This window comes from Lampetra fluviatilis, chromosome 39 (assembly GCF_964198595.1).
Source record: "Lampetra fluviatilis chromosome 39, kcLamFluv1.1, whole genome shotgun sequence".
Classification (NCBI taxonomy): domain Eukaryota; kingdom Metazoa; phylum Chordata; class Hyperoartia; order Petromyzontiformes; family Petromyzontidae; genus Lampetra; species Lampetra fluviatilis.
In genome coordinates this window covers 4,286,323-4,430,501 of record NC_136313.1, presented here as the reverse complement: position 1 = coordinate 4,430,501, position 144,179 = coordinate 4,286,323, and the positions used below count along the sequence as shown (strand labels likewise).

The 144,179-nt window shown below is 44.0% G+C and overlaps 1 protein-coding gene and 1 long non-coding RNA gene across 2 annotated transcripts; both read left to right on the top strand.

The window, feature by feature from the left end:
- The first annotated feature begins 39,767 nt into the window (after positions 1–39,767).
- LOC144946029 (uncharacterized) lies at positions 39,768–49,174 on the top strand. The gene is made up of 3 exons (XR_013639741.1): positions 39,768–39,941; positions 47,395–47,508; positions 48,831–49,174. It is a non-coding gene; the product is annotated as an uncharacterized LOC144946029 (long non-coding RNA).
- A 26,905-nt stretch (positions 49,175–76,079) lies between these two features.
- Positions 76,080–132,349, top strand: LOC144945903 (uncharacterized; the record flags this gene model as incomplete). Its single annotated transcript, XM_078874535.1, has 51 exons — positions 76,080–76,511; positions 77,145–77,209; positions 77,983–78,140; positions 80,243–80,376; positions 81,042–81,100; positions 81,285–81,448; positions 81,742–81,860; positions 82,454–82,515; positions 83,114–83,280; positions 84,003–84,127; positions 85,045–85,106; positions 86,130–86,281; positions 88,385–89,412; positions 90,046–90,110; positions 90,884–91,041; positions 93,144–93,277; positions 93,943–94,001; positions 94,186–94,349; positions 94,643–94,761; positions 95,355–95,416; positions 96,015–96,181; positions 96,904–97,028; positions 97,946–98,007; positions 99,014–99,165; positions 102,817–103,844; positions 104,478–104,542; positions 105,316–105,473; positions 107,577–107,710; positions 108,376–108,434; positions 108,619–108,782; positions 109,076–109,194; positions 109,788–109,849; positions 110,448–110,614; positions 111,337–111,461; positions 112,379–112,440; positions 113,464–113,615; positions 115,720–116,747; positions 117,381–117,445; positions 118,219–118,376; positions 120,479–120,612; positions 121,278–121,336; positions 121,521–121,684; positions 121,978–122,096; positions 122,690–122,751; positions 123,350–123,516; positions 124,239–124,363; positions 125,283–125,344; positions 126,369–126,520; positions 127,398–127,603; positions 129,429–129,512; positions 130,195–132,349. Coding segments are annotated over 51 exons (8,913 nt in total), but the record flags the coding sequence as incomplete, so codon positions are not given.
- Positions 132,350–144,179: the final 11,830 nt, after the last annotated feature.

Sequence of the window (144,179 nt, the reverse complement as noted above, 5' to 3'; positions counted from 1 at the left end):
GGTTTGAAGTCTTCTTCTCGTCACTTCTTGGCCTTCGTGGACATCTCCTTGCTGCAGAGGTCGCAAACGGGATTTGATTCCTTACCCGTACCCGTACCACGGTCGCAAATGGGTACCCGTACCCGTACCCGGCCGGGTACGAGTACCCGTTTACTACCCGTACCCGTACCCTACCCGAAATGAGTGACAAACGGTTACTCACCAGTGACTCACGGCCTGCCCGTACCCGTACCCGGCCACACCAGGGTCGCAAACGGCTACCCGTACCCGTACCCGGCCGGGTACGGGTAGCCGGGTATCGGGTAGGGTACGGGTATCGGGTACCCGGTTGCGATCTCTGTCTTGCTGTAGTCTCTCTCCACTTATCTCCGCCCACCGCTGCGTCGTCGAACACAGACAGAGTCCATCCCTGTCCAGTGGCTTTGACATTTGACGCACGGCGAGAGTTCGTGGATCTTTTTCTCTTCCTCGAGCCTCTTGCGGGGGTGCCCCCCCCCAATCACCGTCCCTTTGCAGCCCACCAGGGTTCCTTGCTTGTCACCTGGCCGAACGACTGAAGCCTCCTGTACGTGACCCGAATCAATACTTCTAGATTTGAAGCTTTCGTGACTGCAAGGATTCATATTCTTAGGTTTTTTCGGTAAAGTCACGTAGGTAAAACATTAAAATTAATAAAAGTAAAATAAAATAAAAATCACGACGTTTCGGAAGCAACACAAGCTTCCGTCTTCAGGTGGAACCGTCACAGCCACGACAGCTGTATCAAGTAAATCAATACCCTTGATTATTTGCGTTTACAACTCTGCACGACTTGCGTTCTTGTTTGATGCATTGTCATTTCTTCGTTCAAATCATTCTGCTGAAGGGTTTCGTTTAGAAGGAAGTGGTGCTCGTGAACGCGTTCCCCTTTTTATTTCATCTTCTTTCAAAATCACCTCCAATTCTCCGCTTAAATTATGCCGGGGCTGTTTGAACGTCCCAAGGTGCGAAGTGTTTGTTGTTCCGTGCTTCGAAGACAATTGCGGTGTCCAAACCCCACCTCAAGAAGCGAACCATGTTCCTCTGCTTTCCGTTCTCTCAAATAGCATCGACGCGTCGTCTTCGTTTCTTCTTTTCCCTCCACCTGATAGTTGTTAGTTCTGATGTGCAGCAGCTCGAGTACCTTGCCAAAAGCCGCTTTTAGAAATGCCATGCATCATCACGTCACGATGAACACCCAATACATCGCTGCTGAACACGTGTCCAAGCGACTGATGCTTCCTTGTACGTGACCCAACTCAATATCCTCGATTTCTTGTTTGCTGCATTGCTATTTCTCAGCTACTTATATAACCAAATCCCACCCTCTTTCAATATCACCTCAAATGCTCCTTTTAAAGAAATAAATGTACATTTAGACCCCGGCGCATTGAGCAACTTTCGACAAAATCTAGAATCGTCCAGTTATTTCGAAGATCTTGGTAACGTGCCGTTGCAATACATCACGTGACCTCTCCCGCTTCGAAAAAAATGGGATTTTGGAGCCCCTTCAGGCCGAGTTCACGGGCCCGCGTGTCGTTGTACGGAGACCAGAGGTCGCAAACGGGTTTTGATTCTTTACCCGTACCCGTACCCGGCCGCACCAGGGTCGCAATTGGGTACCCGTACCCGTACCCGGCCGGGTACGGATAGCCATTCCCTACCCGTACCCGTACCCTACCCGAAATGAGTGACAAACGGCTACTCACCAGTGACTCACGGCCTACCCGTACCCATACCCGGCCGCACCAGGATCGCAAACGGCTACCCGTACCCGTACCCGGCCGGGTACGGGTAGCCGGGTATCGGGTAGGGTACGGGTATCGGGTACCCGGTTGCGACCTCTGACGGAGACTTGCCCTGGTCGAGTTCACGGACGGTTCCGCTCGTGGGCCAAGGCTGACCCTGATGCGCTTGGTCCACACTCGCTCGTCCTCGTTGGCCTGCGCCGCCACCTTCGAGTCCGCTGCCGGACCGACCGACGTGGCACTTCTGTGGCTTGGGTCGCGTTGGGCAGGACGGATAACGCTTTGCGACCAACCTTTTGGCACCATCTTCTTGGTTCTTTCGGTAAAGTCACGTAGAATGGAAATAATAAAATAATAAAAATAAAACTTAATAAAATAATTCTCACGACGTTTCGGCGATAACGCAAGAAACCGTCCTCAGGTGAAGAACAGGTCTGTCGAGAAGACAGAGTCTGAATGTCTGTATTCTCGACAGACCTGTTCTTCACCTGAGGACGGTTGCTTGCGTTGTGGCCGAAACGTCGTGAGAATGATTTTATTATGTTTTATTTTTATTATTGTATTATTTCCATTCTACGTGACTTTACCGAAAGAACCAAGAAGATGAATCCCTGCAGTCACGAAAGCTTTAAATCGAAACTTTTGGCACCAATTACATTCTGATGCTGGGCGCCCTCGTCGCGTCCAGGGTCAGTGCTTGGTCGGTCCGCACTTGTTTTACCTCTGAATGAAGCCGGCGTTATGGTATTCAATAGCAGTTCCACGCCGCATGTCGTCAAAATTTGATATCTCCCTAGCTCTTTCATCTGTGACGTCGCACTTGGTATGATATATTTTTTTAATTGGTTGCAGCCGCTAATTTCCGACAGTTAAACGGCGCAAAAAAACAAGGTTGCTGCTTTACTTCAATCTACTTCAATCTGCTGGTCGTGCCAATGTTCGCGCTTCTATCGATGGCCACTTCATTTCCCGACGTCCGGTTCTTAAAAATCTCTGCGGTTGGGTTTTGATTTTTTTTCCAGACCGGGCCTTTCGTCATTCGAGGCTCGTGTTAAAAACGTCACTCGAGCAGCTAGTCTCAGCAGCAACCTTCGAAACGCCGCACGCTTGAGACCTTGGCTCGTCGCGGAGAGGCTGATCGCATGCCCCTTGTTGCTTTCAAGGCTCAACTATTGCAATGCTACTCGGTGCGGTGCCTGTGCGTACGTCCTGGACAAATCGAGCAGAAGTCGACTGCCAGAGTCCCACCAAGAATCCCGGCGTGTGCGAACATATTAGTCCAGATTTGAAGTTTTCGTGACTGCAGGGATCCATACTCTTTGGTTCTTTCGGTAAAGTCACGTAGGTATAAAATAAATAAAATTACGACGTTTTAGGCGCAACACAAGCGTCCATCATCAGGTGGGACAACCACGGCAAGAAACAATTGCTGAAGTGGGCAAAAGGGCTGCTGTAACAGGAGGCTACATAGGTAAGAGAGGGGGGAGGAGCAAGTTTATTGCTGTGGTTGTCCCACCTGATGACGGACGCTTGTGTTGTGCCCGAAACATCGTGATTTAATTTATTTTATTTTATACCTACCTGACTTTACCGAAAGAACCAAAGAGTATATTAGTCCAGTCCTCGCGTCTCTCCACTGGCTCTCTGTAAAGTTCAGAGTGGCATTTAATATTCTCTGTCTGACCCATGAAGGCTCTCAAAAGTGAACACACCCAAGCTATATGTCAGTTTGACCGACTCCACGTGAGCGTGCGTGGTCATCCCGAAGGCTTTGGTACCCCATGAGCTATTCCTCGGAAAGACGCGGGCTCCTTCACACACAATGGGTGTCTCCCCGCCCGTGCCCCCCTGCTGCACCGCCCCCCCCCCCTGCTGCACCCCCCCCCCCCCCCCCCCGCTGCACCCCCCCCCCCTCCTGCTGCGCTAACTCCCAACGCTGTGGGATGGATTCCGCAAGGCGCAGAGCCGCGGTGTTCCGTGATTCGAAGGCATTAATTCTAGATTTGAAGCTTTCGTGACTGCAAGTATTCGTATTCTTCGGTTTTTTTCGGTAAAGTCACGTATTTTTATTTTACTTTTATTAATTTTAATTTAAAATTTTTACCTACGTGACTTTACCGAAAAAAACCTAAGAATATGAATTCGAAGGCAATTGCGGTTTTCTTAAACGCCACCACAAGCTGCGAGCTATTTTTCCGTGGTTTCTGTTCCCTGAATTCGCGTCTACGTTGCCCTCTTAGTTTTTCTTCCCCTCGGCCTGATATTTGTTTTGTGTTCCGACGCGCAGCGGCTTGAGTACCTTGTTGAAAGGCGCTTTAAATGTGCAATAGTATCGTCACGGTATTGATGAACGCCCATGCATCGTTGCTGAATACAAGAAGCCGAAACGTTTATTCTTGCATGGGAGGGAGGTTTTTGTTACTTTTTCAGATATTATCCAGTTTCTCTAAGGCCACTGCTGCAGAGCCTCGTACTTTTTTGACAACGCATGGCAAAGTTGCAAAATGGCAAAGTGGCAACAGAATCACGTGGTTTTATCAGTGCATATTGCCTACACTGTCAAATGGATATTTCGGTATGATATATACACATATATACTTCTGATTTCACCATTGCTATTGCTATATAGAAACACACAAACACCGTCAGACGAGGCAAATCTCCTTGAAGTGGAGATTGGCAGCCAGAGGAGAGAACGCACCAAAGACTAACAAACTATTAACCATATTTAGTTTAGCAGGTAAGGCCCAGAGACCTGGCCACAAATTATAGGTCAACAAAGTGGCTTATCGTCAAAAAACTGGAGGACTCGGAGAAGAATCCATGTGACCACGAGGAGAATATGCAAACTCAAAATATACAGCAGGCGTCAGGGTCAAGATCGAACCCACGACCTCCTGTGAATCAGGTGAGGTAGTTAACATCTATCCACAGTGGCGCCCCATCTCTTTATCTCTCCGATCTATGTTTGGATTAAGCCGCGTGTTATTCTGCACGATGTCAATATATATCTTATATGCTCTTGTGACTTCCCAAAATGTCACCGCTCGACTTTTTAACCCAGTTCCTGCGAGGAACATTTCCAATTGCTTGCTACCCGTCTCTGAATCAAGGATATCGTTGTAATCGTGACAATTATCTTATTTATAAAGTGATAACTCCGAGGAGTGGCTTATCACGTGGACATTTAGAGCAGGCAATTAACTCCAGACGTACGTTGATTCTAAATATGGAGGGAAAAACCGGCGGACCCGGAGAAAAATCCACGCGACCACGGGGATCGAGGCGGTTAACAACTTCGCATCACATTTCAGAACTGAATGACAAGAAGCAGACTCGTGACCGCGAGTTTTAAAGCAATTTAGGTCTGAGCGTTTAAAAAGCACGCACACATGCCGAGCAATTTAGCGATTTAATATAAAATGGAGATGTTGGACGGGAAGTAGCTTTTAAAATAACCACGGCGCGTACAGGTAATGGGCCGGTGACATTTCCCAATAATCAAATTGTGAAAAAGTAAACGCCGTGACTAACACGAGCACTCCGCAATACACACACACATAGGCAAAGCCCAACAAACACATCCTCGGGCCAAATTGCTAAATAGAGCACTGCTGGCAGTGCCGACTTAATAATAAACCATGAGGCAACTGCCCTGAATGCAAAGTAGGAGAAATCGGGGAAAATAAAAACCGACGGGTAAACTTGAAATAAATTCATGGTTACACATGTGATCAAGTGGTAGTGTTGCGGCTGACCATACCACCAGGTAGGCATGAGGGTAATGTTGAGAATGTCTGTGGACGTTCAAGAATGTCTCCTGGTGACCTTGCAGGGAAATTCCACGCACAATGAATCAGTGTCTTGGCTCAACGGCGCTCAGGCTGATGGAATGAGCCTGAAGCTAGCCATCTTTGTAAATGATAGTGTATGGTTTCACGTTTAAAGGCCACAATTGTAGGCGGTTTTTTTTCTAATATTGCAATAAAACGTGGAATAAGAAAGAGAAGAAGGAAGAGAAACCTTACTGCACTAGGTTTTCACAATATTATTACTAAATAATCGAGTTTTGGGAACGGTAAACGTCGCATCTAATATCGGCTGTGAGAATTGTTCAACAAGTTACCGCTGAGCCTAAACGCCAACGACTGGGCGCATTGAGGACTTGCTCGTACACGCGGCACTCTTACAAAACGTGTTCGGGTGTGTCGGGCGGTGGAGGGTTTTCACGACGAGAAAAAAAAACTCGACGCCGAGATCCTTTATTTGATCTTGTCCAAAAAAAATTTTTTACGAAGCTTCTAAAAAAAAACGATCATCGGGGCTCACGGACAATCCGACTCCTTAATTGAAAATTGAACAAGTAAACCCGTAAAAACAAAGTTTTTCACTATAAATCCTTTATATGCGTGGCATCGGGGCGGCTAGAGTCCTCTCGTCCTCTGGCTTGAGATGGCTGCCACCTATGGGTCAGATGATTGTCTGCCACCATTAAGCAATTGGTAATTAAATATTTAATTTGTTTTCCCTAAACAGTGTAAAATTTTGGATGTTTTTTTCTCACAAAATTAATTGTCACACACAACGAGTCTGTGTGGAAACTGTCAGCTCGATTGGATCACGGGAAGTGGGTTAAAAATTAACCCGTAAAAACAAAGTTTTTCACTATAAATCCTTTATATGCGTGGCGGCTAGAGTCCTCTCGTCCTCTGGCTTGAGATGGCTGCCACTTATGGGTCAGATGATTGTCTGGCAGCATTAAGCAATTGGTAATTAAATATTTTTTTTACAAAAATTCCCTAAACAGTGTAAAATTTTGGAAAAAAATGTTCACGAAAATTAATTGTCAGGTACAACGGGTCTGTGTGCAAAATGTCAGTTCGATTGGATCACAGGAAGTGGGTTAAAAAACGACCGAAAGATTTGCACGGTCGTAAGCAAGCACGCAAGCACGCAAGCACGCAAGCAAGCGAACTTAATATAAAGGATTTTTAAAAAACTCGACGTCGAGATCCTTTATTTGTTCTGCCCAAAAGAGAAAAAAATTACGAAGCTTCCAAATAAAAAAAAACGATCATCGGGGCCCACGGACAAAACGGAAGGCGAGCTCAATCCGACTCCTAAATTGAAAATGAATAAGTATAACCCGTAAAAACAAAGTTTTTCACTATAAATCCTTTATATGCGTGGCAGCGAACTTAATATAAAGGATTTAAAAATATATTCGCCTGTGGAGGACGCGGGGATCGATCCCGCGACCTTTGGCATGGGAAGTGAGGGCGCTACCAACTGCGCTACTCCGCCACGGCCTGTGGAGGGGTTACGCTCTGGGCTCTTACACTGTGACGTTCAGCCAAAGCCATGAATGAGTTCTATTTGAATATATGTCAAATACATTTTTTTTTGCCTAAAAGTGTACAATTTTGGGAATTTTTTTCACGAACATTAATTGTCTCGCACAACGAGTCTGTGTGGAAAATGTCAGCTCGATGGGATCACGGGAAGTGGGTTAAAAAACGACCGAAAGATTTGCACGGTCGTAAGCAAGCAAGCAAGCACGCAAGCAAGCAAGCACGCAAGCAAGCAAGCACGCAAGCAAGCAAGCACGCAAGCAAGCACGCAAGCAAGCAAGCACGCAAGCAAGCAAGCACGCAAGCAAGCAAGCACGCAAGCAAGCAAGCGAACTTAATATAAAGGATTTAAAAAAGACACAAAACTGGAGGTAACTCAATGTGCTAACACCGTGTCCCGAACACTTGAGCTGGCACCACTCAGACGCTCGATTTAAAAATCAGGATTTCATCCACCCGTGATTAAACCGGGTTCTCTCAAGTGCAGTGAGTTAATGACTAAAACAAAATCATATTAAGTTCGTTTTATTCAATAAATTCAGCTTCTTCCAACTCTGCGATGTTAACATTTTGGTTTGATCAGCGTGCAAAGAGCACTTATTGTATAATAAGTGTGGACGAAGAAGCTCATTTAAGTGATTTCAGAAGATGTTCTGCGCTGTTAATTTCCAGTGTCGGACTTTGACACGTGCTGGTATCATGCTTGCTGTGAGAGTTCCAAGGCAGGCGTGTCGCGTCGCTTAACGAACGAGATACATTCTTCAAAAAATTGCTCGGTAAGTGTACACTGATTAAACGATCATCGTTTTCCCATTGACTCCCCCATGTTAAAAGCTGAGCGAGCGTTTCAGCCCCCAAAACGTTCCTCTCTTGAGCAGATTTTTTTTCCATGAGAAATACAAAGTATTGTATAATTTTTAAATGAAGTAATAAAGTATCCTCTCTCTCCACTCAATCACACAGCGCGCTCTCTCTCTCTCTATCGCTCTCTCCACGTCTCTCATAAATGAACACAAACCTCCAACGCCAGGCTGTTGGGGCAGGTGCTGTTAGCGAACACCTATGGAGGATCCGCATGGCACACGACGGGATGGATGGCCAACACGGCACACGGCCGCGTTTATCTCCCTAGGGGCAATGTTTACACACCGCACCAGCTAATCATTTGAGGCCAAGTCATCCTAAGAAGAGACACCCAGGACCGATGTCAGATAATCGTCACTGGTGTTGGCCGTGAGCGGGAACGGAACTTGGGTCCGCCGAGTTCGTAGCGACATGCGCTAACCGTTACACCACCGCTCCCCACACACACCCCTCTCGTCACCCAACCAAGCACACACTACACAGCACAACTTGCTAAGCAAACGGCTGCGGCCACCATGGGACGCATTCTATGGTTCGGCCTCCGCTCGCTAAGCTAACAATTTGCTCGTTTTGCGAACAATTTGGGATAAATTCTAATTGCTAGGGGTTCGTGAATTATTGTAAAAAAAAATTACGCTCGTTAAGCGAGACACGCCTGTACATAAATGTGTATATTTGAATCGCGTCACATGCCGGTTGAAGTACAATTTGAATATAAGTGGCAACCACTCCCACGTTTGGGTTTTTCCGGCCAATCTTGATTCCTGTCACGTGAAAATAAATTAATAAATGAATAGAACCAAATTTACATTAATTGATAATCAATGACAGGCACGACCCTCCTAGCATCAATCCCGAGACTGATCTCAGGCTTTCTTGAGTAGAAACAGAAGCAGTATACTTCGAGTGTTGCTCTTTGGCATATTTCCCCTTAAATAAAATACATTACACATATGGAGCACGAGACAACACCTGAATTCCGTGCGTGAAGAGCATCGTTGTTTTTATTAAAATATTAGAAGGTAAAGGTGCAGCCCTGAAATTGCTTGCTCTTCGTCACTGTTGTTGGAAGGATCTCCCACCAAACAGGGCTCTGGAGAGCCACTCCAGAGCATATTTGGTCTTCTCTTCCACGTTAGCCAGACGTCTTGGGAAAAATAAAAATCTGACTCAGAATGTTTATACTGGAGGAATCCGATTAGCTATAAAGCTATTTTTATTATTACACGCTTTTATTTAACTCACTTCGTCTGTTGTATCCTCAAAAAAGAAATCTTGTAACTAAATTTTTACACACTTACCAATGTGCTATCGACTGCAAACTTCGTATAGGTATGTCATACTGATGACAACACGCTGTTCTATCATAAAAATCCAAAACATATATTTTTAAACATTTTACACGCTTTTATTTAACTTACCCTGTGTGTTGTCGTATCCAATATTGTAACTCATTTTCAACCCTATTCCCAATGTCGTATCGACTGAAAACTTGGTATAGGTGTGTCATACTGATGACAATACTATATTCTATCATAAAAAAATTTAAATAGATATTTTTAAACGATATTTTTTACGACTCTAATTGTCGACGCTCAACTCACGTTGGCTCTAAATCACCACGTGGTCCCTGACGTCACGGCAAGCCTCGGGGAGGCACGCCGAGGGGTGGGGGATGTGGAAGGAGGGGAGGGGAGATGTGGGAAGGGGGCAGGGGGAGGGGCAGCTCGGACAGTACATTTCATTAAAGCGTGTCTTTTTTTAAGTATTCTTAAATATTTTTTTTCACAGATGTTCAGCAGGGGCAGGTGAGAACATCACAACAACAAACAGTACAATAACACGATTGGGGTGGAACAATGTGCGAGTATTCGTTGGGTCTTTCGGTAAAGTCACGTAGATTTGGTTCAAATAAAAGAACCTATCTACGTGACTTTACCGAAAGACCCAAAGAATATTAATTCCTGCAGTCAATGTGCGAGTACCCCCCCCCCCCCAACTTTACCCCACCGCACACAACTTTCCGATGGCGTGTCTGTAGTGCGCCCATCTATACAGCTGGGTGGACAGTAATTGGCGCTGCAGTTGTAACATCATCAGCAGTGATTGGAGGCCACCTGGCAAAGGAGATATTGGCAAGGTATCTTCGCCAGCTCGCACTAAACCAGCGTGTAGAAGTGCGGTCACGTGTTTTTCCTTCATAGTGAATGCAGCCTACCCCATAACTATTTAATGACTTGCAACTAAACCTCGTGGTTTGACCAAACACGAGTCGGCAGGGAACATGGAGCGAGAAGAGGGTGTTGAAATTCACTGGGTCATGAACGGCACCTCCGATTAGCACGGTTTGGCTACGTACGGTGCGAAAGAAGTTCAACGCACGTACGACGGGACGTCCGATTGATTTGATCAGCGCTACCCAACAACGCGCGGCGATTCGAACCCTCGTCAACCTTGAGGCGGTATTGAGATAAATAAATTGGAAAACACCGATTCAGCGAGGGGGGGGGGGGCGGGGAGAAGCTCCCCACACTTCTGAATAGTGGCACTCGTTTCTGTCATAGGGGTGAGAGTGGACAGGATACGATGGAGGAGTGGGAGGATTCTTAGTCTCTCTAGGAATCAGGCGACGGAGTCTTAGGGATCAAACGTTCCTGGGGTGACGGTTGCCCAGCTCGCAAGTTAAAGATTCATGGTTCTTAAACGACCCGTGAATATGTAGGAACAGGCTCTAAATGCATAACGAAATTGGTCGACATCAAAGGGAGGGTGGTGAAAATCACATTACAGCGGCGCAATGGGCCACTTAAATGCAAAAGCGAGTCACGGGTGCGAAGACGAGAGGACGATTGGTGAGTTTGGTATTGGGCTACGCGTCGGGAGAGAGAGAGGATGAACATGGTGGTCCAATTCTCTAAAACTTAGGACAAACTCTTTGGTTCTTTCGGTAAAGTCACGTAGGTATAAAATTAAATAGATCACGACGTTTCGGGCGCAACACAAGCGTCCGTCATCAGGTGGGAAAGCATGGTCTGCTGCTGATGCAGACATATTTTTTTAAGTAAAGGCTTATTTAAAACAGAAATGAAAATGCCAAAGAATACAAATGTTAGGGGTCAATTTATTGGGAGAGGGGGGGGGTCACAAGATATCTGAACCACCCTTGCACGTTCAGAGTTTGCATCCAGAAGGGACTTTTAAGAAAATGAAGCTCAATTTATACAAAAATGCATCTCGAAAACGAACGTGCAGGAGCCCAGGTGGAGAGACTGCAGATGAATTCTAGATTTGAAGCTTTCGTGACTGCAAGGATTCATATTCTTAGGTTTTTTTCGGTAAAGTCACGTAGGTAAAACATTTAAATTAATAAAAGTAAAATAAAATAAAAATCACGACGTTTCGGAGGCAACACAAGCTTCCGTCTTCAGGTGGAACCGTCACAGCCATTATATAAACGGAGTGGTAGCTCCTGCAATCTCTCATTTACTTGATACAGCTGTCGTGGCTGTGACGGTTCCACCTGAAGACGGAAGCTTGTGTTGCCTCCGAAACGTCGTGATTTTTATTTTATTTTACTTTTATTAATTTTAATGTTTTACCTACGTGACTTTACCGAAAAAAAATCTAAGAATATGACTGCAGATGAAGTCCACGTGATCCTCACTGATCATGGTCGTGTAACATTTTAGCTTTCGCCGTCTTCTCGCGTGTCCCAAATCGCAACATCTGGAGCCAGATGAAGGTCTCTTCGGTTGTCGCCTTTCATCATAATCTTTGTCTCCGTTTCTCTTTAATTGATTCTCGCCCGTGCCTCTCGATGTCCTTTTAAAGTTCAATGTGTACGCATTTTTACAAAAGAAAAAGCATTTTTTATTAACGAATAAATTAATGTAGAAAAAAACTCAACTTTCTTCTGTCCTTGTGAGATTCAACTCACGAGGTTGAGATGCAAATTACACTTCGCCAATACCACAGGGAGGGACGAAGTTAATTACAAGTCGAGAACAAGGCAGTAGACATCAGATGCAGGCAAGCGAATTTGTAATGCATTCAAATCAAAAAAATAAGTAGAAACTGATTACATTGAAAACTAATTTCTCACTTTAAAACTCAGTTCTTTAGAACTGTTTCAAATTGTTTTTATGTTTAGTTTGTTATCCTCGCTCCGCACCGCCGATTAGCACAGCAGGCCACGTACGGTGCGAAAAAAAATGTCAACGTGCATACATAAAAACACACACAAACGGAATTCACCAATTTAATAAAGCAGAATGACTACAACTTTAATGGACTGTGCATTGAAAGTGGATGGACATTTAAACAAAGCAGAGCGAGGAGAGGCAATGCAAATCGGCGACAAGCACACGCATTGAAGACGAATGAGCTTGAGGCATCAGAATGGAAGCTGAAAGCCAGAATACACAGAAACTTCACCTTGTCACAAGCAAAGCTGGTGGACGTACGTGCAGGTGAACGTCGCGTATCCGACCGCCACGTATAGACCTACACACACACACGCAGCACGGCAGTGCGTGTGTTCGAGGTGAAGATTATTTTCTACAGATGTTCACAAACCTCACATTTTCCCACATCCGTCTAGACCCAAGTCCCCAGGTGAGTCGGATATGCGACGTTGTAATGTATGTTGAACTTTCTTTCGCACCGTACGTAGCCAACCGCGCTCATCAAAGGTGTGGGGGGTTGGGGGCGAAGGGCAACAAAGATAATGAAATGTTTGTTGTAATGAAATGTTTGTAGTAATATTTCAAAGTAAATGAACAACCGGATCGATGAAAAGGAGCGCGAAATAAGTACGCCAGTCGAAGAAATCCGGTCACGAGGAGCAAAGCAATGAAGACGAGCAGAGAGGTCACACCGATGCGGTTTGTTAAAGCAAAATAAAAGGGTGATCGAGATGGTCAAAACGCATCGTGAGGACAGAACTACACTTGGAGCGGGAACCACGAGAAGGCCGGGGAAGCGTTGGAAGGCAGCAGAAGATTTGGCGAGACAAAGTAATTCTAGATTTGAAGCTTTCGTGACTGCAAGGATTCATATTCTAAGGTTTTCGGTAAAGTCACGTAGGTAAAAAAATTAAAATGTATTTAAATTTTTTGCCTACGTGACTAAGGTTTTCGGTAAATTAATTTTATTTTTTTACCTACGTCACTTTACCGAAAACCTTAGAATATGAGACAAAGTAAAACAAAAGTTCCGAGGCCACCACTGGGACGGAAACAACTGCAAGAAAGTAATAGATGAAAGGTGAAAATGGGGCAGAAATATGTAAATGGGACAGACATTTTCCCAGGAGTGGCAATGCAAATGTTAACAACAACAACAACAGCCACCAATGAATACAGATCACCTGCTTAATGGCTCACGTGTTGCATAAGTCCCTTGCTTGCACGCCTCCAATGAGCCACGGTTGGCTACGTACGGTGCGAAAGAAGTTCAACATACATACTTGCTGGCGGACTAAACTATACGACAAAAAAAAACGGAAATATTCAAACACTCACGTTTAAGAATTCAGCATGCCTCATTTGTCACGCCACATGCCTTGGAGGCGCTGACACTTTCTCAGCCAAGTTGCCGTGTTTAGCAGGGACATCCTGAATACCCGGTTTAGCAAACGCGCCGATGAGGTTTCAAGGAGTGGTCCCGGCTAAACCGGTGCGGCGAGTAATCAAGAATGAACAGGGAAAAGCTCTGAACATTTCCCGATTAAATTTAGTTCGGGGGGAGGGGGGAATGTATAAAAATTAGTTAATTTGTTCTGCCATGTATTAAATTATATGAATGAATAGATATAATAGTGGTGACTCACCACGGTAATTGTCGCGTCATTTGAAACCAAAAACCATGAGTTTGAATCCCATAAAACGTCAAACATCGTTGGTGAGTGATATCTGAACCGGTCCTGGGCTGCACCCACTCCAGGCAAACCCACACTGACCTGCGTGGTGAAGTATGGTCAAACAACCCCCACCACCCACACAGGGTAGGGAGGGCCTTAATTCTATATTTTAAGTTTTCGTGACTGCAAGGATTTATACTCTTTGGTTTTTTCGGTAAAGTCACGTAGGTAAAAAAATAAAATAAATCACGACGTTTCGGGCGCAACACAAGCGTCCTTCTTCAGGTGGGGACAACGTAGCGAAAACACAACCGCTTAAGGGAGGGCCTCTTCCAGAGGCAGAGTGACAAGAACTATACATTATTTTATATCCTTACAGGGGTCCATTTCTTGCACTTAACATAGAATACATTTCAGTCCATCAGCCTACTAGCTATCTGCGTCTATGCTTTGTAGCCGTATTTGTTTCAACAGATGTCGAAGGTAAGAGCTGTCTGCAAATACACTGGGACCTGTTCAGCACAGTACATAAAAATTGTAAACTTCAATAAGTGATCGTTTTGGTGGAAGGTGTTCAATAAAATTACTACTGTAATGAACCAAGAATGTCTGTCTGTGTGTAACGCGCGTGACGTCACTCAACATGCCACACCCCCGTCATTAATATTCATGAGCGGATAGAGTTTTACGCTCACGCAGAAGGTCAAGCGGAAAGACATTTTTTTCGCAAATTTGCTCAAAGTTTGACGTTTCTTTATTGAAAGTCAATCTAACAAATAATTCTACGCAGCAACAAAGTGGATTTGGTGTCTTTATTTATTTCTTCAGCACTTGAGACAAAAGGTAAGTCTCATTTATGCTTCTACATTGTGGTAAAATAGACATTTCACGGTGATTTTCAAGATATTGTATCGAATTCCAATTTATTTCAACCCCAGCGACCGGAGGCAGAAGAGAATAAAGTATCAGAGCAGTGAATTTGAACAAATTGAAGGTCAGTTATATACAGTGCTACAGTGACATGAAGTGAGGTGTTTTATGACTTCATTTTGTGCCAGATTCACTGACATTAATACTGTGCTACAGTGAAATGCAGTGAAGCGTTTGATGACATGCTTTCGTGAAAGATTCACTGCCATAAAATTTACACAAGATACAATTATACTCTGCTCAATTTTCTCGTAAATATCACAGCTTCCGTCCTAGGACGAGCAAACAAGCTAGCAATAAACATATGGACCGCTCGTAGTTTGCTTTTCCACTTAAAATTAAATTAAAATTTGACCCCAAAATTGTGCTGATGACACCAGATAACTCCCCATACTATTATTTATCAGTATATTCTCTGCTCATATCCACAGAAACTAAAACTTGTTGAAGGTTTAATGGAAAAGTTCGTTTAGAAGGCTCACACGCGAAGAAAGAAACGTGTCACTTTGTGTATGGTTTTACGTGGTGAAACAGACACTTCAACACATAGGCTTTCACAAACGAATTATTCATATTCTGTCTTTCAGACAGCTGTCTTCACCTGAGGACGGCTGCTTGTGTTGTGGCCGAAACATCGTGAGAATTTGATTCTATTATGTTTTATTTTTATTATTTTATTATTTCCCTTCTACGTGACTTTACCGAAAGAACCAAGAAGATGAATCCCTGCAGTCACGAAAGCTTTAAATCGAAATTGAATAATTCATAATAAAGGTTTTTGGGTTAGATTGCGTAAGTATAAATGTGTCGCAACCCTCCACCATGGCCAGTAAGGGATTTGTCACGTAAAGGAACCCGGCAATTCATTACTTCAGCCCACCCGTGTGTTGGGGAGTAAAACCACAACATTTACAATTTGGCAAATCGCCCGATGATGCTGAATGTAATTACCAGCGAAACATCGTACTCATTTATACTGGCGCGATCTAACCCAAAAACCTTTATTATGAATCATAAACAGACACTTTCTGTGGATATCAACAGAGACACTTGCGGGCCGTCCATAAATGACGTCATGCGATTTTGGACGATTTTGACCCCCCCCCTCTTCGTCACACGGCGTCACAAAAAGTCAGACCCCCCCTCAAATATGACGTCACAAATCTCTGTGCCCCCCCAAAAAAAATATAAAGCATGATTCAAATCGATTTAAACTATTGTCATTGTAGTGCGTATTTAATGTGGCGCTGCACTCTGATGTTGTAGGAGAAAACATTTATTAAAACGTCTATTTAATTAAGCAGAACGTGTTGTCGATATTTATTTAAAGTTGCGCATTTTGATGTGATGTCACATTTCTAAACCCCCTCCCCCCATCGTCACACATCGTCACAAATGTCTGACCCCCCCCCCCTAGGTGCGTGACGTCATTTATGGACGGCCCCTTGTCTGTTTATCCACTATTATTATATTTTATGACTCACAGTCATATACCAGACACCACTTAGTCATTGCCTGCAGACCGGTGTTGACGCAAGAGGCCACGGAATATCTCACGGCGACAAGAGCGGGTCAACGTGGGCTCGGGCGAGGATTGAACGACTGCCCGACGGACAGCACACACTGTGTGACGGAATGGCAACCAAATGAGAGGGGGGAGACGTGGCCACAGAGAAAGCGGAGCTGGAGCGACGAGAGAAGTCAGTTAATGCGCGGGAGTGAAATGGACGATGGCAGCCGGAAAAATGGATGTTTAAAAACAACAACAACAAAAACCACACCTGTGTTCCAACATGCCGTTCGCACGAGACGATAACCGGCCGGGTAAATCTCCATCAAAGTTGCCAAGGCGACTGTGGGAATCCACAACCCGAGGTTCTATGCCCCCCGCGCCGTCCTTTAATGAACTGATGCCACACGGCAAAGCAGCTGTTTTACATCTCAATGGCAATGAATGGCAGCAGGAAATGGCTGCGACGAAATGTGGCGGGACGTGAGACCCAGGGTTTTTTTTGGGGGGGTGGCGGGGGCACCGGGGAGGGGTGATAATCGTTGGTCGCTGATAGCCGCTACATTGGCACCACTACCATTGTCATTATAATGCAATGTACACAGGGTGGTCGAGATGTCTTGTGACCCCAAGTTTCAATTCTCTAAATCTTAATATCTATTTTTTTTAAAGTAAAGTTTATTTAAAACAGAGATGAATATGCAAATGGGTAAACAAAAATGTTAGGGGTTTAATTAAATGGGGAGATCACAAGACATCCGGACCACCCCGTGCTTTACGCAGCTGGGGCTGGCGCAGTGGTTAGTGCACTGCGCTAGAAACCCCAGTGGATAACATCAGTGGCGAGCGATATCGATAAGTGTTCTGGCCTCCCACACTCGCTAATCACCAGCTCGTTCTCACTGTCGTTGGCGAAATTTGGTCAAACAAACCCCCGTGACCGACATGGCATGGGAAGGCCATCATCCACGAGTGGACTGACAATGTATCCCACTTAACAAATCAACACAAATCTGCCCAAAGTGGTCATTCTAGATTTGAAGCTTTCGTGACTGCAAGGATTCATACTCTTAGGTTTTTTCGGTAAAGTCACGTAGGTAAAATCATAAAATAATAAAATTACTTAAAGTAATAATAGAAATAAAATAATGTAATGAAAAAATTACTGAAAGTAATAATAGACTTTACCGAAAGAACCAAGAAGATAAAATAATGTTGTTTATTATTTTATTTTATTTCTATTATTACTTTTAGTATTTTTTTTATTTTATTTTTTTACCTACGTGACTTTACCGAAAAAACCTAAGAGTAACAATGTGGTCATATTTCACGATGGGTGACCACCAGGGCCTGCCATGCGTTGTTGGCATGGGGACGATTGGTGGCTAGAAGATGGTCGTGGTGAGTGTCGCCCCCCTTCATGCGGGTGGGTTTACTCCTGCGTCCCGTGATTCCTCCCGCACGTAAGCCATTTATAGCAGTGTCCCCAACCCCAGGGCCGCGGACCGCCAACGGTCCGCATGGCCTGTTAGGAACCGGGCCGCACAGCAGGATGTGAGCGGTGAGTCTGCTCGTGACCCGCCCCCATTATTTTATTGTTTACCACTTCCATCCGCGCCTCAGTCACGGTTGTGGTAAGCCCACAAGCTAACCCCTAGCCAAAATGAGTAAAAAATAAACGTCGCTGGAGAGCTTCTTTGAAAAGGGGGAAAGAGCCAATTATGAATCCCCCCCTCACCCCCGGTCCGTGAAAAAAAATGTCTTCCACGAAACCGGTCCTTGGTGCCAAAAAGGTTGGGGACCGCCAATTTATAGAACTGGCCAAACGTCCAAATGTAGGTCCCATCCTGAAGAAAGAGTGCGACTTTTATAGGTTAGATAATGGGCACTATTCAAATGATATCTTTGATTCAGAGCCAGGTAGCAAGCAATTCCTCAATGTTCCTCGGAGGAACTGGTTTAAAAAGTGCACCAGTGACATTTTGGAAAGCCACAGGAGCATATCAAATAAATTGGCATCTTGCAAAATAACACGCGGCTTAATCCAAACACAGATCGGAGAGATAAGGGGATGGGGCGCCACGATGGATAGATGTTAACTGCCTCACCTGATTCACAGGAGGTCGTGGTTTCAATCTTGACCCTGACGCCCGCTGTATATTTTGAGTTTGCATGTTCTCCCCGTGGTCACGTGGATTTTTCTCCGAGTCCTCCGGTTTTCTCCTCCACATTTACAAACGTGCGTTTAAAGTATTTGTCTGCAATACATTTCCACATGCTAAGCCACTTCGTGGAGCTATCATTTGTGGCCAGGTCGCTTCTGAAAAACAGCTACATAGCTCAGTAGGCCTTACCTGGTCAAAAAGAAAAAACATAAAATTGGTAGGTTTTTTAACAACACATCCACGAAAATATACAGTCCAATTTTTTTTAATGTGTGACATTTTCTGTTGTCACCCGTACTTTTTGAAGATCTCACATTAAATAATTAAAATAGACACGTTTATTTTTAAACACTGGGGCGTGCTGCTACTCGATCACAGCACATTCCATTCTCAATGTGACCTGGCTACATTTTGTACAGACATACATCCCCGGAATCATCTCGCGGAGATTTTTTTTTCTTTCTGAAAACCACTCGAGTTGCGTGCTCACTGTCAAGCCCGTGGCCAGTTTTGTAAGTGGCTGCTTAAGTCGCCTCGTCTGGACCGACAGGATTTTATTTTTGACGGTATTCACACCGCTGTTGTCCACACCCAAGAGAGGAGCAATTATGCTGCAGGCCAGCCGAGAAATAAGAACCATCCAAGGTAGCACAAATGTTCTCGTATCAACGTACAGTAACACCTTGGAAATGCGAGCATAATTCGTTCCGGAAATGTGTTTGTAATCCAAAGCACTCGTATATCAGTTGTGATCACGTGGCGCTCGGCAGACAAAGCGTATACACGTGCTACTCGTATTGCAAGACCTCGCTCGTTTATCAAATTTATATTTATTTAAAAAATGTGCTCGTCTTGCATAACACTCGCAGACGAAGTTACTCGCAATCCAAGGTTTTACTGTATTTCTACAGTTGCTAAAATTGAGTTGTTTTTTCTTCTTGGTTCTTTCGGTAAAGTCACGTAGAAGGGAAGTAATAAAATAATAAAAATAAAACATAATAAAATAATTATCACGACGTTTCGGCCACAACACAAGCAGCCGTCCTCAGGTGAAGACCAGGTCTGTCGAGGCGACAGCGTCTAAATGAAACACCACCACGCTTGGAGCGTCTATTTAAGCTGGGTTGGAAGGGGGGGAAATGCGCCTTGACAAAATAATCTGCATATCAAGAGGAATTTAGCATATTTATGGGAAATGCAGGAATGCGACTAGTGCTACTTGTGTTGTTTTTCTTTACAACCCACGCATTTCACACGGTTATCGCATTACTCACTGCCGCTCTTGGCAAACTTAAAATAAAAAGACTGAATTGTTTTGCCACCCCCATTGGTACCGAAATATCCTATCTGGGCTCATGAGATATGAGACGAGGGACAATATTGTTTGTACTGTGTGCGCTACTCAACAGGCAGCTGTGTCCCTGTGCGATGTCACTTTTTTTTGGAACTCATCTATCGTACCGCGTAGAAGCGAGGAAAACCCTACAGAGTAAGTGGTCTTGGGCCAGGCACGTCATAGCTACAATGAGGATAACCACGGCACAGATGGCACGATGAGCTCAGTTGATGTGTAGCAGTGAGATGGATTGTACCGTTCCATAAGCAAGGCCGTTGAGGAAAGCCTTCATCCAGCAGTTGATAGTCAATGGCTAAGTATGTATGTTGAACTTCTTTCGCGACGTACCTAGCCAACCGTCCTAATCGGAGGTACGAGGGAAGGACAACAAACTAAACACAGAAAAAGTTCTACAGAAATGTGTTTACAATCCAGATGTAAGAGTGTACACAGCTCTAGTGGCTTCCTAAAATCGGAAGGAAGAACGTTCCAGACGGCCGAAGAAGCGCATCTGAGTGCACGCGATGCAGTGGCCGTCTTTTTTAAATCCTTTATATTAAGTTCACTTTCTTGCTTAGGACCGTGCAAATCTTTCGGTCGTTTTTTAACCCACTTCCCGTGATCCAATCGAGCTGACATTTTCCACACAGACTCGTTGTGCGTGACAATTAATGTTCGTGAAAATGTGTTTCCAAAATTGTACACTTTTTAGGACAAAAATATCATATTTAATTACCAATTGCTTAATGGTGCAATGCAATCATCTGACCCATAGGTGGCAGCCATCTCAAGCCAGAGGACGAGATGACTCGAGCCGCCACGCATATAAAGGATTTATAGTGAAAAACTTTTTTTTTACGGGTTATACTTCTGCTGCAAAGATGTTCGCGTGATGTCTTTATGCTACTTGACGAAATCAGCAAGGTACTGTGTGGTTCGTTTGTAGCAAGCACTCTGTGCGTGACGAGAGCGACCTTATGATATATTCATCAGGCAACGACGATAATCAAGACGATGATGAATATTGGCTTCCAATACAAAAGTTATAACTTTCTGCTCCAGTAACCAAAGCCTCCTGTCAAAGTCCCCGCAGTCAGCTGCCCCTGTTCAAGTCCAGGCTCGAGGCCTTACGGTATCCATCTGCGGCCGTCTCTTTCTCTTGATGCAGTCAATAAACAACCGTGCATTTTATTACATTGTGCCCTTACCCCCCATTATTATACCCATGTCCCACTGTTGTTGTTGTTGTTTAACATAGGTGTGGTTGCATCTAGCTGCGACTCAACTCCCAATTGAGCTCTTTCCCAAGCAAAACAACAACACAAATCACGTTTAATAGCATCGGCAATGTTTGATCAGACTGTTCTTCAAAACAAAAAGCTGGTTCACCTCAGAAATGCGTTTAAGTTTTACACAAATTAAGCAACAATGTGTCCATACGGTGCAAACCAGCGCGCACTCGTTTGCGTTCACGCAAATAGCGAATGGATGTCGCGAATTGTCTGAAAGTCACTCCCCCGCCGTAGGGGCCGTCCATAAATGACGTCACGCACCTAGGGGGGGGAGGTCAGACATTTGTGACGATGTGTGACGAGGGGGGGGGGGTGAGAAATGTGACGTCACATCAAAATGCGCAACTTTAAATAAATATAGACAACACGTTCTACTTAATTAAATAGACTTTTTGATAAACGTGTTCCCCTACAACATCAAAGTGCAGCGCCACATTAAATAAGCACTATAATGACAATAGTTTAAAGCGATTTGAAGCATGTTTTACTTATTTTTTTTGGGGGGGATAGAACTTTGTGACGTCTTATTTGAGGGGGGGGGTCAAAAATCGTCCAAAATCGCGTGACGTCATTTATGGACGGCCCCTAACCCACCCACCCACCCCGCTCCTGCTGCGTCCGCTGGACAGGATTCTCCTGACACGAGTATCTGTTGAATCCCCATGAAGTTGTCTTGGGTCAACACGCTTCGTAATAATAATCTTTAAATAGAGGAGGGGGGGCACACATCACATCAACAACAACACAATTCACACGCGTCACGCTCCTTCACGGAACGCGCATCACATCCTGCCAGCGCTGCCACCAAATCATACAACCCTCACACCCGCCACCCCCACCCTGTTCTGGCGAGGGTGCACAACACGCGTGATCGAACCGAACCACCTCCAGGCGACTTTGTTTTGCCCGCGTGTTTGTCTTCGCGCATAATTGCAAGCGTGTGTCAACGTTCGAATGATCAACAACGACGAACGAACCAAAACAATTCACGGACAAATCGGGGCCCTTGTGCAACGTGGGTCGACCAGACGGTGACGTTCGTACGGCTCAATCAGAGTCGATGTATTCTTTTAATTTAACTAAGATAGTCTACCCAGCCGCCTACTAATATGAGACATTAGTAAATCATATGCCTGAAAATTAATAATCATTATCAGCCAGTGCCCGCACACTCTCGCCTATAACTCATGGTTCTGCGATGCCACAATCCATCTCACGCCTGCACTTGAATTAAGCGCACTGCAGCCCTCTCTCGAACAGCGGCCACTCTCAGTGACGTCACCGTCAGTGGCCTCACCGTCAGTGGCCTCACTCTCAGTGACCTCACTGACAGTGACGTCACTCTCAGTGGCCTCACTGACAGTGACGTCACTCTCAGTGGCCTCACTGACAGTGACGTCACTGTCAGTGGCCTCATGTGTCAGTGACATCACCCTCAGTGGCCTCTCTCTCAGTGGCCTCACTGTCAGTGGCCTCACTGTCAGTGACGTCACTGTCAGTGGCCTCACTCTCAGTGGCCTCACTCTCAGTGACCTCACTGACATTGACGTCACTGTCAGTGGCCTCACTGACAGTGACGTCACTGTCAGTGGCCTCACTGACAGTGACGTCACCGTCAGTGGCCTCACCGTCAGTGGCCTCACTCTCAGTGACCTCACTGACAGTGACGTCACTCTCAGTGGCCTCACTGACAGTGACGTCACTGTCAGTGGCCTCACCGTCAGTGACGTCACTGTCAGTGGCCTCACCCTCAGTGACGTCACTGTCAGTGGCCTCACCCTCAGTGGCCTCACTCTCAGTGGCCTCACTGACAGTGACGTCACTGTCAGTGGCCTCACTCTCAGTGGCCTCACTGTCAGTGACGTCACTCTCAGTGGCCTAACCGTCAGTGACATCACTGTCAGTGGCCTCACTCTCAGTGGCCTCACTGTCAGTGACGTCACTCTCAGTGGCCTAACCGTCAGTGACGTCACTGTCAGTGGCCTCACTCTCAGTGGCCTCACTGTCAGTGACGTCACTCTCAGTGGCCTAACCGTCAGTGACATCACTGTCAGTGGCCTCACTGACAGTGACGTCACTGTCAGTGGCCTCACTGACAGTGACGTCACCGTCAGTGGCCTCACCGTGAGTGGCCTCACTCTCAGTGACCTCACTGACAGTGACGTCACTGTCAGTGGCCACACTGACAGTGGCCTCACTGTCAGTGGCCTCACCGTCAGTGGCCTCACCGTCAGTGACGTCACTGTCAGTGGCCTCACTGTCAGTGACGTCACTGTCAGTGGCCTCACTCTCAGTGGCCTCACCGTCAGTGACGTCACTGTCAGTAGCCTCACCCTCAGTGGCCGCGTTGTCAGTGGCCACACTCTCAGTGGCCTCACTGACAATGACGTCACTGTCAGTGGCCTCATTGTCAGTGGCCTCACTGTCAGTGGCCTCACTGTCAGTGACGTCAGTGTCAGTGGCCTCACTGTCAATGGCTTCACTCTCAGTGGCCTCACTGTCAGTGACGTCACTGTCAGTGGCCTCACTCTCAGTGGCCTCACCGTCAGTGACGTCACTGTCAGTAGCCTCACCCTCAGTGGCCGCGTTGTCAGTGGCCACACTCTCAGTGGCCTCACTGACAATGACGTCACTGTCAGTGGCCTCATTGTCAGTGGCCTCACTGTCAGTGGCCTCACTGTCAGTGACGTCAGTGTCAGTGGCCTCACTGTCAATGGCTTCACTCTCAGTGGCCTCACTGTCAGTGACGTCACTGTCAGTGGCCTCACTCTCAGTGTAATGGTATTTTATCGTCGATAATCTGGATGATGAGAGATGCGCCCTTTTAAATGTACTCACGACGGGGTACATCGGAACAATAGAAGACTACGGCTAAAATAAAATATAAATGACCACAAAAAATGAATAAATTGTTGGCACAAAAATCGTGAACTATTTCTGCTTTGAAACCCAGCCCCGACAAACAATGCACATGCCAACGTCTGGAGGGGTGCTCAATGAGAAAAAGACGTCATATATTTTTTAACCAAATACATATATTTCTGGTCACTTTTCAGGAAGAGTGTGGATGCTAAAGCTGTTAGAAGGCAGGTGAAGTCCCACTGCTAACGACTCGTGAAACAGCCTGGTAACACTCGTGCCCACGCGTTCTAACGCACTCCTACTAACGACGTCCCGGTCATTTACACCCACGACACACTCTGTACGGTATCGCATTGCCTCTATATCTGCGTGCAATTGTCAATCCTACCTGCCAAACAACATGGATCTGCCCCACTGACGCTGTTTAGCGGTGCGGTAAATCCTGCAGATGCCTGGGTATAGCGGCTGTACAGTTGTTGTTGTGAAAATTACGTGAAAGTATCTTTGGACGGACGCGGCTATTCCCCAGGTATAGCGCGATTTAACCCAAAAACGTTTATTATGAATAATATTGGTCTCGAAAGCCTACGTGTTAAACTGACTAACATTCATGTATTGCATGCAAATGATAGGTGACGGCGGTAATACATAACGACTTGTGACAGTAATCCATTTTCAAAGTTGCTATTCTTGGCGTTTGAAAGCTTAGAATTATCCACACCTGCAAAATGTCAGAAAGGCAAATAGGAGGTTCGCACATGCAATTAGGTTTGCATGAGTGCGTGTATTTTTAGACACATGCTGCTTCACTGACTTATCGATGACAATTTTACAAAAATCACCACGTTTTATTACCAGAAAACAATTGGAGAAAAAAAACCCTACGTGTAATTTCATCAGCCCACGTTCATTCTGGACCAATGCTTGTTTTGTTCATCAGAAACTTTGGTTAAGCAAAGGCTGCAAACTGCCGAGCCGGCCTCGACCTGACCGAGTCTCATCAGCACGCGCGCCTGCTGCCAGTAAGATTGTCTTACATCGCGTGAGTGGAATCTTGAGCCGTCTGGCGAACGATCGCGAGCGAAATATCCGGCGGCCGCTATGGCAAGAACTGCGAGCAGCGGAAACTCTTCCATCGGAGGGGATCAGGAGAACCATGGGAAATCTGCAGGTAATTAAAACTTACGATTCTAAACTAAACTATTTTTTGCTATTAGCCAGGCAAGGCCCACTGAGTTATATAGATATTTTGCAGAAGCGACATGGCCCCAACTAATGATAGCTCAACGAAGTGGCTTATCGCGTGGAAAATTTTGAGCAGAAAAAAACTCAGGGCGCACTTTGATTCTAAATGTTGACGGAGAAAAACAGAAGACCCGGAGAAAAAGCCACGCGACCACGGGAAGAGCGAGAGACACGCAGACTCCAAATATATAGCAGGCGTCAAGGTCAGGATCGAACCCACGATCTCCTGCATACCATTTTATGAACAGTTAATGAGTTCTCCGACCATATCGTGTTCTCTCACCCTCCCTTGTGCTCCTCTTCCCATCTCTCCATGTAATCCCAACCTTGCGCATCTCCATGCTTCATCAGAAACACGGACGTTAGCAGCAACAACAACAACAACAAAATTTAACCAAAGACGAACAGTGTTTCGTCAATGTAGACGCGGGAAATTCACGTCTCGCAGAAGTAGTGTTTAAACGAGGAAAACCTTGGGCTCGTTTTGACTCAAGCGAGTTTCATCAGCGATGTGTGGTCTAGCATGCAAATGACACTGGGTGGAGCCGATGTTCAGGACAAGGTATAGCCACGAATAACCAAGTGTAGGTCAAACATGTGGATGATACTAATGTTGGAAATGGTAATAATAGTAATGACAATAGTAATGGCATATGGAAATAATGGCACAATTGAATCGATTCTTACGCGCGCAATGCACATAAACGCGTTGCGCAACCGAGAATCGGAACATTTGCGATTTATTCCAAATACGTGAGAATTGCACACGCTAATGTACCCTTTTGGATAACAGAAAAAGCGACACATTAACATGCGACAAAACAGATGCGACAATACAAATTAGCCTAAGAGAAGACAGAAAAACAAGACAACAACAACAACAAGAACACACCTACTTTTATCCTGGATTGACAATGCGTTCATTGATGGCCTGGGGAGAAAGGGAGGCGAGTCTTAAGAATATTTTCCAGGAGGGTCCTGCATTGGGATCTTTGGCCAAATCTATCCTAAGGTTGTTTTTCTTGCACGTGGCAGCCGACCGAAGTACTCTGTGAACATGGACCCACACACGAAGCGGTTCGGTGGGGGGGTGACGGTGATAATCAGCGCTGCCATACCCTAACCAACTTACAGCCCCCCAAGCCTACAACACCTGGCAAGCCTTGGTGATCATCCATCCAAGTACGAAGCGGGGTTGGCTTTGATGTGACGACATCATGAGCGCCGATGGCGATTTTAATCGTACGCAAGAGAACGCGCGTGCGCACGCGGGCAAAGTGCGTAGGCAACAGGCGAGGTGAAACATTTCACAAGCGCGTGGTCGTAATAATACAAATAAAAATTTACGTTCGGCTACATTTAAAGCGCAAACATGTATTGCACTGCTTCATTTTTAGAATTCCGCAGCCCCCCTTTTGCTCTTACGGTTAAAATATGTCACGAGTGCAGCTCCCTCCCACTGGCTCACGGCCACCCCACAAGAGAGAGGGAGTCAGTTCGCAACCCCACTCTTGCCAAAAACAAAAAAACCCAAAAATGTCCACGACAGATCGCGTGAAATCGCAACGCGCCGCGCGGTGGTTGCGCAACACGCGACCGAGCTTGCGAATGAAACAACAGGGACCGGCTTCGCCTCAACGTCACCTCCTCCTATGACGAAGTTCCCACCACCCCCACCACCACCACCACGCGCACATCATCCACCCAAATTACCTCCTCGCATCCCGCCGAGGCCTCGAATGCCCGGGCCCCATGCAAATTTTCTCAACTTTTTTCTTTTTCGACGTTGACCGGCACGCCCCACCTGCGTGTATGCGTTTTAAAAAAAAACATCATCCAAAAAAACCTAAGCTAATATTAAGAAACGGTAGTGGGTAGAGGCCTCGGATTTGATCATTGTTGGGAAAAGGTTTTTCAGACAAGGTCTGTCCAGCTGAATGATGGTCTACCCGCCGCCCTCCCCCCATGTAGCTACCATCCCTCCCATTCCCGCGATGCTACGGTCAATTTACCTCCTGAGCACGTGGCCTCGACCTCATTCCATTGGTACAAATAGACGTGTATTTGAACAAGCTGCGTTGTGTTCCGCTACCTCTTATATCGGCATTGGGTGGCAACGAACTCCACCGGACTACATCAAACGCTCGAGCAAGTGGGTCCCATGTCAGTCCGTGACCTGAAACAACCGGGCGATGCCTCGGTATGACCATGGCGCAACGTACAGGTTCGCGCATTTAAAAAAAAAGTAATAATATGATCTTCTTGGTTCTTTCGGTAAAGTCACGTAGAAGGTAAATAATAAAATAATAAAAATAAAACGTCAAAAAAACTATTATGTTATTATATTATTATGTTTTATTTTTGTTTATTTTTATTATTTTATTATTTCCCTTCTACGTGACTTTACCGAAAGAACCAAGAAGATGAATCCCTGCAGTCACGAAAGCTTTAAATCGAAATAATAATATGATCACGACGTTTCGGGCGCAACACAAGCGTCCGTCATCAGGTGGGACAACCACAGCAAGAAACAATTGCTGAAGTGGGCCAAAGGGCTGCTGTAGCAAAAGGCCATATAGGTAAGAGAGGGGGGAGGAGCAAGGAGTATGGATCCCTGCAGTCACGAAAACTTCAAATCTAGAGTAGTAATATGAATCAATGAGTGCGTTTGGCATCACCAAAGAGATGTGTTTTACAAACAAGCATAGTCTCTGCCTGTAGGAGGTGATGTTGATATGTGGCGTTACCTACTTAAAATAACTTGCGAGTTCATTCTTACAATTCGATCAAGTTTGGACAGTGACGGCCAGCACACATGGCCTGCTCTTCTTTTCGAAGAACATCACGGAATCTTAAAAATCAACTGCCAAGCGGACGGCGCGCATTCTACGATTAATACACCGGCAGTCATCAACCATGTCGGTATGGATCTGCAAAGCGTCGACAACGGCTGGCGAACACGCTACCGCACAACCTCATTCCACGGCACCTAAGAACAGCGAACCAAGAGCAGTTATGCCCAAAAAGAGAGCGTGATGTATTATTGCAAACCCAGTAAATAGCAAACGAACTCGACTTGACCACGCCTGAAGTAATCGCCCGATCGTCAACGCTAGGGAGTTTGTTTGCTGCTTGAGAACAAAACCGGCTCTGTTCCGTTGGCGGGGTAAACAAGCGAAGCCTGCCACATCCTGGACTAACAATTCAAGAGAGATGTCTTGCGATGCTTCATTGTTGGTCAAAGCGAACCGCATCACAATGTCAGGTGCTTTGGGTGTGGCTTTTTTTGACATTTAAGAATTTTCTTACTTAACCAGGAATGAATATATTAGACATTGTAGTTTTTTTTTAAGCAGCAACAGCAGCAGAACGTCTGGATGTGGAAACAAGAATATATAAATCTATACATTTCTAAAATACATACATTTATACATTCAATAGATGATGCCGCAGACATCATCTATTGTACAACAGCGGTTCTCTTCAAAACAGCGTTATTGACGAACGTGTCCAGTTCTTGTTATTTGGTTTGTTCCTGTACCCACAACTTGCACAACGCGCACGCGCACTATCACAAAACCAACGTTGGATGCTGCACCATCGTCTTCAGAGTGGCCGGGTGGCATCAACATCATAGCCCTGAGCCGGGCACTGCCACACTGCTGCGGTTTCTGGATTTGAATCCGGTTTCTGCCGCCTGTGATTAAACAGAGTTTAATAACGACTTGGTGTTGATAGAGCGCCCCTTTACGCTGGGGTCTGGGTGCACCTCGGGTGCTTTACACGCGATAGAGAGATTTGTATTTGACAGGGCCCAACCCCAGTGGCAGCCGTCTCTTTGCGACACAAAGGTGAGCCTAGCACTTGGCCTGCAAGCGGAGAATTCGTCTGCCAGTAGCGAGCGATGACTGCGATGTGCAATCCCAATGTGTTCTCAAGTTGTCGATTTTAACCAGTTTGATAGACTGTATAAAAAAATTACTCTATTTAACACGTAGGTTTGGGCCACCAATATTATCCATAAGCGGTGTTTTTGTGCTAGATCGCGTCAATACAAATGTGTCGTTAACCCATCATCACCCAACAGCCAATTATCAAGGTTTACGTAAACAAAACAAGCAAATTTGTCACAACTTGAACACACCGGAGAGAATCTTCGCACCTGATTGGCTCACAGGTGATGACATCATATCTATCCCTCTATATAAGACCGAAAGAAAAAGATTTCTCCACAATTCTGACTGTCGCCCGATGAGGCTGGTTTCAATTTTCGGCGAAACGTCGTACTCATTGGCTGTGTCGGGTGGTGGTGGGTAAACGACACATGTATCTTTACGTGATCTAACCCAAAAAACATAGATTCGGGATATTTAAAAATTATAAACCATTTTCTTTATAGAAATGTAATATGTTCATTTCACATCCTCCGTCACATCATACATTGCAACATCCTGACATTCTGGACGGCATTAGGGGCCGTCCATAAATGACGTCATGCACCTGGGGGGGGGGTCAGACATTTGTGACGGGTATGTGACGGGGGGGGGGGGTGAGAAATGTGACGTCACATCAAAATGCGCAACTTTAAATAAATATAGACAGCACGTCCTCTGCGGTACTAAACTCATACTGACCTGGTATCGACAATCAAGGGAATTTCCCTGTCCCCAGATGACCTGCTTGTCAGTTTTGATGTGGTTTCCTTATTCACCAAAGTTCCTGTACCTGACACCATCGCAATCATTGAAGACTTGGTTCATCAAGGACTGAATACTGGGGTACCGCCCCCCCCCCCCCCCCCCCGGTGAGGCACTGCTTAACCAATACATACTTCACCTGGAATGGAACTTTCTACAAACAAACTGAGGGCACCCCAATGGGCTCCCCCCTATCTCCGGTTGTAGCCAACGTTTTCATGGAGAAATTTGAGACTGACGCCATCCAGACTGCCACTCTCCGCCCGACCTTATGGAAGAGGTACGTAGATGACACTTTTGTCATCTGGCCACATGGCCGACCTGCTCTAGACCAATTCCTCGACCACATCAATTCCATACACCCAGCCATCAGATTCACCATGGAAGTCGAAAAAGATGGCAAGCTACCCTTTTTGGATGTCCTAATTAAAAGGAGACATGATGGTTCAATGAGCCACTCTGTCTACAGGAAAGCCACCCATACGGATGCTTACCTAAAACCGGATTCCAACCACTATCCATCCCAGAAGAATTCCCTCATCAAGACACTACACCATAGAGCCCAATGCATCTCCGACCAGGAACACATTTCCAGTGAACTCAAGCACGTACGACAAGCTCTTAAGGCTAATGGTTACTCCGACTACACAATCCGCAAAGCCATCACTCCAACCATCAAGAAGGATCCTGTTGAGGAGCCTTTCAAAACCATCACCTTACCCTACATTGCTGGGGTCACAAAAAAGATCTCCAAAATCCTGATTAAACACAAGATCCAGGTCCGATTCAACACAGTACATAAAATCCGTGATCTGGTCCCGTCTGTAAAAGATGTGGTTCCAGACATACAGTACCCTGGCGTCTACAAACTAAGTTGCCTCTGTGGTAGCAGTTACATTGGAGAAACCAAACGACATGTCTCGGACCGCATCCGTGAACATAAAGCAGACCTGAAACACGGTAGGACAAACACCTCAGCCGTGGCAGATCACTGTTACAATTCAGTGGGCTCACAAGACAGAGGTTCTCTGCAAGCCATCTGGCTACCATGAGAGATTCGTTCATGAGGCGATCCACATATACAAACACAGAAACAATTTCAACCGAGAAGATGGATTCTGGCTCAGCAATCATTGGAAGGACGTAATAAACCATTTCGGATCTTAACTGATTGTGTTCACGTTTACGGTGACTTTCAGACCGCAGTCCACTCACTGGCATTGACTATATATCTTTTATTCTCCGCAGGGAATGGATTCTTTGCTCTGCTGCAAGTCTCCTACCACCACTCTCCCATTGACATATTTCGTTGCTTCCTCTTAGTACCTTACACGCGAGGGTCAATGGTATAGTGTATAGCAGATTGTATAATAATAAATAGTATAAAAGTGTAATGTTTAATACAATGTATAAGATAATATATAGTATCGTAATTGTATAGTGAATATACAGCAGTGTGGTATACAGTAGGGTGGGTAGAATAATACATAGTGCAATATTACAATGTATAGTCTAAGGTATAGGGTGGTGTATAGTAAAACAGTATATAATTTAATGTTGGGTTTGTCTATGGCAGTATATAGTACGGGGTAGACCCGTGTGATGTAAGAGAAAAAAGTTTAGCTGGAAGCATATTATATTTTTTTCGACATAGAATTGTAATGTATTACTTACTGTTAGTAGCTCAGCTTATTGGAGCGTGTATTTAGTATTCTGATGATACTGATGTTTATACTTTAGTTTTTTTTTACGTGGTGCTTTAGTTTCTGCAGCTCCATACTATTGTAGTAGAGTTAACTACTCGATGTTCACAAACTGGGAAAGCAAATCGTTAACAAGGTTTTCCCGCTCAAACTAACGGTCAGGGTCTCACAAGCTGTGAGAGCTGACCGTAAACAAGGTTTTCCCGCGCGACCTAACGGTCAGGGTCAGATAGGGTGAATTGGGATCCTAAAGCAGATTGGGAACGACCAATCACAGGGTTCCACAAGGTGGCCGGGGATTGGACAACCCGGCCACGAACAAGTATAAAGCCAGAGTGCTCAGAGCTCTGGGGGAGTTCGACTACACGAAGACCCAAGACGGCGGAAGAAGCCTAGGACCCTGGACCAAGCCCTCCAGCCCTTATAAGGGCTAGGGTTCAGTGTAACCAGTGGTCGGGAAGACATCCCCTAGGTCCAGTCAGAGGACACTGAAAGAGCGGGATATTAAGTAGCCTGTAGGGTGCGGAGGCTTGTACGTTCTGAGTGTAATGGGTGAGGGGACCGTATACCCCTCAGTGCATAGAGACTGTGTTCATAAGACGAATAAATGTGTGTGCTACAAAAGACGTTGAAGAGTCCGTCTGTACAACACTACACTATTAACATTCCTTCCCTTTATTAATGCTAACCATACTCCCTCCCTTTGATGCTGCTAATCCTGCATAATGCACAGGCATATTATGACTTTGAAACCCCCCGCCCACCTTCTACGCATTCCACAAGTAATGACTAATCCCATATCTGCATTTACCATAAATATGCTAAATTTCTCTTGATATGCAAATTCTTTTGTCAAGGCACTCTTCTCCCTCCAACCCAGCTTAAATATACGATCCAAGCCGAATGGTGTTTCATTCAGACGCTGTCTTTCCGACAGACCTGTTCTTCACCTGAGGACGGCTGCTTGCGTTGTGGCCGAAACATCGTGAGAATTATTTTATTATGATTTATTTTTATTATTTATTATTTCCCTTCTACGTGACTACCAAAAGAACCAAGAAGATGACACGTTCCACTTAATTAAATAGGCTTTTTAATAAATGTTTCTCCTACAACATCAGAGTGCAGCGGTACAATGGCAATAGTTTAAAGCGATTTGAAGCATGTTTTTTTTTTTGGGGGGGGGGCAGAGCTTTGTGACGTAATATTTGAGGGGGGGTCTGACTTTTTGTGACGCCGTGTGACGATGGGGGAGGGGGGGGGTCAAAAATCGTCCAAAATCGTGTGACGTCATTTATGGACGGCCCCTTACCAGTTGTATTGACGGTATCAGGCACACTGGACTCATCAAAGCAGGTGGGGGGGATTATTTTCTTTGGGGGTGGTGGGGGGTGGCGGGGGGGGGTGGCCAGGTTATTGCCATTCTGGGCTCAGGAATGTAAGATTCTTCTAAGGTTTAGGAATGGGCCCCATGCACGTGCTGTATTCTTCTTCCTTGTCTCTGAGCTTATAGCTCAGATCCTCCAGTGCTGAGATTGGGCCTAATCTATAAACCGTTTTTAATTCACCAGGTAAGGCCCACTGAACTGTATATCTCTTTTATAAGAAGCGACCTGGCCACAAACGATAACTCAACAAGGTGGCTTATCATGTGGAAATGTATAGCAGCCAAATAATCCTAACGCACGTTTCTAAATGTGAAGTGAAAAATCGGAGGACCCAGAGAAAAATCCACACGAACCAGAGGTTAAATATGCAAACTCCAAATATACAAGTGTCAGGGTCGGGATTTAACCCACGATTGTCATGAATACCAGCAAGGGAGATACCATCTCGCCACCATGATAGTATCAGCCTGCTCACAGATGACTGGCCACACCAAAACATTGCGTGTTACATTTGGTTTCCACTTAATATGGCTAATTTACAGCGGTGGTTATTAACAAAAAAAATTGCCACAAGACCAATAGTTTCATAGCAGAGTGAGTGGTGGGAAAGTGCGCCCCTTACTGTGTGTATGACACAGGAATTCTCCGTGGAGATCCTGGAAGAAAGGACATAAAACTTCCACGGCCTTCCTCTGACATACACTATTCCGTGAGATATCCAAACGGATTCATCGTCTCACGTACGTGATGCCAAACGCACACGAAGAAATTGGGGGGGGGGGGGCAGTGGGAAAGTACCAAAAATCACCAACCATTAAAAAAATGCGTCTGTTTTTTTCATATAAATACCCTCGAATGGCAATGGACTGCAGCAAGAGAGAATAATTTCTGCGTTTTTTTACATGGGGGAGAGAGGGGGCAGTGGTAGGTACGCAAGCACCTCAATCATTTTAAGAAGTGAGTTCTAAGTTAAGCCCATTTGCGTCACGTTCAGCTTGACGTTGCATTATATCGAGTCTAATTTTAGTTTCACCTTTTGTCTGTGACTAAGCCGATTGCTTTTTTTACATTTCTAGAAGAACGATAAATGATCTTCGCCATACCTTTCGTGCCAAGATGCTGCAAATGCGAAAACAATAGGAAGAAATCAACCGAATCAGGACCGGGCCTGGCCGATGCGGCCACCTGATGCTACAAATGACGCGTCGAAGATTCGGCGGCGTGCGAGTGCGTGGCCACCATTCCAAAATCATCGACCCGCGTCGTAAACACTCCGCCGCCGCTGTGTTCACTGCCTTAAAGGAGGAATGGACGAGATCCACTCTGCGTCTGAACAGACACATTGAGTGGATAGAAATTTGAAAACGACATATTGAATCTGCTGCTATGAATCCATACGAAAGAAGGAACAAATGACTGAGCGTAAAACGTGATTTATAATTAAGACAGGTAAACTTGTTTTGCCTAAACAAAATAAGACAGCAACGTAATTAATTCACGATAGGATGAATTAGAGCGGTGGACAAGAATAGGATGGACTTTTTATAAACACCACCCTCGCCGCAATGGCGAGATGTTGACTACCTCGCCTGGTATACAGGAGGTCGTGGGTTCAATCTCAATCCTGACACCTGTATATTTGGAGTTTGCATATTCTCCCCGTGGTTATGTGGATTTTTCTCCGAGTCCTCCGGGTTTTCCCTCCACATTTATAAACATGCGTTTAGCGTATTTTCCTTATCTACATTTCTGCATGATAAGTCACTTCTGAAAAGGATCCATATAACACAGTAAGGCCTTATCTGGTAAAATAAAAATATATAACGATGTGCCTTAGAAGAGAGTTTTCAATCAGTGAGTATTGCCCACTCTGACAATACGGATCGGAAACATGGATACTAACACAGTAGTCGAACAAATAAAAAGCTAATAAGGAGATTTGCATCATTAGGTTTGAGAGATAAGAAAGAGGAACACATGGATAATCAAACAAACACAAATCAGAGATGTCATCTTGACTATTGAGAACAGAAATCGAATCTGTAAATGACGATCCAACCATTATATAAACGGAGTGGTAGCTCCTGAAATCTCTCATTTACTTGATACAGCTGTCGTGGCTGTGACGGTTCCACCTGAAGACGGAAGCTTGTGTTGCCTCCGAAACGTCGTGATTTTTATTTGATTTTACTTTTATTAATTTTAATGTTTTACCTACGTGACTTTACCGAAAAAAACGAAGAATATGAATCCCTGCAGTCACGAAAGCTTCAAATCTAGAATTCAAATCTAGGATTTAAAAAATCCTATCATAACAGAAAAATGGTGCACACTGAAAAACTACAAGTTTTAAACAACCCACAGAAACGTGTACAAAGGGCACTCGGCCTTTGGGCACTATGCAAAAAAATCGTCAGTTCCTATCAATGTGCTTGCACCTCTTCGGAAACTGCTAAATGGTGCTTTCATGCTGCATGAAAGGCACGCGCGTGTGCGTTGTTTGAAGCACTTGGAGGTATACCTTGGGCTTTGGCAGGAACACATCTCCAGGGGAGATGGAGGCCCCAAGGATGAGGCTGGTGATGAAATTCTAGATTTGAAGCTTTCGTGACTGCAAGGATTCATATTCTTAGTTTTTTTCGGTAAAGTCACGTAGGTAAAAAATTATAATTTATAAAAGTTAAAGTATTTTATTTTTATTTTACTTTCATGAATTTTTTTTTACCTACGTGACTTTACCGAAAAAACCTAAGAATATGGTGATGAAATCGCAGCAGAATGAATGAACGACCCCGAGTGGATTGATGCGCCCTGGAGATGCGGCAATGACTTAAATTCAGTTTCTATGCAGCATGAGATGAATGGCAGCAGTCGCAGGATCATTAGAAAAAGGCGACTTCATGAGAGAGATTATCAGCGAGCAGTGGATAGAACGCCTACAACAGTTTAATTCCACCCTGGGAGTGACCGTGCCCACTATAAGGACTTCCCCTGACCATCATTCATTTTTATTGATGGGGCTTTAAGCAGGCACGAGGGTGGTTCGGTGGGAATGGGGTTCTTGACGAATTACTTATCACAAAGGGAGTAAGATGGATCGTAGTATTGCAGAACCGTGATAAATGTGCATTGCATACAACAACCTTCATCCAACAGGGGATAGACAATGGCTGAAAATCTCTCCGATGCATTATTGGGTTGTGCCGCAGATTTGCCGGTGTGACGTCCAACGTTTCACCCTATGTGCTGGGAGCTTGTTCAATACATGAACACGAACGGACAATCATCATCATCATGATGAGTTCAATCCAGACCCTCGCGCCCACTGCTGTATATTTGGAGTTTGCATGTTCTCCCCGTGGTTGTGTGGATTTTCTCCGGGTCCTTCGGGTTTTCCCTTCACATTTATAAGCATGCTTTAGAGTATTTGGCTGCTATAAACTTCCATACGATAAGCCACTTCGTTGAGCTATCTTTTGTGGCCAGGTCGCTTCTGAAAAAAAGAGATATACAATTCAGTCGGCCTTACCTGGTAACATTTACAAAAACTAGTTTAGTTTATTTTTTTTTGATTGTCCGTTAGAATTGCGATCTTCTTTTTCTCAGCAGGAGAGTGTTCCTGTTACACGGTTCCGTAGCCGCGTAACAGGAATGTTTGTATATATATACGCGCACGTCACTGATACACTGCAACAACAAACAGCACACAAACGTCACACCTGGATGGCTTTGGACAAGAAATGACAACCGTGCGCTGTGACGGATGAAGGGTGGGCGGGGGATATGTTGTAAGACAAGACAAACGTTACCCATCCCCATCCGAGAGCGTCACAAAGTTCAGACCCATTTTTGTGATGATAAACTTCGTAATCTCTTACCCATCTAAAAGAAGAAAAACGCGTTTCTTCACAGTGAAGGGTAGTCGGTAGGCAGATCGGTCGGTAAAGAATGCGTGCGCAAAAGCCCCCCAGGGATGAGTTGAAAAACACGTCGTCCGTGCGTAGGGGCTTCGCGTTTACGAACCACACCCACGAATACCACCCACCCCTTCCCCAGCACCGCCGCCCCTACCCCAGCCAAACCCATCTCCACCCCACCACTACCGGTGGCGAACCTTTTGTGTCTTCTCCTGTGTACTCCATTTCACTGGCAGAGGCCACGCGGTGATGCACTCCAACAGCCCCCCTCCCCTTCCAATAAAGTCTAGCTTTTATTTGTTTTGTTGGTGGTTACCATGGGGGGGGAGGGGGTTTAACATTTCAAGAACCTGTCCAGATTTATTTTCGTGTCTATTATTCTTTTGTCTGGTAGCGCATCTCAAGATACGCAGCTGGTTAAATAAAAAAAGACAGATTATAATCTATTTATAAATGCTGTGGCAGATATGGTGTTCTTCGTGCGTGCGGCGCAGAGCAACTTGGTACGAATCCAAGGTTCGCCTCGATTTATGCGGGTTCGGTCTGTGCGATTTGTCGTAAATGCGGCAAATATATTTCTACCCAAAATTCGCTGTTATATGCGGTTCCAATGCACTCGGCTATGCGATGGGATGCCGGACAACATTGTTAGTGTATCGTATGCTCTCCTTGTGCAGGCAGCCGTATCCCCCTGCGATTTCGCTTCGAGAGCCCTTGTTTTTCGAAACGGATCTGCCGCATAAAACGAGGGAAACGTCTATGAATTGGTAAAGTGGCGGGTGACACCTTTCACAAAACAGTATTTGCCGATAATGTATACAGCATTTAAATCAATTGCCATTCGGCCCTTTGTCAAGCTACTGCTGGATGAAGGGCACCTTGAACCGTGTCGGGCAAAGGGGTTGTTTAACATATTCTTAGTTATTTCGGTCAAGTCACGTAGGTAAAAAAGTGAAATTAAAATTAATAAAAATAAAGTAATAAAATAATTGTATTAATTTTAATTTCATTTTTTACCTACATGACTTTACCGAAAAAACTAAGAGTATGAATCCTTGCAGTCACGAAAGCTTCAAATCTCGGGTTGTTTAACCATATTTCACCACTGATCAGTGCTGGTTGGTGAATAACAGACTCGTCACCGATGATAGTTTAGGTCGCTAGTTTTATAGCAGTGCGCTAACCATTGTGCCACTGCTCCAGGCTTGAATTAGTCCACACTTAAGTCCATCTTCTACAGTCACTGTTAAGATTTACATAATGAATCGCTGTCACGTGTACGTTATTACAGTGCCGTATATAAATACACACACAAAACACAACCTTTATGTGTCAACATTCTTTTTTTAATACTCTGTAAATATGTACATCACATACTTGTGGACCATGCATTTCTTTATTTGTATACCTGCTTTACGATTATTTATTCCGTGATGAACCGGCATGTGTTTGCCACCGCATCGAGAGAAAATTCCGAGGCATCACTTTGCTCCAAATCGAGCATCCAAACCAAACAGAGCACTCCCACCTCGGGGCCTTTCGCGGTTGTAAACGCGCGCGGCCATGCTCGGGGTATTTGACCATCTCTTCTTTCTCAGGAATTTCTTTTGTGTGGGGTAGATCACCGGGATTTCCCAGGGAAGGTTTCAAACCGGAACGATCCAAAAAAACGCTCACAAGACGAGACGAGACGGCTCACCCACAACCCGATTACGTTCAGTGCATTCGCATCCGGACGCCACCTTTTTTTCCCCAGTGAGTGTCTGACATGAAGCGAGTTTTTATGTATTACATAGATGCAAACAAAATAGCGGCACATGCTACTACTAGGACCATTGCCCGAGACGTTTATCATATACATTTTTATGTTACTGTGTTTTTTTTACGAGTGTGTTTAGGGTTGCTATTTGTGCTTGTGTATCAACGCAGCAACAGCGGCAGCAGCACAAACATAACTCGTCTAAATAAATCAAACAACAGTATCCAATAAACACATGCAACGTTGGCTCAACATTGGCCCATAGGTTCCAACCACATAGAACGTTGCATGATTACTGGGCAGTTTGGAAGTAGACAAATTATTTGGCCAAAAATTAATTGCCACTTTAGAATTTACAGACCTGCGCTCAAACCGCTGCTTGACGAAGATCTCACCACCAGACGCCGTGTTAGTCGTGATGGGTTGTCTGACCATACTTCACCACGCTGGTCGGTGAAGGTTGGGGATGTGGCGTTGGTGCGGAGGGAATGGATGGGTAGGCCCAGAACCGGTTCAGATATCACTCCCCACTGATGTTTGTTATACTTGGACGGCAATCTAACTATACAGGACTGGCAGTCAACCATCACAACGGCGTGAATGTAAAGGGGCTTCTCCACATGTTTGACGCTGTGAGCACGTGCACGAACTCATGTTGACTCAGCCTCAAATGAGTACCAGGCGGGATGTGTAAACATCGCCACGAGAGACAAAAGCGGCCGGGCGTTGATGCTGGTCACCCACTTCGTGTGCAGTTCCGGCCCTCATCAGTGTTCTCTTACACCAACTTGCCCCCACAGGTATGTTAAGGCTATACGGGAGCACCTTTGTCCTTTGACGAACTCATGATTTACAACACGCTGTCCAAACATATCGCCACAAACTACGTATGGCGTCCCATCCTCTTTGCCATGGGCGCTCCGAATGAAATTAGGGTTTATATTTGTGGAATGCAGGCAAACAGGTTGGTCTTACAATTAGCCACCGATGGCGCATGTGATAGTTGTTGGCGATGCACATTGTCTAACACCCCCCCCCCCATCTGACGTACAAGGCAGGGTGCGGTGACTTGTTCTGGGTGAGGGTGGGGGTGAAATGGCTACAAAAGCAACAGCGGGCACAGACTTGCTGTTGATATCTCGCTGAGTAGCTACCCGCAAAAAGGATCTCCAGCATCCGTTTTGATTTCGTGGGGAAGAGGCGTTGTTCGATTTAATATTTCTCTGCCCATCATCGCTCACGTCTCCAAGCGCCCGGTGTTTCAAGTCGAGAAACTGCAGCAACGTCTGTTGCCCTGTAAGTTGAAGTTCCTACTTGATTAGGACGGTCAGAGTTTCTGAGAAATGCATATATATTTGGTAATGATTGTATAAGCTTAGAGATCGAGTGTTTTTATTTGAATTTGTTATTTTACTTGCAGGTTTATTGCTGGTTGGTGTTCCTATGACTTTTACAATATTTAGTTTGCTTTTAAATGGTTTAAATGCCTCTTGTAAAAGCCGTCCGTCGTTTAAAATATATATGAATTGTTTCGCCTGTCTAACCACTTTTTTATATACAGGCAATATTTTGTAAGTTGAATGCGTTTTTGAAGCTTGTAATTCATTGCGTTAGATTTTCTATTTGCTAGCCGAGCTTGTTGTAAGGCCTGGGTTTGCTCAAGGAATTTTTTCATTGCAAACTGTAAAGTTGCTTATCAGATTTGACAAGTTTAATGTTGACTTTGGGGGGTCCGCATACAACAGTTGTAGAAAGTGAAAAGGTCTCAAATAAATGTATATAAACGTAAAAACCACTGCTATTATTATCTCGAGTGATTATTATTTGATTTTGTTACAAGGGTAAGATTCGGCCTTGGCTTGATTTTACAAGCATGACTTGAGGAAGACCGAGGTTGAAGAAATTTAAGTTGCAGGAGCTTATACATCATAACATTGCAGACGCCGAGTAGAAAATACCGTTTGAGGAAAATAGCATTCAAGTCGCGCAACATTTAAGTAATACTGGCAGGCAACGCAAAAATATAATCTACTAAACTCGCGTGGTGGGGTTCACTAACTATGCGCAAGAAAAGGGACATTTTAAATCAAGGAAGGACTTTTAAAAGGTATTTTAATGACTAAAACAAATTACCTTAATGTCAAGTGAAAGATTACTCATTATGGATTACAATTTTTTGTGTTTTAAACAGCGCGGCGGAATTTGCGTGGTTCACTCTTTGTGTTTAATCAATCACGCTCATGCGTGTTTGGAAAATTAAATAAAAGGTGTTACTGCAAATGCGCATGTGTGGGTAATTGAGCGATAATGTGGCGGTTAGCGCGCTGATTCCCGCTCGGTGACGATTATCTCAACCGGTACTTGGCCTCTCCCCTAGGTCTACTCGGCCGCAAATAAGTACCTGGTGCGGTGTGTAAACATCGCCATTGGGGAGACGAGGAGAGCCGGGTGTGGTGCAGGCCACCCACCTACCCTCTCGTGTGCCGTGCTCTCTGTTTGAGGCTATATGGGGGGGATTTTTGTCTTTGTAATTTACATTAAACAGTTACTTGTACACTACTGTGTAACCATTCCTATCTGGACAACTTGGTGTTTATATATTTTTCGAAAACATGAGACCACATTGCCATTGTGGGAATGATGCCCATGGTGTTTCTTGTTTAAATATATTAAGCACGCTTTGCAATCTGTACACGGTGTTCAAACGCTTATTATAAAATCGCGAACGTAAATGTGTGCAAACGATGGACATGCATCGCAGTTTGGAATTATTTTGTGGAAAAGAAAATCTGCATCGGGGATTTACATACAACCTGCGGCTCCAAAGCCGCATGCAGCTCTTTAAGGACCGTTTTGTAAGGTTGTTTATCTATTAAGGACCGTCCGAGATTCGCGTACATTATGTACAACTTTTCCTGGGGTCTTTCGGTAAAGTCGCGTAGATGGGGTCTTTGAACCTATCTACGTGAAAGACCCAAAGAATATGAATCCCTGCAGTCACGAAAGCTTTAAGTCAAGATATAGACACGGCGTACATACACTATATTGAAGGGGGTTTATTTTACATGCTTTTATTTAACTCACTGTCTGTCGTTGTCGTATCCTCAAATCTTGTAATTCAATTATTACCCACTTTCCAATGTGGTATCGACTGCAAACTTGGTACACTTATGTCATACTGATGACAATACTATATTCTATCATAAAAAATGAAAAACATATTTTAAAACATTCTTTTTTTCCCCGAAAAAAAAATTGGTTGCCGACCCATGATCCGGTCCGATCGTGCCGACTAATGGCAGTGTACGTAGATTCAGAGTAAGCGAGATAAATGTAACGTGTGCAATGCAGTTGGTGTAGTATATTGGCGTGTCCCCTTGGTGTAAACGATTTAAATGCGTCCCCCTAGCCAATTCTGTTGTAGCCCAGCGCTTTCGGCTTGTAGGTCGCGGTGCATTTGTTACCACCTGCACACGCTATGGTTGTACACCAATGGTACAATGATTTTAGAAAATGAATCGTCGACAGAAAGTCTGTTACGGAGAGCAGATGTAGATTCCTCTTGAACAAACATACACATTGGGCTTTAAGATATTTTAATAGTTCTGTGGTGCCTATGCAAACTTGTATGCAAATCCTTAATTGTGGGGCGTCTCTTAACACTGACCATTTGCATTGCACATAATAAAGGTGTGGCGTTTGCCTCTCTCAATGGCCTTTGGTTGAGGGTAAATGTTACTTTGCGTTGTGTGCATCTATTCAGACCTACTGATCCCGCCTGAGATTAAACCCTTTGTTTAAGAGGGGGTAATGCTCGGAGAATAACAGGTCCGGGCAGTTTAGATCACTTTTGTGGGAATACTTATTGTGCGTTCCAAGGTGTGATATTTTAAACTATATGTGCACGTGTTTAATTGTTGCTCGCTTATAAGAGCACTTGCCCCCCTAACGGTTTGTATAGTTTTAGGGGAAATAGCTGTCCCTGATTACGAGGCAGTTTGGTTTTTTTTTATGAGCCTGGGATATTGTGCTTGTTTCTCCTGCGAAAGTGTTGACTTAAACAATCTAATCCGTTACATATCCGGTCTACAAGAACATGAGACTTGATAACACGGATTAACATTCATCCTGAAATATAAAAGTAACTACTGCTTTTAATCGACCATCAAAATGGACAAGTCAAGTTATATATATTTTACAAGCATCGGGGAGGACTAAACTAATGGAACAATTCTAAGTCGCAAAGGGACAAATGTGAAAACTGGTGAGAGAAATAAAAACAACTGCAAATCTTTTTTTACGTCTAAACAAATGTTATAATTTCCCAAAATGTTTCATTGAAATATGAAGCTTATTTAGATAAATATGAACAATGGTTTTATTCCTTAATGATACCAGACACCAAAAAAAAGACCTGGTTTTAAATAAGTTGAGCAAACATTTCCAAGGTCATCTAGATTGTTTTTTGCCAGATTACAAGGTCGTACCAAGGTTACTCGGCATTGCTATTAAACATTGAGCGTTGAATGTACGTATTGTTGTTAAATGTTTATCGTATTAATAATATTCAACCCTTGTGCCGTGTTATCGATGCTGTTTGACAATAGGGGACATCCATTTAGTAGGTACGCAAAAATCTGTCAACTTGACCCCTCTCTGTACGCACGCGGACTTTTTACACCCCCCCACCCCGAATCCTATAGAACGGCCGATATTTAATCCACGCAGAAACGATCAAGGATTAATAATATTAACGTGTTTTAAGCAAACAGTCCACCGCCGGCTGCATTAAAGAATTAAGTTGCGTACCCTGGCCACTTATTTTGCCGAGCTGCGTGATAGCTGCAGTCAGGGGCACGGTGGCACTCGGAAGTGACGCCTCTCCCACAGTCCCACTTCTCCCGGCAGTGCTTGTTGTCTCACAGCTGAAGGAACTGAACTGTGGCTCATTCGAAGGCCAATGTAGACGAATTATTATCGAGGCTTCACCCCCCCCCCACCCGTTTCTTTTGCGTACGTACATTGTCCCCACACGGGTCGGTGTGAGTTGGTGAATATGTGGTTGAGGTTGGTGGGGAGTGGCGGCACGGTAGGGCACAAGACCAGGTTGAGTACCAGCCACCGATGTTTGCCATGGCCAGGAATCGGTCATGTTTGCTACGTAATTGTGAAGTGTGCTAACCACCACTCCGCTCCATCATCACGACTGTGTCCTGAAACGGTTTATTTTGTTCGTGTCAGGGAAACGACTAACAATGTCCGTTTCACAAATACAAAGGAGGCATCCAATAAATTCCACATACGGTAACGTTTGTACACTTGGCTACTTCTGACGCAGTCATCTGGCTCCTTAACCACCTCAATTTAACATTCAGTTGCTCTACTTTCTACAACAGCCATACAAAGTAGACCGATGGAATGCCCTATGTAGTAGGCCTGCTTGAGATTGATTCGGCAGCCAGAAAGCTTGCTAAACCAAATGTCCATTATTGGTCTGAGCCCACCAATTTCCAGCTGTCTTTACCACCTTGCAGGTGGCATATAAACTTCAGTGGTTACAATTTATTTACGTGGACCAATATTATGATGTTAACCACGTGAGATGATGAGTAACTTTTAAAATATCTCGCACATTTCGCCGTATAAATTGATAACTACGAGTGAGAGACGCGTTATCTAAGTGGGTTACGAATTGTCTTCTCTGGCTCACCGGTAACTATTGTGCAGTGCAACAAACATGACAACAGAGGGCGCATGCCTCCCATTGTTTAGAGACCATTTGCCACCGGTGTTTTAGTCAAGTCTTGAACGAATCGGCGACGACCAACCCAGAGGATTTTTGGTCAAGTGTCAGCCTGTGGACTTAATGGTACCCATTCCCCTTAGTTTATCCGTAATACAAAAAAAACCTGTTTTGGATATTGGTCGTGAAAGGGCCTACGTGTTAAACGTCAGTTTAGTTGACTAAAGCGGTAAAACATCGAGTTCACGCTCGGTTATAAAATTATTGGGGCGAATAGCGCACCATTTTACCCCCTCACTACTACCAATATCACGACGGCCATAAATTGAACACAATCTTTTGGCCACATCGTACGATTGTACATTTGAAAAACAAAGGTTTTTCGTTGCCGCGACTTTTAACAATTCCTTGGATTCCTGTCTGCCTGGCCGGCGCGCGAACGCGCGTGCGCAGGAAGTGACGCCACCGCGCACGTTTGCGTGATGACGTCACCACCATCTCACGTGCTGCGTCCGTGCGTGGTGACGTCATGCCCCCCCCCCCTATAATTCCACCCTCAACTCCTGCATTGAATTTACGCGCGTAAATTGGCGGGAAAGACTCTCCTCATACATTATACTATGATTGCACTCCGTAAAATTTTGACTTGCAACTTTCGTGACTGCAGGAATTCGTATTCTATGGTTCTTTCGGTAAAGTCACGTAGATATAAGAGAAAATAATAACAAAAAAATTATAAAAATCAAGTGAATAAAAATATCACGACGTTTCTATCGCTTGTGTTGCGATCGAAACGTCGTGATATTTGTATCCACTTTATTATTATATTGTTATTTATATCGACGTGACTTTACCGAAATAACCATAGAATGTGCACTACGTTAGACAAAAGTTTTGCTCGCTGGAGAGATGGGGAGGGGAGTGGCAGTCTCGTCCAATGGACTGTGACGAGACGTTGACTACTTCACGTTGTCTACAGGAGAAGGGCCTCAGTTCGAACCCGACCCTGACGCCTGCTGCTGCTGCTGTATATTTGGAGTTTGTGGTGTCTCTTTCTCCCCGTGGTCGTGTGGGATGCATCTCCGGGTCCTCTGGGGTTTTTTTGTTTTCCCTCCACATTTAGAATGAACGCACGTTTAGATTATGTGGGTGCTATACATTTCCATACGATAAGCCATTTCGTTGAGATGTCATTTGTGGCCAGGTCGCTTCTGAAAAAAAATAGATTTTTATAGCTCGGTGGGCATTGCCTGTTAAAAGAAAAGGAAACATTTGTTTTAGTTTTAAAAAGGGAAATAATAAAATAAAAGTATAAAATTCTCACGACGTTTAGATTGCAACACAAGCAATCGTCATCAGGTGTGAAAAACGTGAGAATTTTATTGTTTTATTTTATTACTTCCCTTCTACGTGACTTTACCGAAAGAACAAAAAATACGAATCCCTGCAATCACGAAAGCTTTAAATCGAAATTTAGTTTAAAAAGTTTTAGTTTTTTATCATTATAATCGTTGACTTACCTCAGAGTTCCGTCTGCTGTGTAAAGGCCGACTGCCAAAGAACTCTAGCGTGCTTTTGGCCTACTCGTCCACGTTGACTCCATGTGTGATGTGCGATTTGGTCCTTGTCACATCTAGTTAATGTGCAGCGTTGTCGGATGCTGTCGGCGTGAATATAAAATGAAAGTGTTACGTGTTTTTGGAAGAGGTGGGCTTTACCCACACTTAACCCCACCACACGACCTGCCGATCGATTGTAACAGGCGTTGGCTGTCGACTTCGCTGCTGAGTGGGGATGGGCATTTTAACTTTTCCCCAATTTGTTTTAACTGCCGCGCCGGGAGATGGAATGGAACCTGGGCGCGATCTCTGGTTTTTCAAGGCAAATATTTCGGTGGTTAGGGTCATCAAGTGATCTTTGCTGATATTGCCTTTGCCAGTGATGTTAGCCGTGACCAGGAATCCCTATTCTGGTCACAAAAGTTACAAGTACTATGCATTTTTTTTTTTTACACGGTGTCCTTGTTCAAAAAAAAGCAAAGCTCATGAGGCAAATGTGTGGGGTTTTTATATGGTAAACACGGGGCACTCATTGCATATCCCATAGTCCAGATTTTGATGGCCAGAGCTTAGCCATTTGCGAAGCTAAGTGGATGGGATCTTCAAACATTTTCTTGCGCACTCCTTGCCCTCATTTAATTTGCACTTTTTTTTAATTTGCGAGCGTTTCGTTTTACAACTGTTAAATACCCTGCGAAATATTCCTTAAGGGCACCCTGTTACACCTCGGCAATATTGATGTTTGTTATGCTGCGCGCCACGGATCTCCCTTGTATAGTAGCCAAGCAACTGACAAAAATACATTTTAAATTTTTTTGCAAGAAAAAAGGGGAAAACCTATTCTCATATTTTGGTACTGGCAAACGAGGTCCCATGATGTAGCTGCTCACCCCGAGCTCTCATTGTCTTTGTGCTGTCCGACTTTTGGCGTCCTCTGGTCTAACACCGTTTGAGACTACGCTCTAAAGAAGGCTGTCTCTGGTGTGGACCAATCGGTTTCAAAGACGATGCATATATTATCGGTGTTTTTTGTTTGCATTCTGACCAACAAGCATTGTGGTTAATGCAGTGACATGATTCCTTGTAAAAGGATTCAGTTTGGTGTTTTAACATCTTAACACAGCTGTTTTGTTTCCAGAAAAAAGGGGAAAACCTATTCTCATCCTTTAAAGTTGGTCACGAATTGGAATGTTCTGTTTACGTGACAAACCTGGCGGTGGCAGGTTTAACGACGCATGTATATTTACACGTTCAAACCCAACAAAAAAAACTTGTATTATCAACATTTAAGCTTCACTGCCTCGACTGGAATATCCCAGGTTTGCAGAGGTAGCCCTGCAGCGGGTCCGGTCAGCATCTTCGGCCCATGTGCTCACCCCACCCGGGATTTTTGATAACCGCCAAAATAGCAACGGTGACATTAAATGAAGCCTTATTCTCTCCCCAGTGTGTGGCATTGCAGATTCATCTGGTGTTGCTGCACAACGCGAATAAAGAAATATGAAGGCGATCGAAGTATTCGGGCTCTACATCGTGTTCATTATTTTGCCTCTTGGACACTGTAAGTACCTTGTACATGAAGGAGGGTGGGTCTTTCGATTGACCATTTTTGTTCAATTTGACAAGATTTTCTCTTCCTTCAAATTAGCTTTCACTGCACCAACCCCATAATGACCAGTAAAAGTCCTGTTAACTCCTATGACAATGTTGGCTTTGGGAGGAAAGGGCACAGATGCCTTTGCCACTAGAGCCTATTACCGTACGTTCACTAAACAAAACCATAATCTGTTTTTCCATTGAAACCGTGACAATTCTTCACTGTGGGGGAGGTGTGATGTTTATTGCCCCAGGTAGTAAAATGTATTTAACCTTTTTTTTTAAGCGAAGTGCTTGCGTTGTAAATTGCTCTTGTGACCATTTTCATTTGATTGAACCATCTTTATTATTTTTTTTGTCATGCTTTTGAGGGTTTTCTTCACCTCAAACTATTCGGTTTTATTGCAATCCTAAGCTTTGATAAAAAGATAATTTAAACTAAATTTTCAACATTGTACCAATTACATTAACATTCTCCCCTGATACACAATGTTCTCTAACCACGTTGAAATAAAGTAAATATAGGGTGTTTGTGCCAGCATCATTCAAATTTGTCTCTAACATACAATTCTTCCACATTGAACGACAGACTGCAGAAAAAGAAACAAGTATTAGAGAACAAACACAGAGCTGATATGATAAACTAAACTATAAACTAATTTTATTTTGCCAGGAAAGGCCCGCAGCTATATAGCTCGTTTTTCAGGAGCAACCTGGCCACAAAATGATAGCTCAATGAAGTAGCTTATGTGGAAATTTATAGCAGCCAACTACTCTAAAAGCATGTTTCTGAATGTAGAGGGAGAAACCGTGGCGCACCCAGCGAAAATGTATACGATTACAGGGAGAACGTGCAAACTCCAAATATACAACAGCCGTCGGGGTTGGATTCAAGTGACTAGGCAATGGATAATGATGTACAATTCGAGCATGTCCGCGTGTGTTTTACTTGTAGTTTTTAGCAAATGCTTCAGAAAAGGGCATGTAACAATTGCTTCAGAATTTTTATAAATAACAAAAATGTGACTATTTCCAATTCAATGTTTATTCTAAGGCTCACAATGTGTTTCTTCTTTCTTATTTGTGGTGTGAGCGATTGTCACAACAACAACGTGTAAAAAAAAATTGTACTGTTCCTGATATTGTGACGGATTGTCTCGTCACTTAGGCAAGTTATCACACCCCAAGTATTTAGCATATAGCATTTAGCACAGTATTTTGTTGAGTAATGCCTTTTTTGATCAATGTTTTCTAAATTCAATTGCCATTTTCCATTTTTTGTTCCAGTGCAAAACACAACAATTTCTCCATCTGCAAATATAACTAATAGCAACTCCACCGAAGCATCAACACAGTTCAATACATCCGTATCATTTCTTCCAAACAATGAAACTTTGAATGCTACATCTGCCGCACCTGTAAATGGTTCAGCAGTAGCCATCACAACGTCGCCAGCGACATCTTTACAACCCAACGGAACGGTGACATCAAATATTTCAGCTGTGAACAGTTCTATAGAAACATCCACATCATTAAATGCAACTTCTGCACCATCAAGCCTGTCTCCCAATGGAACGGTGAACGAGACCTCCCCTGCCCCTCCATCAGCACCGGCTCCCAATGGAACAGTGAACGAGACCTCCCCTGCCCCTCCATCAGCACCAGCTCCCAATGGAACAATGAACGAGACCTCCCCTGCTCCTCCATCAGCACCGGCTCCCAATGGAACAATGAACGAGACCTCCCCTGCTCCTCCATCAGCACCAACTCCCAATGGAACAATGAACGAGACCTCCCCTGCCCCTCCATCAGCACCAGCTCCCAATGGAACAATGAACGAGACCTCCCCTGCTCCTCCATCAGCACCAGCTCCCAATGGAACAATGAACGAGACCTCCCCTGCTCCTCCATCAGCACCAGCTCCCAATGGAACAGTGAACGAGACCTCCCCTGCTCCTCCATCAGCACCAGCTCCCAATGGAACAGTGAACGAGACCTCCCCTGCCCCTCCATCAGCACCAGCTCCCAATGGAACAATGAACGAGACCTCCCCTGCCCCTCCATCAGCACCAGCTCCCAATGGAACAATGAACGAGACCTCCCCTGCCCCTCCATCAGCACCAGCTCCCAATGGAACAATGAACGAGACCTCTCCTGCTCCTCCATCAGCACCAGCTCCCAATGGAACAATGAACGAGACCTCCCCTGCTCCTCCATCAGCACCAGCTCCCAATGGAACAATGAACGAGACCTCCCCTGCTCCTCCATCAGCACCAGCTCCCAATGGAACAGTGAACGAGACCTCCCCTGCCCCTCCATCAGCACCAGCTCCCAATGGAACAATGAACGAGACCTCCCCTGCTCCTCCATCAGCACCAGCTCCCAATGGAACAATGAACGAGACCTCCCCTGCCCCTCCATCAGCACCAGCTCCCAATGGAACAATGAACGAGACCTCCCCTGCCCCTCCATCAGCACCAGCTCCCAATGGAACAATGAACGAGACCTCCCCTGCTCCTCCATCAGCACCAGCTCCCAATGGAACAATGAACGAGACCTCCCCTGCTCCTCCATCAGCACCGGCTCCCAATGGAACAGTGAACGAGACCTCCCCTGCCCCTCCATCAGCACCGGCTCCCAATGGAACAATGAACGAGACCTCCCCTGCTCCTCCATCAGCACCAGCTCCCAATGGAACAATGAACGAGACCTCCCCTGCTCCTCCATCAGCACCGGCTCCCAATGGAACGGTGAACGAGACCTCCCCTGCCCCTCCATCAGCACCGGCTCCCAATGGAACAATGAACGAGACCTCCCCTGCCCCTCCATCAGCACCGGCTCCCAATGGAACAATGAACGAGACCTCCCCTGCCCCTCCATCAGCACCAGCTCCCAATGGAACAATGAACGAGACCTCCCCTGCTCCTCCATCAGCACCAGCTCCCAATGGAACAATGAACGAGACCTCCCCTGCCCCTCCATCAGCACCAGCTCCCAATGGAACAATGAACGAGACCTCCCCTGCTCCTCCATCAGCACCAGCTCCCAATGGAACAATGAACGAGACCTCCCCTGCCCCTCCATCAGCACCGGCTCCCAATGGAACAATGAACGAGACCTCCCCTGCTCCTCCATCAGCACCAGCTCCCAATGGAACAATGAACGAGACCTCCCCCGCTCCTCCATCAGCACCAGCTCCCAATGGAACAATGAACGAGACCTCCCCTACTCCTCCATCAGCACCGGCTCCTAATGGAACGGTGAATGGTACATCCCCTGCCCCTCCATCAGCACCAGCTCCCAATGGAACGGTGAATGGTACCTCCCCTGCCCCTCCATCAGCACCAGCTCCCAATGGAACGGTGAATGGTACCTCCCCTGCCCCTCCATCAGCACCAGCTCCCAATGGAACGGTGAATGGTACCTCCCCTGCCCCTCCATCAGCACCAGCTCCCAATGGAACAATGAACGAGACCTCCCCTGCCCCTCCATCAGCACCGGCTCCCAATGGAACGGTGAATGGTACCTCCCCTGCCCCTCCATCAGCACCAGCTCCCAATGGAACGGTGAATGGTACCTCCCCTGCCCCTCCATCAGCACCAGCTCCCAATGGAACAATGAACGAGACCTCCCCTGCCCCTCCATCAGCACCGGCTCCCAATGGAACGGTGAATGGTACATCCCCTGCCCCTCCATCAGCACCACCAAGCCTGGCTCCCAATGCAACCGTGAACGGTACCTCGGCACCTGCAATATCTGCATCAACGGTGCCAGTCTCAAACAGCACATCTACACCAATGGTGTCCAGCACGACCACCACGACCACCACAGCTACCCCTGCTGTACCAATCAAAGAGTACCCTATTTTCTTTAAAATTGTCAATCAAAAATTTGACACTGCTCTGAATGACAAAACAAGTCCTGCTTACAACGATCTTGTGAACATTATCGTACCACAGGTAAGCGGCACAACTTCACACGGGATTGCGACCATGTTTGCATCACCTTATTTGCTGGGGGCTTAATATCTATATATTAATTGACCCCTGACATTCATGTAGTAGAACACCTCTAGTCTATGGCCTTAGACTCCGCCATTCATTATCCATTAACTCCTATCCCATGTTGTGGAAGGGGTTGCTGCTTGTCCGCAAATTATTCACGGAGAAGAAAACATTTTTGGAAATTCATGCGATTTAAAATTAATTTGGAGATGAGCAGATTAACTTCGCAGGTAACATTGTGGATAATAGAATCTACAAAATTCGTCGCCGATATCACTGCAGATAAGGTGAATTCTACAGTTTTTAGCAATTTACTTGCCTCGCCACCCAACAGAAACCCACGTTGGTGTATTATTCGTATATGTTATCACTTTCTGCTCATGTATCATATCCACTGATAGATTACTTTGATATGACCGCTATGAAAGTAAATGAAACACTTTCAACACCTGGGGATTGTGGGGTCATTTGCCTCATTTTGCTATCTTTCATTCGTTAATTAGTGTTTTTGTTATTTAAAATATCTGTTAAGATTACACTTGTATCTCCCACATTTTGCATCATTGATCACTTTGAAGGCCCACGGCCTGTTTTATACATAACCAAATGTAAACTCGTGGATTTGACAAATTACAATTATTTTGTTTTCTATACAGTATACTGGATGAAGTAACCAATAACTGCATTGACATGTTAATCCTTTCCTGCGTTTGCCTTTCCCTTAGCTTGATGTGGTGTTCAGGAAAGCCTATGGAAAAAAATTCTCCAGAACCCGAGTTAATCATTTCAGGTATGAATTGCTTATTTTACGCTATATAACTAATGTAAATCTGGTATTGTTGCAAAGGTACAATCACTGTCACGTTAAAGGTTCAATCCACTGCATGTTCGATGTTTTTTAATTAATGCTGACATTTAATTGGTCTCTTCTCCTATGTAAAATGGGTTTCTACACTGGTTTTGAAACAAATACATTAGCGACACTGTCATTTAAATTTGAGAATTATTTTTCTTTTACCCAACTTAATTCCTGGTTGCACTTTTGATATCCATGAGACAAATAATACGAAATCTCAAGAGCAACGTGATGCCATGTGTCCATAAACCACTGCAAGAAGTTTCACCATTCCCATATGCTGCTATGTGATTGCCACCATGGGAGTCAACCTGATATTTTTTTTTAGAGCTGCAATTTAAAGTAGAAAAAAATTATGGATTTTTTTTACTGCATTTATTGGTGACTTTGCTGATATCAGCAAGCTCTACACTTGAACCTACCTTGATTATGGATAGTTGAAACCTAAATTTGGACCCAGGTTCTCTCTGCAGTGCTAACGTGGTACTTTAACCTCTAAGCCACCTGGCCACCTCCATGAAACACAATTCCGAATGGTTAATCTGTGTGTGCGTGTACTGTATTGTGTTTGATTTTTAAAATGTTTTTAAAACTGGGCGGTTTGCGTATGTGATCAAAATTAACCTCAAACTGTATTTTGTTCCTGCAGTAATGGTTCGGTTAACGTGGATGCTGTAGCAGAGTTTACCAATCAAAGCGCACCAAACCAGGACAATATACTGAGGACACTTGTGACTTCCTTGGAAAACTCTTCAATTCCAAATTCAACACTGCAGCTGGAACCCACATCTATAAATGTGTCAGGTAACAAATCAACACTGATAATGATACACGTGTAAAAAGATATATTATGCAGCAAAACATAACAGGATAACTGCTTTCATCCTTGTTAAGACGTCCTTGTCTTATCCTGACATTTGTGAATTTTTCTGACAATTTTATTATTGGCAAAAGAAAGTGCTATAATGCGCAGTGTTGCTCCATTGCCCAAAGTATTTTTTTTTATAGATCTGGTTGTGGGCAATATGTAATAATACAATATTTAACGCTAACATTGATATATCAAATACATGTGTAAAAAAAAAAATCTAAATTAACCTAGGCACTTGCCAAAGTGAGCACACATAAGTGAAAATGAAATGAAAAAATATGGTAAAAATGTTATTCTAAGATTTGAAACCAAATTGCAACATCCGGCGCATGAAGTCGTGGACAAGGGTGTCATTAGACATCAAAATGTGAAATGATTATAGTATGGGCCCAAAAGACTAATTGGGCCTTTTGGACAAATGTTCTCCAAATATTTGAGGTAGCAAAGTCAACTTCAACCTTGTCAGTCTCATCAGTCGTGGTAAATTTGTTTAATTAAATCACAGGGATAAATTGTGCAAATGAAGTGAACGTGGCTAAATATAAAATGGCTGAAAAACATTCTGAATATATTTTCAGACGAAATAATGTAGATCCTTGAAATAATTTCAACGCTTTGTTATAATTAATGGTACAAAGCATATTTCCTGCTTCACTGCTGGATATGGGGCTCCCCATGACGTGGGCTGTCAGGGTTATTTTCCCATACTTCACCATGCTGGTCAGTCCAAATTTGTGAAGAGTGCATTGAAGGTATAAAATGGAGTTGTGCAAGTGCATTTTTTGTCATTGCACAATGCCAATAGGTTGTGGTGTTTTTTGCCAAAGGCTAATTTTAAAATTTGCCTTCCAGATGTCACGCTCGCCACTCTGCCGCTGCTCAAAGTAAACATTGCCTTCCTCGCATTGAACAAGGTCTACAGCAGTGCCATGAACGACACCACCTCGGCTGAATACACTGCCCTCAGCCCTCCGATCACACTAGAGGTGAAAGCACCCACAAACGCACTATACTAAAACTTACTCAAGTGCTTTCTTGAGGCAACCAGTGTGCTTTGTTCCATGCAGAACAATAAGCCTTTTTTGGCCTTCCCCAAAAATTCGAGTGTCCACCAACAGGCCTGCCCCCCCCCCCCCCCAATGTCTGCAAACCATACGACATTGGCCCGAATCCATAATTTGGCTCCCAATTCAGTTGCACACAAGTGACTCAAGATCAGTGGCCTGTTTCGAGATACTTTGAGCTTGTCCCAGCCACCATTCCCCACTCGTCTCACTTTCCATCTCCCCTGTCAAAATAACATGTGTCATTATGGAGAATATAAGTAACAAAATAAATCATTGTACTACCTGCTTTTATATTTGTCCGTCCACAAAATATTACATTCTTCTTTGTACAGCCCAGCCCTCTGGGAATGCATAATTACATTCCCTCATCTCACGCTTCTCATTCGCGTACTCTCTGCTGCAATAATTGAGGCCTATATACAAATTTTCCGAGTCAACTTTCACTCGATGGGAAGACTCTGCCTCTGGCCATCTGCACCTTTTGGGCACCTCCCCCAATTCTAGTCCTGAATCAAGACGGTCTTCTCCTCTCTCTCTACGAAACTTCTTCATTCTTTCACCACAATTTCATCTTCCATTCTCTTTCTGGCTTTGTGCTATTTTACCCTTTCCCTGGTATGTGAAAATACCTCTCTTACGCTTTCGAGATGGGCATGTTTCCAATATTTTGTAAATCGTTTTGAGATGTGGTTACATTTTATGTTTTGTAAATCCAGAATGTATTGCAAGAAATGGAGATGACGACTGAAATTCTCTCTGTTTCTTAATCTAAATGCCTTTTCCCCAACAGGTGCAGAATATGTTCATCGGTTATTCAAAGCAACCAGTTTCAGTGGTGACCACATTGTCGTGAGTTTTTTTTATATTCCTTGATCTGAAATGTAACTTGGTAAATAATAATAAAAAGTGCATTTTAAGCATTTGTATATATTCACAGGCAGACCTCTCTTAACGTTTAAGATGCATTCCTGGAGAAGTGCGCAAATCGAATTGTCGCTTAAAGGGGTCCGCGTACCATTTGTGTAATATATCAGGATGAGTTTTCGACGCATTTTTTGTTATTTTGTCTGAGCAATACGAGGGCCTCATTGGGATGTCTTGAATAGAGCTCCTAATAATACGCATGGCAAGCATTTTATAACTAAAGAGATTAATTTATTTTAATAACAACAGTTATGTACTATACTAAGGAGTACATTCTACTGTACTACAATATATAATGGAGGGAAACCAAGGTTTGAGCTGCTGCAATCCCAATCTGGGTTTTAGTGATGCCCTCAGTCGAACATTTCAGTGGTGAGGTTTCTTTGTAAGTGGAGCTTGAGACTATCCTGGTCTCATGAGCTTCACCTGGCTAAACACGCTGTAAATAACATTGAGAATAAAAGTAGTAAAGTTATCGTAACCATGAATTGTGATAGTTTAATCCTGGTGGGTGGGGTTCTGGTTAGCTCTGCGTATGTCGCTCATATTGGCTGAGCGAATGATGGGGTTGGGTGCCTTTCCTCGGCCGGCGCTGCTATGTTCCCACTCCTAAGCACTTTTAAGAATTTTTTAACTTACATTTTTCTCTCAAGACAAAGGGTACTATAATGAAGCTGCATTCTTGCAGGGTCACGCTGAGGTCTGCCTGTATAGATATATATTAGCAAATCATTCTTTAAATGTTTAAATTGCTGTGGCCATCGATTGTGAATATGAAACGGATTTCTCTTGCAGGAATGCTTCCGGTGTGGTCGGCGTGACCTCCATAGCGTCATTCAACACCACGAGCGTCATCCCGCCTGTAGACGTCTTCGACCTTCTGCGCGCCAAGATTAGCAACAACTCTCAGTTGGCGAGCACTGATGTCTACGTTAAAGAGTCGTCCATAGCCATCGATGGTAAAGACTTTCATTCTCCAGCAGTAGAACACACAGCCAGTGCCAGAATTGTTTTGCCTGCGGTTGTGCAAATGCATTTGTGGAGGGGATTGGACACCAAAAACCAAACCTAATAAAATGTATTTGGCAACTCAAGCTGCTGTGGATAGCATGTAGATCCACGAGGATAACGCTCAACCTCGCATATCTGTAGGATCTTGCTTTAATTGAATCGCAAATAGGATTGATTAGCAGAAAACTCGTGCTCAAAGTAGATATAATAATAATAATAATAATCTGTGTCTTCTCCCCGTATCTCTTCTTCAGGTACCAAGCCCTACAATGTGGTCCCATTGGTGATGAAGATCAACACCCCGTTTGTGGCCAATTTGGCTACCAGATCAACCACTGAATACAGCGCCCTGAATAGCAAATATGCAGGAGAGGTTAGTGATTTACTGAACATTTTATGATGCATTTCTTTATTTGTCTGCGTGCCTCCACTCAATGATCCTTTTTAGATAAGGGTCCTGTATTATGTTTGGCCAACTCCAGAACAACCCACCATGTGCGGTGGTGGGGGAGGGCTAATGCTCAAGCTCTACATGAATTTGAGTTGTACAGGTATCCCTTGATTTTTCAAACGTTCACTTTATGGCATTTTGCGTTTGTGCCATTTTTAATTATGGATACTTTTCAATGAACGAAATCGAATTTTCACATGGCATGCGCCATTTTAAATTTTACAAGCACCTGGGAGGCACCGTTATCCGTCGTCGGAGGCTGGTGTAACGGTATCCCGACAGTGCAACAGTAATTCCTCCATCAATTTTCCATTCGTTCTAATGTGCAAATCTTCTGAGTATACTGAAAAGGTTATTTTTTTTATTAATTGTTATTCGATCGTGTTATTATTTATGTTCTTTATATTTTCGTATCGTGAAAGTAATCGGTGTTGTTTTAGGTTAGGAATAGGAATTACTGTCCGGAACACATCCATAATTAGAAGTTTTAAATGAATGGGAAAAGTCATTCCGACAATCCTGTTTTATGCATATATTTTTTATGACTGGATCACTTTTATAAATCTACGGATACCTGTACCGCCATCCGCTAGTCCCCTTGCAGCATAATCCTACACCTGATAATCTCATGCAGTCTCCCATCAAGTACTAATCAGATTCAAGGCTTTGTTAGTGTCTGAGATTTGAGAAGAAAAATAAGTATGAAACCTGTCCAAGGAGTTGCGAAGCAAGGATATACTGTAAGATTCGTAAAGTTAATTTGTCTTCATTATTTAAAAGGGTTGTTAAAAAAAATTATATTCTTAAATCTTTTTGAAGACAATGATAAGCCCAATGATATGAGGTTTCAGAATGATTTCCCAGACAGAATCAATTAGGTTGAGTAGCTTTGCACCTAAAACGTGCATTGTGAACTTGAGAGTGTAGTATACATTGCTGTGTCCATTGCAGCAACCGGAGTTTGTACTGTGGAGTGTAAAATGCCCACTAATTTGTATTTTTTGTTGCAGCTGAAAAATGTTCTTCTTAAGAAGTATGGGCCCAACAACCCACTGTTACTGGACACAACATTCAGGTTGGCTTGTGTGATGTGCTTTAATGCCTACTGGGTGGTTAGCTGCTTGTACTCGTAGAGATGGTTCTACTACATTGTAGATAAATTAAGTAACTAATTGTCAACACCTGTGGGTGGGGCTTCTAGTATCCCAGAGTGGGTGGCCCAACTGGGGTTTACACAATGCCATACATCTCAAACGAACCATTACAATTTTGTTTTTATACAGCTTATAATTGTGAACTTATGCTGTAAAATAAAACTAGCACATCTGGAGAAAATGAAATGGTGGGGGAGCAGGGGTGGTTTGCTGATAGTTATTTTTAGAGCAGGAATTGCTACAATGGTGTAATGGTTAAAACACTGAACTTGCAGTCCAGACGTCACCGATTCATTCTCTCAGAACGGCAGTTGAAATTATGGTGCAAATTTTAAAAGTCCCCCCCACCTCCACTTCTGTCCACCCCACAGTATAAATGGGTGCAACGATCTTTTACCACTCCCACTGCTTGCAAGACCATCTGGCCAGTCTGCAAGAGTAGGCCAAAATACCCTCCTAGATGGTATTGCTCCCATTTCTTCAGCTAGCAGTGGTGTGACCAAGCACTTGTAGGGCCGCACATTCAGCATAGAAAGAGACATTTGGTCCTATACTGAATAGAAAAATGTTTTTAACCTGGATTGTATGAGACCATGATCTCAGCAGTGTGGATGGCCAGGAAAATAAATTCCAGACTCTGCATATCAGTAAAAAATGTGTGACATCCCAAAACACTTTGAGCTGTTGAAATATAACTTAACTTTTTGTCTTTCCAGTGACACCCCACCATCAGTGCAGTCTTTGACCAACATTATCTTCAGTTCCGACATCGTCGCTAACGCCACAGAACTTCGCTCCCTCGTTGAAAGTGAAATCGCATTCCCAATGCAGACCTTTGGAGAGTCTGGTCTTGCAGTGGATGCACAGACACTCTCTGTCGACGGTGAGCAGCTGCACTTTTCAAGTTCTCCTTTATTTTTTTTGCCTTTGTCGCCAGCATCACCGTCATCGTCAGCCATATCTGCCCATTGCTGGATGAATGCCTCTCCATGCCATCGCCATGCCTTGTGGGCCTACGACGCAACAATGTATCTGACCTTTTGCATAGAAGCTGATCTCATTGGCAAAATAATCCATATCTTCAGTGGTTGTCTCTCATCTCTGTTGCGCTGATTTCTTTTTGGCTGCAATTTTCTATAAGTCTTGTCCATCTGCCACCTATTCTGACTGTCTACCCAGGCCCACTTTGCTTATCTTATGTCGGTCACGTCTTCAATTTGTCTTCCTTAAGCCATCTGTTCTTTCTGTGTCTTCAATTCCATTCTAAGCTGCTTTTGTTAACTTTTCAGGTTTTCAATATTGTCATTGCCCATGTTTCTGAGCCATATATCATAGCTGGCAATGTGCATTGATTGAAAACCACATTTTTTAGGTATGCTGCTTTTCATCATAGAATTAAGCTTTACAACATACTCTATTCTGCTGCCATTCATATCTTCATTTCATTGGATTTAATTGACCTAAGATATACATATTGCACTGTTTCCTAGTTGTGTATAATTGGTATATAAGATATGTAATAAGTGGCATACAATGCTGGATGAATGGCATAATGTGCAAACACCTACATAATCTGTGCATATTTTTTTGCAATTTCAGGTCTTATGTCCTCCTACGTCTCCCAGGCAATTCATCTCCGCATCACAAACAGGCAATTTGTCAGTGACTTAAATGATGTCAACACCGCCGCATACAAAAACCTCTCCAGTGAAGTTCAGCAAGGGGTGAGCAGAGTTAAAGCACCATTGCCACATCCGGTTAATGCAGTGTTGAGGTGCCCTGTTACAGAAACAGATCCACCTCCGTGTTATGGGTGTCTACTGTGAAGAGACGCTCACGACATGTGCGACCAAAAAATAATTTGAGTCTACGATTTTTCTCGCTTCAGCAATGTAACTGATTTACACTGACAACGAAATCTTTAAATACAAATAGCACAGAAAAACGGTAGGCTCGGCATTGAGACTAGCCCAAGAGTTACGGAAATTAAATGTATATTGTTTTTCCTTCTACGTGACTTTACCGAAAGAATATGAATCCCTGCAGTCATGAAAGCTTTAAATCAAAAGATTAAATATAGTTGGAGTACAGTAGGGCTCCTCATATCTGTGATTGAATTTGTTGGTAAACTTCTTCATGGATCCTATCTATAAATAACCAATAATAACCTTGAGCCATTTGCAAAAAAAGACTCCTCTCCAGCTTTCCAAGTGTTCCTCCTGGCTCTTGCCAAAACCCAAGTGTTTGCTATTTGTAATTGTAGAATGAACAATCTAATGCTATATACGTTGCATTGTTCAGCACCAAATGGAGGGCTGCCTGGCATGTGTTTTCCATGCACCGGGGAGATGCAACTAACAACAGTTAAACATTTTATGACTTCTTCATGGTTCTTTCGGTAAAGTCACGTAGAAGGGAGATAATAAAATAATAAAAATAAAACATAATAAAATAATTCTCACGACGTTTCGGCCACAACGCAAGCAGCTGTCCTCAGGTGAAGAACAGGTCTGTCGGGAAGACAGCATCTGAATGGGCACGACCAGGATTGGCAGTGTATATTTAAGGGGGGAAGGGGCGCCTTGACAAATGAATTTGCGTATCAAGAGTAATTTAGCATATTTATGGGAATTCTTATGTTTTTATTTTATTATTTCCCTTCTACGTGACTTTACCGAAAGAACCAAGAAGATGAATCCCTGCAGTCACGAAAGCTTTAAATCGAAATTTTATGACTTGTCAAAAAAAATTCAAGAAAATCTGAACCCAGGCAAGTGAAAGCAGCGATCAGTCGCCAAGAACAATACTGACACATCAATGACTTTGTTTCGCAGATGTATGCTGTAATCCATGGATTGCACAGCAACCTTCGATTGGTCACGATCAACAGTTTCAGGTACGTTGACCTTAAGTTGTCATCCTGCTCTTAGTGGCACAACATTGAAATAAATTTGTTTTTGGAGTATTCCAATGGTATATTTTAACCAATGATTGGAAAGTTTGCTAGTCTTTCACATGAAGTTATTTTCAAAGTAAGTAATTCACAATCATTAAAACATGAACACATTGCAAACATACAAAATTTTCAACATCGTATTGCTTCCATGTATTAATTTGCCCATGACTAGTCAAATGATGCGGTCATTCGGGCATATCTCTCCACCTTGCTGCCCTTACCAAAAACCAGCACATATCGTGGGAAGCATCTTTAGTGGTACATTATTACACAACTGGTAAAACCTAGGACTTCTAATATTCTGGGAGGACTTAAAGATGTCCTGGGATGGCTAGGACGGAGGTTATATTTGTCAGATCGGTTTTTATAACCCATAATTGCATATGCAGATTCTGTGAAGCAGAGCGAGAGAGGCTACCATTTTAGAGTTTTCACATTTTTGTTGTTCCCCGTTCTAGCTCTGGCTCTGTGCTAGTTGAGTCGACGGCCACGTTTGTGGATGCCGCACCACTCGCACAGACGGTTCTGAACGACCTGATCACCGCCGCAACCTTTTCCAATGGCTTGCAGCTCGATCTCACAAACATCAGTGTCAACAGCGCCACACGTAAGTCCCTCGCCAAGCCTTGCAGCTCCCACTGGTTGCGAATGCCCGCGTTTCGGGGTCTTCGATTGTTATTTGGGGTGTGCTGATTATACTCTGGGTTTCTCATCAGTCTTGCATCGCTACTAACATAGTTTTCCATTCCCGTGGATTTCCCTCACCGTTTCCTTCGCACGTGTCGAGGAAATCTTGCTCTACCAAACTTTTTGCCTCCATATTGTGTTCGACCACCATGTTGCAGGTCAAAACACTGCACCACTTCTTCCTGCTCACTGCTTGACCTTTGGAATTGGCTCCCATTTGTCTCGCTTGCCAAGTTCTTGCAACCTTGTCCAGTAAACAAAAAAAAATGCATGGACTCTGATTACAATTTTAATCGTGCTGTCACTGCATTAATGTACTCTTGCAAACTGTCCACAAAGTAATCTACTTTCAAGAGTTAAAATACTGTAATGCAAAGTGCGAGTGGTATAAATATATACATACACACGTATATATAAATTATTTGGCATGTTAAAATGTAAATGTTGTTTTTATAATTAATATTTCGTGTTCTTTTTTCAGCAACAACTGCGCCTACCACTGTTGCAACGGCAAATGCAACGACGAACGCCACGGCCGTTCCGCTGGTGAACGCCACAGCGAACGCCACGGCCGTTCCGCTGGTGAACGCCACAGCGAACGCCACGGCCGTTCCGCTGGTGAACGCCACAGCGAACGCCACGGCCGTCCCCCTGGTGAACGCCACAGCGAACGCCACGGCCGTTCCCCTGGTGAACGCCACGGCCGTTCCGCTGGTGAACGCCACAGTGAACGCCACGGCCGTTCCCCTGGTGAACGCCACAGCGAACGCCACGGCCGTTCCCCTGGTGAACGCCACAGCGAACGCCACGGCCGTTCCCCTGGTGAACGCCACAGCGAACGCCACGGCCGTTCCCCTGGTGAACGCCACAGTGAACGCCACGGCCGTTCCGCTGGTGAACGCCACAGCGAACGCCACGGCCGTTCCGCTGGTGAACGCCACAGCGAACGCCACGGCCGTCCCCCTGGTGAACGCCACAGCGAACGCCACGGCCGTTCCCCTGGTGAACGCCACGGCCGTTCCTCTGGTGAACGCCACGGCCGTTCCGCTGGTGAACGCCACAGTGAACGCCACGGCCGTTCCCCTGGTGAACGCCACAGCGAACGCCACGGCCGTTCCCCTGGTGAACGCCACAGCGAACGCCACGGCCGTCCCCCTGGTGAACGCCACAGTGAACGCCACGGCCGTTCCCCTGGTGAACGCCACAGCGAACGCCACGGCCGTTCCGCTGGTGAACGCCACAGCGAACGCCACGGCCGTCCCCCTGGTGAACGCCACGGCCGTTCCGCTGGTGAACGCCACAGTGAACGCCACGGCCGTTCCCCTGGTGAACGCCACAGTGAACGCCACGGCCGTCCCCCTGGTGAATGCCACAGCGAACGCCACGGCCGTTCCCCTGGTGAACGCCACGGCGAACGCCACGGCCGTTCCGCTGGTGAACGCCACGGCGAACGCCACGGCCGTTCCCCTGGTGAACGCCACGGCGAACGCCACGGCCGTTCCCCTGGTGAACGCCACGGCAAACGCCACGGCCGTTCCCCTGGTGAACGCCACGGCGAACGCCACGGCCGTCCCCCTGGTGAACGCCACGGCGAACGCCACGGCCGTTCCCCTGGTGAACGCCACGGCGAACGCCACGGCCGTCCCCCTGGTGAACGCCACAGCGAACGCCACGGCCGTTCCGCTGGTGAACGCCACAGCGAACGCCACGGCCGTTCCCCTGGTGAACGCCACGGCGAACGCCACGGCCGTTCCGCTGGTGAACGCCACGGCGAACGCCACGGCCGTCCCCCTGGTGAACGCCACGGCGAACGCCACGGCCGTCCCCCTAGTGAACGCCACGGCGAACGCCACGGCCGTCCCCCTGGTGAACGCCACGGCGAACGCCACGGCGAACGCCACGGCGAACGCCACGGCCGTTCCCCTGGTGAACGCCACGGCGAACGCCACGGCCGTGCCCCTGGTGAACGCCACGGCCATCCCGCTGGTGAACGCCACAGTGAACGCCACGGCCGTTCCACTGGTGAACGCCACGGCGAACGCCACGGCCGTCCCGCTGGTGAACGCCACAGCGAACGCCACGGCCGTCCCGCTGGTGAACGCCACAGCGAACGCCACGGCCGTCCCGCTGGTGAACGCCACAGCGAACGCCACGGCCGTCCCGCTGGTGAACGCCACAGGGAACGCCACGGCCGTCCCACTGGTGAATGCCACAGCGAACGCCACGGCCGTCCCGCTGTTGAACGCCACGGCCATTCTGCCAACAAACGCCACGGCGAACGCCACGGCCGTTCCGCCAACAAACGCTACGGCGAACGCCACGGCCGCTCCCCCAACAAACGCCACGGCGAACGCCACGGCCGCTCCTCCAACGAACGCCACGGCCGCTCCGCCAACAAACGCCACGGCGAACGCCACGGCCGTTCCGCCAACAAACGCCACGGCGAACGCCACGGCCGCTCCTCCAACAAACGCCACGGCGAACGCCACGGCCGTTCCGCCAACAAACGCCACGGCCGTTCCTCCAACAAACGCCACGGCGAACGCCACGGCCGCTCCTCCAACAAACGCCACGTTGAACGCCACGGCCGTTCCGCCAACAAACGCTACGGGGAATGCCACGGCCGTTCCTCCAACAAACGCTACGGGGAATGCCACGGCCGTTCCGCCAACAAACAGTACAAGCACGGCGACCACAGTAAAAACATCAACTCCAACCGCCGGGCCAAACGTAGCATACTCTGTATTTTTTAAGATTGTCAATGAAGGCTTTACAGCTGAGCTGGCCAACAACACAAGTCCAGCTTACAAAACCCTTGAAAACAACATTGTGCTACAGGTAAACCAAAAGAAAAATACTTCACCGTTTATACTACGTAGCTTTTCACTCGTGTGCCATAGCTCCCGCTTTTGTGGTTATACCACATGTTCAGGATGTCAGAAGTTGTCTGCTCCACATGCTTGAAAATTGGAGGAACCGAATTCGGTTGAACTAAATTGGATTTAGTTTCTGAAGCTCCCAGCACGTGGTCTAAAACAATGCACATCATGCCGAACACACCGGTACTTACATTTTATTTATGATAAAGATTTTTGGACTGGGTTGCATAAATGTATATCTGTCATACAGCCACCTCCACCTAATAAGTTTTTTTCACGCGAACAAAATGTGCCAATTAGTTACTACAGCACACTGGTGCGTTAGAGACCAAACCCACAACATTTGCAATTGAGTGGTGTTTTGCTGTAAATTACAACCATCATCAGGCAAATGTTGAAGTCGATGGACAGCCTTACTTAACTGGCTGTCGGGTGAAGGTGGATGTATGACACATTTACATGATCAAACCCAAAAAACGTGGGTTTTTTTCAATGATTTAATTTTACCTGAACTTGTTTAGACTACTGCCAGATAATTAGAAAATTATAACCATGACACTGTCATATTTTGTCTTTTTGTGTATGTTTAGCTTGATAAAATTTTCAGTAATAAGTACGGATCAAAATTCAGCAGGACCCATGTTTTGCGCTTCAGGTAAGATTTTTGTTTCGTAGACTTTTTGCAATTTACTTTTCACTTATGTTGTCCATGCAAAAGTTGAGCCATATTTAAAAAAAAAAATGTCCAGAGGCTTTCCAGGCCAAATATTATCAGAAACATCTGTTTAACCAAAGCAACCAGTAGGCCAATTTTGCCCCACAGTCTCATCAGCAGACTCGAGCTTGTTTTTTAAGTACGGCTGGGTTGCCAGGTGTTTATTAGCAAGAGCATTCCATATAAACTACGGCTTTAGTCAACGCGTGAAGAATAATGGATAACTTCTGCTGATGAGCCACCGAAGGTCAAAGATGTTATGTATTTATGCAAGCAAGTTTTGTTGGATAATACTTTTGTCTGGAAAGGTCATAGGCTAGTGTACAATCTTATTTTATTGCTGTGGAGATGCATTTAGGGTTGGGGTTCATATTTAATTAACCATAATGCTCAACTGTATGATGGGATACGTTTTTATTTTGTACTGAAGCCTTTAAGGGCTATTCTCATTTGTAATATAAATCAGAATCGGTTATCCGATTTTTTTCTTTTTTTAAGAAAATCTCTTCTCGAAAGCTTCACAACATCAGATTTCACTGAAACAGTCGTTCATCGGTAATAATTGCCTAAGGGTCGGCACCCTGTCTGCCAACCAAGATTTTGACTGAACTTATACCAATGGCGAGAGCCACTCTGTCTGCCACGGAGCTATCATGGGTTTTAATGTAAGCAACACCTCAAACCTCAACCTGCTTGATTTTGCTTTCTCCACAGGAGTGGTTCAGTCAACGTTGATGCGGAAGCTATATTTGTGAACGACAGCCCACCAGTGAAAGAAAATGTGCTGAGGGCCTTTGTGAGCGGCTTGGATCCAAATGCTACAATTCCAAATACATTACTGCAGCTGGCAACCAGCTCTATTAACGTGTCTGGTAAATACTCAACTTCTCTTTTATCATACATACAAACATTTCTCCATCCCAAATATTCCACCATTTCTACTGTTTTGAAAAATGGCCTATCCAAATGATCTCTCTCAAGCTATGGTCCTCTCTTTTCGGTGGTTAATCATGTTTTTTATGTTTTGGATCCATGTGTAAATTACTGCGCCGTTGCTGTCCACCTGTAGTAGAGCCAGCCTTGAAATTCCAAAAGGCCAATTTTTTTCCATAAGTTTGTTGGTGGTAACTTGCCTTTATGGACATTTTTATAATGCGTGGAACCTGAAAGCGGATTGAGTAAATATATGAAGGTGAGGGTAATGTACACTTTCATACATAGGAATTAAACCTATAATTGTTCCACCCACTTGAGTTTAAACCACATTTAAAAGAAGCGCAAAGGGCAATAGAGAAGCCCATTTTTAAGAGTCTGCGTAAATGTGTAAAAATGCAAGTGCCAGAGGGGACATTTCACATTGGAACGTGACTTGTTTGTAGACCTTTCGAAAATGCCCCAAATTGCCCCAATCCTGCCCCCCCCCCCCCCCCCACTTTTTCCACCTTGAACCATCATCCTGACCCATGAGACCACACTAATCGCAAGCTTTCTCAATTTTGGCTATCCACCGTGTCATGTAAGACATTGCTGTAGAATCTTTGTCCGAAATTTCTGCAAAAGTAGTAAGGCAGACATGCATTTTTTTTTTATTTAAGCACTTTTGAATCGAGCACTTTGTGCAGCTAAAGTTGAAACCCGTGAGATGTTGGCCACATTTTGTTTGCGTTCAGTTTTTTCATTGTTCGCTCAAATTGACTGCATAATGTGTGGAAGATTGGTGATATCATCTTGGCATGCAATTTGTTGCATATATTGTTTAAGTTTTGTTGCAATGGGGGGGGGGGGGGTAAATGCTGCCAATTTTTTTGTTCCACATTCCTTAGAAATTTTCTCCCTGAAATCCCACATGTGTATGCAATTACTGCATATGCGCTCCTCTCATCACCGCAATGGTCCTCCTCCCCTTATCAATGAGCCATCATCCCTTCTTGCCATGGCCTGCTCAAGCCCATTTTCTTGCTACGTCGGGCAAATGTCTACTATAATGTGCTGTCAATTTTTAAAATAATGATTTGTACAGCTGTTTTTAAAATGTGAGCTTTTCAAGGTTCTAATATTTATTAAATATATCATGTGCGTGACTTTCAAAAAATTTAATTCTTATAACTTTTATTTTAATCAACAGCATTAAGTAAACTCCAAGCTGAGACATGATTCTGTATAGAATTGTATAATTAAATCTTGCACGTAATTATTCAGAATGCATTTTCACTTGGATTTTAACACTTTGAAATTTTCTTGCAGATGCCATGCTTGCCACTCTGCCACTACTCAACGTAAACACTACCTTCCTCGCGATAAACAAGGTCTACACCAATGCCATGAACGACACCACCTCGGCTGAATACCTTGACCTCGGCAGTCGGATCAACCGAGAGGTAAAGGCGCACCCACAAACGAACTTGCGCTAAAACGCACTCCAGTGCTTTTTCTTTGTACGCGCAGTGTGCTTTGTTGCCCGCAGAACAGTAGGCCTTTTTTGGCCATTGGAAAATATCCATAATGCCCGCACAGTAAATGAGACTATATCGCCCCAGATATATTCGCTTGCTCAAACAAAAATATTGCAGTGGCCTTTTTTTAAGATTCTGCATGGGCTTGCCCCCAGCAACCTTTCCTCTCTCTTGCTCTACTCTGACGCACTTTCCGCCACAATAATCAAGGTCTTCGTTGAACAAATTTACTTGTCAACATTCCCCCGATGGAAGGACTCTACCTTGGGCCATTTTGTACTCTGTGACCTTCCCCAGTTCAAGTCCACTCCTTGAGACTTTCCTCATCTGCACATGACTGTTGCTGTCTATTGCAGCATCTTCATCCTAATGTCTACCACCACAACATCGTCTCCATTCTCCTTTCTGCCTTGTAGCTTTTCAACTCCTCTTCCTCTGGTCTGTTAAAAAATACCTCAACCCTCTAGGTGCGTGTGTGTGTCCCCTATATATTTTGTCAAATACAAAATTGTATTGTAAATAATGACGACGATGACTAAAATGCACCCCATCTCGTTTTGTTGTGAACCTCAATCCCTTTCCCAACAGGTGCAGAGTATGTTCAGCAGTTATTCGGTGCAACCAGTTTCGGTGATGACAACCTTCTCGTGAGTTTTATATTATTTGACTGAAACGTAAATTTTAGTTAAAGAAAAAAAAACTAAAAGCAGTTTAAAGTATTTTACTTATGTGTGAGTGTATATAGATTGAGAGAGAAATTAACAAATCCATTTAAACATAAGAGTTGCTGGAGCCATCGTACTGAAATGTGAAACGGATTTCTCCTGCAGGAACGTTTCCGGTGTGGTCGGCGTGACCTCCATAGCGTCATTCAACACCACGAGCCTCATCCCACCTGTAGACGTCTTCAACCTTCTGCGCGCCAAGATTGACAACAACTCTCAGTTGGCGAGCACTGGTGTCTACGTTAAAGAGTCGTCCATAGCCATCGATGGTAAAGACTTTCATTCTCCAGTAGTAGATCACACGGGCAGTCACGTGGCTACATAGTGTCAGGATTGTTTTGCCAGCAGTGTGCAAAGACATTTGTGGAGGCGATTAGACCCCAAAAACCAAACCTGATCAAATGTATTTAGCATCTCCAAGCTGCTGTAGATAGCCTGTAGATGCACAAGGATAACGCTCAACCTCGCGTATCTGCAGGATCTTTCTTTAATTGAATTCAGCAAACTCTTGCTCCAAAGCAAATATCATAATGATTTGTGTCTTCCCGTGTCTCTTCTCCAGGTAACAAGCCCTACAATGTTGTCCCATTGGCGATGAATATCAACACCCCGTTCAATGCCGCTCTGGCCGACCGATCCAGCGCCGACTACAGCGCCCTGAACAGCAAATATGCAGGAGAGGTTGGTCGCTCGCTCCATAGTGCACCCCTAAAATTTATTGGTATAGTTATTAAAATTTTCCAAGTTATTGGGATGCTGCTGCAGTGTAATGGTGTGAGCATACTGGATTTGTAATCTCGGCATGGCAGTTGATATAACGGGTAAGTTTCCAAAATCCCCACGCCTGTCGTCCACCGAAAAATATAAATGCCAGTTGATCAGCAGGTGATTTGTATGGTGGAGTAAAGTGTGGGTATCCCCCACCTTCTTTTCCACGCTGTTCATAGGTCTTGAGAGTAGACCAAATGCACTCTCGACTGAATCTGAGGAGCAATCTTGTCTTTAGGCCAACAGTGGTGTGAGGTCGGAAAATGAATGCTATGTCAATTATAAGATAACTAATTTATCAAATAATACATTTGCTGCCATTTATCAAGCTGCTGCGAGATAAAGGCCTCCATACACGTTATTGGCCATGGGGGTTGTTTGGCCCTACTTCACCATGCTGGTCAATGCAGAAGGTGGTGAGATGAGGTTCATATATCGCTCGTCACCAATTATGACACTGCTGCAGAGTGACCATGAGTTGTCTTTTTCATTGTCTTGTTTCAGTTGAAAAATATTCTGCAATCAAAGTATGGACCCAACGTGCTCTTACTGGACACAACATTCAGGTAGGTTCCTGTTGTCAATGCTACCAATGTAAATAATGTGAGCGGGTAGATGTTGTTACAGCACAGGAATATGCTATCGTATACCTTGAATCATTTACGGAGGTGTGAGCAGAACACAGGAAAGCTAAATACATCCAAGTAGTTTGGGGGGGGGGGCTCGGGCCCCTTTGCTTGGGCTCTGCCCATTTTCTCACTTCTCCTAATCAATTCTTAAGTTCTTGGCAAGGCCTTTCCCTTCTATATATGGCGTGGGAACTATAACGGATGCGTGACAAAGCAGATACTCATTCCGTTTTAGGGTTTATAATGATCGTGTAACTGTTTTTTAAATCAATTCTTATACTTTTGATATATTTTTTTGTTATGCTTGTAAACAAGGATTATTGATTTATGCATAATCACAGTTGGGTTCGTGGCGTGAGACCATAGACAAAACCAATAAAAAGGTGATAGAAACCTAGATGTAAAAAAATATATTACATCTTTGAATAGTTCATGATGAAGAGGGATAATCGTTAATGCCTAATTTTAATGAAATGTGAAAAAAAAATTGTCCCAAATTATAAAGTTGCGGCTTTTTTTTGTTTCTCCAGTGACAGCCCACCGGGAGTGCTGTCTTCGACTGATGTGATCTTCAGTTCAGACACCATCGTGAGCAATACAGAACTTCGTTCCCTCATTGAAAACGCCACCACCTTCCCAGAACAGACCTTTGGAGGGTCTGGTCTCACAGTGGATGTAACGACGCTCTCTGTTGCCGGTGAGCTGCTATGCTTTTCGTAGTTCTTGTTTTATTCCCCCTTCACACTTTAATTTAAGAGTTGCTGCCATAGTGTTTTATTGGTTGACACACTTGATTTGCGATCCAGAGGCGGAAGTTGAAATAATTGACACAGTTTTTTTTAAAACGTGCCCCCAATCCGCCACTGTTCACCCAGCAATAGGATTGGATGTACCACAGTTCATCGCACAGTGTGCAAACTGCTTCTCCTTAAATAAGAGTACATTTAAGTCTTAACACTGGGGTAAACGTGCATCCTTGTGTTTTGTTGCCCGCACCACTGCTGGTGGGAAGGGCTTTCATGAGAGGCCTTTTATAAGAATAGGGTATTTTGGCCTACTCTTCCACAATGGCCAGACCTTGTAAAAGGTGAATACGCACACTTGACCAACACATGTGACCAGCTGATCGACTAACTGGGGCTTTTGCCTTAACTGCCCTGTGAGATCAAATCGAACTGGTGGTCTCTGGATTACAAATCCCAGTGTGCGAACAATTCCAACACAGCAGCATTCCTTCACCACTGTTCCCTTTTATTTTGACACTCGGTAAATGCTGCACTTATATATATAATGTAAAATATTGAGACCATAATTCATTTACATTTTAAAGACAAGCATTTTGTTTGTGTACGGATTTCCACCAACCTTTCCCTAACACGTGCTATTTTTTTTCCCTTGCGGTTTTCAGGCAACCTATCCAACTATATCTCACAGTTTATTACACTCCGCATCCTTAACAGGAATTTCACTTCCGACCTAAACAACGTCAACAGCGATGCCTACAAAAACCTCACCAAAGACGTTTGGAAAGGGGTGAGCAGATTCAAAAATGCATACTGGTACTTTTTTTCTTTCAAATAATAACAGGCCTTCAGAAATGCCTTGCCAAGATTTAAGTGTCGGGGAGGTGTCCTGCATTGGAAAACGATGAATACTTTTCTTAAACCTCCCCAGCAGTAAAACTCCACAGTTGGTTGCTTGTAGTGGGGCAAAGTGCGAGTATCCAAACCTCGTCTAAGAGGTCTGGCCAGAGTGGAAGAGTAGGCTAAAATTCATTCAAAAGGGGGGTGATAGTTTCTACTAGTTGAAAGTCTGCCTGTAGTGGTAAGCAAAGCAGTTAAAAATCGGAGGCAAATATTTCCTCCAAGCATCAGGATGTTGATACTCTGTATTGTAGAGGAAACTACAGTAATGTAATGAGCCTGGAAGGTTCATGATAGTTTAAAATAGTAAGTACCCTGTACTCGATTTGTGTAATTTTTGTTAACCAATCGGATCTTTGTGAAGCCCTTGGTACTAAAACACTGGTATTCAACCTTAAGCAGCCATCTCAAACGTAGGCGATGGGAGTAGTTGGATGCCACAAACTGCTATTGAACCTAATGGTGGGACCCCGGGGTCCCATAAGCCCCCGGCTCTCGCATAAACTGCGTTGCAACATCATTTTAGGTCCGTTGAAGGCGTACGATACGGCAATCCATTCCTCGCGACAAGCTCTACATGATGCACTAATCAAAGTTTTGTTCATGACTACGGCAATTTTGGTAACGACGGGTGCTTGGTGAAGAACGAGAGGATTGCTTTCTGGTGGGTCGCGGCGTTTGTGCGCGATGGGACGGAGTCGCCAAAAAAACATTGATTAATTACGCGTTTTACTTCCGTTTATTCGGGGCCCCAGGGTCCTGCGCCATGAGGTTCAATTGCTGACCCATCCGTTCTTGATGTTTTGCAGATTAATGATGTGCTGAAACCAAGCACAACAACCTGCAGTACATCCTCATCAAAAAATTCAGTATGTTGAAATAACCTATTAGACCCTTGGAGGAGGGGCACAACCATAACATTTATTTACGGCACATGTCCCATTCGCTGGAGACTGATGTAGATGGATGTGAAAAGACCAGGTTTTTAAACAGCGGTTGCATTATCCATGAACAGGCGACCTGTGGTTTACAATTAAGACGAATCCTTTTCCAAACAACTGGTTAAAATAAATCAAACAAAGGCTACTAAATGGACAGTACAATGTTATGCCTTCATTGAGATTAGTTCTGCATGTTAAATTTCTACAAGGGGGGTGCCACGGTGGCGAGATGCCAACTACTTTGCCTTGTAAACAGGAAGTTGTGGGTTCGATGCCAACCCTGACACCTATATATTTGGAGTTTGCATGTTCTCCCTGTTGTGACGTAGATTTTTTTCCAGGGGCCTCCGTAATTTTTCCATCCACATTTTAGAAGCATCTAATTAGATTTATTTGGCTGCTATTAATTTCCACATGATTAGCCACTTATTTGAGCTATCATTTGTGGCCAGGTCGCTTTGAAAAAACCTATATAGTTCAGTGGGCCCTTGCCTGGTAAAATTAAAAAAACATTTGAGTTATTTTTTAAGAGTGCACTTCACCAATGGATGCCGAGCACAACGTTAATAAATTGCAATATGGTCATCTCCATAAGTGATGTACACAGTGGACAAAGGGCACAATGGTTAGCCACTTGCAATGGGACCCGAGTTTTTCTCATCCACGGATGCATCCGTGACGAAGTGGCATATCAACCGTTCTTGGGGCCTCACCTTTATAAAATCAACTTGCGCAAATATGTTTAAAGCAACCTCCATGTCACATGTCTTACCAATTAACTGGCCACAACCCAGCATAGCATTTGATGTACTTTATATTTCAATGCATGTTCACATCAGCTTATGACTTGGCCCTTAGCCACTGGGGATATGTAACGTACTGTGTACTGAATCTCCTGAAGCAAAGAGGCTGCCGTTCTTGATTTTTTCACGCTCGTGTGTTCCCTGTTGCAGGCCTGGCTCCGTGATAGTCGAGTCAACAGCTGCGTATGCAAACACGGCACCCGACGCAACGGTTGCTCTGTCCGAGCTGACCTCCAACACATTTTTGCCTGGTGGTATCCTGCAGCTCGACCCTGCAGCAAGCAGCGTGGGTGGCGTTGCACGTGAGTCCTCGCTGAGCCCCATCTCTCGCTACCCCCCCCCCCCGGTCCAGGCCCTTTTTATGAACGTTAAATGTTTTTATATCTTACCTATAAAATAATGGATGAGTAATCGGTCAATTGTATGATTAGTAATGAATTGTCGATTAGTAATTGGTTGTAATGTGCTATTTAATAACTAAACCCAATTACTATAACCACTCAAGTGCAGAAATTAAAGGTGAGGGGGGGAGGTTATATAATAGATTAGTAATCGGTTAATTGTTATGATTAGTAATGAATTTTCGATTAGTAATTAGTTGTAATGTGTGTTATTGTGATTATATACTTTGTTAATAATCAGTTAATTAGTATGTTTCCCCAATAAGGAATTAAAATATGTATTTAATAATATGCTTCCAGGCTGCACTAAGCCTGTAGCTGTCAGAGCGATTAAAGTTATTTCTATTTTTCTCAATTTCAATGAATTATCTAATTAGTCTTTGCCAGTAATTCGTTTTACACAACACTTCAACGTTATCAAAATCAATTGAGTGTCCTTGTTGGCAAGCGTGTTCTGCCACTGTCGACAGTTGTGTTTGAGGTAATTTAATATTTATTTGTTCTTTTAGTCTTAAGCTGATGTTACATCCTGTCTGTCCAATATAGCATCTAATCTTAATTTAGGAGCTTTCGTGACTGCAGGAATTATTCTTTGGTTCTTTTCGGTTAAGTCACGTCTAAAAATAAAATAATAAATTAAAATAACATATTACGACGTTTCGATTGCAACACAAGCAATCATCATCAGGTATAAAATAAATAGCAACAAAAAATCTAACTAGAAAACTATAGACAGACATACAAGCAGACAGACATCACAACGGCACACAGAGAGAGGACACACATCGGCACAAAGAGAGGGGTTGTCTCTATGACGGTCCCTTAAATATAGAGAGGAGGGGCGAGAACGGAGAGAGGGAGGGGGCAGAGAGAATTAGCATATCAATGAGTGTACGCCAACGTGCTGCTGCTGCAAGTAAGATGACAATGTGGAACGCGCACGCAAAATTGAAAACTAGGAGACAGGCACACGAAAATTAAATAACCCAGCAAAATATCGAAATGTGATGTAATACAACACAGAGTCGGTTAACACACAATTAACGCATAGCCTGGTTTTGCTGGGTTATTTAATTTTCGTGTGCCTGTCTCCTAGTTTTCAATTTTGCGTGCGCGTTCCACATTGTCATCTTACTTGCAGCAGCAGCAGTACGTTGGCGTACACTCATTGATATGCTAATTCTCTCTGCCCCCTCCCTCTCTCCGTTCTCGCCCCCCCTCTCTATATTTAAGGGACCGTCATAGAGACAACCCCTCTCTTTGTGCCGATGTGTGTCCTCTCTCTGTGTGCCGTTGTAATGTCTGTCTGCTTGTATGTCTGTCTATAGTTTTCTAGTTAGATTTTTTGTTGCTATTTATTTTATACCTGATGATGATTGCTTGTGTTGCAATCGAAACGTCGTAATATGTTATTTTAATTTATTATTTTATTTTTAGACGTGACTTAACCGAAAAGAACCAAAGAATATAGCATCTGCCACATAAACAATTAATCCGATATAGCGTAAGACTAAAATAACACAAAGTATATACTGCTGCAGAGTGCGTAGTAACGACTATAGTGAGTAGATACTACTGCAGGGTCAGTAGTTACTACTATATACAGTTGGTAGCTACGACTGGTCTCCGTAAATACTACTGTACAGTCAATAGATAAAACTACATAGTCTAGAGATACTACTATAGTCCCTAGATTCTACTCACTCTATGGTATATATGGTATTTAGGTATATATGCGTAATTGTGGGGTAAAAATATTTTTTGAGGGGTGCGGGGGGGGGGTCGACAATTTTCGGAAACCTTAAAGATCGTCTATTTACCCCCCACTTTCTATAGCTTTTTGGACTTCTTGTTGATTGACAGACAAACGGCATGCCGGGCTTTCACAATAGCTTAGTATTTGTATATGTTATGTTTTTTTTAGAAATATATTTTTCCTCCGGGCAATGCCCGGGTACTTCCCGCTAGTAATTAATATTTCGTGTTTATGTTATTATTCCAGCAACAACTGCCCCTACCACTGTAGCAATGGCAAATACGACAGCCACTTCTCCATCGGCAAACGCAACGGCGAACGCCACAGCCATTCCTCTAACATCAACAAACGCCACGGCTGCTCCGCCAACAAACGCCACTGCGAACGCCACGGCCGCTCCGCCAATAAACGCCACGGTGAACGCCACGACAGTTCCGCCAACAAACGCCACGGTGAACGCCACGACAGTTCCGCCAACAAACGCCACGGTGAACGCCACGACAGTTCCGCCAACAAACGCCACGGTGAACGCCACGACAGTTCCGCCAACAAACGCCACGGTGAACGCCACGACAGTTCCGCCAACAAACGCCACGGTGAACGCCACGACAGTTCCGCCAACAAACGCCACGGTGAACGCCACGACAGTTCCGCCAACAAACGCCACGGTGAACGCCACGACAGTTCCGCCAACAAACGCCACGGTGAACGCCACGACAGTTCCGCCAACAAACGCCACGGTGAACGCCACGACAGTTCCGCCAACAAACGCCACGGTGAACGCCACGACAGTTCCGCCAACAAACGCCACGGTGAACGCCACGGCAGTTCCGCCAACAAACGCCACGGTGAACGCCACGGCAGTTCCGCCAACAAACGCCACGGTGAACGCCACGGCAGTTCCGCCAACAAACGCCACGGTGAACGCCACGGCAGTTCCGCCAACAAACGCCACGGTGAACGCCACGGCAGTTCCGCCAACAAACGCCACGGTGAACGCCACGGCAGTTCCGCCAACAAACGCCACGGTGAACGCCACGGCAGCTCCGCCAACAAACGCCACGGCAGTTCCGCCAACAAACGCCACGGTGAACGGCACGGCAGTTCCGCCAACAAACAGTACAAGCACGGCGACCACAGTAAAAACTCCAACCGCCGGGCCAAACGTAGCTTACTCTGTATTTTTTAAGATTGTCAATGAAGGCTTTACAGCCGAGCTGGCCAACAACACAAGTCCAGCTTACAAAGTCCTTGAAGACAAGATTGTGCTACAGGTAAACCAAAAGGAAAAAAAACTTTTGACCGTTTATACTACGTAGCTTTTCAGTCGTGTGCCATAGCTCCCTCTTTTGTGGTTATACCACATGTTCAGGATGTCAGAAGTTGTCTGCTCCACATGCTTGGAAATTGGAGGAACCGAATTCGGTTGAACTAAATTGGGTTGAGTTCCTGAAGCTCCCAGCACGTGGTCTAAAACAATGCACATCATGCCGAACACACCGGTACTTACATTTTATTTATGATAAAGATTTTTGGACTGGGTTGCATAAATGTATATCTGTCATACAGCCACCTCCACCTAATACGTTTTTTTCACGTGAACAAAATGTGCCAATTAGTTACTACTTCAGCACACTGGTGTGTTAGAGACCAAACCCACAACATTTGCAATTGAGTGGTGTTTTGCTGTAAATTACAACCATCATCAGGCAAATGTTGAAGTCGATGGACAGCCTTACTTAACTGGCTGTCGGGTGAAGGTGGATGTATGACACATTTACATGATCAAACCCAAAAAACTTGTTTTTTGAATGATTTAATTTTACCTGAACTTGTTTAGACTACTGTCAGATAATTAGAAAATTATAACCATGACACTGTCATTTTGTCTTTTTGTGTATGTTTAGCTTGATCAAATTTTCAGAAAAAAGTACGGATCAAAGTTCAGCAAGACCCATGTCTTGCGCTTCTGGTAAGATTTTTGTTTCGTAGACTTGTTGCAATTTATTTTTCACTTATGTTGTCCATGCAAAGTTGAGCCATATTTAAGAAAACAAAAAATGTCCAGAGGCTTTCCAGGCCAAATATTATCAGAAACATCTGTTTAACCAAAGCAACCAGTAGGCCAATTTTGCCCCACAGTCTCATCAGCAGACTCGAGCTTGTTTTTTAAGTACGGCTGGGTTGCCAGGTGTTTATTAGCAAGAGCATTCCATATAAACTACGGCCTTAGTCAACGCATGAAGAATAATGGATAACTTCTGCTGATGAGCCACCGAAGGTCAAATATGTTACGCGCTTATGCAAGCAAGTTTTGTTGGATAATACTTTTGTCTGGAAAGGTCATAGGCTAGTGTACAGTCTTATTTTATTGCTGTGGAGAGATGCATTTAGGGTTGGGGTTCATATTTAATTAACCATGATGCCCAACTATATAATGGGATTTTTTTTATTTTGTACTGAAGCCTTTTAGGGACTATTCTCATTTGTAATATATCAGAATCGGTTATCCGATTTTTTTTTTTTTAAAGAAAATCTCTTTTCGAAAGCTTCACAACATCAGATTTCACTGAAACAGTTGTTCATCGGCAATAATTGCCTAAGGGTCCGCACCCTGTCTGCCAACCAAGATTTCGACTGAACTTGCCAATGGCGAGAGCCACTCTGTCTGCCATGGAGCTACCGTGGGTTTTAATGTAAGCAACACATCAAACCTCAACCTGCTTGATTTTGCTTTCTCCACAGGAGTGGTTCAGTCAACGTTGATGCCGAAGCAATATTTGTGAACGACAGCCCACCAGTGAAGGAAAATGTGCTGAGGGCCTTTGTGAGCGGCTTGGATCCAAATGCTACAATTCCAAATACATTACTGCAGCTGGCAACTAGCTCTATTAACGTGTCTGGTAAATACTCAACTTCTCTTTTGTCATACAAACATTTCTCCATCCCAAATATTCCACCATTTCTGTTTTGAAAAATGGCCTATCCAAATGATCTCTCTCAAGCTATGGTCCTTTCTTTTCGGTGGTTAATCATGTTGTTTATGTTTTGGATCCATGTGTAAAATTACTGCGCCGTTGCTGGTCCACCTGTAGTAGAGCCAGCCATGAAATTCCAAAAGGCCATTTTTCCATAAGTTTCTTGGTGGTGACTTTCCTTTACGTACATTTTTAAAATGCGTGGAACCTGAAAGCGGATTGAGTTAATAATATATGAAGGCGAGGGTAATGTACACTTTTATACGTAGGAATTAAACCTATAATTGTTCCACCCAGTTGAGTTTAAACCACATTTAAAAGAAGTGCAAAGGGCAATAGAGAAGCCAATTTTTAAGTCTGTAAATATGTAAAAATGCAAGTGCCAGAGGGGACATTTCAGATTGGAACGTGCCTTGTTGGTAGACATTTAGAAAATTCCCCAACTGGCCCCAATCCCTCCCCCCCCCCACTTTTTAAATCCTTTATATTAAGTTTGCTTGCGTGCTTGCTTGCTTGCTTACGACCGTGCAAATCTTTCGGTCGTTTTTTAACCCACTTCCCGTGATCCAATCGAGCTGACATTTTGCACACAGACTCGTTGTGCGAGACAATTAATGTTCGTGAAAAAAAAATTAAAATTTTTTACACTTTTTAGGCAAACATTTTTTATTTTACATTTATTCAAATAGAACTCATTCATGGCTTTGGCTGAACGTCACAGTGTAGGATCCCAGAGCGTAACCCCTCCATAGGTCGTGGCGGAGTAGCGCAGTTGGTAGCGCCCTCGCTTCCCATGCCAAAGGTCGCGGGATCGATCCCCGCGTCCTCCACAGGCGAATATATTTTTAAATCCTTTATATTAAGTTCGCTTGCTTGCTTAGGACCGTGCAAATCTTTCGGTCGTTTTTTAACCCACTTCCCGTGATCCAATCGAGCTGACATTTTCCACACAGACTCGTTGTGCGTGACAATTAATTTGCGTGAAATTTTTTCCCCAAAATTTTACACTGTTTAGGGAAAAAAAATTAAGTATTTAATTACCAATTGCTTAATGGTGGCAGACAATCATCTGACCCATAGGTGGCAGCCATCTCAAGCCAGAGGACGAGAGGACTAGCCGCCACGCATATAAAGGATTTATAGTGAAAAACTTTGTTTTTACGGGTTAATTTTTTCCACCTTGAACCATCATCCTGACCCATGAGACCACACCCATCGCAAGCTTTCTCAATTTTGGCTATCCACCGTGTCATGTAAGACATTGCTGTAGAATCTTTGTCCGAAATAATTTCTGCAAAAGTAAGGCAGACATGCATTTTTTAAAGCACTTTTGAATCGAGCACTTTGTGCAGCTAAAGTTGAAACCCGTGATATGTTGGCCACATTTTGTTTGCGTTCAGTTTTTTCATTGCTCGCTCAAATTGACTGCCGCATGTGTGGAACATTGGTGATATCATCTTGGCATGCAATTTGTTGCATATATTGTTTAAGTTTTGTTGCAATTGGGGGGGGGGGGGTAAATGCTGCAAATTTTTTGTTTCACATTCCTTAGAAATATTTCCCCTTTTGTACATTGTCATCAGCTATTGTCTATCCTCACTGAACAAACCCTCCCTGAAATCCCACATGTTTATGCAATTACTGCACATGCGCTGATCTCATCACCGCAAAGGGTCCTCCTCCCCTTATCAATGAGCCATCATCCCTTCTTGCCATGGCCTGCTCAAGCCCATTTTCTGGCTACGTCGGGCACATGTCTACTATAATGTGCTGTCAATTTTTAAAAAGAATGATTTGTACAGCTGTTTTAAAAATGAGCTCCTTTTGAAGATTTCAATATTAATTAAATATATCATGTGCATAACTTTCAGAAATTATCATTCTTGTAACTTTTATTTTAATCAACAGCATTAAGTAAACTCCAAGCTGAAAAATGATTCTGTATAGAATTGTATAATTGAATCTTGCACGTAATTATTCAGAACGCATTTACACTTGGATTTTAACACTTTGAAATGTTCTTGCAGATGCCACGCTTGCCACTCTGCCACTACTCAACGTAAACACTACCTTCCTCGCGATAAACAAGGTCTACACCAATGCCATGAATGACACCACCTCGCCTGAATACCTTGACCTCAGCAATCGGATCAACCAAGAGGTAAAGGCGCACCCACAAACAAGCTTGCGCTAAAACACACTCCAGTGCTTTTTCTTTGGACGCGCAGTGTGCTTTGTTGCCCGCAGAACAGTAGGCCTTTTTGGGCCATTGTAAAATATCCATAATTCCCGCACGGTAAATGTGACTATATCGCCCCAGATATATTCACTTGCTCACAAACAAAAATATTGCAGTGGCCTTTTTTTAAGATTCTGCATGGGCTTGCCCCCAGCAACCTTTCCTCTCCCTTGCTCTACTCTGACGCACATTCCGCCAATATAATCAAGGTCTTCGCTGAACAAATTTACTTGTCAACATTCCCCCGATGGAAGGACTCTACCTTGAGCCATTTTGTACTCTGTGACCTTCCCCAGTTCAAGTCCATTCCTTGAGACTTTCCTCATCTGCACATGACTGTCGCTGTCTATTGCAGCATCTTCATCCTAATGTCTACCACCACAACATCGTCTCCATTCTCCTTTCTGCCTTGTAGCTTTTCAACTCCTCTTCCTCTGGTCTGTTAAAAAATACCTCAACCTTCTAGGTGCGTGTGTGTGTCCTCTATATATTTTGTCAAATACAAAATTATATTGTAAATAATGACGACGATGACTAAAATGCACCCCATCTCGTTTTGTTGTGAACGTCAATCCCTTTCCCAACAGGTGCAGAGTATGTTCAGCAGTTATTCGGTGCAACCAGTGTCGGTGATGACAACCTTCTCGTGAGTTTTATATTCTTTGACTAAAACGTAAATTTTAGTGAAAGAGAAAAAAAACTAAATGCTGTTTAAAGTATTTTACTTATGTGTGAGTGTTTATAGATTAAGAGAGAAATTAACAAATCCATTTAAACATAAGAGTTGCTGGAGCCATCGTTCTGAAATGTGAAACGGATTTCTCCTGCAGGAACGTTTCCGGTGTGGTCAGCGTGACCTCCATAGCGTCATTCAACACCACGAGCCTCATCCCACCTGTAGACGTCTTCAACCTTCTGCGCGCCAAGATTGATAACAACTCTCAGTTGGCGAGCACTGGTGTCTACGTTAAAGAGTCGTCCATAGCCATCGATGGTAAAGACTTTCATTCTCCAGTAGTAGATCACACGGGCAGTCACGCGGCTACATAGTGCCAGAATTGTTTTGCCAACGGTGTGCAAAGGCATTGTGGAGGCGATTGGACCCCCAAAAACCAAACCTAATAAAATGTATTTAGCATCTCCAAGCTGCTGTAGATATCATGTAGATGCACAAGGATAACGCTCAACCTCGCGTATCTGCAGGATCTTGCTTTAATTGAATTCAGCAAACTCTTGCTCCAAAGCAGATGTCATAATGATTTGTGTCTTCCCGTGTCTCTTCTCCAGGTACCAAGCCCTACAATGTTGTCCCATTGGCGATGAATATCAACACCCCGTTCAATGCCGCTCTGGCCGACCGATCCAGCGCCGACTACAGCGCCCTGAACAGCAAATATGCAGGAGAGGTTGGTCGCTCGCTCCATAGTGCACCCCTAAAATTGATTGGTATAGTTAATAAAATTTGCCAAGTTATTGGCATGCTGCTGCAGTGTAATGGTGTGAGCATACTGGATTTGTAATCTCGGCATGGCAGTTGATATAACGGGTAAGTTTCCAAAATCCCCACGCCTGTCGTCCACCGAAAAATATAAATGCCAGTTGATCAGCAGGTGATTTGTATTGTGGAGTAAAGTGTGGGTATCCCCCACCTTCTTTTCCACGCTGTTCATAGGTCTTGAGAGTAGGCCAAATGCACTCTCGACTGAATCTGAGGAGCAATTTTGTCTTTGGGCCAACAGTGGTGTGAGGTCGGAAAATGAATGCTATGTCAATTATAAGATAACTAATTTATCAAATAATACATTTGCTGCCATTTATCAAGCTGCTGCGAGATAAAGGCCTCCATACACGTTATTGGTCATGGAGGTTGTTTGGCCATACTTCACCATGCTGGTCAATGCAGAAGGTGGTGAGATGAGGTTCATTTATTGCTCGTCACCAATTATGACACTGCTGCAGAGTGTGACCATGAGTTGTCTTTTTCATTGTCTTGTTTCAGTTGAAAAATATTCTGCAATCAAAGTATGGACCCAACGTGCTCTTACTGGACACAACATTCAGGTAGGTTCCTGTTGTCAATGCTACCAATGTAAATAATGTGAGCGGGTAGATGTTATTACAGCATAGGAATATGGTATCGTATACCTTTTAATCATGTACGGAGGTGTGAGCAGAACACAGGAAAGCTAAATACATCCAAGTAGTTTGGGGGGGGGGGGACTCGGCCCCTTTGCTTGGGCTCTGCCCATTTTCTCACTTCTCCTAATCAATTCCAAGTTCTTGGTAAGGCCTTTCCCTTCTATATATGGCGTGGGAACTATAACGGATGCATGACAAAGCAGATACTCATTCCGTTTTAGGGTTTATATTGATCGTGTAGCTGTTTTTTAAATCAAATCTTATACTTTTGATATATTTTTTTGAATTATGCTTGTAAACAAGGATTGTTGATTTATGCATAATCACAGTTGGGTTCATGGCATGAGACCATAGACAAAACCAGTAAAAGATGGTAGAAACCTAGATGTTAAAAAATATATAACATCTTTGAATAGTTCATGATGAAGAGGGCTAATCATTAATGCCTACTTTAAATGAAATGTGGGAAAAAAAAATTTGTCCCAAATTATAAAGTTGCTGCTTTTTTTTGTTTCTCCAGTGACAGCCCACCGGGGGTGCTGTCTTCGACTGATGTGATCTTCAGTTCAGACACCATCGTGAACAATACAGAACTTCGTTCCCTCATTGAAAACGCCACCACCTTCCCAGAACAGACCTTTGGAGGGTCTGGTCTCACAGTGGATGTAACGACGCTCTCTGTTGCCGGTGAGCAGCTATGCTTTTCATAGTTGTTGTTTTCTTCCTCTTCACAATTTTATTTACGAGTTGCTGCCATAGTGTTTGATTTGTTGACTTGCGATCCAGAGGCCACCGGTTTGAATTTCTGGTGCGAAAGTTAAAATAATTGACACGTTTTTTTGAAACCTGCCCCCAATCTGCCGCTGTTCACCCAGCAATATGATTGGATGTTCCACAGTTCATCGCACAGTGCGCAAACTGCTTCTCCTTAAATAAGAGTACATTTAAGTCTTAACACTGGGGTGAACGTGCATCCTTGTAATTTGTTGCCTGCACCACTGCTGGTGAGAAGGGATTTCATGAGAGGCCTTTTATAAGAAAAGGGTATTTTTGGCCTACTCTTCCACAATGGCCAGACCTTTGTAAAAGGTGAATACGCACACTTGACCCAGCTCGTCGACTAACTGGGGTTTTTGCCTTAACTGCCCTGTCAGATGATGAAATCGAACTGGTGGTCTCTGGATTACAAATCCCAGTGTGCGAACAATTGCACCACAGTAGCATTCCTTCACCACTGTTCCCTTTTTTAAATCCATTGATACTCAGTAAATGCTGCATATAAATATATATAATGTAAAATGCTGAGACCATAATTAATTTACATTTTAAAGACAAGCATTTTGTATGTGTACGGATTTCCACCAACCTTTCCCTAACACGTGCTGTTTTTATTCCCTTGCTGTTTTCAGGCAACCCATCCAACTATATCACACAGTTTATTACACTCCGCATCCTTAACAGGGATTTCACTTCCGACCTAACCAACGTCAGCAGCGATGCCTACAAAAACCTCACCAAAGACGTTTGGAAAGGGGTGAGCAGATTCAAAAATGCATACTGGTACTTTTTTTCTTTCAAATAATAACAGGCCTTCAGAAATGCCTTGCCAAGATTTAAGTGTCGGGGAGGTGTCCTGCATTGGAAAACGATGAATACTTTTCTTAAACCTCCCCAGCAGTACAACTCCACAGTTGGTTGCTTGTAGTGGGGCAAAGTGTGAGTATCCAAACCTCGTCTAAGAGGTCTGGCCAGAGTGGAAGAGTAGGCTAAAATTCATTCAAAAGGGGGGTCATAGTTTCTACTAGTTGAAAGTCTGCCTGTAGTGGTAAGCAAAGCAGTTAAAAATCGGAGGCAAATATTTCCTCCAAGCATCAGGATGTTGATACTCTGTTTTGTAGAGGAAACTACAGTAATGTAATGAGCCTGGAAGGTTTATGATAGTTTAAAATAGTAAGTACCCTGTACTCGATTTGTGTAATTTTTGTTAACCAATCGGATCTTTGTGAAGCCCTTGGTACTAAAACACTGGTATTCAACCTTAAGCAGCCATCTCAAACGTAGGCGATGGGAGTAGTTGGATGCCACAAACTGCTATTGAACCTAATGGTGGGACCCCGGGGTCCCATAAGCCCCCGGCTCTCGCATAAACTGCGTTGCAACATCATTTTAGGTCCGTTGAAGGCGTACGATACGGCAATCCATTCCTCGCGACAAGCTCTACATGATGCACTAATCAAAGTTTTGTTCATGACTACGGCAATTTTGGTAACGACGGGTGCTTGGTGAAGAACGAGAGGATTGCTTTCTGGTGGGTCGCGGCGTTTGTGCGCGATGGGACGGAGTCGCCAAAAAAACATTGATTAATTACGCGTTTTACTTCCGTTTATTCGGGGCCCCAGGGTCCTGCCATGAGGTTCAATTGCTGACCCATCCGTTCTTGATGTTTTGCAGATTAATGATGTGCTGAAACCAAAGCACAACAACCTGCAGTACATCCTCATCAAAAAATTCAGGTATGTTGAAATAACCTATTAGACCCTTGGAGGAGGGGCACAACCATAACATTTATTTACGGCACATGTCCCATTCGCTGGAGACTGATGTAGATGGATGTGAAAAGACCAGGTTTTTAAACAGCGGTTGCATTATCCATGAACAGGCGACCTGTGGTTTACAATTTAAGACGAATCCTTTTCCAAACAACTGGTTAAAATAAATCAAACAAAGGCTACTAAATGGACAGTACAATGTTATGCCTTCATTGAGATTAGTTCTGCATGTTAAATTTCTACAAGGGGGTGCCACGGTGGCGAGATGCCAACTACTTTGCCTTGTAAACAGGAAGTTGTGGGTTCGATGCCAACCCTGACACCTATATATTTGGAGTTTGCATGTTCTCCCTGTTGTGACGTAGATTTTTTTCCAGGGGCCTCCGTAATTTTTCCCATCCACATTTTAGAAGCATCTAATTAGATTATTTGGCTGCTATTAATTTCCACATGATTAGCCACTTATTTGAGCTATCATTTGTGGCCAGGTCGCTTTTGAAAAAACCTATATAGTTCAGTGGGCCTTGCCTGGTAAAATTAAAAAAACATTTGAGTTATTTTTTAAGAGTGCACTTCACCAATGGATGCCGAGCACAACGTTAATAAATTGCAATATGGTCATCTCCATAAGTGATGTACACAGTGGACAAAGGGCACAATGGTTAGCCACTTGCAATGGGACCCGAGTTTTTCTCATCCACGGATGGCATCCGTGACGAAGTGGCATATCAACCGTTCTTGGGGCCTCACCTTTATAAAATCAACTTGCGCAAATATGTTTAAGCAACCTCCATGTCACATGTCTTACCAATTAACTGGCCACACCCAGCATAGCATTTGATGTACTTTATATTTCAATGCATGTTCACATCAGCTTATGACTTGGCCCTTAGCCACTGGGGATATGTAACGTACTGTGTACTGAATCTCCTGAAGCAAAGAGGCTGCCGTTCTTGATTTTTCACGCTCGTGTGTTCCCTGTTGCAGGCCTGGCTCCGTGATAGTCGAGTCAACAGCTGCGTATGCAAACACGGCACCCGACGCAACGGTTGCTCTGTCCGAGCTGACCTCCAACACATTTTTGCCTGGTGGTATCCTGCAGCTCGACCCTGCAGCAAGCAGCGTGGGTGGCGTTGCACGTGAGTCCTCGCTGAGCCCCATCTCTCGCTACCCCCCCCCCCGGTCCAGGCCCCTTTTTATGAACGTTAAATGTTTTTATATCTTACCTATAAAATAATGGATGAGTAATCGGTCAATTGTTATGATTAGTAATGAATTGTCGATTAGTAATTGGTTGTAATGTGCTATTTAATAACTAAACCCAATTACTATAACCACTCAAGTGCAGAAATTAAAGGTGAGGGGGGGGAGGTTATATAATAGATTAGTAATCGGTTAATTGTTATGATTAGTAATGAATTTTCGATTAGTAATTAGTTGTAATGTGTGTTATTGTGATTATATACTTTGTTAATAATCAGTTAATTAGTATGTTTCCCCAATAAGGAATTAAAATATGTATTTAATAATATGCTTCCAGGCTGCACTAAGCCTGTAGCTGTCAGAGCGATTAAAGTTATTTCTATTTTTCTCAATTTCAATGAATTATCTAATTAGTCTTTGCCAGTAATTCGTTTTACACAACACTTCAACGTTATCAAAATCAATTGAGTGTCCTTGTTGGCAAGCGTGTTCTGCCACTGTCGACAGTTGTGTTTGAGGTAATTTAATATTTATTTGTTCTTTTAGTCTTAAGCTGATGTTACATCCTGTCTGTCCAATATAGCATCTAATCTTAATTTAGGAGCTTTCGTGACTGCAGGAATTATTCTTTGGTTCTTTTCGGTTAAGTCACGTCTAAAAATAAAATAATAAATTAAAATAACATATTACGACGTTTCGATTGCAACACAAGCAATCATCATCAGGTATAAAATAAATAGCAACAAAAAATCTAACTAGAAAACTATAGACAGACATACAAGCAGACAGACATCACAACGGCACACAGAGAGAGGACACACATCGGCACAAAGAGAGGGGTTGTCTCTATGACGGTCCCTTAAATATAGAGAGGAGGGGCGAGAACGGAGAGAGGGAGGGGGCAGAGAGAATTAGCATATCAATGAGTGTACGCCAACGTGCTGCTGCTGCAAGTAAGATGACAATGTGGAACGCGCACGCAAAATTGAAAACTAGGAGACAGGCACACGAAAATTAAATAACCCAGCAAAATATCGAAATGTGATGTAATACAACACAGAGTCGGTTAACACACAATTAACGCATAGCCTGGTTTTGCTGGGTTATTTAATTTTCGTGTGCCTGTCTCCTAGTTTTCAATTTTGCGTGCGCGTTCCACATTGTCATCTTACTTGCAGCAGCAGCAGTACGTTGGCGTACACTCATTGATATGCTAATTCTCTCTGCCCCCTCCCTCTCTCCGTTCTCGCCCCCCCTCTCTATATTTAAGGGACCGTCATAGAGACAACCCCTCTCTTTGTGCCGATGTGTGTCCTCTCTCTGTGTGCCGTTGTAATGTCTGTCTGCTTGTATGTCTGTCTATAGTTTTCTAGTTAGATTTTTTGTTGCTATTTATTTTATACCTGATGATGATTGCTTGTGTTGCAATCGAAACGTCGTAATATGTTATTTTAATTTATTATTTTATTTTTAGACGTGACTTAACCGAAAAGAACCAAAGAATATAGCATCTGCCACATAAACAATTAATCCGATATAGCGTAAGACTAAAATAACACAAAGTATATACTGCTGCAGAGTGCGTAGTAACGACTATAGTGAGTAGATACTACTGCAGGGTCAGTAGTTACTACTATATACAGTTGGTAGCTACGACTGGTCTCCGTAAATACTACTGTACAGTCAATAGATAAAACTACATAGTCTAGAGATACTACTATAGTCCCTAGATTCTACTCACTCTATGGTATATATGGTATTTAGGTATATATGCGTAATTGTGGGGTAAAAATATTTTTTGAGGGGTGCGGGGGGGGGGTCGACAATTTTCGGAAACCTTAAAGATCGTCTATTTACCCCCCACTTTCTATAGCTTTTTGGACTTCTTGTTGATTGACAGACAAACGGCATGCCGGGCTTTCACAATAGCTTAGTATTTGTATATGTTATGTTTTTTTTAGAAATATATTTTTCCTCCGGGCAATGCCCGGGTACTTCCCGCTAGTAATTAATATTTCGTGTTTATGTTATTATTCCAGCAACAACTGCCCCTACCACTGTAGCAATGGCAAATACGACAGCCACTTCTCCATCGGCAAACGCAACGGCGAACGCCACAGCCATTCCTCTAACATCAACAAACGCCACGGCTGCTCCGCCAACAAACGCCACTGCGAACGCCACGGCCGCTCCGCCAATAAACGCCACGGTGAACGCCACGACAGTTCCGCCAACAAACGCCACGGTGAACGCCACGACAGTTCCGCCAACAAACGCCACGGTGAACGCCACGACAGTTCCGCCAACAAACGCCACGGTGAACGCCACGACAGTTCCGCCAACAAACGCCACGGTGAACGCCACGACAGTTCCGCCAACAAACGCCACGGTGAACGCCACGACAGTTCCGCCAACAAACGCCACGGTGAACGCCACGACAGTTCCGCCAACAAACGCCACGGTGAACGCCACGACAGTTCCGCCAACAAACGCCACGGTGAACGCCACGACAGTTCCGCCAACAAACGCCACGGTGAACGCCACGACAGTTCCGCCAACAAACGCCACGGTGAACGCCACGACAGTTCCGCCAACAAACGCCACGGTGAACGCCACGGCAGTTCCGCCAACAAACGCCACGGTGAACGCCACGGCAGTTCCGCCAACAAACGCCACGGTGAACGCCACGGCAGTTCCGCCAACAAACGCCACGGTGAACGCCACGGCAGTTCCGCCAACAAACGCCACGGTGAACGCCACGGCAGTTCCGCCAACAAACGCCACGGTGAACGCCACGGCAGTTCCGCCAACAAACGCCACGGTGAACGCCACGGCAGCTCCGCCAACAAACGCCACGGCAGTTCCGCCAACAAACGCCACGGTGAACGGCACGGCAGTTCCGCCAACAAACAGTACAAGCACGGCGACCACAGTAAAAACTCCAACCGCCGGGCCAAACGTAGCTTACTCTGTATTTTTTAAGATTGTCAATGAAGGCTTTACAGCCGAGCTGGCCAACAACACAAGTCCAGCTTACAAAGTCCTTGAAGACAAGATTGTGCTACAGGTAAACCAAAAGGAAAAAAAACTTTTGACCGTTTATACTACGTAGCTTTTCAGTCGTGTGCCATAGCTCCCTCTTTTGTGGTTATACCACATGTTCAGGATGTCAGAAGTTGTCTGCTCCACATGCTTGGAAATTGGAGGAACCGAATTCGGTTGAACTAAATTGGGTTGAGTTCCTGAAGCTCCCAGCACGTGGTCTAAAACAATGCACATCATGCCGAACACACCGGTACTTACATTTTATTTATGATAAAGATTTTTGGACTGGGTTGCATAAATGTATATCTGTCATACAGCCACCTCCACCTAATACGTTTTTTTCACGTGAACAAAATGTGCCAATTAGTTACTACTTCAGCACACTGGTGTGTTAGAGACCAAACCCACAACATTTGCAATTGAGTGGTGTTTTGCTGTAAATTACAACCATCATCAGGCAAATGTTGAAGTCGATGGACAGCCTTACTTAACTGGCTGTCGGGTGAAGGTGGATGTATGACACATTTACATGATCAAACCCAAAAAACTTGTTTTTTGAATGATTTAATTTTACCTGAACTTGTTTAGACTACTGTCAGATAATTAGAAAATTATAACCATGACACTGTCATTTTGTCTTTTTGTGTATGTTTAGCTTGATCAAATTTTCAGAAAAAAGTACGGATCAAAGTTCAGCAAGACCCATGTCTTGCGCTTCTGGTAAGATTTTTGTTTCGTAGACTTGTTGCAATTTATTTTTCACTTATGTTGTCCATGCAAAGTTGAGCCATATTTAAGAAAACAAAAAATGTCCAGAGGCTTTCCAGGCCAAATATTATCAGAAACATCTGTTTAACCAAAGCAACCAGTAGGCCAATTTTGCCCCACAGTCTCATCAGCAGACTCGAGCTTGTTTTTTAAGTACGGCTGGGTTGCCAGGTGTTTATTAGCAAGAGCATTCCATATAAACTACGGCCTTAGTCAACGCATGAAGAATAATGGATAACTTCTGCTGATGAGCCACCGAAGGTCAAATATGTTACGCGCTTATGCAAGCAAGTTTTGTTGGATAATACTTTTGTCTGGAAAGGTCATAGGCTAGTGTACAGTCTTATTTTATTGCTGTGGAGAGATGCATTTAGGGTTGGGGTTCATATTTAATTAACCATGATGCCCAACTATATAATGGGATTTTTTTTATTTTGTACTGAAGCCTTTTAGGGACTATTCTCATTTGTAATATATCAGAATCGGTTATCCGATTTTTTTTTTTTTAAAGAAAATCTCTTTTCGAAAGCTTCACAACATCAGATTTCACTGAAACAGTTGTTCATCGGCAATAATTGCCTAAGGGTCCGCACCCTGTCTGCCAACCAAGATTTCGACTGAACTTGCCAATGGCGAGAGCCACTCTGTCTGCCATGGAGCTACCGTGGGTTTTAATGTAAGCAACACATCAAACCTCAACCTGCTTGATTTTGCTTTCTCCACAGGAGTGGTTCAGTCAACGTTGATGCCGAAGCAATATTTGTGAACGACAGCCCACCAGTGAAGGAAAATGTGCTGAGGGCCTTTGTGAGCGGCTTGGATCCAAATGCTACAATTCCAAATACATTACTGCAGCTGGCAACTAGCTCTATTAACGTGTCTGGTAAATACTCAACTTCTCTTTTGTCATACAAACATTTCTCCATCCCAAATATTCCACCATTTCTGTTTTGAAAAATGGCCTATCCAAATGATCTCTCTCAAGCTATGGTCCTTTCTTTTCGGTGGTTAATCATGTTGTTTATGTTTTGGATCCATGTGTAAAATTACTGCGCCGTTGCTGGTCCACCTGTAGTAGAGCCAGCCATGAAATTCCAAAAGGCCATTTTTCCATAAGTTTCTTGGTGGTGACTTTCCTTTACGTACATTTTTAAAATGCGTGGAACCTGAAAGCGGATTGAGTTAATAATATATGAAGGCGAGGGTAATGTACACTTTTATACGTAGGAATTAAACCTATAATTGTTCCACCCAGTTGAGTTTAAACCACATTTAAAAGAAGTGCAAAGGGCAATAGAGAAGCCAATTTTTAAGTCTGTAAATATGTAAAAATGCAAGTGCCAGAGGGGACATTTCAGATTGGAACGTGCCTTGTTGGTAGACATTTAGAAAATTCCCCAACTGGCCCCAATCCCTCCCCCCCCCCACTTTTTAAATCCTTTATATTAAGTTTGCTTGCGTGCTTGCTTGCTTGCTTACGACCGTGCAAATCTTTCGGTCGTTTTTTAACCCACTTCCCGTGATCCAATCGAGCTGACATTTTGCACACAGACTCGTTGTGCGAGACAATTAATGTTCGTGAAAAAAAAATTAAAATTTTTTACACTTTTTAGGCAAACATTTTTTATTTTACATTTATTCAAATAGAACTCATTCATGGCTTTGGCTGAACGTCACAGTGTAGGATCCCAGAGCGTAACCCCTCCATAGGTCGTGGCGGAGTAGCGCAGTTGGTAGCGCCCTCGCTTCCCATGCCAAAGGTCGCGGGATCGATCCCCGCGTCCTCCACAGGCGAATATATTTTTAAATCCTTTATATTAAGTTCGCTTGCTTGCTTAGGACCGTGCAAATCTTTCGGTCGTTTTTTAACCCACTTCCCGTGATCCAATCGAGCTGACATTTTCCACACAGACTCGTTGTGCGTGACAATTAATTTGCGTGAAATTTTTTCCCCAAAATTTTACACTGTTTAGGGAAAAAAAATTAAGTATTTAATTACCAATTGCTTAATGGTGGCAGACAATCATCTGACCCATAGGTGGCAGCCATCTCAAGCCAGAGGACGAGAGGACTAGCCGCCACGCATATAAAGGATTTATAGTGAAAAACTTTGTTTTTACGGGTTAATTTTTTCCACCTTGAACCATCATCCTGACCCATGAGACCACACCCATCGCAAGCTTTCTCAATTTTGGCTATCCACCGTGTCATGTAAGACATTGCTGTAGAATCTTTGTCCGAAATAATTTCTGCAAAAGTAAGGCAGACATGCATTTTTTAAAGCACTTTTGAATCGAGCACTTTGTGCAGCTAAAGTTGAAACCCGTGATATGTTGGCCACATTTTGTTTGCGTTCAGTTTTTTCATTGCTCGCTCAAATTGACTGCCGCATGTGTGGAACATTGGTGATATCATCTTGGCATGCAATTTGTTGCATATATTGTTTAAGTTTTGTTGCAATTGGGGGGGGGGGGGTAAATGCTGCAAATTTTTTGTTTCACATTCCTTAGAAATATTTCCCCTTTTGTACATTGTCATCAGCTATTGTCTATCCTCACTGAACAAACCCTCCCTGAAATCCCACATGTTTATGCAATTACTGCACATGCGCTGATCTCATCACCGCAAAGGGTCCTCCTCCCCTTATCAATGAGCCATCATCCCTTCTTGCCATGGCCTGCTCAAGCCCATTTTCTGGCTACGTCGGGCACATGTCTACTATAATGTGCTGTCAATTTTTAAAAAGAATGATTTGTACAGCTGTTTTAAAAATGAGCTCCTTTTGAAGATTTCAATATTAATTAAATATATCATGTGCATAACTTTCAGAAATTATCATTCTTGTAACTTTTATTTTAATCAACAGCATTAAGTAAACTCCAAGCTGAAAAATGATTCTGTATAGAATTGTATAATTGAATCTTGCACGTAATTATTCAGAACGCATTTACACTTGGATTTTAACACTTTGAAATGTTCTTGCAGATGCCACGCTTGCCACTCTGCCACTACTCAACGTAAACACTACCTTCCTCGCGATAAACAAGGTCTACACCAATGCCATGAATGACACCACCTCGCCTGAATACCTTGACCTCAGCAATCGGATCAACCAAGAGGTAAAGGCGCACCCACAAACAAGCTTGCGCTAAAACACACTCCAGTGCTTTTTCTTTGGACGCGCAGTGTGCTTTGTTGCCCGCAGAACAGTAGGCCTTTTTGGGCCATTGTAAAATATCCATAATTCCCGCACGGTAAATGTGACTATATCGCCCCAGATATATTCACTTGCTCACAAACAAAAATATTGCAGTGGCCTTTTTTTAAGATTCTGCATGGGCTTGCCCCCAGCAACCTTTCCTCTCCCTTGCTCTACTCTGACGCACATTCCGCCAATATAATCAAGGTCTTCGCTGAACAAATTTACTTGTCAACATTCCCCCGATGGAAGGACTCTACCTTGAGCCATTTTGTACTCTGTGACCTTCCCCAGTTCAAGTCCATTCCTTGAGACTTTCCTCATCTGCACATGACTGTCGCTGTCTATTGCAGCATCTTCATCCTAATGTCTACCACCACAACATCGTCTCCATTCTCCTTTCTGCCTTGTAGCTTTTCAACTCCTCTTCCTCTGGTCTGTTAAAAAATACCTCAACCTTCTAGGTGCGTGTGTGTGTCCTCTATATATTTTGTCAAATACAAAATTATATTGTAAATAATGACGACGATGACTAAAATGCACCCCATCTCGTTTTGTTGTGAACGTCAATCCCTTTCCCAACAGGTGCAGAGTATGTTCAGCAGTTATTCGGTGCAACCAGTGTCGGTGATGACAACCTTCTCGTGAGTTTTATATTCTTTGACTAAAACGTAAATTTTAGTGAAAGAGAAAAAAAACTAAATGCTGTTTAAAGTATTTTACTTATGTGTGAGTGTTTATAGATTAAGAGAGAAATTAACAAATCCATTTAAACATAAGAGTTGCTGGAGCCATCGTTCTGAAATGTGAAACGGATTTCTCCTGCAGGAACGTTTCCGGTGTGGTCAGCGTGACCTCCATAGCGTCATTCAACACCACGAGCCTCATCCCACCTGTAGACGTCTTCAACCTTCTGCGCGCCAAGATTGATAACAACTCTCAGTTGGCGAGCACTGGTGTCTACGTTAAAGAGTCGTCCATAGCCATCGATGGTAAAGACTTTCATTCTCCAGTAGTAGATCACACGGGCAGTCACGCGGCTACATAGTGCCAGAATTGTTTTGCCAACGGTGTGCAAAGGCATTGTGGAGGCGATTGGACCCCCAAAAACCAAACCTAATAAAATGTATTTAGCATCTCCAAGCTGCTGTAGATATCATGTAGATGCACAAGGATAACGCTCAACCTCGCGTATCTGCAGGATCTTGCTTTAATTGAATTCAGCAAACTCTTGCTCCAAAGCAGATGTCATAATGATTTGTGTCTTCCCGTGTCTCTTCTCCAGGTACCAAGCCCTACAATGTTGTCCCATTGGCGATGAATATCAACACCCCGTTCAATGCCGCTCTGGCCGACCGATCCAGCGCCGACTACAGCGCCCTGAACAGCAAATATGCAGGAGAGGTTGGTCGCTCGCTCCATAGTGCACCCCTAAAATTGATTGGTATAGTTAATAAAATTTGCCAAGTTATTGGCATGCTGCTGCAGTGTAATGGTGTGAGCATACTGGATTTGTAATCTCGGCATGGCAGTTGATATAACGGGTAAGTTTCCAAAATCCCCACGCCTGTCGTCCACCGAAAAATATAAATGCCAGTTGATCAGCAGGTGATTTGTATTGTGGAGTAAAGTGTGGGTATCCCCCACCTTCTTTTCCACGCTGTTCATAGGTCTTGAGAGTAGGCCAAATGCACTCTCGACTGAATCTGAGGAGCAATTTTGTCTTTGGGCCAACAGTGGTGTGAGGTCGGAAAATGAATGCTATGTCAATTATAAGATAACTAATTTATCAAATAATACATTTGCTGCCATTTATCAAGCTGCTGCGAGATAAAGGCCTCCATACACGTTATTGGTCATGGAGGTTGTTTGGCCATACTTCACCATGCTGGTCAATGCAGAAGGTGGTGAGATGAGGTTCATTTATTGCTCGTCACCAATTATGACACTGCTGCAGAGTGTGACCATGAGTTGTCTTTTTCATTGTCTTGTTTCAGTTGAAAAATATTCTGCAATCAAAGTATGGACCCAACGTGCTCTTACTGGACACAACATTCAGGTAGGTTCCTGTTGTCAATGCTACCAATGTAAATAATGTGAGCGGGTAGATGTTATTACAGCATAGGAATATGGTATCGTATACCTTTTAATCATGTACGGAGGTGTGAGCAGAACACAGGAAAGCTAAATACATCCAAGTAGTTTGGGGGGGGGGGGACTCGGCCCCTTTGCTTGGGCTCTGCCCATTTTCTCACTTCTCCTAATCAATTCCAAGTTCTTGGTAAGGCCTTTCCCTTCTATATATGGCGTGGGAACTATAACGGATGCATGACAAAGCAGATACTCATTCCGTTTTAGGGTTTATATTGATCGTGTAGCTGTTTTTTAAATCAAATCTTATACTTTTGATATATTTTTTTGAATTATGCTTGTAAACAAGGATTGTTGATTTATGCATAATCACAGTTGGGTTCATGGCATGAGACCATAGACAAAACCAGTAAAAGATGGTAGAAACCTAGATGTTAAAAAATATATAACATCTTTGAATAGTTCATGATGAAGAGGGCTAATCATTAATGCCTACTTTAAATGAAATGTGGGAAAAAAAAATTTGTCCCAAATTATAAAGTTGCTGCTTTTTTTTGTTTCTCCAGTGACAGCCCACCGGGGGTGCTGTCTTCGACTGATGTGATCTTCAGTTCAGACACCATCGTGAACAATACAGAACTTCGTTCCCTCATTGAAAACGCCACCACCTTCCCAGAACAGACCTTTGGAGGGTCTGGTCTCACAGTGGATGTAACGACGCTCTCTGTTGCCGGTGAGCAGCTATGCTTTTCATAGTTGTTGTTTTCTTCCTCTTCACAATTTTATTTACGAGTTGCTGCCATAGTGTTTGATTTGTTGACTTGCGATCCAGAGGCCACCGGTTTGAATTTCTGGTGCGAAAGTTAAAATAATTGACACGTTTTTTTGAAACCTGCCCCCAATCTGCCGCTGTTCACCCAGCAATATGATTGGATGTTCCACAGTTCATCGCACAGTGCGCAAACTGCTTCTCCTTAAATAAGAGTACATTTAAGTCTTAACACTGGGGTGAACGTGCATCCTTGTAATTTGTTGCCTGCACCACTGCTGGTGAGAAGGGATTTCATGAGAGGCCTTTTATAAGAAAAGGGTATTTTTGGCCTACTCTTCCACAATGGCCAGACCTTTGTAAAAGGTGAATACGCACACTTGACCCAGCTCGTCGACTAACTGGGGTTTTTGCCTTAACTGCCCTGTCAGATGATGAAATCGAACTGGTGGTCTCTGGATTACAAATCCCAGTGTGCGAACAATTGCACCACAGTAGCATTCCTTCACCACTGTTCCCTTTTTTAAATCCATTGATACTCAGTAAATGCTGCATATAAATATATATAATGTAAAATGCTGAGACCATAATTAATTTACATTTTAAAGACAAGCATTTTGTATGTGTACGGATTTCCACCAACCTTTCCCTAACACGTGCTGTTTTTATTCCCTTGCTGTTTTCAGGCAACCCATCCAACTATATCACACAGTTTATTACACTCCGCATCCTTAACAGGGATTTCACTTCCGACCTAACCAACGTCAGCAGCGATGCCTACAAAAACCTCACCAAAGACGTTTGGAAAGGGGTGAGCAGATTCAAAAATGCATACTGGTACTTTTTTTCTTTCAAATAATAACAGGCCTTCAGAAATGCCTTGCCAAGATTTAAGTGTCGGGGAGGTGTCCTGCATTGGAAAACGATGAATACTTTTCTTAAACCTCCCCAGCAGTACAACTCCACAGTTGGTTGCTTGTAGTGGGGCAAAGTGCGAGTATCCAAACCTCGTCTAAGAGGTCTGGCCAGAGTGGAAGAGTAGGCTAAAATTCATTCAAAAGGGGGGTGATAGTTTCTACTAGTTGAAAGTCTGCCTGTAGTGGTAAGCAAAGCAGTTAAAAATCGGAGGCAAATATTTCCTCCAAGCATCAGGATGTTGATACTCTGTATTGTAGATGAAACTACAGTAATGTAATGAGCCTGGAAGGTTCATGATAGTTTAAAATAGTAAGTACCCTGTACTCGATTTGTGTAATTTTTGTTAACCAATCGGATCTTTGTGAAGCCCTTGGTACTAAAACACTGGTATTCAACCTTAAGCAGCCATCTCAAACGTAGGCGATGGGAGTAGTTGGAAGCCACAAACTGCTATTGAACCTAATGGCGGGACCCCGGGGTTCCATAAGCCCCCGGCTCTCGCATAAACTGCGTTGCAACATAATTTTAGGTCCGTTGAAGGCGTACGATACGGCAATCCATTCCTCGCGACAAGCTCTACATGATGCACTAATCAAAGTTTTGTTCATGACTACGGCAATTTTGGTAACGACGGGTGCTTGGTGAAGAACGAGAGGATTGCTTTCTGGTGGGTCGCGGCGTTTGTGCGCGATGGGACGGAGTCGCCAAAAAAACATTGATTAATTACGCGTTTTACTTCCGTTTATTCGGGGCCCCAGGGTCCTGCCATGAGGTTCAATTGCTGACCCATCCGTTCTTGATGTTTTGCAGATTAATGATGTGCTGAAACCAAAGCACAACAACCTGCAGTACATCCTCATCAAAAAATTCAGGTATGTTGAAATAACCTATTAGACCCTTGGAGGAGGGGCACAACCATAACATTTATTTACGGCACATGTCCCATTCGCTGGAGACTGATGTAGATGGATGTGAAAAGACCAGGTTTTTAAACAGCGGTTGCATTATCCATGAACAGGCGACCTGTGGTTTACAATTTAAGACGAATCCTTTTCCAAACAACTGGTTAAAATAAATCAAACAAAGGCTACTAAATGGACAGTACAATGTTATGCCTTCATTGAGATTAGTTCTGCATTTTAAATTTCTACAAGGGGGTGCCACGGTGGCGAGATGCCAACTACTTTGCCTTGTAAACAGGAAGTTGTGGGTTCGATGCCAACCCTGACACCTATATATTTGGAGTTTGCATGTTCTCCCTGTTGTGACGTAGATTTTTTTCCAGGGGCCTCCGTAATTTTTCCCATCCACATTTTAGAAGCATCTAATTAGATTATTTGGCTGCTATTAATTTCCACATGATTAGCCACTTATTTGAGCTATCATTTGTGGCCAGGTCGCTTTTGAAAAAACCTATATAGTTCAGTGGGCCTTGCCTGGTAAAATTAAAAAAACATTTGAGTTATTTTTTAAGAGTGCACTTCACCAATGGATGCCGAGCACAACGTTAATAAATTGCAATATGGTCATCTCCATAAGTGATGTACACAGTGGACAAAGGGCACAATGGTTAGCCACTTGCAATGGGACCCGAGTTTTTCTCATCCACGGATGGCATATCAACCGTTCTTGGGGCCTCACCTTTATAAAATCAACTTGCGCAAATATGTTTAAGCAACCTCCATGTCACATGTCTTACCAATTAACTGGCCACACCCAGCATAGCATTTGATGTACTTTATATTTCAATGCATGTTCACATCAGCTTATGACTTGGCCCTTAGCCACTGGGGATATGTAACGTACTGTGTACTGAATCTCCTGAAGCAAAGAGGCTGCCGTTCTTGATTTTTCACGCTCGTGTGTTCCCTGTTGCAGGCCTGGCTCCGTGATAGTCGAGTCAACAGCTGCGTATGCAAACACGGCACCCGACGCAACGATTGCTCTGTCCGAGCTGACCTCCAACACATTTTTGCCTGGTGGTATCCTGCAGCTCGACCCTGCAGCAAGCAGCGTGGGTGGCGTTGCACGTGAGTCCTCGCTGAGCCCCATCTCTCGCTACCCCCCCCCCCCGGTCCAGGCCCCTTTTTATGAACGTTAAATGTTTTTATATCTTACCTATAAAATAATGGATGAGTAATCGGTCAATTGTTATGATTAGTAATGAATTGTCGATTAGTAATTGGTTGTAATGTGCTATTTAATAACTAAACCCAATTACTATAACCACTCAAGTGCAGAAATTAAAGGTGAGGGGGGGGAGGTTATATAATAGATTAGTAATCGGTTAATTGTTATGATTAGTAATGAATTTTCGATTAGTAATTAGTTGTAATGTGTGTTATTGTGATTATATACTTTGTTAATAATCAGTTAATTAGTATGTTTCCCCAATAAGGAATTAAAATATGTATTTAATAATATGCTTCCAGGCTGCACTAAGCCTGTAGCTGTCAGAGCGATTAAAGTTATTTCTATTTTTCTCAATTTCAATGAATTATCTAATTAGTCTTTGCCAGTAATTCGTTTTACACAACACTTCAACGTTATCAAAATCAATTGAGTGTCCTTGTTGGCAAGCGTGTTCTGCCACTGTCGACAGTTGTGTTTGAGGTAATTTAATATTTATTTGTTCTTTTAGTCTTAAGCTGATGTTACATCCTGTCTGTCCAATATAGCATCTAATCTTAATTTAGGAGCTTTCGTGACTGCAGGAATTATTCTTTGGTTCTTTTCGGTTAAGTCACGTCTAAAAATAAAATAATAAATTAAAATAACATATTACGACGTTTCGATTGCAACACAAGCAATCATCATCAGGTATAAAATAAATAGCAACAAAAAATCTAACTAGAAAACTATAGACAGACATACAAGCAGACAGACATCACAACGGCACACAGAGAGAGGACACACATCGGCACAAAGAGAGGGGTTGTCTCTATGACGGTCCCTTAAATATAGAGAGGAGGGGCGAGAACGGAGAGAGGGAGGGGGCAGAGAGAATTAGCATATCAATGAGTGTACGCCAACGTGCTGCTGCTGCAAGTAAGATGACAATGTGGAACGCGCACGCAAAATTGAAAACTAGGAGACAGGCACACGAAAATTAAATAACCCAGCAAAATATCGAAATGTGATGTAATACAACACAGAGTCGGTTAACACACAATTAACGCATAGCGTGGTTTTGCTGGGTTATTTAATTTTCGTGTGCCTGTCTCCTAGTTTTCAATTTTGCGTGCGCGTTCCACATTGTCATCTTACTTGCAGCAGCAGCAGTACGTTGGCGTACACTCATTGATATGCTAATTCTCTCTGCCCCCTCCCTCTCTCCGTTCTCGCCCCCCCTCTCTATATTTAAGGGACCGTCATAGAGACAACCCCTCTCTTTGTGCCGATGTGTGTCCTCTCTCTGTGTGCCGTTGTAATGTCTGTCTGCTTGTATGTCTGTCTATAGTTTTCTAGTTAGATTTTTTGTTGCTATTTATTTTATACCTGATGATGATTGCTTGTGTTGCAATCGAAACGTCGTAATATGTTATTTTAATTTATTATTTTATTTTTAGACGTGACTTAACCGAAAAGAACCAAAGAATATAGCATCTGCCACATAAACAATTAATCCGATATAGCGTAAGACTAAAATAACACAAAGTATATACTGCTGCAGAGTGCGTAGTAACGACTATAGTGAGTAGATACTACTGCAGGGTCAGTAGTTACTACTATATACAGTTGGTAGCTACGACTGGTCTCCGTAAATACTACTGTACAGTCAATAGATAAAACTACATAGTCTAGAGATACTACTATAGTCCCTAGATCAGTGCCGGCCCGAGCCTCTTGGGGGCCCTAAGCAGAATTTGATTTGGGGGCCCCCCTCCCACCACGCAGACTCATCTGTGCTAGAAGATTATTGACACAAATGTCACACTATAATGTTATAGCGAATATTATAAACGAATACAGTGAGGTTATGTATTAATAAAAAATAAAAACAACACTTAAAATACTTCACTCTTTTATTAAAACTTCTGAATACAAACGGTCACAAAAAACATATTAAATAAATTATTTGCAAATGTGCATTAAATGTGCAATCTTTTAAATAAAACCAAAATAGACAAACATTAATCTAATCAAAAATAGAATGTTACAAAAAAAAAGATACTTAAATAATGAAAGCAAACATAAGAACAGCAAGGGTTCAACAATGTCAACTGTACAACAATGACCTCAAAATCGTTCCTTCCTAGCTTTTCTGGAGGCAAAGTCACTAATGACATCATTGTATGGTATTGCTTGGCCAACTTTGTTATTAATACTAATGACTGCAAGTCCACTTAGTCTTTCCTGGGCCATTGATGATCTCAAATATGTTTTTATCAATTTGAGCTTGGAAAAGCTCCTCTCTGCTGAGGCAACTGACACAGGCAGAGTGCAGGCTATCCTGAGAGCTACCCAAAGATTTGGGTAAAGCTCACACATCTCATTTTGTGAGAGGTATGTGAGAAGCTCAAAGGCAGTCATCATAGTTTGGGGAAGTTCAGGAAGACTCTCTATCTCTACTGCCAGTGCGCTACCATCAATATCAGCCTCCTCTCCACAAGAGAGTTTTTCCCCAAGAAGCTCACATTGTTCCCTCCGGACCTTTTGATCTAGCTCCCTAAAATTGAGCAGCACTCCAAAGTTCTCTTTAACCTCACTTAGAGACTTAAATCTATCCTCCAATGACAGAATACTACGGTCCACTACAGCATTAAAAAATGACACTTCCAGCCTCTTCATAGCGTCCACTATCGGCTCATCTGCAGCCTCATAGGCAAAGTGCCTTTTTGTAGAACGCAATCGCTTCTCTTTCAGCACTGCTTCTGTGTTCATCCGCTCACAAATTTCTTTAGCAGATGTCTGTGCATCACAGAAGCCTGTTTTTCGGTAACTGATAAGTTCGCCTTTGTTCTTTTTTACAAGGTTAACCGCTACATCAAGCTGCATGTTGGTTGACTGTAGAAGCTTGCTCGTGATGTTAATTTTAGACAAAATGTCACACCAGACAACACAACAAATCTGAAACCTAAATGAACCTATCTCTTCCGCAAGGGAGTTGGCTTCAACAGCCACTACAGGGTCAGTCGCTTTACTTCTCAGTTCTAGCAGGGCTTCCCTCACCTTCTCTGACTGGTAGCGCAAAGCTTCAATACTTTTTATCTTGTCTTGAATCATTTATTCATTCATTCATTAATTCATTTATATCACTTGTTTAAGTTATTTAATTGTAAAAAAAAAAAACGATTCGGGGGCCCCCTGGTGGCCAGGGGGCCCCAAGCAGCCGCTTAGTTCGCTTATGCCTCGGGCCGGCCCTGCCCTAGATTCTACTCACTCTATGGTATATATGGTATTTAGGTATATATGCGTAATTGTGGGGTAAAAATATTTTTTGAGGGGTGCGGGGGGGGGGTCGACAATTTTCGGAAACCTTAAAGATCGTCTATTTACCCCCCACTTTCTATAGCTTTTTGGACTTCTTGTTGATTGACAGACAAACGGCATGCCGGGCTTTCACAATAGCTTAGTATTTGTATATGTTATGTTTTTTTTAGAAATATATTTTTCCTCCGGGCAATGCCCGGGTACTTCCCGCTAGTAATTAATATTTCGTGTTTATGTTATTATTCCAGCAACAACTGCCCCTACCACTGTAGCAATGGCAAATACGACAGCCACTTCTCCATCGGCAAACGCAACGGCGAACGCCACAGCCATTCCTCTAACATCAACAAACGCCACGGCTGCTCCGCCAACAAACGCCACTGCGAACGCCACGGCCGCTCCGCCAATAAACGCCACGGTGAACGCCACGACAGTTCCGCCAACAAACGCCACGGTGAACGCCACGACAGTTCCGCCAACAAACGCCACGGTGAACGCCACGACAGTTCCGCCAACAAACGCCACGGTGAACGCCACGACAGTTCCGCCAACAAACGCCACGGTGAACGCCACGACAGTTCCGCCAACAAACGCCACGGTGAACGCCACGACAGTTCCGCCAACAAACGCCACGGTGAACGCCACGACAGTTCCGCCAACAAACGCCACGGTGAACGCCACGACAGTTCCGCCAACAAACGCCACGGTGAACGCCACGACAGTTCCGCCAACAAACGCCACGGTGAACGCCACGACAGTTCCGCCAACAAACGCCACGGTGAACGCCACGACAGTTCCGCCAACAAACGCCACGGTGAACGCCACGGCAGTTCCGCCAACAAACGCCACGGTGAACGCCACGGCAGTTCCGCCAACAAACGCCACGGTGAACGCCACGGCAGTTCCGCCAACAAACGCCACGGTGAACGCCACGGCAGTTCCGCCAACAAACGCCACGGTGAACGCCACGGCAGTTCCGCCAACAAACGCCACGGTGAACGCCACGGCAGTTCCGCCAACAAACGCCACGGTGAACGCCACGGCAGCTCCGCCAACAAACGCCACGGCAGTTCCGCCAACAAACGCCACGGTGAACGGCACGGCAGTTCCGCCAACAAACAGTACAAGCACGGCGACCACAGTAAAAACTCCAACCGCCGGGCCAAACGTAGCTTACTCTGTATTTTTTAAGATTGTCAATGAAGGCTTTACAGCCGAGCTGGCCAACAACACAAGTCCAGCTTACAAAGTCCTTGAAGACAAGATTGTGCTACAGGTAAACCAAAAGGAAAAAAAACTTTTGACCGTTTATACTACGTAGCTTTTCAGTCGTGTGCCATAGCTCCCTCTTTTGTGGTTATACCACATGTTCAGGATGTCAGAAGTTGTCTGCTCCACATGCTTGGAAATTGGAGGAACCGAATTCGGTTGAACTAAATTGGGTTGAGTTCCTGAAGCTCCCAGCACGTGGTCTAAAACAATGCACATCATGCCGAACACACCGGTACTTACATTTTATTTATGATAAAGATTTTTGGACTGGGTTGCATAAATGTATATCTGTCATACAGCCACCTCCACCTAATACGTTTTTTTCACGTGAACAAAATGTGCCAATTAGTTACTACTTCAGCACACTGGTGTGTTAGAGACCAAACCCACAACATTTGCAATTGAGTGGTGTTTTGCTGTAAATTACAACCATCATCAGGCAAATGTTGAAGTCGATGGACAGCCTTACTTAACTGGCTGTCGGGTGAAGGTGGATGTATGACACATTTACATGATCAAACCCAAAAAACTTGTTTTTTGAATGATTTAATTTTACCTGAACTTGTTTAGACTACTGTCAGATAATTAGAAAATTATAACCATGACACTGTCATTTTGTCTTTTTGTGTATGTTTAGCTTGATCAAATTTTCAGAAAAAAGTACGGATCAAAGTTCAGCAAGACCCATGTCTTGCGCTTCTGGTAAGATTTTTGTTTCGTAGACTTGTTGCAATTTATTTTTCACTTATGTTGTCCATGCAAAGTTGAGCCATATTTAAGAAAACAAAAAATGTCCAGAGGCTTTCCAGGCCAAATATTATCAGAAACATCTGTTTAACCAAAGCAACCAGTAGGCCAATTTTGCCCCACAGTCTCATCAGCAGACTCGAGCTTGTTTTTTAAGTACGGCTGGGTTGCCAGGTGTTTATTAGCAAGAGCATTCCATATAAACTACGGCCTTAGTCAACGCATGAAGAATAATGGATAACTTCTGCTGATGAGCCACCGAAGGTCAAATATGTTACGCGCTTATGCAAGCAAGTTTTGTTGGATAATACTTTTGTCTGGAAAGGTCATAGGCTAGTGTACAGTCTTATTTTATTGCTGTGGAGAGATGCATTTAGGGTTGGGGTTCATATTTAATTAACCATGATGCCCAACTATATAATGGGATTTTTTTTATTTTGTACTGAAGCCTTTTAGGGACTATTCTCATTTGTAATATATCAGAATCGGTTATCCGATTTTTTTTTTTTTAAAGAAAATCTCTTTTCGAAAGCTTCACAACATCAGATTTCACTGAAACAGTTGTTCATCGGCAATAATTGCCTAAGGGTCCGCACCCTGTCTGCCAACCAAGATTTCGACTGAACTTGCCAATGGCGAGAGCCACTCTGTCTGCCATGGAGCTACCGTGGGTTTTAATGTAAGCAACACATCAAACCTCAACCTGCTTGATTTTGCTTTCTCCACAGGAGTGGTTCAGTCAACGTTGATGCCGAAGCAATATTTGTGAACGACAGCCCACCAGTGAAGGAAAATGTGCTGAGGGCCTTTGTGAGCGGCTTGGATCCAAATGCTACAATTCCAAATACATTACTGCAGCTGGCAACTAGCTCTATTAACGTGTCTGGTAAATACTCAACTTCTCTTTTGTCATACAAACATTTCTCCATCCCAAATATTCCACCATTTCTGTTTTGAAAAATGGCCTATCCAAATGATCTCTCTCAAGCTATGGTCCTTTCTTTTCGGTGGTTAATCATGTTGTTTATGTTTTGGATCCATGTGTAAAATTACTGCGCCGTTGCTGGTCCACCTGTAGTAGAGCCAGCCATGAAATTCCAAAAGGCCATTTTTCCATAAGTTTCTTGGTGGTGACTTTCCTTTACGTACATTTTTAAAATGCGTGGAACCTGAAAGCGGATTGAGTTAATAATATATGAAGGCGAGGGTAATGTACACTTTTATACGTAGGAATTAAACCTATAATTGTTCCACCCAGTTGAGTTTAAACCACATTTAAAAGAAGTGCAAAGGGCAATAGAGAAGCCAATTTTTAAGTCTGTAAATATGTAAAAATGCAAGTGCCAGAGGGGACATTTCAGATTGGAACGTGCCTTGTTGGTAGACATTTAGAAAATTCCCCAACTGGCCCCAATCCCTCCCCCCCCCCACTTTTTAAATCCTTTATATTAAGTTTGCTTGCGTGCTTGCTTGCTTGCTTACGACCGTGCAAATCTTTCGGTCGTTTTTTAACCCACTTCCCGTGATCCAATCGAGCTGACATTTTGCACACAGACTCGTTGTGCGAGACAATTAATGTTCGTGAAAAAAAAATTAAAATTTTTTACACTTTTTAGGCAAACATTTTTTATTTTACATTTATTCAAATAGAACTCATTCATGGCTTTGGCTGAACGTCACAGTGTAGGATCCCAGAGCGTAACCCCTCCATAGGTCGTGGCGGAGTAGCGCAGTTGGTAGCGCCCTCGCTTCCCATGCCAAAGGTCGCGGGATCGATCCCCGCGTCCTCCACAGGCGAATATATTTTTAAATCCTTTATATTAAGTTCGCTTGCTTGCTTAGGACCGTGCAAATCTTTCGGTCGTTTTTTAACCCACTTCCCGTGATCCAATCGAGCTGACATTTTCCACACAGACTCGTTGTGCGTGACAATTAATTTGCGTGAAATTTTTTCCCCAAAATTTTACACTGTTTAGGGAAAAAAAATTAAGTATTTAATTACCAATTGCTTAATGGTGGCAGACAATCATCTGACCCATAGGTGGCAGCCATCTCAAGCCAGAGGACGAGAGGACTAGCCGCCACGCATATAAAGGATTTATAGTGAAAAACTTTGTTTTTACGGGTTAATTTTTTCCACCTTGAACCATCATCCTGACCCATGAGACCACACCCATCGCAAGCTTTCTCAATTTTGGCTATCCACCGTGTCATGTAAGACATTGCTGTAGAATCTTTGTCCGAAATAATTTCTGCAAAAGTAAGGCAGACATGCATTTTTTAAAGCACTTTTGAATCGAGCACTTTGTGCAGCTAAAGTTGAAACCCGTGATATGTTGGCCACATTTTGTTTGCGTTCAGTTTTTTCATTGCTCGCTCAAATTGACTGCCGCATGTGTGGAACATTGGTGATATCATCTTGGCATGCAATTTGTTGCATATATTGTTTAAGTTTTGTTGCAATTGGGGGGGGGGGGGGTAAATGCTGCAAATTTTTTGTTTCACATTCCTTAGAAATATTTCCCCTTTTGTACATTGTCATCAGCTATTGTCTATCCTCACTGAACAAACCCTCCCTGAAATCCCACATGTTTATGCAATTACTGCACATGCGCTGATCTCATCACCGCAAAGGGTCCTCCTCCCCTTATCAATGAGCCATCATCCCTTCTTGCCATGGCCTGCTCAAGCCCATTTTCTGGCTACGTCGGGCACATGTCTACTATAATGTGCTGTCAATTTTTAAAAAGAATGATTTGTACAGCTGTTTTAAAAATGAGCTCCTTTTGAAGATTTCAATATTAATTAAATATATCATGTGCATAACTTTCAGAAATTATCATTCTTGTAACTTTTATTTTAATCAACAGCATTAAGTAAACTCCAAGCTGAAAAATGATTCTGTATAGAATTGTATAATTGAATCTTGCACGTAATTATTCAGAACGCATTTACACTTGGATTTTAACACTTTGAAATTTTCTTGCAGATGCCACGCTTGCCACTCTGCCACTACTCAACGTAAACACTACCTTCCTCGCGATAAACAAGGTCTACACCAATGCCATGAATGACACCACCTCGCCTGAATACCTTGACCTCAGCAATCGGATCAACCAAGAGGTAAAGGCGCACCCACAAACAAGCTTGCGCTAAAACACACTCCAGTGCTTTTTCTTTGGACGCGCAGTGTGCTTTGTTGCCCGCAGAACAGTAGGCCTTTTTGGGCCATTGTAAAATATCCATAATTCCCGCACGGTAAATGTGACTATATCGCCCCAGATATATTCACTTGCTCACAAACAAAAATATTGCAGTGGCCTTTTTTTAAGATTCTGCATGGGCTTGCCCCCAGCAACCTTTCCTCTCCCTTGCTCTACTCTGACGCACATTCCGCCAATATAATCAAGGTCTTCGCTGAACAAATTTACTTGTCAACATTCCCCCGATGGAAGGACTCTACCTTGAGCCATTTTGTACTCTGTGACCTTCCCCAGTTCAAGTCCATTCCTTGAGACTTTCCTCATCTGCACATGACTGTCGCTGTCTATTGCAGCATCTTCATCCTAATGTCTACCACCACAACATCGTCTCCATTCTCCTTTCTGCCTTGTAGCTTTTCAACTCCTCTTCCTCTGGTCTGTTAAAAAATACCTCAACCTTCTAGGTGCGTGTGTGTGTCCTCTATATATTTTGTCAAATACAAAATTATATTGTAAATAATGACGACGATGACTAAAATGCACCCCATCTCGTTTTGTTGTGAACGTCAATCCCTTTCCCAACAGGTGCAGAGTATGTTCAGCAGTTATTCGGTGCAACCAGTGTCGGTGATGACAACCTTCTCGTGAGTTTTATATTCTTTGACTAAAACGTAAATTTTAGTGAAAGAGAAAAAAAACTAAATGCTGTTTAAAGTATTTTACTTATGTGTGAGTGTTTATAGATTAAGAGAGAAATTAACAAATCCATTTAAACATAAGAGTTGCTGGAGCCATCGTTCTGAAATGTGAAACGGATTTCTCCTGCAGGAACGTTTCCGGTGTGGTCAGCGTGACCTCCATAGCGTCATTCAACACCACGAGCCTCATCCCACCTGTAGACGTCTTCAACCTTCTGCGCGCCAAGATTGATAACAACTCTCAGTTGGCGAGCACTGGTGTCTACGTTAAAGAGTCGTCCATAGCCATCGATGGTAAAGACTTTCATTCTCCAGTAGTAGATCACACGGGCAGTCACGCGGCTACATAGTGCCAGAATTGTTTTGCCAACGGTGTGCAAAGGCATTGTGGAGGCGATTGGACCCCCAAAAACCAAACCTAATAAAATGTATTTAGCATCTCCAAGCTGCTGTAGATATCATGTAGATGCACAAGGATAACGCTCAACCTCGCGTATCTGCAGGATCTTGCTTTAATTGAATTCAGCAAACTCTTGCTCCAAAGCAGATGTCATAATGATTTGTGTCTTCCCGTGTCTCTTCTCCAGGTACCAAGCCCTACAATGTTGTCCCATTGGCGATGAATATCAACACCCCGTTCAATGCCGCTCTGGCCGACCGATCCAGCGCCGACTACAGCGCCCTGAACAGCAAATATGCAGGAGAGGTTGGTCGCTCGCTCCATAGTGCACCCCTAAAATTGATTGGTATAGTTAATAAAATTTGCCAAGTTATTGGCATGCTGCTGCAGTGTAATGGTGTGAGCATACTGGATTTGTAATCTCGGCATGGCAGTTGATATAACGGGTAAGTTTCCAAAATCCCCACGCCTGTCGTCCACCGAAAAATATAAATGCCAGTTGATCAGCAGGTGATTTGTATTGTGGAGTAAAGTGTGGGTATCCCCCACCTTCTTTTCCACGCTGTTCATAGGTCTTGAGAGTAGGCCAAATGCACTCTCGACTGAATCTGAGGAGCAATTTTGTCTTTGGGCCAACAGTGGTGTGAGGTCGGAAAATGAATGCTATGTCAATTATAAGATAACTAATTTATCAAATAATACATTTGCTGCCATTTATCAAGCTGCTGCGAGATAAAGGCCTCCATACACGTTATTGGTCATGGAGGTTGTTTGGCCATACTTCACCATGCTGGTCAATGCAGAAGGTGGTGAGATGAGGTTCATTTATTGCTCGTCACCAATTATGACACTGCTGCAGAGTGTGACCATGAGTTGTCTTTTTCATTGTCTTGTTTCAGTTGAAAAATATTCTGCAATCAAAGTATGGACCCAACGTGCTCTTACTGGACACAACATTCAGGTAGGTTCCTGTTGTCAATGCTACCAATGTAAATAATGTGAGCGGGTAGATGTTATTACAGCATAGGAATATGGTATCGTATACCTTTTAATCATGTACGGAGGTGTGAGCAGAACACAGGAAAGCTAAATACATCCAAGTAGTTTGGGGGGGGGGGGACTCGGCCCCTTTGCTTGGGCTCTGCCCATTTTCTCACTTCTCCTAATCAATTCCAAGTTCTTGGTAAGGCCTTTCCCTTCTATATATGGCGTGGGAACTATAACGGATGCATGACAAAGCAGATACTCATTCCGTTTTAGGGTTTATATTGATCGTGTAGCTGTTTTTTAAATCAAATCTTATACTTTTGATATATTTTTTTGAATTATGCTTGTAAACAAGGATTGTTGATTTATGCATAATCACAGTTGGGTTCATGGCATGAGACCATAGACAAAACCAGTAAAAGATGGTAGAAACCTAGATGTTAAAAAATATATAACATCTTTGAATAGTTCATGATGAAGAGGGCTAATCATTAATGCCTACTTTAAATGAAATGTGGGAAAAAAAAATTTGTCCCAAATTATAAAGTTGCTGCTTTTTTTTGTTTCTCCAGTGACAGCCCACCGGGGGTGCTGTCTTCGACTGATGTGATCTTCAGTTCAGACACCATCGTGAACAATACAGAACTTCGTTCCCTCATTGAAAACGCCACCACCTTCCCAGAACAGACCTTTGGAGGGTCTGGTCTCACAGTGGATGTAACGACGCTCTCTGTTGCCGGTGAGCAGCTATGCTTTTCATAGTTGTTGTTTTCTTCCTCTTCACAATTTTATTTACGAGTTGCTGCCATAGTGTTTGATTTGTTGACTTGCGATCCAGAGGCCACCGGTTTGAATTTCTGGTGCGAAAGTTAAAATAATTGACACGTTTTTTTGAAACCTGCCCCCAATCTGCCGCTGTTCACCCAGCAATATGATTGGATGTTCCACAGTTCATCGCACAGTGCGCAAACTGCTTCTCCTTAAATAAGAGTACATTTAAGTCTTAACACTGGGGTGAACGTGCATCCTTGTAATTTGTTGCCTGCACCACTGCTGGTGAGAAGGGATTTCATGAGAGGCCTTTTATAAGAAAAGGGTATTTTTGGCCTACTCTTCCACAATGGCCAGACCTTTGTAAAAGGTGAATACGCACACTTGACGCAGCTCGTCGACTAACTGGGGTTTTTGCCTTAACTGCCCTGTCAGATGATGAAATCGAACTGGTGGTCTCTGGATTACAAATCCCAGTGTGCGAACAATTGCACCACAGTAGCATTCCTTCACCACTGTTCCCTTTTTTAAATCCATTGATACTCAGTAAATGCTGCATATAAATATATATAATGTAAAATGCTGAGACCATAATTAATTTACATTTTAAAGACAAGCATTTTGTATGTGTACGGATTTCCACCAACCTTTCCCTAACACGTGCTGTTTTTATTCCCTTGCTGTTTTCAGGCAACCCATCCAACTATATCACACAGTTTATTACACTCCGCATCCTTAACAGGGATTTCACTTCCGACCTAACCAACGTCAACAGCGATGCCTACAAAAACCTCGCCAAAGACGTTTGGAAAGGGGTGAGCAGATTCAAAAATGCATACTGGTACTTTTTTTCTTTCAAATAATAACAGGCCTTCAGAAATGCCTTGCCAAGATTTAAGTGTCGGGGAGGTGTCCTGCATTGGAAAACGATGAATACTTTTCTTAAACCTCCCCAGCAGTACAACTCCACAGTTGGTTGCTTGTAGTGGGGCAAAGTGCGAGTATCCAAACCTCGTCTAAGAGGTCTGGCCAGAGTGGAAGAGTAGGCTAAAATTCATTCAAAAGGGGGGTGATAGTTTCTACTAGTTGAAAGTCTGCCTGTAGTGGTAAGCAAAGCAGTTAAAAATCGGAGGCAAATATTTCCTCCAAGCATCAGGATGTTGATACTCTGTATTGTAGAGGAAACTACAGTAATGTAATGAGCCTGGAAGGTTCATGATAGTTTAAAATAGTAAGTACCCTGTACTCGATTTGTGTAATTTTTGTTAACCAATCGGATCTTTGTGAAGCCCTTGGTACTAAAACACTGGTATTCAACCTTAAGCAGCCATCTCAAACGTAGGCGATGGGAGTAGTTGGATGCCACAAACTGCTATTGAACCTAATGGTGGGACCCCGGGGTCCCATAAGCCCCCGGCTCTCGCATAAACTGCGTTGCAACATCATTTTAGGTCCGTTGAAGGCGTACGATACGGCAATCCATTCCTCGCGACAAGCTCTACATGATGCACTAATCAAAGTTTTGTTCATGACTACGGCAATTTTGGTAACGACGGGTGCTTGGTGAAGAACGAGAGGATTGCTTTCTGGTGGGTCGCGGCGTTTGTGCGCGATGGGACGGAGTCGCCAAAAAAACATTGATTAATTACGCGTTTTACTTCCGTTTATTCGGGGCCCCAGGGTCCTGCCATGAGGTTCAATTGCTGACCCATCCGTTCTTGATGTTTTGCAGATTAATGATGTGCTGAAACCAAAGCACAACAACCTGCAGTACATCCTCATCAAAAAATTCAGGTATGTTGAAATAACCTATTAGACCCTTGGAGGAGGGGCACAACCATAACATTTATTTACGGCACATGTCCCATTCGCTGGAGACTGATGTAGATGGATGTGAAAAGACCAGGTTTTTAAACAGCGGTTGCATTATCCATGAACAGGCGACCTGTGGTTTACAATTTAAGACGAATCCTTTTCCAAACAACTGGTTAAAATAAATCAAACAAAGGCTACTAAATGGACAGTACAATGTTATGCCTTCATTGAGATTAGTTCTGCATGTTAAATTTCTACAAGGGGGTGCCACGGTGGCGAGATGCCAACTACTTTGCCTTGTAAACAGGAAGTTGTGGGTTCGATGCCAACCCTGACACCTATATATTTGGAGTTTGCATGTTCTCCCTGTTGTGACGTAGATTTTTTTCCAGGGGCCTCCGTAATTTTTCCCATCCACATTTTAGAAGCATCTAATTAGATTATTTGGCTGCTATTAATTTCCACATGATTAGCCACTTATTTGAGCTATCATTTGTGGCCAGGTCGCTTTTGAAAAAACCTATATAGTTCAGTGGGCCTTGCCTGGTAAAATTAAAAAAACATTTGAGTTATTTTTTAAGAGTGCACTTCACCAATGGATGCCGAGCACAACGTTAATAAATTGCAATATGGTCATCTCCATAAGTGATGTACACAGTGGACAAAGGGCACAATGGTTAGCCACTTGCAATGGGACCCGAGTTTTTCTCATCCACGGATGGCATCCGTGACGAAGTGGCATATCAACCGTTCTTGGGGCCTCACCTTTATAAAATCAACTTGCGCAAATATGTTTAAGCAACCTCCATGTCACATGTCTTACCAATTAACTGGCCACACCCAGCATAGCATTTGATGTACTTTATATTTCAATGCATGTTCACATCAGCTTATGACTTGGCCCTTAGCCACTGGGGATATGTAACGTACTGTGTACTGAATCTCCTGAAGCAAAGAGGCTGCCGTTCTTGATTTTTCACGCTCGTGTGTTCCCTGTTGCAGGCCTGGCTCCGTGATAGTCGAGTCAACAGCTGCGTATGCAAACACGGCACCCGACGCAACGGTTGCTCTGTCCGAGCTGACCTCCAACACATTTTTGCCTGGTGGTATCCTGCAGCTCGACCCTGCAGCAAGCAGCGTGGGTGGCGTTGCACGTGAGTCCTCGCTGAGCCCCATCTCTCGCTACCCCCCCCCCCCGGTCCAGGCCCCTTTTTATGAACGTTAAATGTTTTTATATCTTACCTATAAAATAATGGATGAGTAATCGGTCAATTGTTATGATTAGTAATGAATTGTCGATTAGTAATTGGTTGTAATGTGCTATTTAATAACTAAACCCAATTACTATAACCACTCAAGTGCAGAAATTAAAGGTGAGGGGGGGGAGGTTATATAATAGATTAGTAATCGGTTAATTGTTATGATTAGTAATGAATTTTCGATTAGTAATTAGTTGTAATGTGTGTTATTGTGATTATATACTTTGTTAATAATCAGTTAATTAGTATGTTTCCCCAATAAGGAATTAAAATATGTATTTAATAATATGCTTCCAGGCTGCACTAAGCCTGTAGCTGTCAGAGCGATTAAAGTTATTTCTATTTTTCTCAATTTCAATGAATTATCTAATTAGTCTTTGCCAGTAATTCGTTTTACACAACACTTCAACGTTATCAAAATCAATTGAGTGTCCTTGTTGGCAAGCGTGTTCTGCCACTGTCGACAGTTGTGTTTGAGGTAATTTAATATTTATTTGTTCTTTTAGTCTTAAGCTGATGTTACATCCTGTCTGTCCAATATAGCATCTAATCTTAATTTAGGAGCTTTCGTGACTGCAGGAATTATTCTTTGGTTCTTTTCGGTTAAGTCACGTCTAAAAATAAAATAATAAATTAAAATAACATATTACGACGTTTCGATTGCAACACAAGCAATCATCATCAGGTATAAAATAAATAGCAACAAAAAATCTAACTAGAAAACTATAGACAGACATACAAGCAGACAGACATCACAACGGCACACAGAGAGAGGACACACATCGGCACAAAGAGAGGGGTTGTCTCTATGACGGTCCCTTAAATATAGAGAGGAGGGGCGAGAACGGAGAGAGGGAGGGGGCAGAGAGAATTAGCATATCAATGAGTGTACGCCAACGTGCTGCTGCTGCAAGTAAGATGACAATGTGGAACGCGCACGCAAAATTGAAAACTAGGAGACAGGCACACGAAAATTAAATAACCCAGCAAAATATCGAAATGTGATGTAATACAACACAGAGTCGGTTAACACACAATTAACGCATAGCCTGGTTTTGCTGGGTTATTTAATTTTCGTGTGCCTGTCTCCTAGTTTTCAATTTTGCGTGCGCGTTCCACATTGTCATCTTACTTGCAGCAGCAGCAGTACGTTGGCGTACACTCATTGATATGCTAATTCTCTCTGCCCCCTCCCTCTCTCCGTTCTCGCCCCCCCTCTCTATATTTAAGGGACCGTCATAGAGACAACCCCTCTCTTTGTGCCGATGTGTGTCCTCTCTCTGTGTGCCGTTGTAATGTCTGTCTGCTTGTATGTCTGTCTATAGTTTTCTAGTTAGATTTTTTGTTGCTATTTATTTTATACCTGATGATGATTGCTTGTGTTGCAATCGAAACGTCGTAATATGTTATTTTAATTTATTATTTTATTTTTAGACGTGACTTAACCGAAAAGAACCAAAGAATATAGCATCTGCCACATAAACAATTAATCCGATATAGCGTAAGACTAAAATAACACAAAGTATATACTGCTGCAGAGTGCGTAGTAACGACTATAGTGAGTAGATACTACTGCAGGGTCAGTAGTTACTACTATATACAGTTGGTAGCTACGACTGGTCTCCGTAAATACTACTGTACAGTCAATAGATAAAACTACATAGTCTAGAGATACTACTATAGTCCCTAGATTCTACTCACTCTATGGTATATATGGTATTTAGGTATATATGCGTAATTGTGGGGTAAAAATATTTTTTGAGGGGTGCGGGGGGGGGGTCGACAATTTTCGGAAACCTTAAAGATCGTCTATTTACCCCCCACTTTCTATAGCTTTTTGGACTTCTTGTTGATTGACAGACAAACGGCATGCCGGGCTTTCACAATAGCTTAGTATTTGTATATGTTATGTTTTTTTTAGAAATATATTTTTCCTCCGGGCAATGCCCGGGTACTTCCCGCTAGTAATTAATATTTCGTGTTTATGTTATTATTCCAGCAACAACTGCCCCTACCACTGTAGCAATGGCAAATACGACAGCCACTTCTCCATCGGCAAACGCAACGGCGAACGCCACAGCCATTCCTCTAACATCAACAAACGCCACGGCTGCTCCGCCAACAAACGCCACTGCGAACGCCACGGCCGCTCCGCCAATAAACGCCACGGTGAACGCCACGACAGTTCCGCCAACAAACGCCACGGTGAACGCCACGACAGTTCCGCCAACAAACGCCACGGTGAACGCCACGACAGTTCCGCCAACAAACGCCACGGTGAACGCCACGACAGTTCCGCCAACAAACGCCACGGTGAACGCCACGACAGTTCCGCCAACAAACGCCACGGTGAACGCCACGACAGTTCCGCCAACAAACGCCACGGTGAACGCCACGACAGTTCCGCCAACAAACGCCACGGTGAACGCCACGACAGTTCCGCCAACAAACGCCACGGTGAACGCCACGACAGTTCCGCCAACAAACGCCACGGTGAACGCCACGACAGTTCCGCCAACAAACGCCACGGTGAACGCCACGACAGTTCCGCCAACAAACGCCACGGTGAACGCCACGGCAGTTCCGCCAACAAACGCCACGGTGAACGCCACGGCAGTTCCGCCAACAAACGCCACGGTGAACGCCACGGCAGTTCCGCCAACAAACGCCACGGTGAACGCCACGGCAGTTCCGCCAACAAACGCCACGGTGAACGCCACGGCAGTTCCGCCAACAAACGCCACGGTGAACGCCACGGCAGTTCCGCCAACAAACGCCACGGTGAACGCCACGGCAGCTCCGCCAACAAACGCCACGGCAGTTCCGCCAACAAACGCCACGGTGAACGGCACGGCAGTTCCGCCAACAAACAGTACAAGCACGGCGACCACAGTAAAAACTCCAACCGCCGGGCCAAACGTAGCTTACTCTGTATTTTTTAAGATTGTCAATGAAGGCTTTACAGCCGAGCTGGCCAACAACACAAGTCCAGCTTACAAAGTCCTTGAAGACAAGATTGTGCTACAGGTAAACCAAAAGGAAAAAAAACTTTTGACCGTTTATACTACGTAGCTTTTCAGTCGTGTGCCATAGCTCCCTCTTTTGTGGTTATACCACATGTTCAGGATGTCAGAAGTTGTCTGCTCCACATGCTTGGAAATTGGAGGAACCGAATTCGGTTGAACTAAATTGGGTTGAGTTCCTGAAGCTCCCAGCACGTGGTCTAAAACAATGCACATCATGCCGAACACACCGGTACTTACATTTTATTTATGATAAAGATTTTTGGACTGGGTTGCATAAATGTATATCTGTCATACAGCCACCTCCACCTAATACGTTTTTTTCACGTGAACAAAATGTGCCAATTAGTTACTACTTCAGCACACTGGTGTGTTAGAGACCAAACCCACAACATTTGCAATTGAGTGGTGTTTTGCTGTAAATTACAACCATCATCAGGCAAATGTTGAAGTCGATGGACAGCCTTACTTAACTGGCTGTCGGGTGAAGGTGGATGTATGACACATTTACATGATCAAACCCAAAAAACTTGTTTTTTGAATGATTTAATTTTACCTGAACTTGTTTAGACTACTGTCAGATAATTAGAAAATTATAACCATGACACTGTCATTTTGTCTTTTTGTGTATGTTTAGCTTGATCAAATTTTCAGAAAAAAGTACGGATCAAAGTTCAGCAAGACCCATGTCTTGCGCTTCTGGTAAGATTTTTGTTTCGTAGACTTGTTGCAATTTATTTTTCACTTATGTTGTCCATGCAAAGTTGAGCCATATTTAAGAAAACAAAAAATGTCCAGAGGCTTTCCAGGCCAAATATTATCAGAAACATCTGTTTAACCAAAGCAACCAGTAGGCCAATTTTGCCCCACAGTCTCATCAGCAGACTCGAGCTTGTTTTTTAAGTACGGCTGGGTTGCCAGGTGTTTATTAGCAAGAGCATTCCATATAAACTACGGCCTTAGTCAACGCATGAAGAATAATGGATAACTTCTGCTGATGAGCCACCGAAGGTCAAATATGTTACGCGCTTATGCAAGCAAGTTTTGTTGGATAATACTTTTGTCTGGAAAGGTCATAGGCTAGTGTACAGTCTTATTTTATTGCTGTGGAGAGATGCATTTAGGGTTGGGGTTCATATTTAATTAACCATGATGCCCAACTATATAATGGGATTTTTTTTATTTTGTACTGAAGCCTTTTAGGGACTATTCTCATTTGTAATATATCAGAATCGGTTATCCGATTTTTTTTTTTTTAAAGAAAATCTCTTTTCGAAAGCTTCACAACATCAGATTTCACTGAAACAGTTGTTCATCGGCAATAATTGCCTAAGGGTCCGCACCCTGTCTGCCAACCAAGATTTCGACTGAACTTGCCAATGGCGAGAGCCACTCTGTCTGCCATGGAGCTACCGTGGGTTTTAATGTAAGCAACACATCAAACCTCAACCTGCTTGATTTTGCTTTCTCCACAGGAGTGGTTCAGTCAACGTTGATGCCGAAGCAATATTTGTGAACGACAGCCCACCAGTGAAGGAAAATGTGCTGAGGGCCTTTGTGAGCGGCTTGGATCCAAATGCTACAATTCCAAATACATTACTGCAGCTGGCAACTAGCTCTATTAACGTGTCTGGTAAATACTCAACTTCTCTTTTGTCATACAAACATTTCTCCATCCCAAATATTCCACCATTTCTGTTTTGAAAAATGGCCTATCCAAATGATCTCTCTCAAGCTATGGTCCTTTCTTTTCGGTGGTTAATCATGTTGTTTATGTTTTGGATCCATGTGTAAAATTACTGCGCCGTTGCTGGTCCACCTGTAGTAGAGCCAGCCATGAAATTCCAAAAGGCCATTTTTCCATAAGTTTCTTGGTGGTGACTTTCCTTTACGTACATTTTTAAAATGCGTGGAACCTGAAAGCGGATTGAGTTAATAATATATGAAGGCGAGGGTAATGTACACTTTTATACGTAGGAATTAAACCTATAATTGTTCCACCCAGTTGAGTTTAAACCACATTTAAAAGAAGTGCAAAGGGCAATAGAGAAGCCAATTTTTAAGTCTGTAAATATGTAAAAATGCAAGTGCCAGAGGGGACATTTCAGATTGGAACGTGCCTTGTTGGTAGACATTTAGAAAATTCCCCAACTGGCCCCAATCCCTCCCCCCCCCCACTTTTTAAATCCTTTATATTAAGTTTGCTTGCGTGCTTGCTTGCTTGCTTACGACCGTGCAAATCTTTCGGTCGTTTTTTAACCCACTTCCCGTGATCCAATCGAGCTGACATTTTGCACACAGACTCGTTGTGCGAGACAATTAATGTTCGTGAAAAAAAAATTAAAATTTTTTACACTTTTTAGGCAAACATTTTTTATTTTACATTTATTCAAATAGAACTCATTCATGGCTTTGGCTGAACGTCACAGTGTAGGATCCCAGAGCGTAACCCCTCCATAGGTCGTGGCGGAGTAGCGCAGTTGGTAGCGCCCTCGCTTCCCATGCCAAAGGTCGCGGGATCGATCCCCGCGTCCTCCACAGGCGAATATATTTTTAAATCCTTTATATTAAGTTCGCTTGCTTGCTTAGGACCGTGCAAATCTTTCGGTCGTTTTTTAACCCACTTCCCGTGATCCAATCGAGCTGACATTTTCCACACAGACTCGTTGTGCGTGACAATTAATTTGCGTGAAATTTTTTCCCCAAAATTTTACACTGTTTAGGGAAAAAAAATTAAGTATTTAATTACCAATTGCTTAATGGTGGCAGACAATCATCTGACCCATAGGTGGCAGCCATCTCAAGCCAGAGGACGAGAGGACTAGCCGCCACGCATATAAAGGATTTATAGTGAAAAACTTTGTTTTTACGGGTTAATTTTTTCCACCTTGAACCATCATCCTGACCCATGAGACCACACCCATCGCAAGCTTTCTCAATTTTGGCTATCCACCGTGTCATGTAAGACATTGCTGTAGAATCTTTGTCCGAAATAATTTCTGCAAAAGTAAGGCAGACATGCATTTTTTAAAGCACTTTTGAATCGAGCACTTTGTGCAGCTAAAGTTGAAACCCGTGATATGTTGGCCACATTTTGTTTGCGTTCAGTTTTTTCATTGCTCGCTCAAATTGACTGCCGCATGTGTGGAACATTGGTGATATCATCTTGGCATGCAATTTGTTGCATATATTGTTTAAGTTTTGTTGCAATTGGGGGGGGGGGGGTAAATGCTGCAAATTTTTTGTTTCACATTCCTTAGAAATATTTCCCCTTTTGTACATTGTCATCAGCTATTGTCTATCCTCACTGAACAAACCCTCCCTGAAATCCCACATGTTTATGCAATTACTGCACATGCGCTGATCTCATCACCGCAAAGGGTCCTCCTCCCCTTATCAATGAGCCATCATCCCTTCTTGCCATGGCCTGCTCAAGCCCATTTTCTGGCTACGTCGGGCACATGTCTACTATAATGTGCTGTCAATTTTTAAAAAGAATGATTTGTACAGCTGTTTTAAAAATGAGCTCCTTTTGAAGATTTCAATATTAATTAAATATATCATGTGCATAACTTTCAGAAATTATCATTCTTGTAACTTTTATTTTAATCAACAGCATTAAGTAAACTCCAAGCTGAAAAATGATTCTGTATAGAATTGTATAATTGAATCTTGCACGTAATTATTCAGAACGCATTTACACTTGGATTTTAACACTTTGAAATGTTCTTGCAGATGCCACGCTTGCCACTCTGCCACTACTCAACGTAAACACTACCTTCCTCGCGATAAACAAGGTCTACACCAATGCCATGAATGACACCACCTCGCCTGAATACCTTGACCTCAGCAATCGGATCAACCAAGAGGTAAAGGCGCACCCACAAACAAGCTTGCGCTAAAACACACTCCAGTGCTTTTTCTTTGGACGCGCAGTGTGCTTTGTTGCCCGCAGAACAGTAGGCCTTTTTGGGCCATTGTAAAATATCCATAATTCCCGCACGGTAAATGTGACTATATCGCCCCAGATATATTCACTTGCTCACAAACAAAAATATTGCAGTGGCCTTTTTTTAAGATTCTGCATGGGCTTGCCCCCAGCAACCTTTCCTCTCCCTTGCTCTACTCTGACGCACATTCCGCCAATATAATCAAGGTCTTCGCTGAACAAATTTACTTGTCAACATTCCCCCGATGGAAGGACTCTACCTTGAGCCATTTTGTACTCTGTGACCTTCCCCAGTTCAAGTCCATTCCTTGAGACTTTCCTCATCTGCACATGACTGTCGCTGTCTATTGCAGCATCTTCATCCTAATGTCTACCACCACAACATCGTCTCCATTCTCCTTTCTGCCTTGTAGCTTTTCAACTCCTCTTCCTCTGGTCTGTTAAAAAATACCTCAACCTTCTAGGTGCGTGTGTGTGTCCTCTATATATTTTGTCAAATACAAAATTATATTGTAAATAATGACGACGATGACTAAAATGCACCCCATCTCGTTTTGTTGTGAACGTCAATCCCTTTCCCAACAGGTGCAGAGTATGTTCAGCAGTTATTCGGTGCAACCAGTGTCGGTGATGACAACCTTCTCGTGAGTTTTATATTCTTTGACTAAAACGTAAATTTTAGTGAAAGAGAAAAAAAACTAAATGCTGTTTAAAGTATTTTACTTATGTGTGAGTGTTTATAGATTAAGAGAGAAATTAACAAATCCATTTAAACATAAGAGTTGCTGGAGCCATCGTTCTGAAATGTGAAACGGATTTCTCCTGCAGGAACGTTTCCGGTGTGGTCAGCGTGACCTCCATAGCGTCATTCAACACCACGAGCCTCATCCCACCTGTAGACGTCTTCAACCTTCTGCGCGCCAAGATTGATAACAACTCTCAGTTGGCGAGCACTGGTGTCTACGTTAAAGAGTCGTCCATAGCCATCGATGGTAAAGACTTTCATTCTCCAGTAGTAGATCACACGGGCAGTCACGCGGCTACATAGTGCCAGAATTGTTTTGCCAACGGTGTGCAAAGGCATTGTGGAGGCGATTGGACCCCCAAAAACCAAACCTAATAAAATGTATTTAGCATCTCCAAGCTGCTGTAGATATCATGTAGATGCACAAGGATAACGCTCAACCTCGCGTATCTGCAGGATCTTGCTTTAATTGAATTCAGCAAACTCTTGCTCCAAAGCAGATGTCATAATGATTTGTGTCTTCCCGTGTCTCTTCTCCAGGTACCAAGCCCTACAATGTTGTCCCATTGGCGATGAATATCAACACCCCGTTCAATGCCGCTCTGGCCGACCGATCCAGCGCCGACTACAGCGCCCTGAACAGCAAATATGCAGGAGAGGTTGGTCGCTCGCTCCATAGTGCACCCCTAAAATTGATTGGTATAGTTAATAAAATTTGCCAAGTTATTGGCATGCTGCTGCAGTGTAATGGTGTGAGCATACTGGATTTGTAATCTCGGCATGGCAGTTGATATAACGGGTAAGTTTCCAAAATCCCCACGCCTGTCGTCCACCGAAAAATATAAATGCCAGTTGATCAGCAGGTGATTTGTATTGTGGAGTAAAGTGTGGGTATCCCCCACCTTCTTTTCCACGCTGTTCATAGGTCTTGAGAGTAGGCCAAATGCACTCTCGACTGAATCTGAGGAGCAATTTTGTCTTTGGGCCAACAGTGGTGTGAGGTCGGAAAATGAATGCTATGTCAATTATAAGATAACTAATTTATCAAATAATACATTTGCTGCCATTTATCAAGCTGCTGCGAGATAAAGGCCTCCATACACGTTATTGGTCATGGAGGTTGTTTGGCCATACTTCACCATGCTGGTCAATGCAGAAGGTGGTGAGATGAGGTTCATTTATTGCTCGTCACCAATTATGACACTGCTGCAGAGTGTGACCATGAGTTGTCTTTTTCATTGTCTTGTTTCAGTTGAAAAATATTCTGCAATCAAAGTATGGACCCAACGTGCTCTTACTGGACACAACATTCAGGTAGGTTCCTGTTGTCAATGCTACCAATGTAAATAATGTGAGCGGGTAGATGTTATTACAGCATAGGAATATGGTATCGTATACCTTTTAATCATGTACGGAGGTGTGAGCAGAACACAGGAAAGCTAAATACATCCAAGTAGTTTGGGGGGGGGGGGACTCGGCCCCTTTGCTTGGGCTCTGCCCATTTTCTCACTTCTCCTAATCAATTCCAAGTTCTTGGTAAGGCCTTTCCCTTCTATATATGGCGTGGGAACTATAACGGATGCATGACAAAGCAGATACTCATTCCGTTTTAGGGTTTATATTGATCGTGTAGCTGTTTTTTAAATCAAATCTTATACTTTTGATATATTTTTTTGAATTATGCTTGTAAACAAGGATTGTTGATTTATGCATAATCACAGTTGGGTTCATGGCATGAGACCATAGACAAAACCAGTAAAAGATGGTAGAAACCTAGATGTTAAAAAATATATAACATCTTTGAATAGTTCATGATGAAGAGGGCTAATCATTAATGCCTACTTTAAATGAAATGTGGGAAAAAAAAATTTGTCCCAAATTATAAAGTTGCTGCTTTTTTTTGTTTCTCCAGTGACAGCCCACCGGGGGTGCTGTCTTCGACTGATGTGATCTTCAGTTCAGACACCATCGTGAACAATACAGAACTTCGTTCCCTCATTGAAAACGCCACCACCTTCCCAGAACAGACCTTTGGAGGGTCTGGTCTCACAGTGGATGTAACGACGCTCTCTGTTGCCGGTGAGCAGCTATGCTTTTCATAGTTGTTGTTTTCTTCCTCTTCACAATTTTATTTACGAGTTGCTGCCATAGTGTTTGATTTGTTGACTTGCGATCCAGAGGCCACCGGTTTGAATTTCTGGTGCGAAAGTTAAAATAATTGACACGTTTTTTTGAAACCTGCCCCCAATCTGCCGCTGTTCACCCAGCAATATGATTGGATGTTCCACAGTTCATCGCACAGTGCGCAAACTGCTTCTCCTTAAATAAGAGTACATTTAAGTCTTAACACTGGGGTGAACGTGCATCCTTGTAATTTGTTGCCTGCACCACTGCTGGTGAGAAGGGATTTCATGAGAGGCCTTTTATAAGAAAAGGGTATTTTTGGCCTACTCTTCCACAATGGCCAGACCTTTGTAAAAGGTGAATACGCACACTTGACCCAGCTCGTCGACTAACTGGGGTTTTTGCCTTAACTGCCCTGTCAGATGATGAAATCGAACTGGTGGTCTCTGGATTACAAATCCCAGTGTGCGAACAATTGCACCACAGTAGCATTCCTTCACCACTGTTCCCTTTTTTAAATCCATTGATACTCAGTAAATGCTGCATATAAATATATATAATGTAAAATGCTGAGACCATAATTAATTTACATTTTAAAGACAAGCATTTTGTATGTGTACGGATTTCCACCAACCTTTCCCTAACACGTGCTGTTTTTATTCCCTTGCTGTTTTCAGGCAACCCATCCAACTATATCACACAGTTTATTACACTCCGCATCCTTAACAGGGATTTCACTTCCGACCTAACCAACGTCAACAGCGATGCCTACAAAAACCTCGCCAAAGACGTTTGGAAAGGGGTGAGCAGATTCAAAAATGCATACTGGTACTTTTTTTCTTTCAAATAATAACAGGCCTTCAGAAATGCCTTGCCAAGATTTAAGTGTCGGGGAGGTGTCCTGCATTGGAAAACGATGAATACTTTTCTTAAACCTCCCCAGCAGTACAACTCCACAGTTGGTTGCTTGTAGTGGGGCAAAGTGCGAGTATCCAAACCTCGTCTAAGAGGTCTGGCCAGAGTGGAAGAGTAGGCTAAAATTCATTCAAAAGGGGGGTCATAGTTTCTACTAGTTGAAAGTCTGCCTGTAGTGGTAAGCAAAGCAGTTAAAAATCGGAGGCAAATATTTCCTCCAAGCATCAGGATGTTGATACTCTGTATTGTAGAGGAAACTACAGTAATGTAATGAGCCTGGAAGGTTTATGATAGTTTAAAATAGTAAGTACCCTGTACTCGATTTGTGTAATTTTTGTTAACCAATCGGATCTTTGTGAAGCCCTTGGTACTAAAACACTGGTATTCAACCTTAAGCAGCCATCTCAAACGTAGGCGATGGGAGTAGTTGGAAGCCACAAACTGCTATTGAACCTAATGGCGGGACCCCGGGGTTCCATAAGCCCCCGGCTCTCGCATAAACTGCGTTGCAACATAATTTTAGGTCCGTTGAAGGCGTACGATACGGCAATCCATTCCTCGCGACAAGCTCTACATGATGCACTAATCAAAGTTTTGTTCATGACTACGGCAATTTTGGTAACGACGGGTGCTTGGTGAAGAACGATAGGATTGGTTTCTGGTGGGTCGCGGCGTTTGTGTGCGCGATGGGACGGAGTCGCCAAAAATACATTGATTAATTACGCCTTTTACTTCCGTTTATTCGGGGCCCCAGGGTCCTGCCATGAGATTCAATTGCTGACCCATCCGTTCTTGATGTTTTGCAGATTAATGATGTGCTGAAACCAAAGCACAACAACCTGCAGTACATCCTCATCAAAAAATTCAGGTATGTTGAAATAACCTATTAGACCCTTGGAGGAGGGGCACAACCATAACATTTATTTACGGCACATGTCCCATTCGCTGGAGACTGATGTGAATGGATGTGAAAAGACCAGGTTTTTAAACAGCGGTTGCATTATCCATGAACAGGCGACCTGTGGTTTACAATGTAAGACGAATCCTTTTCCAAACAACTGGTTAAAATAAATCAAACAAAGGCTACTAAATGGACAGTACAATGTTATGCCTTCATTGAGATTAGTTCTGCATTTTAAATTTCTACAAGGGGGTGCCACGGTGGCGAGATGCCAACTACTTTGCCTTGTAAACAGGAAGTTGTGGGTTCGATGCCAACCCTGACACCTATATATTTTGAGTTTGCATGTTCTCCCTGTTGTGACGTAGATTTTTTTTCCAGGGGCCTCCGTAATTTTTCCCATCCACATTTTAGAAGCATCTAATTAGATTATTTGGCTGCTATTAATTTCCACATGATTAGCCACTTATTTGAGCTATCATTTGTGGCCAGGTCGCTTTTGAAAAAACCTATATAGTTCAGTGGGCCTTGCCTGGTAAAATTAAAAAAACATTTGAGTTATTTTTTAAGAGTGCACTTCACCAATGGATGCCGAGCACAACGTTAATAAATTGCAATATGGTCATCTCCATAAGTGATGTACACAGTGGACAAAGGGCACAATGGTTAGCCACTTGCAATGGGACCCGAGTTTTTCTCATCCACGGATGGCATCCGTGACGAAGTGGCATATCAACCGTTCTTGGGGCCTCACCTTTATAAAATCAACTTGCGCAAATATGTTTAAGCAACCTCCATGTCACATGTCTTACCAATTAACTGGCCACACCCAGCATAGCATTTGATGTACTTTATATTTCAATGCATGTTCACATCAGCTTAGGACTTGGCCCTTAGCCACTGGGGATATGTAACGTACTGTGTACTGAATCTCCTGAAGCAAAGAGGCTGCCGTTCTTGATTTTTCACGCTCGTGTGTTCCCTGTTGCAGGCCTGGCTCCGTGATAGTCGAGTCAACAGCTGCGTATGCAAACACGGCACCCGACGCAACGATTGCTCTGTCCGAGCTGACCTCCAACACATTTTTGCCTGGTGGTATCCTGCAGCTCGACCCTGCAGCAAGCAGCGTGGATGGCGTTGCACGTGAGTCCTCGCCGAGCCCCATCTCTCGCTACCCCCCCCCCCCCCCCCCCCGGTCCAGGCCCCTTCTTTATGAAGGTTGCTGGGCCTTCACCGCGTATGGGTGCATCCGTCTTTTCATTTCACGGCCTCTTCCTCTGTTACCTTCAACTGACGTTGCCAAGGCTTTACTGGAATTCCCGGTTTTTACTTTTCTCAAGTTTTTAGTTTGCAGGTTTGAGCCGAGCCACCCAGTGACTTTGCACATGAAAATACCCTTCCCGTTTAAAAAAAAATATCTGGACCTTGTTCAAATTCCAGGTCTGAGTATGAATCGAGGTCGGACTTTCATGTGACAAACATTACTTTAATTTGTGAAGCGGATACGTTTCTGCCATCCTACTTTGGGACTAGAAGTCAATTGTAGGGCTTTTGGAGAGCCTACGATATCAGCTTCTGATATCAATCTCCTAAATTGATAGCACAGTTGAGATTCTAAATTTAGAAATGGCAAACAAAATGTAAGTGCATATAATGAATTGCATGACACAAAACAAACGGTAACAATGAGCAGGGTTTTTTTCCGAGTCAAGTGTAACTTGAAAGAGATGCTTGTGCGTGCATTATTCGAGTTAAAGCTGGCGGAGAGGTAAACACAGTGCTTGGCATGCTGCTCTACGAGCCTGGTGGACCCACCTTCAATTCGCAGCCACGCCTAACATCATTGGAAAGTGATATCGGATCCAGGCCTCCCCTTCTCTGCCCTATTCTTCACCAACATTCACTGATCAGTGTTAAGTGTTAGCAACAAGAAAAGCTGCACAGAACCACCCACATGGTGTGTCGAGCATGGTTGAAATGTTTTATGTATGTGTGCATGTGCCGTTTGTTTTTTCTTCAGCAACGGCCACCACAACGGCCACCACAACGGCCACCACAACGGCCATCTCAACGGCCACAGCCATCAGCAAGCCGTCTGCCTCCCCAACCACCGCACAGTCGTGCAACCCCCAACTCCAGCGTTGCCAGTCTGTACCGGCGTGGGGAATCGCCATCATCATCCTCGGCATCGTCGGCATTCCGGCTCTCATCCTGCTGAGCGTTCTGGTGAGAGCCACATGTTGATCCAGCACTCGATCAAATTTGCTTCAGTGAATTGGCTCACCGGCAATCTGTTGCCTCCTCCTCACATTCTCACCGACTTCCACCGAGGTTGCTGTTCCCATGGTTCGTAACTCGTTGATTTCTCCACCTACAGACTCATTTAAAGGAGATCCACATATCTTCTTGAGGCACTTTGTCCGGCAACTCCGCTCTCTGCCGCACGTGCTCTTTTCCATGCCCGCCACACATTTCATCAGTTATCTACACAAAAGCCCCATGTTTGCGTCACGCCCCCTTTTTTATATCCTCTGCCCTCCCTCTCAAACCTTCCCAAACTCCACCCCAGTTCTCTATATACACCCTGCTGCCTTTTCTCCCTTTCTCCAATCTTCTTCGGTCTCCTCCACCTCTCTCCCTCACTCCATTTTTTTCATCAATTTATCTCTTCGCATCTTTTTTTTTTATCCCCGGCACTTGCCGAGTGGCTGCCCGAGTGGCTGATTTGGGGGGCTTCTGGCTTTGCATGCTGCTGGAACAGCCCCCCACCTGGTCCACTATCCACCGACGGCTCCATTGGTCGTCCTCTCTGGCCCATTTTAGACTATAATTCGTGAGGACCGCCTCCTAAGCGTCCCTTTTACTTTATGTTCTACCACCATCACCGCAAGTCACATGCGAGCCATGGGTTCTTGCACACAGACGAGAATGTGGCCATCCAGTAGTTTTAACCCCGCCGCCCGAGTTTGAGTCCCAGCCACGGCTAATCGATGGCGGGTAATATCGATATTGGTGCGCTCTGCCTTGTTTCACCCAACCCGCACTGACCACCGTGGTGAAGTATGGTCAAACTACCCCCTCCGATGATACGGCATGGGAGAGCCTTTAATCCAGCAGTTGGATTTCCCAGGTCTACAACGGGCCAGGAAAGCAGTCGGTTCCCATGTTTTTTTTATCAAGAGAACTCCCTTCTAAGGACTTTGTCATATACCAGCTTCTGAGAGACCATAATAAGATCTCAAGAGCTTACAAAGCCAGGCATGTGTGCATGCATTCACCATGCCATTCAGACTAGACTTGGGGCTTAGTGGTTCTTGCTGATTCGTTAGCCATTACGTGTGATGTGCAAGTGCGGGACAGAACAATGAATGTGTTCTGCCATAACCTTGCAGTGACGGTGTCCTCCAGTGTTGCCGTAATCTCACAGATTTGCGAACTGCATGCATGAACTGTACACACATAATGCACTCCCAACCCATCGAGCTGTAGTTCAGCTGTGGGCGTTCGTCCCAACGTGTGCTTTATTTTTTTAGTCACGAGGTATTAGAGGAAATGAAATGTAGAAACCCGGTGTTTGTACAGAGCTCGGAGTGAACTTCAATGTTTGCTATCAATACACCAGGAGTGAGTGGCCGTTGGTCAGCTTTAAGCTTTTATGTCGGGAGTCGGGCATTAAATGATTATTGCTGCTGAGATAATAACTGTTGTTGACATGGCCTCGAATCTGATAATTGCTGAAAAAATAAGAGCCACCACTTGGTTAAGTGGGGTATAATAAATAAATGAATCCCATTCTCGATCCACAGTGGATGAAAGCAAACCCCCCCCCCCCCACCATGTTGCTCATGGAGTTGACCATACTTCACCATCCTGGTCAATGCAGTTTGATGTAGAGGGTAGGACCAGTTCTGATGTAATTTGCGACAGATTTGGAAAGTGCTTGCCAGCAGTGGCATGAGCAAGCAATTGCAGAACTGAAAACTTTACTTATTAATCTTGCGTGCTGTGCGGATTGTCCTAACTTATTACGATCTTGTGTTTTTTTTCTCAGGGTGCAAAAGGTCACCTAAAATTTCCAAAGTTGACTTCCTATGACTTCAAGCCAAACCAATTTAAATTCGGGGAAGGATATGATGTAAGTGGTTGACCACACAAGAACACATGCTCATGTGCCGTCACATCAAAATACTCTACATGCTTATGCAATAGTATAAGTCACCTGTCCAGATATGAAAAGTTGGCTATCAAAAATGCTACTACAGTCTGGCCCAGAGGGATCTGTGGTGGCTTAACACGAGGAGTGTAATCGTGCATCAATTCGTTGTCATGATATATAGTTTTACACTCTCAATACATGTATTGAAAATGTCCCTGTGTGGATCTATTTGCAATTTATGTGCAGACGTGTGAGCTACTATATTTAGGCTAATGGTGCAAACGACTGTACAAATGTGGGAGAAAAATTAAACGCTACAAATACAACTGAAAACAATACTAAAATGATTTGCCTAATAGAGTGAATTGTCACATGCCTACTAACAGAGGTGTGGACTCGAGTCATGTGACTTGGACTCGAGTTAGACTCGAGTCATGAATTTGATGACTTGCGACTCGACTTGGACTTGCATAACAATGACTTTGTCCCACCTCTGCCTACTAATAACACGGGCATTTATCCTTGGAAAAGGTTCTGAATGATATTTTTTTAAAATATGCTTAAACTAAAATATGGATGTTGTGAAATATCACTTTTTATGGATTGTTTAAATTTGCGCTAATTTTGTGCGCCCTGCTGCTCCATGCTGCTGTTTTGACAGGCTGTAGGAACGCGCTATAACTACCAAGGCGGGCCTTGAAGATAATGGGCCCCTTTTCAGACACGAGGAACCATCGCGTGTGGACAATGAATGCAATATGTATTTAAGGGGCATGTTTGTAAAAAAAAAATATCTTTTCGTTTTTAAGTTATAATGGCATCGAGCGGTGTGCAACATGAACAGCCATGAGTTGTCAGAATGAAAAGTTAGCAAAGTCTGGCTTGGACTGAATAGATGTAAATTTGAAATACAGTTAACCTTTCAAGCAAGAGGCATTTTGGAAATGGAGAAACGGTCGAGAATTATTGTAACGTTGTACTGTTCTTAATGAAGGAACTTGATTTTATTAAATTGTCACCAGGGTGTGTATGCTATTAAAAATAAGCGCTGCAGCAACTGCCCATAAACGTTTGTTTTTAATTATTGGGAATTCCACGTTGCAAAATAGTTTAATAGATATACAATGTGTGGTTTTGAAATTTTTCATCGCTTTTCAAGGTAAAGTTTTAACCAGATGATGAGGTTTTTTTTTATTTTAACTTATAACAGCTGACAATTTTAGATTGCGCAAAATGTATTTTTTGTAATGCATCCAAAAGAAATGCCATGCCAGAAAAGCATTAGCATTATTCATTGGCTGAAAAAAAAAGTTCACCTAACGTGTGGATAAAACCCAATGTGCGTTTTTAAATATTCTATAAATTGTACAACATTTCCCTTCCCCTCACATGCAGAGCAGTCGCTCTATGTAATATAGCCTCTAAAACGAAACGGCCTAAGACTTGGACGACCAAGCAACTGGAGTCCAATGAGGCATATGGATAAGTCGACAGGCACAATATTGCCAGCATCTTATTCCACCTAACGACAGACCCATTCGGTACATCTAAATCCGCTCAAGCCTCCTGTGAATCACCCGACTTCTCTGTGTGGCTACCCTTCCATTTAGAATCTCTCCCCCCTTTTCCATCCCCTGTGGAAACACACTGCTCCGTGCAACATTGAGTTCTTCTATCCTGTATGCATGTTGAGCCTCGTTTGCACCGTACGTAGCCAACCGTGCTCATCGGAGGTGTAAGGGAAGGACTACAAACTAAACACCAAGCAGTTGTAAAATAAATGCGGTTTTTTCAATCTAGATTTAAAAGTGCATAGCTCTAATGGCTTACTAATAATATAATTTCTTGGCCTATTGGTCCCATTTGAATATGTTATCCCTTCTCTTATTTCCCATGGCCTCTCTTCTCCCATTCATGTTCCTTTTTTATTTAACCATATATTACATCGCTTGGATCTACTTCCCTTTTCAGTAGTGAGCCACAGGTAAAAAGTTGCAAGTCAACCACAACCAGCTTTCACGTCACTTATGAAAAACCGGTAGCCTAAAAGAATAGTCGTGCCGCATCGACGAGCATTTAAGAAAAAGTCGAATGACAACACAGGAGAGGTGACTTGAACGAATTGCGCAAATGGATCATCTCTACCCGGTCAGGAGCCAGTAGATATTTAAATTGACATAATTGTTGAACCGTACAGCTCTTACCCTTGACATAGTGGGGGGGGGGGGAAACTTGGCAGAGCTTGCCTGTAGTCTAAACATCTGGAACCATTCGCTGTCAAGACATGCCTAACTTCCACAATGTATGCCATTTGGTGTTGAATTGTTTGGATGTGTGGTTTTTGTTGTTGCTGCCACGCCATTTGACAGAACAGCGTGGGTAAAACGCCATTTTGGGATGCCTTTTTTCTGCCTTTGGCCATTCACATTTAGATTCTCTTTCCTAAATGAATAATTGTTAATTTTAACGAGCTTCAAAAATTCAAGCAACCGATGTTAATCTCTTCATGTTCAATTATGTATTAATATAAGAATATTATAGTGTGCAGTATTAAAATAATTGTGGGTAATGAGAGTTGATGAAAACATTTATTTTTATATAATGGCGATCTGTGGCGACTTCTTTGGGTAGATATACTGTGGTATGTATAAACATGTTTTAAAACTCATGCATTTTTTTATTGGTGTATTTCACAATGGTATCAATACATTGTTATAACTGATATTTAAATTGCTTAGTTCAACTTATTAAATGTACCTGAAGTGTTTTGGGATGAAAGCATGTATGGATTGAGACGAAAACAATACTTCTGTGTATACTGCATTGTACAAATAAAGATATTTTTAATTGTCGGTCGTTTCATTGTGTTTTTTATTATTCTAATTCTTGAAAACTATACATTTTTTATTCGCAGCCACTATACATTGTTATAGCTGGATAAAGGCCTCCCCCACTGCCCGTCATGCTATCTGTTTTGATCATACTTCACCATCCTGGTCAGTGAATGCATGTAAAGGGAGGCCCATGACTGATTTGGATCTCACACTACTGATATTATCCATGGCTGGTTGCCGGGTTGAGAACAGTGCTGGCCACTGTTACCGCTCCATCCCTATATTTACCGTTTACTCAAACTATCTCATTGGAATCAAACCTAGGTTCCTCACCCTTCACCAACCTGCCCTGTCCAGCGGGGTGATGATGGATGCTCGTCAAACTCCTGACGTACATAATGTGGGGAGGGACGTCGTCGGTGGGGCGATTTAAAGGGTCCTAAATTAATTAAACGGATTGTACCAGATTCCAAACTTGGTAAAATAAAATGGATTAAGATTTACCCTGCTGTTGGCAATGGAAACGTGGCACATTTTCGCCGTAATATGCCAAACTTATCATCAGAATGGATCCATCAGGTGTTTATAATTTAGGCATAATTTAGAAGCCCTGTTTTAGCAGACCTGGGTAAACGCAAGACAGACTTGTCTCCATGCTCTCGCCTGTTATCACTCGGCCCACTGGTGTCTGCCATGTAAAAAAAAGCAGCAGTGAATAGAAGTGTCACAGTGAAACGTGTCTTCAAAGCCAAGTGCTTTAACCCTCGTGGAAGGGTTTCCTAGGTTTAAAAAAAAATGTAAATGCCACAGCTGTTGAGAAACGCAGAACATTTCTGAAGTTTGGTAAAAAAAAAATGTAAACTGAACCTAGCAGGGCTATTTTTTTGTCATCCAAATTATTTTTTTTGACTGTGTATTGTATTAGAGATACCTGTTAGTGAGCTGCAAAAACCAACAGCTTCAGTAAATTGTTCGAAGCAAGTCTGTCTTGTTATTTAGTGGCGCGCAACCCGAGGCAAACATTATTTTGGGCTGAATGGCGTGCGATGTTGATTCGCATCGCCATAGCAGCCTGCCCTTGTTTCGGTGTTGGATATACATTGGGTAGCAACGATAACTCAAGATCGAGGGTTGTTGGTTTCCGGGCACGAGGTAATCCCACTCCTGCCCTTGGAGAATGCCCGGAGCGGACATCGGTTCACACACACTGCCCCATAGGGTCACGCAGAGGCCCACAGGCTCCCGATGTGTTCCCACTGCCTGTTCGGGCAATTGTTTTATTTTCAGATTCGCGGAGGTGGTGATTGCAACCTGGTAATTGCCAGTTTGGGATACAATGTAAGGCAACTTCATTGCTTGCAGGGCAGTGAGCTGCCTTGTGGCTTGGCTTGACCACATCACTGATGAGGCGATGTCAGCTCGCCCTATAACAGAAAGAAAACCCGAGCCCCAAACAGCTAAAGTGGCTCTAAATTATGAGATCTCCTTTAACAGTGGCAAAATATAGTAATAGGTTTTTACCCTTTTTTGGCGTCATCTGGTCCAACGCCAATGAAGACTAGGCTCTAAAGAAAGCTGTCTCGAGTGTGGACCAATCAACTTCAAGGACAGTGCATATCATTATCATCATCAGAGTTGTTTCTTTTTGTTTGCATTTTGACTTCTTGTGTTGAAGTTATTGCAAACATGATGCCTTGTATAAAGGTGTCAGATTTTGTACCGGTTAAAAGGGTAAAAACCTATTACTACCACTGGCTCTAAATTCATTAAAAAAAAGTGCACCAACTATCAACTCGAATTCAAATCCTAATATATGTATGTATGTTGAACTTATTTCGCACCGTACGGAGCCAACCGTGCTAATCGGAGGTGTGGGAGGTAGGACAAACCAAACACACACAAAAGCAGTTCTAAACAAATTAGTTTTTAATCTTGATCTAATCAACATAACGAGGTAATCAACATTAAACAGCCAATTAACCTAATCTTGTCTGCGTCTCTCCGTGCTGTCATTTCAGAACATGAAAGGGGATAGGGTGGAATGGTGGGGGGGGGCATCCCTCAAATATAATTTCTACTCAGGGCCCCCACACTACGGCCCACCAGGGCCACGAAGCACCCGTCATGTTAAATTTCGATTTAAAGCTTTCGTGACTGCAGGGATTCATCTTCTTGGTTCTTTCGGTAAAGTCACGTAGAATGGAAACAATAAAAATAATAAAATAAAACATTAAATAATTCTCACGACGTTTCGGCCACAACGCAAGCAGCCGTCATCAGGTGAAGACCAGGTCTGTCGGGGAGAATTATTTTATTGTTTTATTTTATTATTTTTATTGTTTCCATTCTACGTGACTTTACCGAAAGAACCAAGAAGATGCACCCGTCATGTTGTTGAACGCTGTTCGAAAATGTGTCGCTCAAAAAGGTGCCACGTGTTTGCTCTTTGACGCGCGCGCCCGCTGTACGGCATTAGCTGCGTCGTCAGTGGTGGGCATCGCGTGGAATTTTATTCACGTGGATTTTTTGCGTGGACAGCTCTTGCTGGTGGTGACACGCCTTGGCAGGGGTGGGGATGGGAGGGGAGCGATGGCTCGAGAGCCACGGAGTAACTGCGGAGGGGGGGTGCACGCGGGGCACAACCACGGAACGGTCTCGAGTAGCTGCGGCTGTCGTCACGCGAACGACGGACTCGTAAGTGCGCCCTCTTGCGCAACGCGTCCATTGGTGTCGCTAAGGTTACCGAAAGTGTTGACGGGTGCGTTGGTGTGGATGCACGACACCGATTTTGTTGTTTGTTGTTGCGAGGACGTTTTCTGTCGTTGCGCCGTTGGAATGAAAAAAAGAACAGGTGACGGCGGTCGAGACGTCCAACACGCGGGCCCAATGCTGCTTCATTTCCACCGCTCTTCGACATCGCTTCATTTCAAACCTTTTAAAACAGTCTGCCTCAGCAGCAGACCATGCTTTCCCACCTGATGACGGACGCTTGTGTTGCACCCGAAACGTCGTGATTTATTTTATTTTATACCTACGTGACTTTACCGAAAGAACTAAAGAGTATACATCCCAATATGTTGCAAGGAGGCAACATCTGACCTTCCAACGGTGGCGAGATGTTATCGCGCTCGCCTGGCATGCACGAAGGGTCGTGAGTTCGAGCCCGACCCCGACGCCTCTACATTTGAAGTGTGTCTCTCTCTTCGTGAGCGCGTGAATTTCTCTCCGGGTCCTCCTGTTTTGTTCCCTCCACATTCAGAATCAACCTCTCGTTTAGATATTCTTGGGTTTTGTCGGTAAAGTCACGTAGGTAAAAAAAGTTAAAATTAATAAAAGTAAAATAAAAATAAAATTAAAATCACGACGTTTCGGAGGCAACACAAGCTTCCGTCTTCAGGTGGAACTGTCACAGCACGATAGCAGTATCAAGTGAGAGAAATTCCAAGAACACAGTATTTGTATATACAGGGTGACCCAAAAAAACGGGCCCCAACTCTAATTAGGCCCCGTTTCTTAGTGTTTTGTCCGAATGAAATGAAACTTTGGTCATAACTAGTTTATTATATTCAAAACATCAAATCAAAACACTAGGGTCTTTGGCCTTTTTTTCTCCGTTCTACAGCATGTGCTCTAGATGGCCTCCATTTAGCTCCGTGCATTTCTTGAGGCGCAGCACGAAGTTGTCCATGACGTTCTTACAGACTGAATTGGTAATGGCTCTCATCTCCTCCCTGATGGTTTCCTTGAGTTCCGTGATGGTTCTGGGTTTCCCTGCGTAGACTCTGTCCTTAAGATAGCCCCAAAGAAAAAAATCTGGGGGGCTTAGGTCCGGGCTATGGGGTGCCCACTCAAAATCAGTCTTGAGACTGATCACTCGGCCTCCGAAGTTCTCTTTCAGCCAATCTCGGGACAGGTTTGAGGTGTGAGAACTTGCTCCGTCTTGCTGGAACCAGAACTTGCTCATGAGCGACGGGTAGAGGGTCTGGAGCTCACTTTTGAAGGTTTTGAGGACCTCCACATACCGCTCCTTGGTGACTGTCACTGCTGCGCCAGATTCTTCGATGAAGATTGGTCCGATGATGCCTCTGGCCGAGATTGCAGCCCACACCGTGCACTTAGGAGAGTGCAAGGGCTTGGTGGCTACTTCATTGGGTCTGGAGGACCCCCAGAAGACATTTGTCTTGGAGTTCGCCTTTCCGTCAAGATGGAAGTGGGCTTCATCTGAGGTCCAAAGGAGGTTAAGGAAACTTGGTGTCTCCTCGATCTTCTCGAGCATCTTGACTGCCATAGCGCTCCTCTGCTTCTTGTCTGAGGCTGTAAGGGTCTGCAGCGTCTGTATTTTGTATGGGTAAGCCCTGATATCGTTCACCAGCACTCTCCTGCAAGTCTCACGGGACATACCGAGGGACTGACTTCGCTTACGCACAGAGCGTTTCGGACTCTGCTGGAGAGACTCTCTCACACTTTCGACCAGCTCGGCTGTTCGCTTCTTGGGACGTCCCGAGTGGCTTGGACGGTTCTCACTGGCAGCGTTGAGGTTCTCCACGGTCCCATACTTCTCGAAGTGGGCCACCCAGTTCTGAATTCTGCTTTTGGATGGAGCCTTTTCACATTCGAACTGACGCATGAAACTGTCCTGGGTTTTCTTAAACGAGCCTGTCTTGTAGTAAAATTTAACACAGTGTATTCTTTGTCCCAGCTCCCACTGGGGTCTTGGTGTACTCACGGTCGTTGATTCTGCCATGTCCTGTAAAATAAGGGCAATCGGTGAATAAATAAAGGAGATATCACATAAAGTGTACACGGGGCCCGTTTTTTTTGGGTCACCCTGTATACTGGTTGAGGGTGGGAGGAGCCAAGGTAGGCCCTGAATATTATTTTTGTGAGGTTCGGTGCGGCTGAAGCACGCTGTCGTTTAGAGTTATGTGGCTGCCATGCATTGCCACGTGATCCGCCACTTCGTTGAGCTCACATTTGTGGCCAGGTCGCTTCTGAAAAGAGAGCTTCATAGCTCAGTGGGCCTTACTTAGCTTAAATATACGCTCCAAGCCTGGTGGTGTTTCATTCAGACGCTGTCTTTCCGACAGACCTGTTCTTCACCTGAGGACGGCTGCTTGCGTTGTGGCCGAAACGTCGTGAGAATTATTTTATTATGTTTAATTTTTATTATTTTATTATTTCCCTTCTACGTGACTTTACCGAAAGAACCAAGAAGATGAATCCCTGCAGTCACGAAAGCTTTAAATCGAAAAATAAAAAAAATAGCTTCGTTTTTTAACCTATGCCCTTGCCTCCTCATCGCCACCACCGCCTTGGGCCTTTAGGCTCATCCCCTTCGGTCGACGGCGCCGAAGTGCCACTCCCAAAGGTGTTTTAGTGACCTACTCTCTCCTCCGACCGCCAAAGACAAAGACCACCCGTGTAGCCTCTAACAGACTTTTTGGGTCAAGTGCTGGTGAGCGAACACCGATGAAGAAGGCCGCCAAGTCACGTGATGGGGTGGGTGTGGCAAACCCCACGCCCGGCCACCTTTGTCTCCCGAGTGCTGATGTTTTGCACACAGCACAACATGAACTCATTTCAGGTTGAGTAGACCTAGGGGAGGCCCAGGACCAATTCAGATATTCGCTGCAACTGTTGTTGGCGGTGAGCGGGAATCGAGCTCGGATGGCCGGGTTCGTAGTGCGGCGCGCTAACCACTGCGCCACCGCTCCCCAAAACGGGGTGACCACCCCCAAGTCAAGCGCCTCTTCGTGGAGACATCGGCAAGGTTTCCTTGCCATTTTCCAAACTACTAAGTTTCTTCCCCGACACTTCCATTGCATCCCTATTGTGGCCCTGAACGAATCAGTGTTCACACGCCAGGAGGCTTTTATTTCGTGTCTCCAGTTGTTTTGTCAAAGTCACTGACCCGCACAATAACAAACATTGATCTTAACGAAACACCTATTTTTGACACTAAAGCGGGCGTCTCGTCTTCCAAATGTTGTGAAGTTTTGAAGATCGAGCGGTCGCGCGCGCCGTCCAGTGAAGGTTAAGTGGCCCTTCCCTGCTTCACTACACTCACTTTGTCCCCAAATGACTGACAACTGTGATTAAAGTGCCCATGACTGCCCCCCCCCACCCTCCACTATCCGAGGCGTAACCACTCACTGCCTTCGTGCAACCTGGCGTTTGGGAAGCAAAGCAGATCTCAACGGGTCGTCGATCGCACCCCCCCACCACTCCCCAAACGCAGGTTTCGCAAACCCCCCCACAACGAGTAGTGGTTTCGTAATTAATAAATTATAAAAATCGTCATCTGAATCGTCAGCGGTGACAAGTTCAAGTTGATTTATTAGGTATAGTCCTGTGAGCCATTCGGCTCTTGAATCGGGTGCAACCGCAATAAACAAAAAACAAAAACATGAACAAAAAACATCTTAAAGTGAACATGTGACTGAGTGCAAACAGAAAATCCAAAAAAAGATGACAATTCCATCTCTCGCAGTCCTGCGATGTTGATAATCCCATCGGAGAGCCCCCCAGCCGAGCCAATTTCATTGCTCCATCTCCACCGTCTAGACGTCCTCACAGACGCGTTCCTTTACGTGTCTGGCAAACAAAGACAAAGATCCCTCTATAGCCTTAACAGACTGTTGGGGGCAAGTGCTGTTAGCGAAGCATCTACGAAGGCTGGCACGGCACACGATGGGGTGGGTGACCAGCACCAAGCCCGGCCAGCCTTTGTCCCCCCAGTGGCGATGTTTACACACCGCACCAGGTACTAATTTGAGGCTGAGTCGACCTAGGGGAGGACCCAGGACCAGTTCAGATAATCGTAGCGCAGTGCGCTAACCACTACACCACCGCTCCCCACACACACGCGCACGTCCTTATATTTGTAACCGTAGCCCATCATCATCATCCCTTCTGTTGATGCCAGAATCAGAATCTTGATATTGTCCTGGAGGAATCCGATGAGCTATAAAGCTCTTTTCCCCCCCCACGAGATGTCCCCCCCAAGTGCACCACGCGTCCTGCCCAAGGGCCCGCTTTCAATGATCCGTCGCAGAGTCGCGGCATCCGTGCTGCGGCCGCCGGAAAGCGATCCGTGTGACTTGAGGACTTCGCGTCGAGAACTTTGCCACGGGGTAAACAAAACGTTTAAAATGAACAAACGTTTAAACAACAACAACAAAAATCCATGGAAACCACGGAGAGTCAGTTTCATTTGTGCCTCGACCAGGCAATGTTCTTGACCTCGGCGACCGCAAACGAGTCGCTACAAACCCCGTGAGAGAAAAGCGACGCTGGAATATTGTGTGTTTGAACGACTGTCAAGAAACCAACCGACAGAAAAATAACGAGCTCGGTCAGTTTTTGAAGTCTTACATAAACTAAGCTGCATACGCTCGCAGGCACGGTCTTGCAGTGTGACGCCTGTTATAATTCATCGTGTCTCTGCGCTATGTGCGCAAGGAGGTTTATTTGAACATCATCTCTTCAGGAGAAAAGAGGCGGAGAGCTGCTGAATGGAGACTGTTTTTAATAGGGTGTAGGGCTACACCCGAGGACTACACCCTCTAAAAAACAGTCTGCATTTCAGCAGCTTTCCTCCTCTTTCCTACGGATGACGACCGCTTGTGTTGTGATCGAAACGTCGTAGTTATTTTTGTCATCTTCTGTGAACCCATCTCCGTGACTTTACCGAAAGACCCAACGAATACGGCTACACTTCTATATCCTTATTAAAAAAAAGAAATATTCCATTATGTATCATTGTCAATATTTAATGAGACAAAGAATCCGTTTGGAAATCTCACGGAACATACTCTTTGGTTCTTTCGGAAAAAGTCACGTGGGTATCATATCAAATAAATAGTGATTTCTTTAAATTAAATAAATAGTGATTCGTTTTATTTTCTACCTACGTGACTTTACCGAAAGAACCAACGAGTATGGATTCTGCAGTCACGAAAGCTTCAAATCAAGATCTCACAGAACAGTTTTTTCCCACGTGTCTACGAAAGAGTTTTTTGCACAAAATGTCCCTCTATCGATTCTTAATGACCCACGTCTGGGTAGAAATGCACATGTATATACGAATGAGAAAGTATATTAAATAACGCCACCATTACCCTGATGTGCGACATTGGATACATTATCCCAGCAGCCGCCCAGGAAAAGATAACAAAAAACAGCGGTAGTTTGTTCCCCCATTCTGTTTATTGTTGCATGTCAAGAGAATAAACAGGCCAAGAGGTAAGAGCTTCTTGCTGAAATACAAACAAAAAAACTCTCCCAACACGTGCAACGAAACACCGTACATCATGCTTGAACAACATGAATAAGAGCTGTCAAACGCAGTGTCCAAATGTCTAGCTGTGTACACAGATGCATTGGGCCCGGCATTATTCGCTGAGCTAAGTACTTGTAAATTGAGTACAAACACCGGCTCTTTCGGCGCGGTGAATGGGGTCCACTTTACTGCCACGGGTCGGGTTCTGGCTGAGGATTATCAGGCAGGAAATGTTTTTCCCGAGTATTACAAAAAATAAATACTCGGAGATGACACCGCCACGTATAGCCACTTAAGCTCTGTAGATACCTACAAATGTTGCGCTTGTTTGCCTAAGTTATATAGACCCGCGCACACACACACGCTCCCTTTGTAACATTACACATTACATTATTTAACGACGCTTTTTTGTGCATAGGTCAAAGCGCTCAACAAATACCAGGGCACCGCGATGTACCCCACCACCACCCCCCACACCGCTTCGTCGTAGATTCGAGGGTAAATAAAAGGGTGGTGCTGACGCAAACTCCCCAAATCGCGTGACGACTCTTTGCAAAACCGCCGCTACGTGTCCGCGAACAGCGTCGCATCTGGAGCGAGGCGTCCCTTCGTGACCCGCTTGGGTGTAAGTCGCGAAATCCGACAGGTGAGCATGACCTTCGTCGTGTCGAGCGGCACAGGTTCGAAGGTGATTAATCCGTTGAAATAGAATCGCGTAGCTGTCAATCCGTTACTAGCGACCTACCTTGTCACAGAACAATTCAGACCCTATTGGTCACCCCGTGCCCCTTATTAATCTCAACGTTCATCATACAAAGTCCCATCACGAGGGAGAACACACAAACAAATAGACACTCACCACTAATACACTCACCACGAGTACACCCACCACTACATGCCTGTCAACCCCTCATCAGTGCCCTACCTTATTACATACGAATTCAGACCTTAGTGGTCAACCCGTGCCCTTATAAATCTCAACGTTCATCATACAAAGTCCCATCACGAGGGAGAACACACAAACAAATAGACACTCACCACTAATACACTCACCACGAGTACACTCACCACTACATGCCTGTCAACCGCTCATCAGTGCCCTACCTTATTACATACGAATTCAGACCTTAGTGGTCAACCCGTGCCCTTATAAATCTCAACGTTCATCATACAAAGTCACATCACGAGGGAGAACACACAAACAAATAGACACTCACCACTAGTACACTCACCACGAGTACACTCACCACTACATGCCTGTCCACCCCTTATCAGTGCCCTATCTTATAACAGACCAATTCAGACCTTAGTGGTCACCCCGTGCCCTTATAAATCTCAACGTTCATCATACAAAGTCACATCACGAGGGAGAACACACAAACAAATAGACACTCACCACTAGTACACTCACCACGAGTACACTCACCACTACATGCCTGTCAACCCCTTATCAGTGCCCTATCTTATAACAGACCAATTCAGACCTTAGTGGTCACCCCGTGCCCTTATAAATGTCAACGTTCATCATACAAAGTCACATCACGAGGGAGAACACACAAACAAATAGACACTCACCACTAATACACTCACCACGAGTACACTCACCACTACATGCCTGTCCACCCCTTATCAGTGCCCTACCTTATAACAGACCAATTCAGACCTTAGTGGTCACCCCGTGCCCTTATAAATCTCAACGTTCATCATACAAAGTCCCATCACAAGGGAGAAAACACAAGCAAATAGGCAAAAACATGTTTATATATATTGCCCGTATTGAAACGGCTGTACGCTGTATACACCTGAAAACTCAATTTCCCTGTATACAAGAATACGGGGCAAATCGTATGGGTTGACAGCTATGGAATCATGTAGGTCAGGGTCATTCGGCTGCAGTGTTTTCTTTAATATTAATATATTTATATCATTCTCACGTCCTCCAATTGTTTCCCCCATTGTGCCATCCGCGTCGCATCCATTTGGAAACTCTCGCCGAGGCAGCGGCGATCCTCCGTGTGAGAGAACGACCCACGGAAGGGAATATCACAGAGCCACTTCTGAACGCCCTTCAAGATAGGCCTCTGATCCACACGGTAGGGGGGGGGGCTCTCGTCCCCCGCTCTGCCACACGAGAGCAATGTTCATCACGCGACATTTCAATGTTTGTAGTGCTCCGGAGGAAACGCCTGATATTTTAAGAGAACCCACGTGGGAAAATGTTTCCTTCATCCACACGTCCGATGTTGGAAGCTTATTCAGCCTACTGCTAACCCATTTCTTAAATAGACTATACAATAAATACTAAACTATTTTGTTATACTGGTAGGAACCACCTGGTTCCACCAGCCCACAGGGGATTATTGTGTCCGTCCGTCCGTCGTGCATCCAAAAATGGTAGGGGTGGGGCTAAGTGGAAAGGGGAGGGTGGGGAGGGGCTGGGTGGGGAGGGGCTGGGTGGGGAGGGTGTGGCTGGGTGGGGGGTGGGAGGTGTGGGGCTGGGTGGGGAGGGGCTGGTCACCCCGTGGTGCCCTTATAAAACTCAACGTTTAACCTACTCACGCCGGCTTGTGCCCGCCTTCACAGTCGGCCATATTTGCAGAATACACCACGCCGCCGTTGACCCTGGCCATTGACCGAGCAACCCAACGTTCCTACCAGCTCCCTCCGCAGGAATGTGTGTAACCAGGAGGTTCCTACCAGTATTTACCATGCTGGTGAGTGCGGGTTGGTGAAGGAAGCCCCTGGCATGCAAAGTGAAATGTCGGACATGATGCCAACAACCAGCACGCGGTAACAAACCCGAAAACACACGGAGAGCGACCGGGGATGAGGATGAGGAATCACGCTCATTGGGTGCTTAAATCATCACATCACATCTCAACTAAATCAATTCCAATTCCTAGCTGGAGTGTCCTTTTCATTTTTTTTTTGGCGGAGGGGATGATGAATCGAAACTCCCATGACTGTGGACGATGGCACGCAAGTGTTGTTTTTTCATCTGCGAACTCAGTGCTGCTTTTTGTGTTCAGTTTGTTGTCCTTCCCCCGCACCTCCGATTAGCGCGGCTGGCTATGTACGGTGCGAAAGAAGTCCATCATATTGCACCCGCAGAGTTAAGGAACAATGCATCCACGGATACAGATTCTTACGCTCAAGACGCGTGCATCCAGCCGCACGTGTACGGACTGACGCGTCTCACTTTGTTTGGGTTTAAGGCGCAGCCCTTCAATTTATATCTCGCGACACTGCTGGCGGAAGGGAATTCCGTGGGAAGGAACTTCAGAGAGCCCCCTCCAAAGGGTATTTGGCCTACTCTTCCACACTGGCAATACGTCTTGGCAGAGGTATGGGGTACCCGCGCTTTACCCCACCACTACCGATCGACTTTTTGGGTGGATGCAGGTTGGGGGGGGAGGAGATTGACAACACTGGCCCCATTGCTTCGTCGAGAGGTCGGGAAATCGAATTGGTGACGTTTCGATTTGCAAGGTCCACACATGGATTCGTCTCACCGCTACCAGACATCACAGT